We start from the raw sequence: 116,378 nt of genomic DNA on the forward strand, positions 1-116,378 counted from the left end.
GCCCTTGAAACTGTGCGACATTGCTTCAAAATCAAATAAAGTTCAGCATCTTGCACATCCCCGCAACCGATACAATATTCAAAGTTCATTGTGAGCAACCTCTGAGTCAAACAACAACTCTTCAGATAAGCGAGTTCCGCTGATCCCGTTTTATAGACGGGGAGGCTGAAGCAGAGAGCTGAATTAGCTTGGCCTGGAGCACAGGGGCTCAAGGAAGCCACACTGAGAGCAAATGACCCCTTCCTAAGGGCCTCAGGGAAGGGGAGAGGAGGTGGCTAAGCCTAGAATGGAGCAAAAATGTTGCTCCAAAATGTATTTTGGGCTAGCGGGAGAGTATCCTGAAAGCTTATGAAGCTACCAGTAGTAAAAATGTTCTTTTTTTCTTTTAGTCCCAGCTACCTGGGACTTGGTTTTATTTTTGTTCCACATGTGACTTTCAGGCCTCAAATCTAGCACTTTAATTTCGGCCATTTACTTCTGCTTGGCAATATGCCTAAATCCCGCATTTTAGCACAAGCCTCTCTTGGCCTCAGTGACCAGAACTGGTTTTGCTATCTTGAAACATAAAAGAAAAATTTGCCTCAGAGCTCCTGCATGTCGGACAGCCTATTTTTATTTTTGCTTCTTTGGACAGCTGCACTGATGTTGAATTTTATTCTGCCCTCTGAACAAAATGAAGAGAAAAACAGTATATCACATGGAAATCTATGCTGGTTAGTGCAGTCAGTGCAACATAACAAATATTGCCCATAAAGCAGCCTGACATACTTGCATTTTTGAGCTCATAATATTCTCTTTCAGCATTCTTGGATCCCAAATAATGGGAAGCTGTTGTACTAAAAGGCTTAAAGGTATCTCAAATTTGAACATTCTGAATTATTTAATATTGCTTTAATCTTTTATGTAATTATATCGAAGAATGAAGCTGATCCACGTTCATGCAGTGACAGCAAAATACCGATACTATAGAAAACATACTTTCATCACTGGGGACAGAATCATATTTATAATAACATGTAGAAAAATATTTGGAATGGGTCTCAAGGACAGAAAAGTGTCTGGCTGGCTTCCCTGCAGCAAGGTTTATTTAAGATTAAAAAGCACTGATCTGGACATGAAAAGCCTTGGATTTTACTTCCAGTTTTCTCACTGACCAGCGGTGTGGCTTTAGGCAAGTTGCTACCATAACTGAGTTTTCCTCTTGTAAAACCTGCTACAGGCATTTTTACATCCTCCAGTGGTATTGAAAAACTCCTTGAAAATTAAATGTGACTTCAGAGCAGGTAAGCAACCGAAACTGCCATAAGCCAGGGCACCTTGGAGGAGCGGGTAGCCCATGACTGCGAGTGTTGATGGTGGGATAGTCTCAGGAACATTGACTGCAAAAAGAGAAAAAAAGGACAAAAGAAAGGAACAAGTGTTCCTCAGTGCCCCCAAATATCAGTACTGACGGGGATATTAGGAACATAGTGCTCTGCAAAACACTGGAAAGACTTTCTGAAAAGGTTTAAAGACTAGCTGGGCTTTTAAAATGTTGTGTTTCATGGTTTCCACAGTGTTCCATCGATCTAGAATAAGTGCATTCTCTAGCTAGAGGGCAAATTATGATACAGGGATAAAATAACCTTACCCTTTCCTTCTGAGAGCCCATGCAAGTTTTTCATGAGATGGCTTTTCATATCACGGCTTTATCAGAATGTTTCTCTTTCTCCGCTGGCTTCTAATTTCATAATCATTTTTGTGTTCCTTACTTCAAACTCTGAAGACCATATTTCCACTGTGTTCTTTCCTTCCTGCATACTTTTTTCACTCTGCAAAAAGAAATGTATAAAACTGAGATGAACTTTCCCATGTCTGAGGGCAATCTGAGGGCATTTGAGACTAGGTCAGACGAGTTCACTCATTCCTGCAGGAATGTTTAACATTTCTGGGTAGCCTGCAAATGCTACAGGCTACATATTCATGGACCTGGGAACTGTGGATGTATTAAACGGATGCAGGAAGCATAGGAAAACCAGCAGCAATGAGGGTAGCGGGGGTCCATGGTAGTCACTCCCTTGGAAGGACAGCATTTTGGATCTCTCTGCTTTCCCTGCAGTAGAACTGGAAAGAACATCTCTGTAGTAGCTCTGGCAGCCAGGTCTTAGTGGCTGTCACCCCACTGCACACCCAAGTCATTCAGAAAGTCAGCACTGACATCTGGAACAAGCAGCTTCTCTGGCTTCAAGGCACGTGCTCTGCCATTGCAGTGACTGTCTCTTCTTCTCCTCCTTGGGAGGTCCTTGGGGCTCATCACCAAGCGTGACCAGAAATCTGCAAACTAAGTTGACTTTCATGGTTTCGGAACATGAAGAATAATTTCCTTCAGCACTGCCAAGACTCAGTGCAATGCTCTGCGCAGCGCCGCTTCCATCCAGTCAAGGACAGTAGCAAGGATTTATCTGGTCATCTTCTTTTGCAAGATAATCCATACCCCTTACTAGCAATAGATATTAACTCCTTCTGGAAAACCAGGTGCTGAAATTGTACTATGTTAGCAAGGCCTAGTGCTTCACTTAAGAAAGTACATAGCCCTGAGGAGAGTTTCGCTGCGCCAGAAGCAACCAGATGTGTGTGCTGAAAGCTGGACCCCAGTGTGCTGAGGCTGTTTCACACAGTCTTGGTAGCTTCTAAACACTCTCTTAAAAAGGCATTTCCATCATCTTTTGGCTGTTGCTCTTGATGGCCCAGCCCACCTAAGCCAGGCTCAGGCAGACTCAGCAAGGCATCCCTCATGCCTTGCACACTCACTTCACCCACGTCCTCTCTGTGGGGTTGGCAACACTGCTCGTGAGGACATGTGTTACCAGTTCATAACACTGACATGAGCTAGGAAAGCTAAAAAAACTCCAAAAACACTCAGGGGAGAGGGAGAGAGGGTAATGTAAAAATTTGGCACTAAGTCTGATTACTGTAAGCAAGGACTTATTCTGAGACTGCCAAAGACAGCTTTTTTTTTCACTTTTTCCTCATCTTTTCCTTCCTCTTCTTCCTCAGCTTTACCAAAAACATATTATTCCATTAATGCATTAATTCATCCTCAAGCACAAGTCTGAAAACATCACAATTCTCTGAGAAAGGCCTCGCTGACAAACGAGATAAAAACATGGAAATTTTGAGCAATTCAAGCAAAGTGTGCTGTTCCCTACATGCATTTAGTGTTGATGAAGGTTTTTTTCCCCCCATTTTGGGACTAATCCACTGATCCTTCTGTCTGCTCCTCCAAACAGCGGGTTGTTCCTGGTAGGTTAAATCTCAGTACCTTGCCTTTGCTGTGTGCTTTGCCATGCACAGAAAAGGTTACCAAAGTTAAGTTACTAATGATAACTTGTTAAGCAACATAGGCTTGAATATTAGTCATGAAATTGTGGTTTAGTGCAAGGAGTGTGGCTGCCACTTGGAGAAAAAGTGAGATTTCGGCATGGCAGGTCTGAGCTGTTCTCACAAGAAGGCATGTGTGGGAGTATAAGCTCCAGGAGGAGCAGCTGGGGTAGGATACAACTCTGCCATGTGTAAGGATCCTCCCTAGACTCTGAAATGCAGCTCTGAGTTAAGCAGTGGAACGATCAATTTATCTTTAAAAATACTAATCATTTTAGCTTTTAAATTAAGCTAAAATGTAATTCTCATGCTGTTTGGTCCAACATATCCTGGTTGAGGAAATTGCATTTTAAATCTCATTTAAGCTGGAATATATTTTCTTTTTAAAAAGGTAAAGTTGTATTTAACCTCTCCCTACCGCCTTCCTTCATGCCCAGACTATTACCTGAGTGAATCTAGTAGTGGAATGAAGCCACTTTTTAGCAACCAAAGCAAGCCACCTCAGTGAAAGAAAGCCACCTCACCAAATGAACTGGGTGACACTAAGACACCTGCAGCAATTTTTCAATTTGTCAGTGAAGCTGGAGTGAGAGAAAGTGGAAAGGAAATCTTTTCCCTAACCCCTCTCTGCCAAGAAGACAGAAAAACACCAGGCTGCAGATAAGAATCATGTTTTTGTAACAGAGCTGCAGCATTGAAATTATTGGAGGCTTTCCCTGGGAGACCTGGGTAGGATCCATCACTGAAACCCATTGTAAAAGTCAACTAAGTCTTGGAGATGGGACTTGCAGTAAGAAGGTACCTCATCTCAGCAGGCCTTAAATCTCAGAGATAGTGCCATGATGATGAGCTTCCTTTGGGAAGTGACATTTCTCTTTGGCAAGAAGAAGTGCGCAAGAGCCTGAAGGATGTGGATACAGTAAAGCCTTTTGTCTCATTTGTCTTCCCCAGGGCTAGTTTCAGGACATGTATGGCCTTGGTATTTTAGAGCAGAGTGACACTCAGGAGCTCTGCAGAGATGCAGAGTACCCTGTTGCACTCATTTTGGGACAAGACCTCCTGTCAAAAATGATACCTTTCCTACTTAGGGATTCAAAAGATAGCCAGAGATTCATATTTCAGAAGGGATTCTCCCTGGCAAAACTCCAGATGAAACTGCTGCAATGGGCAGCCAAGGAAATGCACCTTTACCATGGATTTTCTCGAGAACCTGCACAGTAAGGATGCAAACTCTCCAGCCAACAGTCAGAGAGCTTCTCCAGTTTGACCAGACATTCAAAGGGTGACTGTTGGCACACATATGCCTCATGAAAATCCTATCCTGCCATGGCCACTATGTCTAAAATGAGCACTATATCAACCCATTTCAGCAATCCCAATGCAAAACCACAGCTTCAGTCCAAGGGTTTTCAATTCACCGAGTTGCATTTCTCTCTGTGAGCTCTCTTTGATGAAGTTCTGCTGCTGCCAGCTGCTGAGACCATCTTCACAGCCTGTGGATCCTGCAGGTCCATGCTAAGAAGAGGTCTGAGCTATCGCAGTAGACTCAAGTGCTAATGGTAGGTCTGCACTTTTGCTCTCAGAGGTGCCTCTCTGCTCGTACTTCTGGCCACAGTGAAGCCACAAAGCTGGCAGGTTACTTTTGGCTTATTGGGCCAGATTATCTACTCATCTTGCCCACTCAATGTAGATTTTGTAACAAAACCCAAGCTAAAGGAAACTTATCTCTTTCAGAAGCACCAAGCTTACATGAACAGATATTTTGTGCCATTCAGCCTCTGATAAGAATACTTGTGCACACAAGATTTACATTGCTGCCTCCTACTTCTATTGCTATAGTAAAGATCACTGAAAGACGGTATGTATTTCAAGGCATTTATTTTGATGCAGCCTTGAATATTCACAGATTTGAGTATTAAAGTATCTTAGATTTCAGCAATAGGTCACACACTTGCGGATTTTATTAACTTGAATCACATAAGGCACATCTGATTTTGCTTTCACAATGCACCCATCATGCATGATCTGGATAAAAAGAAAGACAAACAACGTGAAAAAGAAGAAGAGAGTATTTTTAATTCTGATTCAATGCACAGCAAGCATCCCCCTCAAAGGAGTATATCATAAATAGGAGGTGGAATGGTGCGGAAGCAGGGAGGAATAAGAACAAAAAATGAAGAGAAAGGGAAGAGGAACTCCTTAAGCTATTACTGCTGCTGCAATCTTCTTATCTTGAATGGAGAAGAGAAACAATTGAATTACAGTGAAATAATTAGTGAGCTAATGAGAGCAGACAGCCAGTCCCAATGTTCCCAGAGTTTTCTTCCTTCCCTTTCCTGAAAATACTTAAAATAATTGGTAAACAAAGTGGGTTTATTTATAAGTACTGAGAGATTTTATAACCGAAAATAATATGGCTAATCATGGAGAACAAAAAAATTATTTGCCTGGGGTTGGCAGTCTTTGAAAGCAGGAGCTGCCCTGTAGTAAATCACATTTTATGCTATCAGAGTTGACTTCATGGCTTGTTATTAAATACCCAAACTGTTTTAAAATGTACTTGGAAATGCTGAATATGTAGTTTTGACTCCTAACGGAGGTGGTAAGGTGCTGTCAACAGAGAACACCTCAGTAATATATTTCCTTTCCAGGGCCTAGCTATCTTGTCAGAAGCGAAAGGGCAGCTACCAACTGTGACATTTTGGTGATCCCCATTAGGGCTGAGAGAATTATTATCACCTTGTTTACCACAGGGCAATGAGCCCTGCTGGTGTCAGCAACACAGTGGGATTATTTCTTATCCATATTATAGTAGCCTCTGCTATTCCTAGTCAGGGCTAAATGCAGTCGGAATGATGACAAAGAAGTAGCCTGTGTTCAGAAAGGCTTGCCAAGCAATCTTAGCAAGATGAGGAACTCCCACTGAAAACCAACCTTGTGCCAGCTCATTAAACACTACTGGAAAACATCTCCTAATGACATGAGATGCAAGATACTTCTTGGCTTTGTAAGCACCAGGTTTTCTAACTCAGCATAGGCTATTGCTAATTGCAGTGGTCCTTAAGGCTCAGCTGTTGGGTGCTTTTGAGCAGAACCTCTAGGAGCAAAGCTGGGAAAAGTTTTCAAATTTGTGCCTCCCCTCCCCCCCTTTTTTTTTAAACATATAAACGAAGCTGGAGTTAATAGGAGGTAAAAAGCTTCACTTTGTTTTGAGTGTCATGTGTTCATGTAGGTGCTGCATTGTTGAGAGGCAATTTACTACTCTGAGCATCAGAGTTTCTAATCTTGTATGAGCACAGAGCTCTTTCTTAGTCTCTCTGCTAGAGCTGCCCCTTTGGTAAAATGAGACTGAGCAGTTGTTTTACATTATGAGGTCAATACAAGCAGCCAATCTGTCTGGCAGGTGAAAAGAAAAAGTTACTGTTAGAGAATTCTGCAAATGAAGAAATGCAGATAGCTTCTTTTTTTTTTTTTTTTGGTAATTTCTTGACTCAGTTCAAGTGACTGTGTATCTTGTACATGTTCTCCTTTGATGGCAAGATATAGGGATGACGATATCCCAGCTTTCTCTGATATCTCATGCGCTCTAAAGTTACCTGGTTGTACATGGCCAGGTAGGCAGGTGAGACTGTGAAGGGGGAAGATGGATGCAGAAGCTGGCTGCCTTGGGTAGGAATGCTAAGGGTGAATACTTAGACCAGAAACTCTTTTTCTCTATGCATTGTTCATGCTTTCTTTCCAGAATGGGATTCTTGGAAACTGCCAACATGTACCATCGCTACAGTTTTGTCTTTAACTCTGTCTCAGTTTTATAATGAAGTGACTTCTGTGGGATTAATGTTGGCTTAGCAGAAAGAAGAATGTAGCCTCATGGATTCCGCAGTTTAGGTAATGTTTTTTGTTGCTGTTCTTTTTTTTTTTTTTTTTAATGCTTTGCTTCTCGGTAAAACCTTGTCTTTCATCTCTCTGAAACAAAGTCACTATCTCTAGCTCTCTGAAGATAACATCGTAATAAGGCTTGTCATACCTGTGGTTCAATTAGAGCAACCTGTGAAAAAAACAGCTCCCAGGGAACAAAAATAGCTTTGAAGTATGAATTGGAACTCTGTGTTATGACTAATTTTTATGGTCTTGGTAAGAAAACTTAAGTTCTATCACAGTTTAGACTATATGACACCTTAGCTAAGACGGGAAACTAGGAGCCAGGGCTATCTTAGCTCTGCACCCCATATGCGACTTTTGAAACGGACCTTCCTCTTTTCTTTCATACTCTGCAGTATTATTGAGGAGGATACGTAATATTTTTCCTGTTCTGTCATCATGACTCCTAATCCATGTGTTCCCAGGTTCTTCACTGCCATTTGTGGCTGCAGCATGGCAGCCTTCTCCCTCAGAGGACGGTGCCAATAACTCTTAGATGCATTGCGTGCCATAAAGTGCAATGGTGCAGGTTCCAGCTCCTGTACTACAGCAGGTTATGTTCTCATCACACAGCCTCTTAAAAACCAAGCAGATAGATAGAAATTTCCAGAAAGGACTTCTTGCGGGGTGGGAAGGGAAGGCATGCATATAGGACCGCTAAGTCAGCAGAAGTGAGGGGACTACGCACATACTGTGAGAAAAGCAACTGCTTGGAAGGTTTACTATATGAAAAGTGATGCCTGATACAAGATAGATTCTTCAATTTTATTCAGTTGCACTACATCATCTTGAATGGTTCCAGAGAAAGGAGCATGTGATGGCTGCGAGGACCCCATGCATGAGGTGGCTGGGAGCATGTGTTGTGCAAAACCTAACCACTGCCTTAGAATTAGATCTAAGTTTTGCTTCATAGAATGGTTAAGGTTGGAAGGGACCTCTAGAGATCATCTAGTTAGTCCAACCCCCCTACTCAAGCATGGACACCTGGAGCATGTGGCACAGGGTGGCATCCAGGCAGGTTTGGAAGATCTCCAGAGAAGGAGACTCCACAACCTCTCTGGGGAGCCTGTTCCAGGACTCTGTCATCCTCACAGTAACAAGTTCTTCCTCACATGGAGATGGAACTTCCTGTGTTTCAACTTGTACCCATTACCCCTTGTCCTGTCACTGGCCACATAGTTTGGCCCCATCCTCTTTACCTTCTCGCCGCAGCTATTTGTACATGGTTGATCAGATCCCCTCTCAATCTTCTCTTCTCCAGGCTAAACAGGCCCAGCTTGCTCAGTCTTTCCTCATAAGATAGATGCTCCACTCCCTTAATTACTTTTGTCACTCTACGGTGGACCCTCTCTAGAACTTCTAAGTTCCTGTTGTACTGCGGAGCCCAGATCTGCCCCCAATACTGCAGGTGCGGCCTCACCAGGGCTGAGCGGAGGGGCAGGATCCCCTCCCTTGACCTGCTGGCCACACTCCTCCAAAAGCTTGCTTGGGCTATTCCCTATCATACTTTGCAGTGTGGTTGTGTGTGAGCAGCATATTACATGACTGTAACTGAAGATACTGGCACTTGCTTGGCTACTTAGTCAAGGAGCTGCAGACTGCCAACTTCCAGAGATGTGTCCCTTTTTTTTTTTTTTTTTTAAATTGCCTCATGTTACTCGGTTGTACTCTATCATTCATCACACAGTAGGAGACCATTATCCGGTGCCTGGGCTCCATGCTGTTACATGTCACCTCATTTAAAATTAATCTCCAAAATAAAATGAATATTATCCTATCTGTTAAGAATTAAGCACTGAGTAGGAGTTTTCACTGAAGACTTAGATGATATCCTGACATAGTGGGAGATAAAAAGGATGTCAGGAAGCCTGTCCATAGCTAAGCTTTTTATCTAAGAAGCCTTACAGTTTATAGTTTTATCTTGTTAATATATTAATCTAAGAGCCAGGTGTCCAAGACTTCACAGCACAGAAATAAAAAAATCACGAGTCATGATTCAAATGCAATACATGCCCATGACAAAAGCCATTACAGTATGGTAATGAATCAAAGTAATGGACATGTCCATATAGAAACTCCAATTTATAGGCATTGCTTTGTAATATCGGGGAGCTTGGCAGGAGAGGATGAGGAGTGAGGAAAATTCTTTCTTTGATCAACGCAGGCTTAATGTAGAGTCAAGACAACTCTTCCCAAAATAAATGGGTCTCCACGTATGGATGAGGGGAGGGGGATGAGGGGAAAGCCTGGAGTACTTCAGATGTTTCATTTTATCCTCTAGTTCTTCAGTTGTGAAAAGGGATTAACGACACTTACATCTGTAGCAAAGATGCTATAAGGAAAAACTTGCTATAGTGAGTTTTTCCATCAATTTGCATTTTTTTTTCTCTGTGCAATTTCACGTTGCTGTGAAATCTCAGGTTCTCTGCAATCCACCAGGCAACTTGTAGGCACAGGCTTTTACTGGCCTTTCTAAGGACTGTGTTGATTTTGGTGTCTGGCAGACTGTGTTCTGTACAGACTGTGCTTTGTAAAGATCTCCACTCAGATTTGAGGGGATAATAAGAAATTTCCACACAAGGAGCCTTTCGCAAGGCTCTGTATGGCCTTTTCTTTGTCAGAACTGGAGTTTTTCTGTATGCAAATGCTTGGAGAAATTGCACAATTAAAAAATAATAGCATAGGACTTCTTCCGTTAGTAGGGACTGTACAGATATATGAGTAGACAGCTTTACTCTCTCAGCTGGAAGCACTGATCACGTCTGGTCTCCTCTCAATCTGACAGACCACAGATCTCCTGAAGATGTAAGTTTTGAGCTATGTGGCTCAAGCAACAAGCTGCTGAACAGACACAGCTTCTCTAGAGCCCTTCCTTGCCGAGCAGACCCAGCATTAATTGATGTATCAGCCCTGAGAGCACCTACTACCCTCGAAGGATGAAAGCTCCTTTCTGACAAGTGTCAGGGTAAAAGGAGTGTGGCAGATAGTCCTGACACCTCCGAAGAGCATGGTCTGTTTTACCCCTGTGCAATTTTCATTATCAAATAACATTCCAGAGAACAAGACTAACTGGAATTAGTGGCTGAATTTGATTTAGCTGTAACTTCTTTAGAAGGCTGGCAGCTGGGGCACTGCAGATAGAATGCACTGAGTGAGTGTGGCTTGAAGGGAGGAAAGTAGGGAAAGTTCTTCCTTGGGAATCCAAATCAGACATTTAAATTTGGCTTGGTTCTGATCTATCTCACTTCAGAGTTCTGATTTTTTTTTCAGTCCTTTCTTGACATTTTAAGCGTTAAATGTTAATGTAATTAAATGCTAATTTGACTGCAGCTTCTAACAAATGAAGCATGCATTTTTCATACTCAGAAAGCATCAAAGCAGTGTGGGAGTTTACTACTTTTCTCTTGGTTTCCTGAAGTTTTGGAATTTCTACTTCCAAAAGTGATGCTAGAAAAAAATATCTCTGTCCCCAAACTGTGATGTGAGTATGAAAGTGCAGAACAACATAACTATGGAATAATCAACCTGGCTAGAGAGACGTACTGTAACATGTGTGCTCTTCTCTGGACTATTCTGTTAGTGCAATTCTATATTAAACTGATATAATATAGATGTTAGCAAATATAATTACAAGTTAGGAAGGGCAGGTTGTTCTGCCTTGTGTTGAGCAGAACCTTTCAGTATTTGTGCTGTTTTCATGTGATGTAAGTAACTGATATTCTGAGGGATAGTATATCTTTCTTACTCAGAGAGATGGAATCCTATTTGTTTCTTCTCATTTTCTGGATTGTGCTTTCAAATGGAGAAAGGGCTGCTCTTCCAAAGCCAAAGCAACTGTCACTTTCTGTGTGGATGCAGTATATCACAAAGTATTTGTCTTTGGTCTTTAAAAGAACTAATGGAAAAGATTTGGGTTGTCAGTAATATTGTTATTTTTACAAAGTAGTTGACTGACGTTAAAACTTACTATAGTTCTTAAGGCTTTAGGCATACATGTCCCTCTGCATATAAATCACAGGAGAAAAAAATACAAGCTTTTTACTGAGGAAATATTTTATTGTCTTAATATGTTGTAATTAAAGCCTACTCTCTGCACTAATAAAACGAATTCCACTTTCACAAGGGGTAGTTCTCCTGGGTTTTCATTTCTTCTAATGTTCTGAAGTCATGAACCTCTCTCAATGTGGCAAAAAAGTCTCTCTTGGATTTTTTTTTCCCCCCTTCTTAGAACAAATCCAGTCTGCCACAACATCAATGGAGTGAAGGTGCATGATGCTGTTGAAGGTTGCCCTGTCCCCTTTCAGCAGAAATGAGACCTCTCCTCTGGCTAGGGACTCTCCCTGCTGGCCTGTCTTGACTCCTTGCCTCAGCAGCATTTGTAGGGGTTTTGTGTTTTGTTTTGCGTCATGCATTTTGTTTGTTTTAATGGAGAAGAAGGATGAGACCAGACACCTTGATGTTCCACGTGTGGTGTCCCACAAGGAAGGGCGGGTGGGTTTGGGCCTCTCCAGATTAAGGAGCTATGACACGTCCTCTGTGCAGACGCAATGACCTGAAGTCCACTCGTTCTTTGCGCGCATGGGATCTGTTCCTAACTCGCCTTCAGGAAAGACGTTTCTGGCATTTCTGCAGTGGGCGCATCTAGTGTGAGAGCAGCATGACTCTTGGCAGCAGCTGTTTCCTTTCAGCCGTAGTTCAGCCTCCTCAGTTGACAGGAGATTAACTGTTTTTCCCTTTCACTCTGGCACTTGTTTTGCAGTTCAACAGAGTCACCAAGGACAGAAATTAAGATACCCATCCTATGCTGCTCACCCATCTGTTTCCCTCCTCTCATTCTCATAGCTGTGCTGTCCCCAGCTCCTGCTTGTCATTGTAGCAAGTCCACAGCCATCAGCACCTATGGAGTGATAGACTAGTTTGGCTGTAAGGGACCTCAGGACACCATCTAGTCTAATGTGCTGGTTAAAGTACAACGGACTCCTGAGTTACATGAGGCTGCACAGGGGCCTGGACAAGCTTTAAATATCTTTAAGGATGGAGGTTCCCCAGCCCCCCTGGTGAAGGACTTTGGCCATTCTCATGGTGAAATTTTCTTTTCAAAGTATTACATTTATATTAAGATTTCTCTGCAATTGCCTTGATTTCTCATTTTCTTCTTGCAGTTGAAACATATTTGGGGAAAACATTTCTCAGAGAGAAATAAGAAAAAAAGAAAAAAAGAAAAAAAACCCAGCACCAGTGGGCTGGCAGCACCTTACCAAGAGCATTGTGAAGAAGGGTAAAAGTGAAGTCATTCCCCTATGGCCCAGTGCTTGTGTGGGCACTGGATGCTGAGAAACCCCTGTGCCAGCTTATGATTCCTTTCCCTTCACCCCTTTGAGCTTCTCCTGTGTTTTTTTTCCTGCCGGGCCTCACTCAAAGTTAGAAAGACCAGAGGTATAAAGTGGATGCCAGGAGGAAGGCAAAGAGGCAGTCCAAAGCATGAGAGGCAAAGAAAACAATTTCTCCTGAATAATTTGCTCCTGGATGTTAAACACTTCTCCATGGGTCTGACTGTGGCCTGCTGCGATGCTGTCACAGGTATCGGGAGGTGTTAAGTGCAGCCACAAGCCACTTAGAAGAGAGCACAGCATGGAGAGTGTCACATATCTTATTTGCAAGGATCGTCTGTTCTTTAGCGAGAGATTAGAGTATGTGAGGGCTAAACACTTGTCCCTGCCAAACGAGTAAACCTGCCAGTGAGGTAAACCTTCTTCAGCTGGCTCTTAAGCTGTTTCCTTTAGCATTAACAAGATATTACAGATTTTCAAGCCTTTTTGAAAATACTGCTGAAAAATAATTAGATCTTGGAGTACTGAGTTTGGAACAATTACTTGACATCGCAAATGGCTGATATTTTTAGTGAAAAGGTCTTTTCTAATAAAAGTAATTTTGTTGAGGCATTCCATTTCTCTAAGAATTTTCCTAAAGTTTAAACCCATATTTTAAATCAGGCTGCAGCTGATTCTCTATTAAATATGTCAGTTTTGGTAAGTGGAATGACTTAATGTAATCTTTCTGAAGATGTTTTCATTTAAAGTGATTTGGAGAAAGTACTAGGAAGCCCTAGAAAAGTTGGAATCTCCTGAAGGTCTCCAACTCTTTCTGAAATCTAATCTGCACTTGGCACCTCTGGGTGCCTGTCACATACTTTGGAGAACCCGTCTCTGCAAGCCTGCCTAGCACGCTGCTGTACTGCTTCCTCGCACCAGGCAGCTCACCCCGCTTTAGACCTGCCAGAGCCTCCTCTTGGCAAAAGCAAATGAAATTCAAAGCTTAAAAAAACAGGAAAATAGCGCCTTCCCTAGTTTAAAGGGTTCGTTTTCTAACAGTGCCCCTTTCATCGTTTGTTTTTGCACTACAGAATCGCCATTGTGCCTCAAACAACTGCCAGCAATTGCTATTTGTTCTCACGCTGAAGAAAGTGGGATTTGCTGAGGGCGGTGTGGATCACAGGGCCTCGTACACAGCATGCAGAGACCCCTCTGGATTGGATAGATAATCTATACATTGAAGTTCTCCAAAATAAATGGAGACCATGCTGTGTGCCTTTTCTAACCTGTTTTTCTAAAAGGATATTGTGCTAGGCTGGCGGGAGGAATGCCTGTCAACAGTGAAATACCACAGAAGAAAGGGTTAAAAGAAAGAACATAGGACTGACACCTTGGTTGGCTGAGGATGCTTGGGGAGCTTGAAGGCTATATTGCACCTAACGGCACTTGCTTGGTGTGGGTAACTCACAGTCACACTAGATTTAACTGGTTAGATTTAACCATTTAAGAGCTGAGCTGCACCCTGGCTCTAGTGGGTATTAACTTAGTTTAGGAGTGAGTGTTGCTGGTCAGGCGATGCATCCAAAAGAGGTCTGTGATGCCCCAAACCCAAAGGCACACAGCGAACCATGCAGTCAGTCCTACTAGCTGCAGCATGAAACAGAGGTGGACTCAGCAACTGGCACCCTTGGGACAGCAGGACCTTAGTCAGCTTTAATGCAGTCACCTGCCCAACCATTTTTCTGAGTATATTTCCCTTGCTGAGTGCCCTGTCATCCTCTTGTTCCATCCTAGGAGTCACTCCTGGGAGCTCTCAGTGTCCCCTGAGATCACCTGGAAGGCAGGATAAAGTGCAGTCATCCAGCAGCACCAGGAGACGGGGCAACTCATGAATCACAGGAGATCACCCGGAGCACCGTAATTGCCTGCGCGATGGAAGAAGCAGACACGCTCTGTGACTAATGTGGGAGGAATGTAAGCCATGTACCAAGTGGCAAGGGTGTGTGTGTGGATGCAGAGTGAATCAACTGCATGCCTTGGGACGCACGGGGGACACATGAAAATCAGCTTTAGGCTAAGTGATGAGATTGTTGTTGAAACAAGAAGTTCTGGGAGCCCTTATTGTACTATAGCAAAGTTTGAGAGTGTACCATAGCAAAACTGGAGGTCCTACAAGATTCAGGAAAAAAATGTGTGGAAATTAAAGCATCTAGTATCTACTCTATTGTTTTTATGCTGAGTTATACTTAGAACAAATATATAAATATATATTTGTAGTCATATAAAATAATCAATGCCCTGCAGAGGGTGGGGAGCTTGTCTTACTGACAAACCACAAAAGCCTGGGTAAGATGGGGACAGTTAATTTTTTTTCATAGCTCCTCAAACTCTGGAAAAGCATGTCCAAGGTAGATGACACATGGCCAGAATAAGGGTTGGAACTGTAGATGTGACCTCACTTGTTACGTCACGCATAGAAAAAAAACAACACCATGATGTCTTATGTAATTTAAACCTGTATTTAGACAGCTAGCTCCTTACCTCAGGCTACATGCTGCAAACGATTCATGTTAAACAGTACTTCGAAGTCCCTGTGATTTCAATTAGGTTGTTTATCAGAGTAAATATTAGTCAGCATTAGCAAGGATTAGAACCCAGCCTTAAGACAACGAGCTCTCCAGGGCTGCGCCCCAGGCTTTGTCCGGGGAGAAACAGCTTTTTGCTGCTCGGACAATGTCTGCCGGTTAGCAATCCCTCAGTAGTTTGGCATGGTGGCTCTGAGCCTCACGCTCTCGGCTGTAACTGTGTCACTGCATAGCTATCTTCCCAATCACACTGCCGGGATTAACGAGACCGGCCAGCGGCAGCCTTTGCACCCTGCCGAACGGGCCGCGCCGCCGGCTCCTCCGCTGTGGTGCCTGCAGCCGCCCGCGTAGCGCTCGCTCCTCGCGTTGGGTGGATGCCACCCCATCAGCGCTTCCTTCCACGGCCCCTGCCGAAACCCGTCGTGTCAGGTCTCTGATCCACAGAGGCTATTTTGACTCTTGATACTGCTCTCCAAATCCCGGCAGGCCCTGCCAGCTCCGCGCCACCCTCGCCCTGTGTAAGTGCGCTCTCGTTTGTCCTCTGTGCTGCTCATCTGCTGTGTCTGTGGCATCAGAGCTGGTTGGCCTGACAAGAAAAAATATTATTTGATAAAGCCATATTGAGTTTTTTGGGGGAATTTTAATAATCTTCAAGTACTTGAAATTGTGGATGCCAGGATCTTTCCAGGGATCAAAGCCAGGTTCAATGATTCCTTCTTTTCCTGCTTTTACATAGCTCAGGACTGTCCATCTCCAGGTGCTTAGGAACATCTGTGTCCTCCAGGGGCTTCAGCATTTGGCTAGCCTAGCTCCCAAGTGCTCTAATGCAGACTTCATCAGCAGTTGGGAACATATCTGTCCTCTTTAAGCTGTCCTATAGTAGCTGGTTCTCCTGGAAGGCCTCCTGCTGTCCTGCTTTCCTGGCTCCTTTATGTTTTCTTCTGAGTAAAAGCTGACTTTTAGGCAGAGCACCATGCAAGTTAATTATATCTGCAGGTCATCAGCTCGCGTAAACCAGCCTAGCTCCATCTCTGAATCTTCTGGGCATCCTTCCCCAGGCTTTATGGGAATTAGATCAAATCTTTGGAGCAGGTCTTGTAATGACTGCGCAGCTTGGTGTCTCTTGTCAGGGAGGTTCCCCGTGTACATTCAAAGCCTCCTGGGATGGGTTGAGGTCATGAAACAATTTATATTGTTGGTGCCGAACTCGAAATGTGGGAGACCCAGGTTTTCTGAGGTGAGGAGTGATGAAAAATGATTCCCATGTAAGCAAGATGCTCTGTTTTGTCTGAAAAGTTTTAAGTAAAATATTTATAGCTTTATAAATTAGATCCCTGATCCCCAATAGAGCTATAAATTTATATTTTCTGAGAATCTTTCTCCTAGAGGTCCCTTTTAAAAAATTTGGGACTGAGGAAAAATTAGTTCGGTTTCATGCTTTTCGTTTTTAACAAACAGAAGCTGACAAATGAAGATGCAGGAGCATAAGAAAATGACATGGATAATGGAAGTCTCCTCCTACAAAAGAAAATCAGAAAAAAAAATGTTCAGATTTTGTTTTTGTGAATAATTTCAGGGTCTGGAGCACAACTATTCTTGTGAATGAGAGGTACAGACCAAGCTCTGAAGTTTTTTATGCCAAGAAAATCCAAAAGCAAAACACTCAAATAGGGCAAGTTACAGATGATATACAAGGTAGCACAGTCCTTCAGAAAATGCAGAATTATTCTGAGTTAAAAAGATGTATGTATCTGATTTTAAAAGTTCATGAATCATCTTAAAGTCAAGAGTAAACATGATTTAAAACAAACAAACCAGAAAAACAAACAAACAAACAAAACAAAAAAGAACAAGCTGTTCTTCAATTTATTAGCAATAAAATAAATGGTTATTTTCTAACTCTTCATTTAGTAGAAGGTAAACCAGTAACTACCAGTAATACGTAAATAATGTCAAAGTGTGTGCGGGGGCGTGTGTGTGTGGATAACAACTTATTTACAGAAACAACAGAATGAGTGGAGATAAGCCTCATAATATTTATCATTATTTTTGGCATTAAACATTAACAGATTATATTGCTTTTGAAATTCTAGTGTTCAGAAAGGCCCAAGGAATGCTTATGCTGCCTGTAAAGTCCATGGTTCGCAGTAAATTATCAAACTAATTTGCTTGTGCTTTAAATCCCTCTCCATTGCCAGGGAGTGTCACCTGAAGCCATCTGAAGGCTAAGAAGTCTGTTTAATGAAAGGGAATGTGTGAGAGGCCTCTTCTCCAACTGTGCATAGGCAAAGAGCTACGTAAACTGAAGTGCTTAATGCCTTCTGCTTTCCCAAGGTTGGCTTACTCTCCACCTCACCTTGCTTCATTCTAGAGGTGCCTAAGACCTTGTTTATCATGTTTCTTCTCCCCTTGCAAAATCCTTTGGCTCTTGTTTCTGGGTAGAATCACCCAAATCTGGCCCAGGGCAAGCACGGATCTACCTTAGCTCATAATTCACAGGCTGTGATCATCTCCCCTGTGGTGGTGGTTTATCGCTGTTCGTTTTCACAAGAGGTCTGCCAGACTGGACCTCAGAAGGAAATCTTAGGTCTGCTGTCCAGCAAGTCCGTTGTCTCCCACGTCTTGTTTGGAAAGGGTCAAGGAGACTCCATCACTAGTTGCCTCTAAACATATCTGCAAGACTGACTTGAATCATCTTGCTTGGGGTGAAGGAAGGATTATGTTTTTTTTACATTCCTCTTTGGCTTTTCCAGGATATCTGAGTGATTAACTGTGTCGTGTGTGGGGTGACAACCAAATTCCTTTGCTATGTGGGGAAATTTGACATTGCATCCCAAACTATAGGAGGAAGTATTTTCTAATTCAGGTTTCTCTATTTTCCTCCAGTATGAGCTGTTCCACCTTGCACTCAGGGGGTGAAAACTGGTGGTCCAGTGGTTAGGATCACATGTGGGATGGGAGGGAGAGATCTGGCCTTCAGACTCAACACTAGCCAAAATTAAGTCACACTCTGGATGTAAAGATGAGTCACTTCTGCTGCATTTCTTCTCTATAGGATGTGACATTTGTCACTGGTGCTGGGTTGCCAAGTTACATCACTCAATCTTTTTGCAATAAGCTTGGCAGCCGTATAAAGTGTCTTAGAGGAAAAACAGCTCATGCTATAGACATTGGATTCCAAGGATGATAAAATTCATATGACTGTGCTCTTTGTTGGCTGTCATTCCCTTCCCAGCGACTTCTGGGTACGTGAGCTAATTCCAAGCAAACTTGGGAAAGAAGCTAAATGCCTCAAAAACACCTAGTCCCTCCAGGTGTCTCAAAAAAAAAAAAAACAAAAGAAAGATGGCCAAGCATAACAGAACCATCCAAATTAATTACATTGATGAGAGCCTAATGTATGCTCAGTGATGTTATTATACATCTGAAAATCAACGCAGGAAAGAGCCATCGGTAATCAGACTTCGTAAGTTTGACTGCTCATGAAGCTGCTGACTCCTTCATGTTGCTACTTGTCTTAATAAAAAACACTGGCTGTCAAGTGCCTCAGGCATCTGCTAGAAGTGTTACTGAAAATGTCCTCTCAGAAGAAAAACAATTATTTTAATAACTCCTTAATCAGTTTTCCTTCTCAAATCCTGGCTATGTTCAGAGCCCAGTGTAACAGGTCTGAAAAGGTACTCCTCAGGCCAACGTATTAAGGGTTCCCTGCAAATGTCTTGCAATCCATTTTAATTGAAGTTGCAAGGATTTTTGCCTGTGGCTGGATAGAGTCCAGCTTCAGTGATACCTGCCGCTTCAGTGGGATTTAAAAGAATTCCAGCACAGAAGTTTGCAGCAGGAAAAACCCCTAATTCCCAGTCTTCTTGAGCAATCAATCTTTTACTGGAAAGGAAACCTATTAAAAAGGTGACCCATGCAAGCAATTTCTATGTGGAACAGCCCCGTAAAACCACCTGTGTGCAATTCCCACTGAGGTGTGTGAGGTCTCCAGTGCCAAGCCAAGAACTCCCAGAGGCTGGGTAAGCAAGAGCTGGAAAAAGCAATGCTATCACATGGCAGGCTGGTAGGGATTTCAGCTGCTGACTGAAGGCAAAGGCAGGCCTTTGCGCCGCGGTATTTTGTTGAGCAACACCTCCTAGCTCCCTCTGCCCCTCATGGTGAAACACAAAGTTTGTTTACAGGCTCTGTAATGTACGTGCTATATTTTGGAAAATTTGAAAACAGGTGCATAGGTTTTAAGATCATCTTAAAATCTTGAAAAATAAAACCCTTAAAAGGTAATGATAATTAATCTGTTTCTCTGTGCAACTTAAGAAAACAGACAACACTCAGCAGTACCTGCATCAGCAGTATCCTTCTGGGTTAAGCAATTGCATACCTTTCTTAAACGTTGCATTTAAGGTCTTCAGCTGTTGGTGAACTTCTTCCTATCGGGTAGAGAGAAAGAGAGAGGGAAAAAAAAAAAAGGCCCCCCCCCCCAAAAAAAAAAAAAGATTAGTTTTTCTTCATTCTGAACTGAACATTTCCTGCAAGGACAAGAATTTTGGTAAGTCCAGAGGCAGCAAGCAGGTGACGCTGCCTTACTGCTGTTTCTCCCACATGAACCCCCTGCTGCCCAGGAGCCCCTGGCTCTGCGCGAGCAGCCAGGGGAGGCTATTCCATCGCCACAGGGCTCTTGGCCCAGCAAAGGGAGCCCAAGGTCAGCACGTGGATCATGGGCAGTTGCTCCCTTGCTACTTACTTTGCTACGCCATGCAGTGCTATATGAAAGCACTGCGTATGCAATGGTGCTAGCAGCTACCAAGGGCGTCTGTGAAGCATCCTTCTCACTCCCCTTGCTATGAAATTCAGCCTAGACCTTGGAGGCTCTCGCTGGATCCACATCCTCCGAGCAGCAAAACTCAGTTTTGCCTGTGCGAGAGGTTTTAAAGCCAGCTCTGGCAGCCAGCCAGCTGCCTGGTAGGCAATGAGCTGTGGATCCTGAGGAATAAGCCACCCACAAAGTCTTGTACCCTCCAACGTGTTTGGGCTGATGGAAATCCAAGACCCTCCAGACGTGCAGCCTTTTGCCCTGTGAGGAGCCAGGAGGTACCAGTGCACTGCGATCAATCATTTCTTGGGTAAATTTAAGTATGCTGAGCTTAGGATCAGAGCGAGGATATAATGTAATATCCACCTTTTTTTTTCACAAGATTTATTTTTTTGCTGCCTACGCTGGTTGTCAATAGTTCTGCCGTTGTCTTTTCAATCATTTCAGTCCTTACTGACTTGCACCCCTTTATGAGCTTGCTCGTGCTAATGGATTGCCTAAGAGTGATGTCAGGCCAGGCAAAACATCTTTTTTTTTTTTTTTTTTTTTAAAAAAAAAAATTTAAATATAGGCCAAACCTGTACCTTTTCACCTCTTTTGGCATTTCCGAGAAATACCAAAATGTGTTAAAAGTTGACTCAGAGCTCAATAAACATCCTGTACATAGTCCCGATGAAAAAAATGTGAGGAAATCAGCGATTAATGAAGCAGCCTTCTCCCTTCTCTCCCCACAAGCCCCTTGAACACTGTTTGGTGCAGCTGGTAGTCTGGATTAGGTGATGGGATGCTCTGAGCTCCTCTTCCTCATGGGCACCACAGCAGCATCCACCCTGGCAAGCTGTCTTTGCCCTGCAGATTTAACAGTGTTGAGCAGTTGCTGACAGCAGAAAGTGCTGCATGAGGGTGGCATCTGCTCTCCTCTTTCTGGAAGTGCCTGTGCACTTTCTTGGAAAGACAGAAGAATTCAGTTCTGCCTGCAGACACAGAGGCACAGCTCAAATGGGTTTTTGTCCTCTTCAGCTTCGGAGCTTATTTAATGAGCCCGAATCAGCTCTAAGCAACCTGTTGTGGAAAAGAGAAGCGCATGTTCTGCACAGAGATAGCAGCTTGTGGAGCTATTAGCGTAATAATATTGCCTTGCATCGTGTTCTTATGTGAGTGGTTAATTGCTTCCAGCCCCGTGCCAGTCTCACCCCAGCAGAATTGGGCCCAGCAGGACTTCTGCTGCATTGGCCGTGCTTATCGCAGTGCACAAGAGCACTTTCCAGCAGGCGGGGAAGCATTTAATCACCTCGGCGAGCACTTTCTCCACTCCAGCAGGCAGCGAAGAGCCAACTGCCTAATGCAGAAAGCTCCCGTTCCCATAATGACGACGTGCTAAGTCCATCGCTTGGGCGAGCGGAGGAGAAGCGCGTGATCCAAAGCTGCAAGGCAGTGCAGTGGCAAGGCAGCAGTGCTCAGGTGCGGCTGGAAAGCCCAGCGCAGCCGCGATCCCTTGCACATGCTTCATTCTCCTTCCCCTGAGCTGAGAGGCTGGAGCTGAATAAATGCAGCCTTTTATTTCCCATGAATCAAAATCATTTCCATTAACTAACCATGGAAAATGCATGCATGAGCCCCTGTTGTAAAGTTGTTGAGTTTTGATTAGAGAGTCAGTCAAGACTTTTGATGTTCAGAGCACACACGCGCTTGTACTGTATTCTGCCTGCCTAAAAGCAACACAGATATTGTGTCAGCACACGACAGCACCACCGTGCCTCGCTGGCATCTCTACGCATACGTTGCTCTTTCTTTCACTTTTCGTCCCCCTCTCTTTCAATTACACCCACTGATTTTATTTGGGAGGCACTGACATGGCACTCGCTCCTGCGTGGGCACAGCCGAGCTGGTTCAAAACCACCTAACTGCGACTTGCTCTGCGCGCAGCGGTGCGGGACTTGGGGCAGCATCAGCAGTGTCGGCAGGCGGGCGAGCGCCTTGGGCAGCTCTGCTAGCAGCCACCGCCGCGGCTCTCCGGGTGCTTCCCCGCAGGGATCTCCGTGCCAAGGGAACGGTGAGGAGGGCCTAGGCATTCAGCGGCGCTGGGATCACGGGCCGGGGCAGACTGAACATACACGTGGAATATACCCTGGTGGGGAATTTCAGCTTGTCAAACACCCTTGTGGTTGCCAGTGTGAGATGTGTCCACAACGGAAACTGAAAAAAAAAAAAAAAAAGGGAAGAAAGAAAGAAAAAAGGCGGGAAAAAGAAGAAAGGGAGAAAGAAGATATTACACAGACATAAGAAAACAGGAAGAAATAAAAAGGGAAAAAAAAGAAAAAGGAGACGACCGATGAGGCTTTTCATTAGAAAAGCAAACACCAAAAGCCCAAGCGCGGCAGCTTCCGCGCGGGCAGCGCCCGGGCCCCGCCGCGGAAGAGGCGCTGCGGGGGGCCCGGGCCCGGCCCGGCTCCCCGGGCCCAGCGGGACCCGCGGGCGGCGGCGGGGGCTGCTCGGCGGGGGCTGCTCGGCGGCGCCGCCGCCCGGGGGCGGGCGCGGGCGGCCCTGGTGCCGCCCCGGGAGGCGGTGGCGGCGCCGGCCCCGCCTGCCGGGCCGAGGGGCGGGAGCTCCCGCCGAGCTACTAGTGGGGCCGCGGGGCAGCGGCGGGAGCCGCGGCGGGGCCCGAGCTGGAGCGCGGCGGTGCGGAGCGGAGCGGGGATCGCGGGCGCGGGGGTGGCGGCGCCGTCGCTTCTCGCCGCTGTCCGGCGCCGAAGAGGAGGGCGGGGAGGAAGGGCGCCCTCTCGGGGTCCCCCTGCCGGGTCTCACCGCGTTCCTGTCTCCTTCCCCAGGGTACCGGTGGTCGCCCCTGCTGTCGCGGCGCCCATGAGGTGCCGGCCCCCGAAGTCGCCTGTCACCCCGTGCTGGCCCCGTGCCCGCTCATCGCGCTGAGGTGAGGTGAGATGGGGGGCAACCTGGGCTGCCACCGCTCCATCCCCCGGGACCCTGCGGACCTGTGCCACAGCCGCAAGTTCAGCGCCGCCTGCAACTTCAGCAACATCCTGGTCAACCAGGAGCGGCTCAACATCAACACGGCCACCGAGGAGGAGCTCATGACTCTGCCCGGTGTCACCCGCATGGTGGCCCAGAACATTGTGGAGTATCGGGAGTACATCGGCGGCTTCAAGAAGGTGGAGGACTTGGCGCTGGTGAGTGGAGTGGGGGCTGCCAAGCTGGAGCAGGTGAAGTTCGAGATCTGCGTGAGCAGCAAGGGCAGCTCGGCACAGCACTCGCCCAGCTCCCTGCGCAAGGACCCCACTTCCGAGCACCACCTCTCCACCACCAAGATCAATATCAACACCGCCACTCCGGCCCAGCTCATGAGCATCCGTGGCATCACGGAGAAGATCGCCAACAGCATCGTAGACTACCGCAAAGAGCATGGCCCCTTCAAAAGCATCGAGGACCTGGTGAGGATGAACTGCATTAATTCCTCCTTTCTAGACAAAATCAGGCATCAGATTTTTGCAGAGCGGTCCCGGCCCCCGTCGACAAACACCAACGGTGGCCTCAACTTCACGGCCAAACCTCACCCCAGTCCCACGTCTTTGAGTCTCCAGAGCGAGGACTTGGATTTTCCCCCTGGGGGCCCAACGCAGATCATATCCACTCGCCCCTCCGTGGAGATGTTTGGGGGGCTGAGAGATGGCCGGCCCGTGCTGAGGATCGCTACCTGGAACCTGCAGAGCTGCTCCATCGAAAAAGCCAACAACCCAGGCGTGCGGGAAGTCGTATGCATGACGCTGCTGGAGAACAGGTAAGAAGCCATCCTTGACCTCCAGCTTGGGGAGAGGGCTTAGCTGCCTGTAGGATTTAGCACTGTGAAGCCCTGTCATACCCCTAGCACCTTGCGTGCCTGAAGTCCTGGTTTTAATTCCCATAGTTTATTCCCAGAGTGATTCATGTTACCTGCAGCCCTTAGACAAGTTGCATAGGGCTTGCCTGCCAGGATCTTGGCTGCGTAGTCGGAGAGGGATTGCTCTGTGTATGCCATGTTCCTCACAGCGTTTCCCCAGGCATCCTCTGGCCGCTCTCAGAGGCAGGATCCTGAGCTGGAGTAACGTGACTCGGAGCCAAAGCAGCAGTTGCTTCTTGTCAAGCTGAGACCTCCCACCGTCTTTTCCCTGGAAAGTTGTGTGCATCTGGTAGTCCTCTTGGCCTCGGTGGTAGGGCCGCCGTCCGCTCGTTCCGTTGCCTGTCCTCCTCTCATCCCCAGGGGAGAGCTGTGCTCCCAAAACCCAGCGGCGGGCGGGCAGCCAGCCCCCTCTTCCAGGGACTTTATAGGCATGAGCAGGATCTGTTTGTGGAGCGGTCAGCGACCGTGTGACCTTTAGTTAATAAAAGTGGGACGGTGCCTCTGTTGGGAGGGGGTGGAAAGCTGAGACCTGTATCAGTGCGACGGAGCTGGGGATGCTCTGAAGCGCTTTGTTGATAAACTTTCTGCTTTATGCAGGAACATAAGCATGCAATAAGGATTCTGAAATAACTTCTGCCCTTTCCTAGCTGCTTGGTCACTCTGTCCTGACTGAACTGTTTTGTTTTGTGTATGGCATTGAGAAGCTAACTCATCTCCCTGTCTTCTCTTCTAACTTCCAGCTGGAAATTAATATGAATAGGTGGCTCACAGGACCCTGAAAACGGGGCATTTTAGAAAGCACTCTCAACCTGTTATCTTTGGTAGCGCTGAGGTTTTTGTCCTTTTTCAGCGCTGTAAAATCTCACTGCATAATAGAGATTAGCAAGAGCGAGGCAGTACCAGGCATCCCGAGCTGCAGCACCGTGTCTGCGGGCAGTGACAACTCTGTGTTCAGTGCTGTTTTCCCCCCGCGTTGCTGCACGTTGCTCTAGGAAACACCTCCTGTCCGAGGCGCCGTGGCTGTGTGAATGTTGTGGAGCGTTAACGGCCCCTGGCTTGTGCATCTCCTGCTTTGGGACAGAAAGGGTTGGGAGGGAGAAAACGGGCTACCTATTAAAAAGGATCGGCAGATAAGGCGATTTATAGAGTAAGCCTGCATTAGCCCAGGTTGGCCACTGTGCATGCACAGCATGGCCCTAATGGTTTATTAATAATTTTCTCTGCATGCTACTTAATCTCTCTCCAACTTACCCAATATCTGCTCAGCTACGCTGTGTAGTATATGAAGTCTGTTTGAAACTTTTAAGTTTTAGGTGAGGGGATATTGATACTTTTTCCTGTTCCATTTTTGTTGCACAAATGTGTGCTGTCAATCACGAAGGGAGAGTGAGGTGCAATTGCTTTCTGTGCTGGAGCTTATGTGCAGTAATGTGAGGAGCTGGAGAGGGATGAGAGAGTAACCGGCACCGGCAGGCGAGCCGACAGAAGTTTCCTGGGGAAGTAAATGTGGGAAAAGAGAGATCAACACAGTGCAGGGAAAGAAGTATGCACGGGGAAAAGTCTTACTCAGCACTGCAGGGAGAAGTGGAAAGGAATTTCCTCTTGCCTGTGCTGGTATTGCTGAAGTCAGTGGAGCTTTGCAGCTATAAAACGGACTTTGCTGAGGTCAGAAAAATCAGGCTTTTTGTCTGCGAGGGATCCCCCTCCCATCCTGCTCTGGTCAGGTGCCCTGCAAACTGATTAAAGTGACTTGCAAGCTGGTGCTTGGCCAGGTAAATTAGCTTCAGCTGATAATTGGCTAGGGAAATCCAGCCTTTGCTTCTTCTCTGGGGAATGCACCACTGTGCAGGTGCTTTCCAGCACTTAAGGCTAAGCAGAAAGTCAGGGAGGTTCATTGCCAGGTGAGGATGTTAAAGGCAGGTCTCCCTTCCTTTAAGCCTTGGATAGCCCCAGCACTGAGAGCAGTTGTACAGGAAGGAAAAGCAGTGCCTTTACTTACAGGAAAAGCAAGGAAAAGGTCAAACTTCACATTACTTACTTAGAGTAATCTCCAGAATGGAATAAATCCTCCAAGCTCATCCCCCAAATCGCTAAGGTTTCTTAAGAAGAGCAGCAAAGGAAATGTGCTCTCATTGCTCTAGCGTCCCTTCTGCTAAATCAGTAAGTATGACTACTACTGCTAAGCTATTTTGAAATCCATCGTTGCAGCACAAAAATAATGAAATACAGCAAGGTCCTCGCCCTCTTTCCTATATTACAGAGATCTATGTTTATCACGGTGCTTGGGCTGTAAGAACGAGGTATTTTGATTCACAGGACAAGAGTAATTTTAGAAGAGATTAACATGGTGAACATGGAGGCGACCGTGACATGTAATTGGATTAAAGGTCCAGTAGCGTGGAGTGAATTTGCCCAAACCTGCGGTGCTTGTGCAGATGTGCTCTGGCAAATCTGGGGTTGGTTTAAAGCTCGTTAGAGCTGGCCTCCTCCTCCGGCTGCCCTCTCCCCTCTGCAAACGCTGGTTTGCTTGTGGCTGGAGAGATTTAAGGTGACGGCGATGGCTTGTGGTTTGGAGAGCTGACAGCACAGCACATAAATCAGTTGGTGAGGGGGCCGTGCAACAGTTTGATGACACAAAAAAGCTCCGTGTGAGGCATGAAGCAGGGGGAGGGGAAAAAAAATGAACAGTTTATTCTCACAGAAAAACCTAGTGTTAGAATGGCATGAAGAAAGGATTAGCAAGTCGGGATCAAATGCAGCAAACCCTTCTGGAGGTGAGAAGGGGAGGAGGAGGAGCCCAAACAGAGACGTTTCCTCCAGCCTAGGCGGGCAGAGCTGCATTGGGGCAGCAAAGCTCCCTTGGGCCCGGGTTGTAGCTAGCAAGGCAGCTTTCCTCTCTTGACCCCTATCTGCCAAAACTCTGCCCCTCCGGGCTGCGGGCTGAGCTTCGAGTCCCGCTGCAGCACGTGGTTGCTCTCGTGGTCTCGGCTCCATGCCAGGAGCTCGTGATGGCTCGAGGAAGGTGCCATGGACAGGGCCATGCGCAGCGCTGGCTGATGCGTGACGGCGGCAGCCTCGTCTAGCTGCTTGCTGGGGAGTTTGCTAGGGCCCTAGGGCGGCGATGGGTTGCACGTGCTTCCCAGCGCATTTTGAGGGGGAGGCTTTTTTGTTTTTATTAATGGCTTTTAATCCCGACCAGTAACCCAGCAAGTCTGTGGGGACCTTTTATTTATTTACTTATTTACTCTTTGCTTTTTAAGACACTTGGCTCCCCTGAGGAAACGGAGGTGCCGGGGCTCAGTTTCCCCAGGGCAGCGCTGTGATTGCGGATGGAGGGGCTCCTTGTGGGGGGTCAGGCAGCGCTCCCTGATCTTCCCCTTTGCCACGGCCTTCAGTCAGCTTCTTGCAGAGAAGCCATCACTTTTAGATGCTCAAGGTGTATATGTAACGAAGCCTAACCCCTGCTGCGGGGGTTTGCACCTAACAGACGAGTGCCAGTGCACCGTTTCTGCTGAGCGCCGCCTTCTTTCCATTCTTGGCCGAGTTTCTCTGAAACGTGGTCCTACCCCGTCGTGCCCCCGCACCGATCCGCGGGGCAGCTTCGGTGCCGGCTTCGTGGCCTCGCTTCCCGGCGGAGCCGCGGCCGGGGATCGCCCGGCCGGCGCGTGGCCGGCCATGCCGGCGGCACGGGCGCCTGTGGCCCCGCTCCACCGCCCGGCTCGCCGTGGCCCCACGCCGTGTCTGCTCCGCGTCTCTGCTTCAAGCGCCTGTTTGGACTTTCTCAAACTAATCGCGCGCTGGAGCGCCGCCAAGAATAATTCTCTCGCAATAAAAGATCAGGAAAGGGGCCTGGCCCAAGTAGCTTGTCTGTGCTAATAGGTCTTAAACTGCAAGAGAACAAATATACCCTCGTCCGCTTATGTAATATTTAGGAAATCCTGCCTTCTGCAACTTGGGAGGGGGGAAAAAAGGAATTTTGGATTATAGCTGCTGTTTATGTGTGCTTTGTGAAAAGACTTGTTTTTGAACATGATGAATACTTGGATGGTTTCAGTCTGTACCTTGTGATAGCTTCTACAACTCTCTTTAGTGCTACTGGGCCCCCCTTGCAGATATTCTGGTAAATTGGAGCCACCAAACTGCTTCTGCAGAGTTTGCTATATTCTGCCCAGCACGTGCAAAGTGGATTGGCTAATTTAAGCTAATAAATGGGCAATCAGTAGTCAACATCTTGCTGCCCACTTTTGGGGGGGCCAGCAAAGGCCACAAGGCTGCAGCCTCATCCTGCCAGACTTCTTGAAAAGCTTGTGCCACACAACTGTAGAAAGCAGAGTTTATGCCTGTATGTAGGACTTGCATCCTGCAGGAAGGATCTTTAGGGCTCTCTGGTTTGTTTGCAGCTCTGGAGATGGCAGCACAGACACAGGGACCGCAGGCTGCTAGCTTTGGCTCCAAAGGGGGAATTGCGATGGCCAGTCTTACAGGCAAAAGATGCTGCTTTGTTCCTCCCAGGAAAAGAGTGGGGAGGCAAAGCAAAACTCTGGGACTAGATAGGTGAGACCTGAATTGTGCAGCTTCTGAGAAAGAGTGAGTGTAAACTCGGTGTCCTTAGCTAGAAGAAAGCAGTGCCTGTGCAGCTAAAAGCTAGGCTGCTTCACTGGTAGCACTGATCTCCAGATATATGAAATTAGGAAATCTGAGAGAGGCTGTTTTTATACACCTAGCTGCACCCTTCGTACTTGCTTGTAGCTAGGGCCCTGACCCTTGCCCGTGGCGTGCCGCAGGTGTCGGCTCGTGCACGAAGGCGCCGCGGCTTCGACGCCGTATCTGCCGCTGGCCGCGGCGAGTCCTACGGCGAGCTGTGGACTGGGGCTCGTCGTTAATAAAGTAGGAGCGTGGCAGCTTTTTCGTTTTGTTTCCAGATTTTTCTACCCCAGAGACTTGGCTTTGTTGGCGTAAGAGCTGGCACTCTCTATGGATCGCCTGGAAAATAACCCCGTTGCGAGTGAAGACGTTTGCGCACTCGGTTGCTTGGCTAGCGTGAGGGTGACCTATAGCATATCTCGTCTTACCCTGGTATTTAATGTGGATATGCTTCCCCTCTGCTTAGATCCTTCCTTTCCCTCATCTCGGGCTTAGGTGACGTGCAGTGGGATCCGAAATACCAAACACGGCGCCGAGGGCGGTTTGGGCCATGTGTCAACAGCCCCTGAGTGGCAAAGGGAATATGTAGCTGTGGTGGAAAAAGATGTTTTCTGCTCCGTTTCCCTTCACCCTGGCCACACGCCGTGCTCCGTGCCGGAGTCGTGTGCCCTCCTCAAACGTGAGCAGCACTTCACGGGCTCGGTGGGCGGCCGGGCAGATCGGCGCCGCTGACCTCGTTTCCGCGCTCGCATCTGGGAGGCTGCTGGGGGCAGGAGCCGGGGCTCTCCTCCTGCTTGGGCCGGCGACTAAAGTGGGACCCGGGAGATGACCCGAATTGCAGCCTGTGCGTGTGCAGCCGTTGCGGGCGTCAGGCTGAATAGAGAAAGGGTTAATTCACATGGAAAAATACGTTAGGGAATATATTGTCACGTATGCTAACAATGGCCGGGAAGATTACGGTTACTAGACATGCTCCATCTGCACTGGAATAATTCCAGTAGCCAGTCTCCCGTGACCTATATATTGATTTTTTTTTTTTTTTAAATCTAGAAATTTGTGTGATTTCCAGCCCGCCATGCAGTATTTCGTAACAGACACTATTCTAGGGCTTGCTGTCTTTTAGAAGCAGCTGTCTGTACAGGGTAATGCTGGGCCTTTTAGAGATACCTTTTAGTGACAGTTGGTCTGATATGCAGAACTGTTCTGAATAAAAGATTATTTCAGTGCTCCAGCCGAGCTCATTAACCTTCTTTCCAAACATGGCTAATTAGCCCGGGAGCGCAGTGCTGAGGCAGCTGGGCTGCTTCCAGTGTCCCAGCCGCCTCGTGCAGAGGGAGCCTACAGGGATGCTGTCCCGGCACTGCCTTGTGCACCATGGACGTGCCTTGGTTGCAGGGGAGCCAAACTGCCACCCAGGCTCTCTTCCATCTCTGCCTGAGGCTGTGAGCCTGCTGTAAGGGGAGAAAGTGTGGGAATGCCCTTCTGCCCTTACAGAGGGAAGACCCACAAGATAAAGCTGTTTCTGGGAGCATTTTTTTGTCTTAGGTTTGTGAGGATGGATGGAGGTGACGAGATGATTCGGAGAATTTCCTTCTCCTTGTGCTTGCCTTTTAAACATATATATATATGTGTATATATATTTCTTTTCCTCCTTTTTAATATTTACTTCTGATAAATTCCCTAGCTGCTGTACAAGTTTAGCCAGGACAGCTGTCCAAACTGTTCGCAGCCAAACTGGTTTGCAGTGTGTCAGCAAATAGCTAATCGATCAACAAGGGTTTTGCTTTGAGGTGCTGTGGCAGGTTCCCTGCCCTGAATCTCTTGTGCTTACGCTGCCTTATTAGTCACACAAAAATAACACGTTCCTCCTTTGCTGAACAAGAGCAGAAGTGCCAACCCTTCCTGGGTACAGTATAAATGGATGTAAAGTTTTATTTCTGGAGACATGCTTTGGCTCTCGTATACATGCAGTTCAGTTTTTCCTCCTCTTCCTTGTTTTCCTCTGCGCCAAATGCCCGTGGCTGTGGAATGCACGTGTGCTCTCTGCACTTGGTGGCACTGCTGGTCAGTGACCTGGCTGAGCTTTCATAGAATCGTTAAGATTGGAAGGGACCTCTAGAGATCATCCAACGACCCTGCACACGCAGGGTCACCTAGAGCACGTGGCACAGGACTGCGTCCAAGCGGGTTTTGAAGATCTCCAGAGAAGGAGACTCCACAACCTCTCTGGGCAGCCTGTTCCAGTGCTCTGTCACCCTCACTGTTAAGAAATTTTTCCTTAAGTTCCTGTGGAACTTTTGGTGTTTCAGTTTGTGGCCATTACCTCTAGTTCTTTGGATCACAGAAGCCACAGTGAGTTTTCTGCTGAGCTGGAAGCAGCCTGCCGTTAGAGGTTTACTTAGAACTTCTGGTTTTTGGGTTTGTTTGTTTGTTTATTTTGCTTTTTATGTACGCATTTTTTTAAACCAGCTACAATGATGTTTATCTTGGTCACGGTGATGTTGAATTTCTGGATGTTATGCCAGAAATGATTCTAACCTGGTATTGCAGGATTGATCATAAAGTACTCGGGGCTGGTGCTTTTCTGCTTACAGGACTGCTAGCAAACCTGCAGGCTGTAGTGTATAAAATGACTGCCTCATTTCCCTTTTCTCCTTTTAAGCAGGCAGGAATTTGGAAAAACACGAGGAGGAGAGTCCTCTCTGGGGAAGACGTGGTCCTTCGGTTTGCACTTAACCAAGGCAGCAATTTCCCAGTGGTGACACTGTCCTGAGCAGAGGTGGCACCTCCATGGGGGACCCTGCTGGGGTCCTCGTGCACCCTGGCGAAGCCTCGAGCTGTTTTCCTGTCGCGGTGAGCGTGGCTGGTGGCTGAGGCAGAGGCCAGCACCAAGCACCACAGCAGAGCAGGGGGAAATGCCCCGTGCCCATCTGTCGAGATCCCCACCGCGGGCGGAGAGTTAGAGCTGCTGCTGAGCATGAAAAACAAGTGCTATGGAAGGAGAGGGAAATGCTGTGGTGGTACCTGGCTATTATTTGCAACCTTTACACTGACCAGCCCTAGTTTACCTCTGCTTTTGGCAGTAATGGTAGTGCAGCTTTTGGCTATCTACTTGTCCGTCTTCCTGCTATTGCTTTCTGCAGCTCCTCCCTTATCTCTAGCTGTGTTTACTTATCCATTTCATAACCAATCCAAGCGGAGCAGCAAGCATTGCCAACTGTCCTCTGCACCGGCCTCCCTGAAGGAAAACATGCTATGGAGCAACGAGCAGCATGGCATGACACCTTTGTTTTCTGTGGGAGCACGGGCCGAGCGAGGTTTAGCACAAGAGCCGAAGGGCAGAGCTGTGTGAAAGACCTGAGACAGGAATCCAGGTGGATATTTGGGAGCTAGAGTGGAACTGTAACGTGGAACCTGGGTTCGTGCTGCTGACAGACAGCTTGGCTGTATTGCCAGCGTGATTTAGAGGGATCTCATGATCAAGACACCTCTTGTTTATTTGTTGTTTTAATTATTTCTGGCTTATTCTGTGCAAAGCAGCACCACAGAAAAGGAAATTGTGGCTTAGAGGTCAAAACAGAAGTTCAGGGTTTGAACAGTCCTCAGTAAGCAGTTCATGGATTTAATAGATGTATGGGCAGTTTTCTCACAGAGTTCTTGGCAGTAAAAACTCTGGAAAATGCAATGGCTTTAATGCAGGAGCAACAGCCCACCTCTAAGTGTGAGTGTTTCCTATTTCTTTTTTTGAACCCAGACCATGTTGTCTTTACTGTGGTTTGACTCATTTCCCTTCTTGCTGCAAGAAGCTCCCAGTTCCATTTTGCATTACTTTGCTTAATGTAAAGTGGCTTATTTATTTATTTATTTAGCAGCTGTGCGGAAGAATGATTGTAAATCTCTAAGTTGCACATCTGTGCCCAAATCCAGCCAAAGACAACAAAATGTAAGGGGATGCCTTGTAACGTGTAGATTACTGGATGTCGGTTATCTGTATGTTGAAAGGAAATTGCCCTATCAAAGATCACGGCTCTCTTGGACCAGAACATCAGAGCCTGATCTTCCAACACAGAAGTGGTTGAGAGACGCTTCCTCATCTCTCTGCAGTCCTACTGAAGCACAGTCTTTCACTGTCTTTCCTTGGCTTTTAAACAGGCTGTCCAAGTTCCTGTTCTCACTGCACCTTTAGCACTTCCAATTAGTGTGAGCATGTTTGCATCAAACCTTGAGATCAAGCCATTAAGGTTGACTTGTATCATTTCTCACCTTCCTATCAAGCTAAAGGCTTCAGTTTCCTTTGACCATCCAGGATCTTCTCCCCACAAATCATCACAACACTGTCTTCTTCCAAGATGTGCAGCAGCATTTCTTTCTCCTTGGCTGAAGCCTCTGCCAGGCACTTTGAAAATCGGTCCCTTCTGAGATATCTCATGTTTCAGGCAAAACTTGCTTGAAGACCACTGCTTCGCCTTTAAGTTCAGAGGTTGTTACAAGTTTTTGCAAACAGAAGAGCCTTCTGCGCCACTGCTGTAGGAAAACCTGAAGGATGCATGTTCTTACGTTTTTGATTTGTTCCTTAAATATCTCTAAAGCTCACAAAAAATACAATGTTGACTTCCTGAAGTGCTGGACCCTCTTGTTCTACGCTGTAATTGTGAAACAAATGTTGCTTTGAGTGATTTGAAAACTTTGAAATACTGAAACTTGAGCCCGTTGCTAGCAGGGAGTCATGGAATTGCAGCGAGATGAGTTAGGAAGTAGCTTGGGGTCTGTGAAGAGGCCAGTGTAAAGCATGGGAATCACTTCTGTGCCAAGACATCTCTTTTCACTTCTTTAGTGTGTATTCCTCCTCCTGTTTCGTGTGAAACTTTCTTTCCCTTTGTCCCTGCCCTTATCCCCTTCTTTCTGTGCACACACTGAGTCTAGATGAATTTCTTTAGTCTTGGAGCTTGTGGAGGAGAGGGCTTTTTCACTGGGTTTGGCTGGAGTGATTCTGCTGCTTTAAATCTTTTCTGACCTGTTAAAATGCATGGCAAGACACGGCCTCCATGAGGCTGCATCAGTTCCAGAACTTGCTCCCACTAAATTGGCAGTTAAACTCCCCTTGATTCCAAGGAAGACTAAACCCAGGGTTTTTTTTTTTTTTTTTTTTTTTTTTTTTTTTTTTTCTTGACTCTTCACTGAGTATTTGCTGTGCTTTTCTCTGGGGCTACTGCTAAGACTGGCAGATTTTTCCCAGATAGTATAAACTTTTGTCTGCCTCTGGCTTGGGCTATGCCTGTTGATGCCAGCTGAGGCTCTGGCTACCCTGCCTAGATAAGGAGTGAGGATGGGAGGGAAGTGGCTCACCCGGTGCCTTCCTGGGCAGTGTAGAGGGGCATGGGCCAACCACTGGTGGCACTTTGACTTCTCCTATCAAAGAGACCAGGTTGGATGTCAGCAACCCTCCTTCACTGCCTCAAATAAAAGTAGCTTGCCCCTATGTGTTGCTGGCCCTGACTCCAATGAAGATTTCCAGTGAGGTCATGAATGGATAGAGTAAAACTAGAGTCACTGAAACTTTCCTCCTTTTATTGCCACCTGACTCCAGGAGGGAAAAATAGATTTTGGAAAATACTGTTTCACGTGACATTTTTGCACAGCTTGGTTATTCTCTGTTTATATCCTCTTGAGTGCTGTGTCCAGTCAATCATTTTGGCATGTTTCCTTTTCCTTGACACCCTATTTTTGCATCTTGTTTTCCAAACCGTCATTTCTTCTTGTGTGAGAGATGATTTGCATGATATTTTCCTAGTGTGCTATTGTCTCTCACTATTAAACCATTAGTTTGATTGCTTTTACGGAATACTCTTATGGCTCAACTTTAGGAGGCAGCCATGCTAATAAAACTTGCACGAATCACACACCTTAAATGATCTGGAGTGCTTTCCATGGAGCAGAGATTACATTATCCTCAGAATAGCCAAGAAATGGGAATGAAAATGGTGCTGTAAAAGGGTTGTAATTTCTGCTTCATGTACTTTGTAGGGCTGCAGGTGCATAAGTTGAGAAGAATCACCAGGGCCCTGTTTGTATTGCTTTCTGCTAGCAGTGTAGCTTGGATAGTAGGGGAGTTAAAATCCAATACTGAACCCAATAAAATAGTAACTAGAACTTAGCATGCAGTATTTGCAATCTGTGTGTGCTCGGGGTGTCTACATGGCAGTCTTCACCGTGTCGTTCTCTGTTTTGTGTTGTGTGTGTGTTTATCACCAGCTCGGTCCGTGGAGGAGCATGGTATGGGGTACAGCTGGGCTGAGTCAGACACAGCATTGCTGTGGGGGACAGGACAGCTGTGAAGCTGCAGGGAACATCTTCACAGCATCCAGGCAATTCTGGTTCACGTCAGGCACGTAGTTTTCTACGAGCTCCTCTATCCACGGCGGAGCTCTTGACACAACGGGGGAAGCTGTGTCAGGTGTAAAGCTGCACTGCGGGGCAGAGCCCAGCGCAGCTCGTGAAGTGCTATATCCTCCTCTTGTCCCTGTCTACAACGGAATGGCACCTCAGCTTTAATATCTGCAGGGCTCTGAGAAAAGCTTTTCTCAGGGCTTTTCTCAGCGCTGCATTCCTATGGCAGTGTCATATGGAAGCCCCTGGCCTAAATACGGTTGAGAATCGGGGCGACACAGTTGGCTCTAAATGCCAGGAAGAAAGCTAAGCTCAGGCCCCTCTCCCCTGCGTTCCCAGGGACTGCGTGTGCAGGGCACGGAGCTCCTCCGGGCGCCCTGTGCTGGAGCGGCCAGTCCGCGGCGCAGACGTCCCCGAACCTGGCACGCAGCGGGGCTGCTCCACTGGGAAGCTTTCAACACTCCTTCCTGCGTGTCATTGTAAAGCCCGAAGCTGGGATTGCTTCCAGCTCCCCAAAGACACTCCGACATTGTTTCCCCCTAATCCCTTCCCCCTTCCAGAATATGGTTTTGACAGAGGCTAGCATGTTGTGCTGCTTGCTGCCTGTGCCCAAACACAAGCAGCGGTTCATGGGAAGAGCGTAACCCTGGATCAGCTGTGAGCCAAGGCAGGGCGCAGGCGGATGGTGTGACAGTGGTGTGAGTGGTCGGCTCCTGCCTCTTCCAGCATGGGGTCTTAGCTAGCAAGGCTGGCTTGTGGCACTGCTCAACTTGTCTCCTTGCTGGCCTGCACAAGTGTTTAATGCTGCAGGCTTTCCATCCTCCAGCACGGGGAAATGACACTCCATATTTATAAGGCAGTGGCCGTGAGATCAGCCCACCCAACACCGGAGAGCGAAGGTGCTGCTCGGATCAGCTGGTGCAGTTCCTGCAACACTCAGGCTTCAGGAGACCAAACAAACGCAGGAGGAAAAGGAGTTTTATGCTGGATAAATCACTGCAGCTTGTCTTCAGTTAAGGCGAGGTTAAGTTTCTGGACAACAGAACAACGTGGATTCAAGGGCATACCCATGGCACGCACGTGGATAGCGGCTTCTCGCAGGGCTGGGGCAAGCTGAGCGCTCTCAGCTTTCTCAAGCCCGGCACGTACAGCTCGCGTGGAGCCCGGGTTTCTCTGCCTATACCCTTTCTTATTTCCCACGTTCACCCTGGCCTTGGCTTGTGCTTTGTTCCTGAAGTAAAGCTTTCTGCCTGGCCTGTTCCTTGCTCTCCTCTTGCAAGAGGAAAGGGAATGTGTGAAATCCTCCTTTCCAAGATGTTTCACCCTGCTTTTATGGGCAGGCTGCCACAGCTTTCCCGCTGTGGTTTTTGTTGTGAGCTGTCTCATCTCCCCCTCGTGTTGCCCCTAAATGAGGGGGCAGCCGTGGCCTCTCCTCTTGGTAGCCCTCCCTTTCCACACATGCTGCTTTCCTGGGATGAGGGATGCTGCCCTGGACCATGCTGCTCAGGCCAGCACACGGCTGGGAGCTTATCTCATCCTGCTGCTCCGCCAGGACTCCTCTTCCTTGATTTTTTTGCCTCTTTCCCTGGGGATGGTGCTGCTTCACAGCAACCTTCTGAATAAGATGTCAGGCCCTCAGCCTCTTGCCCTCAGCTTTTTGTCATCAGCACGGTACTGCGTGCTTGTGGCTGCTGGCACTTTTGCCTTTTTCAGGACCCCTGACATGGCCGCTATGTGTCACTTCCCTGAGGCTTCTGGGGAGGGGAGGATTGCATCTATGCCACAGCAGCGTTGCCACTGGAATAACATTTAAGGTGCCCAAAGATCGGTGAACACCCAAAGGTTCGGAGTTATCATTCCACATTCTCCAAGGAGCATCACCTTAGGCTGGTCCTTAAGGAGGTTTTGTTTCCGGTCACAAAAGCAGCCCCATCACGAGGCTCCTGCAGAGCTGAAGCGTAGCCATCCCCTTATGGCTTTCCAGGATGTAAAGCTGGGTATTCCCAATGTAAAGCCCAGGGTGATTTTTTTGCTTGTTTGTTTGTTTTGGGAGGGCTTGGTTTGTGGAATTAATGAGTTTAATGCAAACGGGCTATGGAAAATTGCCACAGTGATCTCCTCTCAGAAGCCCAGTAAACTCCATTAACCTTTCTTACGCTACCATTTGCATAATGTCAGACTTTTTCTTTTTTTTCTTTTCTCTCTTTTTTTTTTTTTTCCCTCACTTGCTTACTCTAACACAGAGGTTGTGTGGTGGGAGCTATTTTTGTCTCTTCTCTGTAAAGATGAAGAGACATGTGTGTGTTTGCTTTTTTTTTTTTTTTTTTTTTTCCCTCCCTTTGCCTAACCAAAGGAGATAAGAGAACTTCCTCTTATTAAATCCTGTGGCAATGCAATCTCAACCACGTAATATCCTTCTGAATTTAAGCGTGCTGAGACATCTGCCTTTGGCAATTTTTATTTTTATTAGAGAAAGACAGTGTTTCTCTTCTTTAAACATGAATCCTAGTAACCCCTAAGACGTCTGGCTGGATCTGTGCCTGCCCAAGGGTTACTTCAGTTCAGCAAGTTCACTGTGCCCAGAGTTCATGGCAGGCTAAATACACTCAAAGGCAAAGCACGTTAAATATTTGCAATATGCAGCATGAATAGTGCAAAGAGGAAGGTGACAAGTCTTTTATTTAATAAAATCTCTCTCTCTTTTTTTTTTTATGGTGCGTTGAAAGGCTATAAAAAGACTTCTTTTTTTTCTGCCTCCTCCTCCCAAGCTTGTAAAATTAGAGGGATTTTTGGTTGTGTTTTTAAGTTCAGCTATGTTGGCCAAGGGAAAAATTTTGGTGGCAGAGCTGACATGGTGCAATTGTGTTTTTCATCCCTTATTACACTCCTGGTAAAACAAAGAGGACAATTTCTCCTTGCTTTAGAGGCTGAACCAGCTACTAAAGCTGGTTGATGAAAATTCCCCCATAGACACCTACCTGCTGAATATCTGTAATGGGCATTTTTATAAATCTTTTGGTAGTAACTGGTTATGTACCTGTGCGCTGAGTCGGGACACTGCATGTGCTTGCTCCCCTGCAGGCATTCACAGGCATCTGTGCTTGATCGGTGCCGTCTGATGAAATGAATGTCCCTGCCCTCCTTCCAGCCAGCCTGATTCCTCAGGTGCTGGGTTTTTGTTGAGATTTTTAGCTATGTATTTATCTATTTATAACTAGTGCATGACCATTGAAGAGTAGACTGCAGTTTTTCAGTGCTTGGGGACTTATTTGACGTACTTGGAGCAAGAGGCAGCCTAAAATTTCTGCTGCTTGAAGGAGTCTTGCTGAGAGGGAGACATTTCCAGTTGCTTCTTCGGGCTTCTAACCCAGCTCTGTTCACCCTTATGCTGGATGTTACCCAAACCTATACAACAGAATAACCCTGTTTCTACTAGAATTATTTTGCAAAGCAAATAACAACGATAGCTAGGTCTCCAAAGGAAGCTTTAAATTTTCTAAATGTCCTGTTTCTGGGCACCGATAAGGACACTGTAAGCTTTAGAGTGACTGAGTTTTATTAATTTATTCCCCTACCACCTGGGTAAACTTCCACAAACCATCATTTGTATCACCAAACTCTAATCCAAGTTATAGCTGCTTCAAAAAAGTGGGGGGAGGGACTGTTTATGGAAATCAGAGCAATTGCATTCAAACAAGAAAAAGTAAATGCTAAAGCTGTAAATAATGCATTAAGGTTTTCCTTAAGTCTGAGGTAGGCACTAGTTATGCTATAAGTAGTGCTTATACAGTACTTGTGCTTTCATGCACTGTGAAAATCTTTAAATGAGGCACTAAAAAGCAGGGTGACCTCAGAAGACAAGGCTGTATGGCCTGGCCTTGTAGCCACTCCGGCTCTCCCTCGTCTCCCTCTTGGGTGTGATATTGGATGAGTGACTTCAGGTCTCTGCAACGTTTTCAACATCGCTTAGGAGGCAGATGCCCCCTCGAGGTGTTTGATGCTCTGCTTCAGCACCCTGAGCTCACTCTGGGTTGATGCTACCTCGAGGACTGCAGCTTTGGAGTCTCCATCCCACCCGTGAGGTGACACCTCTGAGGGGGCTGCGATTCGCCCTCCTTCCCATGCGTTGTCCCACCTGCCCCCCGTGGGAGACGGGTCCCCGTCAGCGTGTGCCCTCCAGGTGAGCGGGAGCCACGGGCAGGGCTGCGCTCCCGCCTCAGCGGCGCGGGCGGCCTCGCGTTGCGCTGGTTTGCCGGGCGGTCCTGCCGGCCGCTCCCGCTGGCGTCCGGGCGCGCCATGCGCGCCTGTCCCGGCGCGATAGCTTATCAGCACGGATCGCTCGGAGCCTGACACCGCCGGGCGCCCACGCCGTTTATTACTGGGACGAGCGCGTCCGCTGTGTTTGTCATAGAGGTGGGGAGGCCATGACTGGTGCCCTTGATTTGGCATAGACCGTTCTAGAAACGGCACACGGTCCTGGTCGTCAGCCTCAAGGCTTCGGAGACTGCAGGTCGATGGCACCCTTTGAAGCTGGGGAGAGAGTCACCATTATTGCTATCTACCTAATCTGATCATGGGCCCACTATTGAAACTTACTATTCCACGTATAAATATTCCACAATTTAAGAATTTCCACAATATCTTGTTTCGGATCAGTGTTGTAGGAGGAAGAAATAAATCTTTTTAATGAGGTTCCTTAAGTGAGGTGCATTCTGTTTTGAAAGCGGTAAAATATAAGAACAAAGACAACTGCTGTGATAAGTGAATGTGAAATAAGTCGACTGTGGTACTTTTAAAGGATATATTAGAATGAGAGAAAGAGCCTCAGCTGTGCCTGCTTCAAGAGAGAATTTTTAACATTGCATGTTATTAAGTCCGTGCCACAAAATCTCATGCCGGTTAAGGGCTAAGCAGAAGATCAGCTAAAGGAACGTATCCCCTGCTCCTGAAACATGACTCACATTGCTATGGTTTCAGGGTGCATGAGACATCCCCTCTGTAACATTTTCAGTCGAAAGCTTCACAGAGGTACACAAGCTTCCATGGAAAACATTTTTAATCTCGTCAGCAGTTCACAGCCCAGAAGGCTTGGGAACTACCAGTGACAGTGACAACATCCAGTTATGCGGGATTAGGGGCAGAAAAGAGAGACGCTGCTTGGCCCTTCTACCATCTCACTCTGTCCTCCTCACGTGGGACATTTTCAGATGAAATTGTACATTAGCTGACCCATCTCCGTGGTGAGATCAGCCTGAAGTTTTCAAGACTTAGCTAGACGGAGCCATGGCTGACCTCGTGACAAACCCACATCATGGGGATTTCTGCTCTGCACCACATGTGGCTTCTAGGAATTTTCTGGGCAGTAGAAAAAAAAAAGTGAATGGCAGAACTCCCTGAAACGACCCTGAAACTACCCTGCTTTAGTCTGCAAGTTTATGTTGCAGTCTTGATTTTTGAGCAGTCCTCCCTTCTGCTCAGCATAGCTTGGCTAGAAAATTCTGCCAGGGTAGAGAGCAGGCGCTGCTTCTAAGATAGCAGTTGGCTGAGAGAGTGCCGATTCAGCCAGTTTTCCCGACTTTGAGCACTGAGGAAGGATTGCATTCTCTGCAGGATTAGAGTTACAGATATGCAATGCATCCTCTGAAGGTTTAAATCAAAACCTTTGGATGTTATTCTGGTGCTGAGAGCAAAGGCTATGCAAGGTTGTGACTTTTGGCTAACCTGAAGCTTAAGTTTCATGTAACCCCTATCACACTTCAAAGTTGTTGTTACAGTGAAAACAGCTGGATTGACAGCAAGACCATCCAGTTTACTGCTTGGATTAATGTTATAAATGGCACTCCAAGTGCCCCATAAGCTAAATTCCCTACACTGACTAATGCAGTGCATGGGATGTTGTAGATGAAGCTGGCAGGATACTGTTGTAGTTAAGTTTTGGAAATAAAACTTTTGACTTCTCATTCCTATGTGGCGGTTGGGTTTCATATTTGATCTGTGCTTTCTGCAGGCGCTTGCACACATGACAGCAGGAGGAGCAGGCAATGCATGCTCAGGGAAATAATGACTGAGTCTGATATTTATTTTCTGACTACAGCCTTGTTTGAATTTCTGATGAACTAAGACTGTAACCGCTGTGCACGGAAATCACTTGTGGGTCATATTATTTGTCTGCAGTGGCATTTTTCAAACTGGAACACTTGGATGTATGCGAAAGGGAAGAGTGTCTTATTTCTGGCACGTGCCTTTGCTCACTGTGTCCTGCTTCTTCCTTTTTTTTTATTGTTTTTGGCAGTTTTGTATTTCTTTACTTCGTGCTTTGCAATGTGCAACTGACCTCCATTTCAGGAGTTTGTGTCTGTCTGTGTTACTGCAAAGTGGGGTAGCCAAGTGACAGTTTGAGGAATGCTTTTGTCTATAGCATCCTTTTTTTCATCGTATGGTATAGATCTTGCATGCTGCAACCCAGCCTGTGATGCCTTATTTAGCAGTTGATCCTGCCACCATTCTTGTTTGCTGTGCAACAGATAGATGTGCTGACTGATACGCTAAGCCCTGTTGAAGTGGAAACTTTATATTATTAGGCTGGGTCTGCACTAGAAACATTTGTGGTATTTTGGTGGTATTTTGTCAGGAGCCTCAATAGAACTGCCCTGCAAATCTTTTTCCAGTGGTAACAAGGCCTCAGTCAGCTTTTTCTTTATCCTTGTGCATGCATATGGTAGACCTGTTACTGTCCGGAGCCGATAAGCATCAGGGAAGTGTGTGCAGCTTGGGGACATGTGTGTTTGTATGTAAACGTGTCAAACTCTGCGCTCGGGCCTCTGTTAGCCAGCGCTCCGGGAGGCAGTTTTAAGGCCACGTGAGTTAGATCCGTATTCGTCTGCCTTAACCAAACCTGATAGAAGCTCTGGATGAGACCCTTTCTGGTTAGATCTGTATCCTGTGTGGTTGGTGACTGAAAGCAGGAGCAATCAAGTTAGCCAAGACTGAGAAATGCTACAATCTTTATATATATATATAAAATGTATTATATACCTATATAGTAAATTTATATATAATATAGTTTTTATATAATGTATACATAATTATAATATATATATATTTATATTTATATGTCTTTATATATATTCTATTATTTTTTATTTTTTGCTTTAAATCTGATCTTTGCTTTAAATTTGATCTCTAGAGGTCCCTTCCAACCCTAAGCATTCTATGATTCTATGATTCTATGAAATGCCGGCTGGATGCTAACGCTAGCTCATCATTTTGTGACCTTTGGGCATATCCACACCTCTGTATTTTTGGAGTACCTCCTAAATGAGCACCTTTATGATTTCTTATTCCCTTATCATACTGTTCTTTTCCTTAAAGTGACTCAGGAAGCTAAAATGGCTTCCTGTGTAACATACACAATTTGGAGAAGGGAAAAAGATTTGGGGGTGGAGGAAGGCTTCCGGGTAAGACAGCATAAGCTGCTCCTGAAAAAGCAGTAAAGGACACTTGGCAAAGGGGCTGCTCCTGCTTTCTCTCCTGCTTCTTTGCCCTTGTTGCAAAGCTTCTCCTCTGCAATTTGGTAGCCTCTCTCTGAGCACCTCCTGTGCACGCTCTTCTGCTCTGAGCCCTGTGTTTGCCCTTCGTCCCCCTCTTCAGTAATTCTGCTTTGGCATAAAGTCTTGTCAATAAACATGCAATTGTGGTGGAGCCCTGCCAGCCTCTAAAGGTAGGAGCCAAACTACCAGCCAAACTATGCCGCTGCGCTTGGGGCCATATGTCATAAAATGAACTGGTTTCCAGTATAGTCTTTTGTAAGATTTTAAATGACAAACTGGTTTCTCTGAGATGAGGACATGTGTGTATGACAAAGTAATATTGCATTAAACTTCTGAGTTTATTCTGAGTGAATAAGGGGGCAGCAGAAGTTTTAATATAGGTGTTTAAAGCATTTGGTTCACATACCTTTGGAAACAAGGGTAGCAAATTATTTTAATTTGCTTTTTATTGCTTCCCAAGTATAAATTTATTTTGCAAAGACACAAAAGTAAATTCTTCAAATAGACTCCCTGTTAATTACTTTTCCTCCCAACCCCCCGGATTTTTATTAATAGTTTTGTTCTTCGTGGCAGAATGATAGTGTCGTGTCCTTTCCCAAGCATGCCAATTTGATTTAATTAAGGAAAAGTCAGTTTTTCCGTTGCTGCAGTAAGGCTGGATTGGAAAAGGTGCCAGTTCTGGAGCTATGAAGCACTACCCGAGCAGGGAATGATTCAGAAAATCCAGAAAAAGAGCCAAATGCCAGAGACCGCTTACAGTATAACATAATGCCTATATTTGGAAGCTCTTAAGTCACCTTTGATTTTATGAGCTTCTGATTCTTTTCTGCTAAATCCTGCTCTCTCCACTTGTTGGGCAGATTGTAATAATTCAGCACCAGTTAAACAACTCACCTGTGTCCAGTTTAAATGACTCAGAAGAAACTAATGCTGCCACAAGCACAACACCCTCTGCAAGCTGCACCCCGTGGGCCTCATACAGAGTGTTTTCACTAGTTGCAAAACCACTGGACCTATCTATGGTGAATCAGTTTGAAGGGAGACACTACTAGCACTCCTTGCTAAATATAGTAAGTGTTGTATGATGTAAGGAGATGTCTTCTCTCACAGTGCAAACCAAACTAAAAGCTTTTCCCCTGACAAGGTGGTTCCTCTGAGAAGTGAGTTGGAAAAAAAAAAGAATTGAAATAAATTTGGGGTATTTTTTGGAAGTAAACATAACTGTCATCATCATCCTCCTCTTGCAGTAGTATCCTTTCATGCTGGCCTCATTGCTGTGTAGTGAACTCTTTGGCACAGTGAAGCTGTAGGTGGAAGCGATGAGAGATAAACTCGCTCCCTGGGTTGCCCATCGCAGAGTTTCGAGTGGAAGTTAACCTGTAGTGTCAGGATCCGTGTCTGATCCCAGTTAGGAGATGCAGGTAGACAAGACTGCTGAATGCAATAGAACTTAATATACGTGTTTGACTGCTTGCTCTTTATTCATTTGGCTTCTACCCTATAATCATTGTATTGTTAGAGATCTTAAGCTTCCAGTGCTTTGATCTAATGCATGTAGGAATTTGGGGGTTATTTTAGGCCAAATAGTCCATCATAAAATCTATTAAAAATATTTTTAAAGTCAGCCAATAAGGAGTTAGGACAGATTGATGCTCCTGAGCCATTTGTGCGACCCCCCCACACGTCGGGAGTGTTTCTGGCCCTGTTGAGACAAGCGCGAGGCCTCTCGGCCCTCGCTGCCAGCGGCCCGCGGAGCTCCTTGGCATCCAGCCACGGCACTTACTCATGTAACAGTTGCCGTTGTCTTGGCATCGCACCGGCTTGCAGAGAGAGGAAGAGGAGGAAGAGAATAGGAGGCTGAAAAAAGAAAGGCCCCGTTGGATGGCCCAGCGCGCAGCAAAGCAGTTCTAGAGCTGGCGCTGGGCTCGTGTCGGCGGCGCTCCGCACGCCGCGTGGAGGTGGCACAGCAAGTCGGGGCCGGCGCGGTGACAGCAGCAGCAGGGCTTTAACACACGCGCGCCCGCGCGCACGTGCTGCGCGTGCCCGGCGTGACGGCCCTGCCGCGGCTTCCTGCGCGGGCAAGCTGAGGGCAAGCTTGAGAAAGGGGGGCCTTATGCAAGGGGAAATGCGTGAAGGGTGTCCAGGCTCCTTCTCTATTCTCTGAAGAAGGAAATAATTATTTCTGAGACGTGATCCTGCATGCGGAGAAGGGGGTGAATATGCCATTTCTTTGCTGCCCTCGTTCCTCTCTGATAGAAGAGCCCAGAAGTTGCCCAAGCGCCCTCTGAGCACTGGTGCCTCACAACTCAGAAAACGCCTTTCTCACAGAAATTAGTGCTCTTCAAACCATGCTGCACCCAGGGGCTTTGAGCAGCTCGCCTCTTAATTGCACCCTGAACCCTAGCCCTGCACTTGCCTTTAGATCCTGTCTTTATTGTACATCATTCCCCTTCTGGGAGTCGTACTATGTTTTCTGACCCCCTTCGTTATCGCTGGATATAGAGGTGGGCTCCTGGGCACACAAGCTTTTCTTCAGTAGCTTGGATCGTGAACTGGCCATCCTGCCTTGGCACCAATGCATCTGGAGCTCCTTCTTCCTCTCCCTGTAAGATGCACTGACGTTAAGTGTCCATGGGCAGAGGAGCATGAATAGTGCCCACTCGGGAGGTGAGGTAGAAGAAGACCTCTACGTCTCATCCATTTGATGTTGGTGCCCGTTGTGTTTTAGGTGATTTTGTGAGCATGCTTGACTCCCTTGCAGAGTGCTTGGAAGGAGTTTCCTGGACTCGCAACCTCACTGTTTGGTCCTAGGGTTTACAAACTGTGGTTCTGCTCTGGTAGTGATCAGACATGTGCAAACCACAGCGTAGGTTAAGCATAAATCAGACGCCAATTTTCTAGGTCTTGCGAAATGCAGGTCCTCTCGGCTTAGGCACAGGTGTCAGAGAGCATTGCAAGGAGGGAGCTGCGTGCTGTGCCTGCGTTGGAAGGGGGAGAGGGTTGAGAGAGCAGCCCTGGGCCCACGAACCGCTGAAACAAAAAGAAAGGAGGAAACTATTTCATTTGCCTCCTGTCTATTAGCCTGGGTAATGTTGCTGTTTCCTCCCTTAACATACTAGCCATCCATAATTTATGTTTTTCCCCCCCCCTTAGATCCATTACAGTTTCCTTACTCTCCATAACAAATACTCCAGTCACTCACATAATATAATATGATCCATGAATGCAAACATCGAGGGAACTATATTTGTCTGGCCTGTGTTACACCAGCAATTTGCTTGATGGATTTCAACTTCGCTGCATTTCCATTTATTCCTGGTTCAGTTCCCAGCTGCAGAGCCTTGATGTGTTTTGTGTTTTTAAACCTCCATGCGGGCGCAGCGGTGATGACCAGGCCCTGAAGAACAGCTGCTTCCATCCAAACCAAGAAACTGCAAAGAGTTTTAAATAAACTGCAATATACTACCCCCCTCCCCCCCCACCTTTAAGCAAACATCATTGCCGTGTTTCATCCTAATTTCTACTTATTTTAGATATGTTTTTCCCGGGAATCTTCCAGACCGTGCTGTGGTGCCGTTCGCTGGCAGCCGCCGTCTCCCGTCCAGGCCTCTCGGGTTGCTTCATCAGCTCTCGGGTGGGTTCCAGCAGCCGCTGGATGTGGCAGCAGCCGCATTTTTTCCCTCCATTTAAGGAGTGATTGAGAAGACGCAGATGCTTTTAGTGGAAAAGGCGAAACGGGCTTTATTTCCTTGTCAGACTTCATGTGGGTAGACGCAGGCAGGTTTGCGAGGAAGAAAGTCATGACAGGCGTGCTTCTTTCTTTCTGCCCTCTGTTTTTTGTTTCTGCTGTTTCTGACTGAGCTGAGGAAAGGAAAACTTTATAAATATAAAATACAAAACTGCAAATATGTCAGCAGCAGCTTTTTTTTTTTTTTTTCCCCCCAGAAGTGTCTTAAGCAGCAGGATGCGAGCCTTTCTGTGTATGTCATTTCTCAGCTGTTATCTTTTCCCACCCTCCACTTATTTACTGAAGCAGCGTGTGCCTGGTGCCTAGGCTGCTCTCAGCGTTGCAATTAAAAAATGGTTAATGACCGTTCTTAACACCGTGCTGCCCACAGCTGGCTGCAGTGGGGAACCTGCCCTTGGTTTACAGACACGCAGCCGCAACGACTGCTGCTGCATCCCTTAGACAACGAGTATCCCTAATGCCGCTCACTGTGACTCCTGGCAAACCCCGGAGAGAAAACCGGGCTGTGGACTATGGTCTGAAAGGGAGCTGTGCCACCCAGCAGGGCAGCTGGTATCTTTGTGTTTTGCTTTCTTCCCCTCGCCTTCCCGACCCAAAACAAAACTTTGCAAAATTTCGTGCATGTCTCCGAGCGGAACTGATGAGTGTGTGATGTCAGTCTGTGCAGGTCTGTGAAAGCAGCTTTAGCATATGGCTTCGAGCAAATGCATTTGAGCATATGGATTTGACAAAGACCCAAGGGTCTTCGTCCTGTTTTTTTAATGTTAATTAACCCCCAAATAAGTCTGTCATCCGACGCTTCCACTATAAATACCTATAATCTGCTCTTGGATATGTACGTCAGCCTTAAAATTTTACCATGGGCCGTAACATGGTTATGGAATTTTATCTCATGAGCAGAAGGGAAAAATTTATGGGCCTCAAGGGAAGGAGGAAGGAATGCTTTAATAATACTTAAAAGAACTGTTTGTTTGTGGTCGAGTGCCTTTTGCATGGACCATTTATAATAATGCCCATGATTCTGGATGGATTTGGTACAGCTGTACACTGAGGAAGGAGCCAGAAAGCTGAGAGCAATCAAGTCAAACGGCAGCTCTGCACGTCGTTGACTTCAGGTGGCTGCTGCACTGACTCATACAGAAAGCCTGAAGTTTCTGGAAAAAGTCAGTCCTCCCTGGCAGCAAGTTGCCTTGCAAAAGGAAGCCAAGAAGCCTTTAAATTTCCCTGCAGTGGGGTGTATGGGATCAGAGCAAGGGAGCCAGTCCTGCCAGCTCTGAGGCAGAAGATTCTAGGAAGCTACCCAGAGTCTGCGGCTCCAGCTCAGCGCTGTGACTAATCTGCAAACTCAAAGGAATTCCCTTGGAGGGAGAGCTCCATGCATCACCGCAGTCATGGGTTTCCTTGACAGCTCTTCGTGTCTGCATATTTTCACTGCCGTAGGAGGTTCATCGTCGTCGTCACCGCATACTTTAAAGTAGCGGGGAAAGAGCGGTGAAGTATCTTGAGCGCGCTTGGTGTGGAAGGGTTTTAATTTCAGTAGCTTTGCCCAAATGTACCAAGGAAGTAGTGAGTCAGTATTTTTCACATAGTTTTGGGTATAACCAGTTCATTTTTCATCATGCAGGCCTAGTTGCGTGCAGTACAGATTTATTAACGGTATGCTTTAATGCTGCTGGAGTAGAGCAGGTCCTGCCATACCAGAAGGATTCTTAAGTTAAATGGTTTTCTATAACTCCATTCATGAGCTAGTGTTCACACGCTCCAGGGGAGGAAAAATAAATGACAACAGGGAACATAAACATAGTATTGTAGAGATACCAGGAGTTTAGGCTTCAGCGTAGGCTTTTGATAACTGTCTTGGAGTTTCTGCTTTATCAGGGGGTTGTTTTTTCCCTCCCTCTCAGCTACTACGTAGCTCTAGTCCTCTGTATTCTGAAGTCCTTGGGTAACATATAAGCCACAAATAAACTGTGGAGAGGTACCCGTGCTCTCAGTGCTTCTAGTCCTGCTGCTGTAGTGCCTAAATAAACAGCCTCATTTTTAGAATGTTAAATGCTCAAAGGAGCAGCCATGGAATAAGCTGCATTTCTAAGCTAACATTGCATAAAGTAGCACATACAAAGTTTGCTTGGAATACCTAAAAAACCCCAAAACAAACAAACAAACAACAACAACAACAAAAAACCCATAAATGTCTGGCTATAAAGAGCAATATTCTGAATAGTGTATTTTAATCTAATGAGCAGAGACAGCATTATTGATAGTGCTTCAAGGAATGAAACATCTTCTGGCTGGATATATGAAGACTAACAGTTGCATTTGCCAATTCCTTTTGACACAGAAAGAATACCAGGTACCACTTGGGTGGAAAACAATGAGGATATTGAGAAAGCACTCATTTCTGTAAGTTTAGAATAGGATAGGGGAAAAAAAATCTTCTTGCAAATTATATAGCATGGTTGAATTCAGACTTGCTTCTGGCCCTGCACATGCAGAACATAAACATTTCATGGAGGTGGTTCACCTCTGAACAAGAGTTCAGCATCCATGGAAGTAAAATGAGGTAAAAATAAAATTATTTCTGATCTGACTCAGTATGCTCAGTTTGAAATAAAAGCATGGCAGTTGGAGGAATTCCTGTGGGGTTCATAGTGTAGTAGGGAAAGAAAGTGGGTTTGTACAATATAATGAGCTCTAGTGATGGCAGGATTTGTGTTGTGGCAATCTACACTGTCTTTCTTCTGCAGGCTACTGAGGGTCAGATAATCCCCAACTCATGTTCTAGAAATAAATCAGCCAATGGGTAGAAGAAGCAGCAGCCTTGACTGATACACTTCACCTTTTGATGGTAAAGTGCTCTAAAAGTCTCAGGCAGCTGTTGGCTTCGAAAGGAAAGCAGCAGCAGTAGTTCCCTGCCCTCTCCATCTGAGTAACAGTGGGCCCTATGGACTGGAAGTGTATGGTCTGCGACTACTTTATAATTCATTGGATATAGTCTTTTTATGATGCTTTGAAAACATCTGAAAATCAGGAGTACATTAGAGTGAAAGCACATTAGTGTTTAGAGGTTAGGTTGTGAATAGTCTTAATGGAGAGCGTTGTAATTGTAGTGGAAGGACATGAGTAAAGCTACATTTTGCCAGCTTCTGTTACAGGATGGACATGCATAATTAATGCATAAGATATCAGTGGGCATTCAGGAATTATACAACATGGCTCTGCTTTTGGAAGGCAAGTAAAACTTCTTGTAGAGCATGGCAAACTATATCCTTCGGCAGACCTCCGCATCAGCTGCTCATACAGTATTGAACACGAGTGTCTTATACTGGCCTTGGCTATGTCTATCTGTGATCGTCAGAGTCATTTTAACAGCATTTATATGCATCATTTGATCCTCTACTGCAATCCTCTACTGTTTGTGTATCCCTGGGCAAAGGGGGTTATCTTTAGGAGTCCAGAAATAATATATTAAATGACTGGTTTTAAGACTGGGTAAGGAAGGCTGCACTACCAGCCTACTCCATGAGCAAAGAGCAATGTTGAACCACCCTGTGGCACTGAGGTGCCCCTCTCCCTTTGCCTTGCCCATACAGCAAGCCTCAACTAGAGCTTTGACAGGCACCAAAACTGGAGAGAGCTAAAGTTGAGGTGAGCTGAGTTTCTGCTGCACCACCCCGTCCTAGCTGCTCCAATCCACAGCTCTCTGGCTAAGGCAGCCGTGAGGACTTACTGATTTGTTATAGAATAGACTTTAAAACCTGCAATCACACAAGAAAAGAGGGGGGACTGATATTGATCCCCCCCCACATGCTCTTATGCCCATGTTTTTAACTGGGAAAGGTCTGGAAATTGTTAGACTTGCATCTCTGTTCAGGTTCCTACCTGTCCTAGAGGTGCAATTTGGTGGGGACAGAGCAAGGCTTTTCCTTGAAATGCTGTAGTGGGAAGAGCATTGGGCTTTGCACTATGTATATACCAATAAATAGAAGAATCACAGAATCACAGAATGGTTGAGGTTGGAAGGGACCTCTAGAGATCATCTAGTCCAACCCCCCTGCTCCAGCAGGGACACCTAGAGCACGTGGCACAGGGTGGCATCCAGGCGGGTTTGGAAGATCTGCAGAGGAGACTCCACAACCTCTCTGGGCAGCCTGTTCCAGTGCTCTGTCACCCTCGTAGGAAAGAAGTTATCCCTCATATGGAGGTGGAACTTCCTGTGTTCAATCTGTACCCATTACCCCTTGTCCTGTCCCTGGCCACCACCGAGAAGAGTTTGGCCCCATCCTCTTTACGTTCTCCCCTCAGGTACTTGTATATGTTGATGTACAAATTTATTGAAGAAGTTTGTCAATCGATTGTATTGATTGTCAATGAAGAAGTTTCAACACAGTAGACAACTTCCAATTTCTCAATAAACTGACCATGACAGCACGGGTATAGTGCTAGGTTCTCAGTGCGCATCGTGGCTCAGCGGCGGTTTCACCCGAGTTGCTTTAGACAGGTCACATCCCCCTGGGGTTGCTCTGAGAGCTGTGTCTTAGTTACTGTAGCTCATCTATAATGCTGTAAACAGTCAGGAGTAACTGTTGTGAGAGTGACGAAATACTGATGAAAATCAGTTGGTGTTAAGGAACAAAGCTGGCTAAAAATTATTTCATGCATGAAAATATTTAGGTTCTTTCCCTATGTTTGAGGATTAGAAGATCTTTCAGAGTTAATCTAAGTTGCATAAGTATAATGAAGTATAATAAAGCAGTTTCTCCCCAAGGTGAATTGGGCATGCTTGTTACTCAGAAAGTAGAAAATCTGTTGAGGACAGCTATATCAAAGCAAAAAAAAAAAGTAACTCTTGCTCTCACTTTAGTTTATGTCCTGAGCACTTTTTGTATTTGCGAATCTATAGATGTTTTGTAAACTGAGAAAATATACACGAGGCTCTTTTTTTGCTGCTTGTGTTTCTGAAATGCTTAAAATGGAATGATTTCATTCTTTTTTTCTGGTGTGTTTTTTTTCTGACAGCATCAAGCTTTTGGCTGTGCAGGAGCTGGTCGATAGAGAAGCGCTGGAAAAGGTATTTAACAATCTATCTAATGCAAAAGTAACAAGTTATTCAAGTTCCTAACTTTATGGGAAATCCCACAGTGTAAAATGGGACCTCTTTTTAGCTTTATAGTACAAGTCAAAGGCAATGTTTTCCAAACTGACTGCGTACTCCTGGTGTTTTCTGATTTTACCTTGGATTTGGAATAAGCCATCTCCAGTCTGTCGGGATTAGCTTTCCCCAAGTCCGTTCATTGCTAGCAGTTAGGAGAAGTAGGTGATTTGAAATAACAGAGATGAATGTCTGAAGAAGAAAGTGTCCCTTCAAGCATGCAGCTCAGGAGGACCGCAGAAGGTTTCTTTGAAGGAAATGGGTCTTAATTTAGGGATGGAGGGATCTAAGCAGGTCCTAGCAACATCAGCTGAGTGTATAGTCTATGTTGGCTTGAGCTGTCCTCAGGTCTGCACGGTGGAAATACGGCCAGGAGGCCGTATGGTCAGGAGCTGCAGCAGGGATGGCCAGTGACTGTCCATGGGACGCTTGGGGGATGTCCCATGGGATGCAGCCTCTGCTCAGCTGCACATGGGTCGCAGCCAAGGAGCCGTGTGGAGCCCTGGGCCTCCTGCATCGTTGTAGATGTGGGAGCCCTGCACAAGGAGCACGTCTGGTCAGTGCCTAGATGGGTTGGCTTAGCCAAGACGAGAGCGTCTCAGCAGCCTGAGATGCCATCTGTGGAGCTGTGCTAGTGGCAACAAAAGGCTGGAGACAGGGCCCTGGTGAAGCAGCAGGAGGCTAGGCTGCTTCTAATTAGGGCTATTGAAGCAACTACATGCCTTTGTTTTAAATTCCAAAATTCAATGGTTCTTCTCAGCCAAGGGTATTTCAAACACAGCAGTTAGTTACCCTATAGATCATTTCCCCTTGTGTGAGGAAACAAGTGTCATCTTTTTATCATTTCATGATTTTATTGTCCTGGAGGGTAGGGCTGGACTCCCAATGCCCACACTGGAAATAGGAATCCCTTCATGTTCTGCACAAGCTGCTTTGTCTTTGGGTCAAAGCGCCAACTGAGAAGCAGCGTGGGAATATAAAAGGCTCCATAGGCTTTGAAGAAAACAACTGGGTTCATAGCCCTGCTGGGAGACCTTCTGCCTCCGTGGGTTTTGTGGCAGGCGTTGAGCTGGTACTGACCCACACAGCCCCTCTACCCGACAGCGACCTGAGGAGACTTGGTGGGAATGAAAGGAGAGGATGATCTTCCTATTGCTCACAAAGAGACGGTGCTGCAGTATTCCAGTTAAAGAATCAAGCCCTTGCTTTGATGGATACTCTAGAAATATGGGAAGAGAGGTCTTGGGTGGGACCCTGCTTGCCCAGAGGGGTGAGGGGACTCTGCTGAACTCTGGGTCTAAAGGGGAGATTTTGTTAAAAGGCGGCAACAGAGGACAAGGAAGGTGATACTGTAATTTTTGTACGCAAAGAAGCTTAGGTTCTCAACCTAATTGTTTTGCAAAAGAGATTAATATGAACAAATTGTAGGTTTTATGTTTTGCTTTGTTCTGTTTTGTAGTGCAGCCTCCGATAGATTGTCAGCTTCTGTGGCACCTCACAGGCGCTGCAAATTTCTCACCTTTTTTGTCAGGCCTGTGCCTCCCCTTGGCCCGAGGCCTCCTAAAACAAGGCTTGGCAAGAAACAGTGACCTCAGCCTGGTGGGAATTGCCGTTGGAGCCATTGTTTGTGGCTTTGCAGGAAGCTCTTCAGAAAGGCTCAGCATCAGAAAAATGATCTTTCTAAACGGAGCCGTCTGAATATTTGATATCTGCTTTCATACAATGCCAAGCTTAAAGAATGTAAAAGGCCACTTTCGCCCTCTGGAAAATAACAGCGCTGAATTATATAAGTTCAAAGAAATTTGCTGCCCTTATTTTTCAAATACAGAGTAGGAAAAACAGTAGGCTGAAAAAGATTCGGTGTCGTGTCTGCTTGCAGAATCAGGTTTTGAGAGCGTGCTGAGCTTTGTCTTCATAAATCATTAGTTATCTGCTTTATATTGCAGGAATACAGAATGTTATTAAATACTAAGATTTTGGTATTCATTGCAACATGGATTTTATATTTTTGAAGGGAAGGTTTCCCTTAAGTCAGCTATGGACATAGTAACCTAAGGGTGTCTTCCTATAATATGCTTTCCAGTGTGTTATATTTCCTTGCATAAAGTAATACATGATGTTTTTTGAACTCCCAAAGCCTTTCCATTTCTGAAATTCAGTGCTGAGCTCACGAAGTGATATATGTTTCTGATACTTACGTAAAAACTCAGAATGAATAAAATCACTTTGGTGAACAGCAGTGTCTGTCGCCTTGAGAAGACTGATGGGCACGAATCCGTGATCATGCTGCAGACTACCTCCATTAAATCAAATCACATCGAAGTTAAGCATATGTGTGGTAAGTCTTTTCAGACCCAGGGCTTTGAGACAGTAAAGAAAGATGATCTGGCACTGCAAAGCACAATTTACTGCTACCCCTTGGAAATTTTGTTATGGACGTGGAAGGGAGCAGATGATGGGGCAGCGTGTCAGAGCCTCCTGCAGCTTGCAGGCAGTGGGAGTTGCCACCGTTGGGCTCGTGAGAAGCTGTCGCAGAAGGTTTTGTGCTAAGAGGGCACTGCCAGCTATTCCTCAGTTACTTACTGATTTCCACCAGCAGATTGTTCCGTTCTTTTTTCCTTTTAATTCAATCTTTATTATGCTGGTAGTTTAGTATTCATTTTTTATTCCCACTTTGACTGTTGCAAATAAATCAATCAAGCAACAAGGAGTCTTATGCTGTACAAAGACTCTGTTTAACTCTCTAAACGCTGGTGATGGGGGAAATTCAGCCAAACAGCCCTATAAGCCAAATTTCTGCAAATGTTGGCTGCATTTATGCCTGGGGTGACTGCCACCGAAGGCAGGATTGATGGGACTCAGTTATAGACCCTGGACGAGGAGGAGTGGCAGCAAGACGCCAGCCAGCGCCTGCCTTCACTGTAGCCTCTTTCCTATGAAACTTGGGGAAGAAGTAGATACAGGTTTGCTAGCGCTGCAGCCAAAGTGCATTTCCTCCTCCAGGAGCCCAGCGCAGGGCCAGCTCTCCTGCGAGGTGCTGCTGAGTGCTTTATCCAGTCCAATTTTCTGCAGTCCGTAATTGCACAAGAGGAAGTTTAGTACACTTTGCAAGCATTAATCACATTTACTTGGGGAAGGGGAAAGAATAATCCCCCTGAGGAACATGCTGTTTTTGTAGTTTAAAAATAAATCTGTTTAGATAATTAGCAGATTGAGCTGCCTAGCCAGCTGATGTTTTACATTGGTTTCTGGTTTTGCATTTAAATTTAGAGTGCTTTTCCAAATGCAACAAGTATGCAAAAAGTGATTTATCATTGGGTGCTTTGATGGTACAGGATGTTTATGAAGAGCCTTCCTCAGAATACGTCTGTCTTTTTTTTGGTTACAAACTGAGCATGAAAGAAAAGAATAAACTATTTAGCTGAGAACAAAGGTAACACTGTCAAAAATTTGGACAGGGGAGGCCTATTTCATGTTTTTGTTTAGGATGCAAAAGAAGCCCAGCAGATGTAGTACACAGCCTGCATGTGAGCAGAAGCCTTCGCTTGCTCCTATAAAATCACAATTTAGGGCACATACGTAGCCAGGGGCCAAACTGAAGCTAATAGAAACATTGCCATAGGGTGTAGACAGCCTTGCATCAGTCTCTCCATGAAGTTAAATTGGGGCATCAGTGTTATCCAGGATATCAGTGATTATTGTTTTTTTTAGTAAACCTTAAGTGGCTTGTTTGACTGTGGTTGTATCGCTATAGAGCTTTTAATTTTGGTAAAATCACAAAACTACAGCGCAAATAATATTCTTTGCTTTGTGTCGAATGTTTCCCACAGCGGCCTTTGGGCTGTTAACACTGATCTTTTTGAGTTCGTTTCTCCCAGAGTGTTAGGTTATTGAGGAAACGTAAGTAATCTCTATAATACACAGTTAAACCACCGAATATGAGTAACCAGCGAACAGCTCTTGTAAAGTAAACCTGCTTTGGGGACGAGCAACACAAAGCCATTGTCTCCCCATTTGTGTATTAATAAGCAAATGTGCCTGCGGTTACCCTGGCTGGTGGAGGACTGCGCAATTTACTCCGCAGATACAACAGTGTCTCTTCTGTGAGATCCTGTGTAATTCTGTCTGCTCGGCCGTTGTGGGAGGTGTGAAATTTACCTCCCGAGGGCTGGTTGCTCTGCTCGGCCTAGCCTGGCATTAGAGACCCGCTGGGTGGGCTGGCGCGCGGCAGGGGTTGGAGTGAGAAGTGGCTTTTGCTCAGGGATGATATTCTTGAAGCCAATACTTTGCAACTTGACCAGGCCAGTGTCAGTGAAAAGAAAGGGCAAATGAATTACCAGTAAGTTTACAATCTCTGGATGGGAACCTTCACCTTCCCTTGGAAAGGTGTGAAGGCCCCAAATCAGGAGGGACCGCGAGTCTTTCCGGCCGTGCTCCTCGCCGGGTGCTGCAGCTCTGCAGCCGGGAGGGCCGCTCGGGCCGGCACCAGGCTGCCGTGGTGCAGGGCCCGCAGGCCGAGGCGGCCTCGGGTGCTGCCGAAGGGCCGCTTGTTCGCGGGGCTTTGCTGCCGCCGCGCGCGCCACGAGCAGGGGTGGCGCGAGGAGAGGCCCGGCAGCCTTCGCCTCCAGAGAAACACCCTTTTTTCCTTCATGTGAAGTGTTATTTCTCTTTCCTGGAAGAGAACAGCTTAGGCCCTTTGAGTAATTTGGAAAGCTTAACAGCTAGCATCCAAATGAAGAATTGCTAGAATCTATCCCTATTTATTGTTATTGTTGTGGGGTTTTTTGCCTCCTTCCTCAGTGATGAGATAAGATACTAATGGTTCCTTTTTCTACTCATAGCTTGCTTGCTGTGGCCTGCAGCTGCCTTGTGTCATATGGCCTCAGTTTTGTAAATTTGCTAAATGTTCACTACACTGAATGTCAGTGGCTGTGTCTGGGCTATATTCACTAGCTGCCACCCATTCCTGTGATGCAGAATTTCCATATCACGCTTAAGGAATTGATGAACCATCACTGGGGACACAGGGAGGTCGCTTAATGTGGTCAAAGAAAATTTACTTGCTTGTCAGTGATCAGAAATCGGTTTTGTTTGAAAGGGAATGCCTTTGAGTGTTGAATGCAGTAAGCAGCATTTCCCACTTCTACAGGGAGAGAGTCAAGAGAACAGGACAGAAGAGGGTGTTGGTTTCCTTCTGGCTGCATCGCTGTAATAGTGGAATTTCAGCTATTTTCAAAAACAGATTTTTGAAACGCTGAGCTGCACACTGCTGTAGCGTTCTCCTTTCTGCACAGCGCACAGAGAATTTCAACCAGAAATCTGCTTTTGTTTTCTTCATCCAGTGCACAGTTTCCTCCAGATATTATCTGAACATAAAAAGTGTGACGTCAATTGAGGTTCCAGAATTTCCAGTATGAAATGCATCTGCTAGAGGTTTTTATTTATCTTTTGTCTGCTTTTGAGTGGATTGAGCCAGATCAGTGTTTAATCGTGATTAAGCCCATTGTAATCACTATGCTTTCCAAAATCCCTTTCAGAGGAGAGCAGGTTGTTTATTTGGGAAAGGTTATCCCTAGGAGCTTTTGGATGTTCAAAAGAGAGATCCTGTTTCCTACCTGCATATATGAGAAGAGGCCCATCAGTTCTTGTATGCAGGGACAGAAATATGCTTATGTATGTGCACTTCCCAGGGCAGCTGGCACTGACCTGCAGTGTGAATGGTGTGTCCTTGCCATGGAGCAGCTTATCAGCCAGGGACGTGTTTCTTTGGTCCCATCACCTTTTCCTCATAAGAAGTGAGCAGTCCTGCATTAAAGGCTGCCCTTGCAGGTAAACCTTATTCCCAAGTACGGACCAGGAGCTCTCGAGAGGGTGATTTTTCAGCAGTCCCTGAAAGGTAGGGAGGAATTGCTGGCATCCCTGATATACAGTGGTGGAGTTGCAAGGAAATCAAATGCTTCACTCTGGAACTATTCCTTAAAACCAGCTGACAATGAGGGAGTTGGTGGCTGGAAATGAGTTTTATATATTGCCAGTTCTTGAAGCTCTCTTTCCTTGGGCACCTGAGTGCATTCCCATGTTCTGGATGGTCACATGAAGACGGGAGCAGGAAAAGGAGATGCACAATTTGCCGCTGACTCACCAGGATTTCTCAGCAGTCTCTTCCATCTGCTTTGCCGCCTCAGTTTTCTCCTCTCCATTCCAGAGTGGAGAAGTGACGGTTTCTATCGAAATGAGTGACCGTGAGGGTGCAGGTTTGACTCAGGCTTCACCAGGGCGCGACCGAAGGGTGTGAAAATGGAAGTGTAACTCGAGTGCATCGTAGGGGTGCCAACAACAGCTTGGGTTTTCCAGGAGCATCTCATTCAGAAATCAAAGAAACCAGTAGGTTTATTTGGGGGATCCTGTCCGTTAAACTGACCGAAAAACCCTGCAAGGAAAGAGCCTTTGCCTTTTCTCCTCTCTCCTCCTCTCTCTACAGAACAAAGAAAAACAGAAATTGTGGGTTACAAATGCAGGCGTTTATTTAAGTTTTGTTTGCAGGTGGTAGAAATAATACGAGGAGTTTGTATTCCAGCCTTTTTTTCTCCTGTCCATCTAGAAGATGGCAGAAGACAGAGCACAGTTTATAAAAAAAGATAAATTTCAATGTTTTGATTGACATAGCAGCAAGAGTGGTGTAATGTCAGCCTAAATCTTTTTATTTTTGGTGTTGTTTGATTTTTGTTTTTGGTTGTTGATCTTCATTAAGTAATGTGATTTTTCTCTGCAGGAAGCCAGTGTGCATTACATCTGTTAAAGCAGAACTTTGTACAGGGTTAGAAGGTTGTCTGCCCCACACAGCTCTGTGGATGGGGTGCTTATCTCTTTTTATTATTATTTTATTATTACTTTTTCTCTTGCAATGCTATATTTTTTGTGTGTGTGGAAGAACATATAGAGAAAAAGGTGTATAAAGAAAAGGTGAGATGAAATGTTCCAATTCTAGCAGACTGCAGAGATCCTCCTGATAATAAGCATTCGAAAAGGAAGTCATGGAATAGGACACAGGCCTATTTTAAATAGCTTTGCAGAAGGTGGCACAGTGTTCTGTAAGGTGGTATAATCAGTGCCAGAGGGAAGAATAAATATTTGAAAGTGGCAGTGGTTGTGAGTCACATTATATATACTTTCCTCTTCCTTGTATTTGTGTTCTTATCATGGAAAGTAATGCCTGCTCTAAACAGAAAAGTAAATCGGTTGGGGAAAAGCAGGAATAATAATAGTTGGAAAGAAACAGATGGAACTGAAATGCCCTGTTAATTGGGAAGTGCTTTTGGTGCAAGGCTCCGTGGTGCAGGTGCTATTGGATAAATGAGGGCTCATCCGCTTTCCCGTGTATCACGGCAGGTAACACGCTGCTTTTATTCATTCCGGTATTGCACATCAGCACGCTGCAGTCTGCAGGTATTTCAGAAGTGTATCATTAAAAATAAATGAATAATAATTTGACAGGAGTGGATGTGGAGCGGCCCTGTTTCAGGTGCAAAGCATCAGCTCGGGGTGCAGAAGCGCAGGTTCGCAGGGCACCAGGGCTGCCTCGTGCCCTGCGCCTGGCCACAAACAGAAACACACGTTAGCCCTGCAAACCTTTGCTGCCCAGTCTGTGGCGTGGAGAGCTGTGTGTCTTGACTACATGGCTCCTTTCTAGCCATCCTCCTTGGAGCGGTATCCGTAGTGATCCGCGATCCGATGCCTTGGCGCACAAATAACCTAAATTTTACCTCCCCCAAGGATACCTGTGTGTTCCCTGGGAGGCAGCCTGTGCTCTCTCGGAAGCAGCGGCGAAACAAAACTTGTCCTCTTCTTTGGGAAATAATTAATTGGAAGGAAAAAAGAAAACAAGCTGAAAATAGCAGCTGAGCATTTACACCAGGAAACACAGCAATAAGTAAGAGTTCAGCTGTGCGGTAGCTATGATTTTAGCTCAGCTAACTGATTGGGCAGACCATTTTATAGGAATGAAGGAAAAGTTGTTGAACACAAGGAATTTCCCTGTAAAAAGCAGCTTGTTTAAAAAAAAAAAAAAAAAAAACAAAGAAAAGATGGCCTCATAAGCCTGAGGGCTGCTTCTTTCTTCTTTACATCATGTAAGTTCCCTTCGCGTGCCATTAGGGCAGGTACTTGCAGGTGCTCTGCCTATCTATGCAGAATAAAACCTGAAAAGACTTCAAGAGTAAATTGCAAGGTTTTGTGGTTGGCCTTCACAACTTTCTGAACCCAAATTCCTTCACTATGTTTAAAAAATAAGGTTTTCAAAAGAATAAAGAAAGTGGTATTTGGATAATACATGTCTTTTGCAAAGTATCTGTCTCGTGAAGTACAAGGAAAAATCTCAGCTTGTAGTGGAAACATGAGAAATTAAGAACCCATGCAAGTTTGTCATCCTTAGTATGGATTCCTTGTGTTGTACAGTGCAATTCTTTGACGGTAGAAGCTGAAATGAGAAACTTGGATCTTCCAAACACACATAAAACACTTTTGTCATAAATTACTAGCTGTGATGGGCCCAAAAAAGAAGAAATGGAAGACCTAAAAGTTCCAGTAGAAGGCAACGAATATTGTATTTTTGCCTTCTTCCAAAAGAAAAAAAAAAAAGAAAAGGAAAAGTGCTTCAAAGCTATACTCTTCAGCTTCAAGTGTTATAATGTGTTAGGATATGGCATGATTTTGCCCCTAGAAGTGGAAAAGTGGAAATCACAGGTAAGCCTGTATAAATCTCAGGAGTCTGTCTAAATGAGAATTCTTCTTTTCACAACCTGACTTAACGTTTTTTCTAAATCATCTTTTTTTCCCCCTAAGTCATTACATTCTTTGAAAGCCATTCTATTTCAGGCCTCAAGCAATTTTTTTTTGTAGCTTCCCATTCTTCATATAACACATGTGTATTTTAATTCATTGTAATACATACCAATAGACTGTAGCACTTGCCTTTGAGGAAAACAAAAACAAAACCAAAAAAAGTAAGACTTTGAAGTGCTCAGGACAAGTGTCTGGCCTCTAAAAATATTTAAATTACCTGGCATATTTAAAGATTTTATCAGCTCTTGCTCTCACAACACCGTCTAGATAGAGCCAGTTTTGGAATGCAGCTCTTCTATTTTTGGTTGCTCTTAGACATCACACTAGAGCTGTTGCTTCAAAACAGGAGAAGAAAAGAAATATTCTAAGCTTTTAGTGACGGTCTTTTCCAAGCCCAATGTATTATTTACCAAATGAAGCTAAATCAATTCCTGGTACAGTAAGCTTCTAGAGAAGACTATATAATTTTATGTAGCAGCTATAAACCCGTCTTAAAATGAAAGATGGAAGTCAGGAGAGAATACTCATTATAGGGACTCACAGCTGAGAGATGGGATTCAGTGAAGCACAGCAAGTGTATAAAACATGAAGAAGCAAAATTGTAGTGTTTTGCCTTTGGTATCTGTGTATAGAATGCATAAAAACCTGCTTCCAGGTGGCTGTGCTTACCGCTCTCCTCCCTTTCCTGTAAAAGTGTTACCTGCTTCACATAATCTATTATCTTTTTATTTGTTTATTCATTTTTCTTACCCGCGTATGGTGCCTTGTGACCCCGGTCTGCTGGGGAGAGGAGATATCATGATGGGCCTGAATATGGGCCACCTAAATCTCAACTGAGGCAACTTCAATAGGCAGGGTTACACTCAGCTAAAACAAAACTTTTCAAACACACATTTTGGCAAATATTGGTGTCCTCTTTCATAGAAAAACGGCAGCACGGAGTCCCACTAAGCATTTGTGAAGGCTGCTTCTCACTAAAAAGCCAAAATGACTGAAAAATGGTACATGCTCCGTTTTGCCGGTAGGCCGTTGAGCGTCCTGTCGTTGTTTAACAGAACGTTCTCCTACGTGTTAGGACAGTGCGTGGCATCGTCTCTGTTAGTTGTTGTGTCCCTGCTCTGCAGCAAAGGTTTCCGTGTCTTCCTTTTGATGATCTATAAAAAGACCTTGTTTGTTGAAATAACAACTTTGTTTAGAGTAAAGCTAGAAGAACATACCGGTGAATGATCTGGATTGTTGTCCCAAGGCCGCTATGATTAAAAGATGAACGTAGAACTGTTTTTATGGGCTGCAGTCTCTCTTTTTAATCAATTGTTCAGAGATAAAAAAATGTAATTTCCTCTCAGATATTACAAAGGATTAAGCTGCGAGGGGGCTGTGGTTAGCTGTGATTTTGCTGGGAGGATATCGTAGAAGCTCGTTGACTTTTTCCAAAATAAGTACTCAAGAAGGAAAGCAAACAATTTGTGAGGGAAAGCTTCCAGGTCTCCTCCTTCCCAACTGATCCTGTGTAGCCTTACTGAAAAAAAAAAAAAAAAAGAAAATCTAACTGGTTTGATTCAGGCAGAATTATATATGGAAACAAATCATTATACCCTTTTGATAATGGAGAAAAAGTTAAGTTTATCAGCAAGCAGAATTATTTCCTGCACAGTCACCCAGCGCCAGGGGTGAGGAACGCGGCGGCAGAGCCTCGTGCACTTGCTTGGGTCATTTTGAATTCCAGTCCATGGGATGATTCAAAAAGAGGCCCAAGCTCACAACGGGGCTTAGCCTGGTATGACAGGGTATGACATGGAAAGTATGTGCTCAGGAGCCAGTCTGCGCCTGTTGCCCTTTCAATGTATCTGTTCTTCATCTGTGCTTTCATCATAGATTTTTTCTCCTAGATTTTATAATTTGGCTACTATACATTACACGCTTTTCTTTTTCTCATTGTTTCTTCAGCTGTTAACTTTGTTGTACACTTGTGTCCAAGCGGGAGAAGGGAAAGGCTTTTCCCTAACCCAGTGTGCCGATATGTGCGTCACCTGAAGTGGATTCCCTGGAGGGCCTTGAGCCCCTCTGCAAACGCTCATCATTGGCTGCCGAGCCTCCCCTCTTTGCCTCCTGGGTTTTATTTGCCTTCATGTAGTATCTGCACTTGATCAACACAAGCAATAAACATTACGGTATCGTTACAAGGCGCCTTCCCAGTAGGGGCTCGCATTCAGTAGAATTTGTATGATCTTTTGTATGTTTCTTGTATGCATGATTTTTGGGCTACCTCTGCAAAGAGGAAGTGGTTGCACTTAAGGGAGAGGCAGGCAAGCAGGGATGGCTGCGATGACGCTGACGTTGCTGGGAAGTGGGATGCAGTGCTGAGTCCGGGCTCCCGGCTGTAGCCGTAACAGCGCTTCCATCTCCCCGGGGTTACGTTGGGTTATACGTGGATCCGGGTGCAACTGAAAGGCAAGTCGAATGCCTCTACTGACCTGACAAAACATCTCACAAAATGCTCTTTTTCCTCAAGAGAAGGGCTGCTGGAGCAGGGAAAATCATGGGAAAATTAAAGTTGTTAAAAAAAAAAATTGCTGAGAGCTTGAGGTTAACCAGGTCGGGCTCGACTGGGAGGTACCAGCCCTTGCTGTGCCCTGAATGCAGTGCATTGAGTTAGCATTATGGGTGCTTGTTTCTGCTTTTTTTGATTGGAAATAACTCTCCACTCTTGGATGAGTAAAACAAAAAGGGAGGATAATGTGTGCTTAGTCCCATGAGCATGATTCTTAGTATAGTGAATACCCAGTGAGGAAGCAGAGGAATTATTATAGATGAGGGTGATGGAGGAACAGTGGGAGGAGGGAGAAGCAGAGAAATGTAAATTAAAGATTGTATTAAAAGACAGTAGCTCCAAATGGCCTCGTGAAGTCCCTGTCAATCTCGTATCTTCTGCCTTTTTTCAGGATGGGAGTTTCGCTGTCACAGGAGTCAGGGTTAGGGGCTGGGGCAATTCTCCTCAAACTAAACAACAAACGGCTCCTCAAATGCAGCTGCACCGCTCACAGGGTTTATCTTAGGCCTCTTTTCTGTATTTGTGTTTCCTGAAGCACAAAGTCCATCACTGGGAGATGTTCTCTAGCATAAAATATTCTTCTCCCTTATCTTCGTGTTTTCCAGCCCCTGACCTGCACATTTCTGTGGTCCGTGAACTACTAAGAGGTCCATGGAAGGTAACAGGAAAGCGAGCCCAGTATTAGAAGACTTTTATTATTGTTATTATTACTTAATGCACAGGCCCAGATTTCCACTTTAAGATTTCTCCAGGATCAGCAATTTGAGAAAGGTGGAAAATTTTGACCTAATATAGCTAAGCATCTTTTAATTTTGCTGTTCATGCCCTCCTTTCAACTCTTGGCTGCTCCTGCAGTTTTCACAACTCTCTCACCATAGGGATGTCAAGCCTTTACTAAGTGGACATCTCTTAACAGGGCTGAAATGATTAGGAATTGATAGGAGTTTCATACGCATCTCCCGCTGCTCTTTCAAGTGCCCTGTTTGCAAAGGATCTGTTCACGTAAAGCATATTTTTTAAAAAAGGATTTTTTTTCTCCTTGCTCTTATCCCTCCTCTTTGGAAAGTGCAACTAAAATTATCTCGCTGTAATGAAGTTGCTGTTTACACTTACTGCAGTGCCCTTTTGGCCTGAAAACATCCGTGGTAATTAAGCAAAAGGGAGAGCTCATTGCTCCGAGTGCCCTTCTAAAGTTCAGGCGGGGATTGCAGCAACAGCCGGCCCAGGCGCCAAGCTCCCGTCCAAGGGTCTTGCTTCCCCCTCCCCATTGCTGGGGCTCGGCACAGAGCAGTGCCCTGCTTTTTGGAAGAGATGGGCCTGTTGTGCCCGCTTGGAGCGGCTACTCAGAGAGCACCAACAGCGAAGCCTGCACAGGGCACCGTGTCCGGAGCCCTGCCCGTGGTAAGCAGCATTCGTGCATCGGCAGGTATTTAATTCAGGGTATAAATCAGTAACTCTTTGCTGGCAGGGCTTAATGCGTCCTGCGGAGGGAAAGGGGAAGACGCGTGCGGAGCCGCCGTGCGAGGCAGCCCCACGCGCTGCTTCCTGCTCCCAAAGCATCTCTGCCTGCCCTCTCTAATCCCCACCTGGACGTACCTTCCCTCCACATTTTCCAGCTGAGCTTTGTGGGCAGAGCAATGTGATTTAAGAAACGCCCTTCCCACCCGAGCAAAAAATACGGCCTAAGCAAGGATGCTGCCAGACCTGCAAAATCGGTACCCTACTAAGCCCTGGGGAACGGGCCCAAACTAAAGCAGCAGCTTTAGGCCGAGTTCGCAGTTGCCGAAACTGCACCCAGAACGGATTGATCCCTCCTGAGCAAACCCTCTAATCTCACTTGTCAGCTTTTTGTTTGAGCAAAGTTAAATCAGGGCCTTAAAAAATCAATTTGGAGGAAACAGCTATGCAGCCAGTTGACTGCAGATGCTCTTTCTAATAAAGTGATGGTTTCTGCGGTATTTATTCAGCCCTGCCGTGCACTTTGTGCTGGCTGGATTTTCTCGGCAGCTGCAGCCCAAAGATAAGTTGGCTCCTCTGTCAGCTTGCTGAGAAACTTCTGTCTTCCACCATTTTCGCCGCGCGTTTGCTCCTTCAAGTTATTTAAGTGTTTGAAAACTCATTTGCCGAGTTCCCGCTGCGTTACGTTACGAATGGCAGCTGTTATTGCCGTGATTTATTAGGTTTATTACCTAGCAGTCGGCTGGGAGCAGAGCTCTGTTCTCGGGCACCGCGGGCTCCCTCCTTGTTTAACAGCCCGGCTTGCACTTGGATAAGGGACCGGAGCGTGTGCGGAGCGGGGTCTGCGCATCCCGAGCAAGGAGCCCCCGCAAAGCTCTGCGTTGCAGAGAACTTCCTCAAAGATGTGGCAGGTATTTTGGCTTTGAGCAAGGCACTAAAATGCCTCGGCCTTCTGAGATAAAAAGGCTGTGGAGTTACATACTTCTTGGAAGTAAATGCTTGCTTTGGAGCTTTAGACTCCAGGATGCTGAACTGGGGGACAAGGCAGCTATTAAATGGGCAGTTTTAGATGGTATTTGAAAGAGAAGATAAAAGAGGCACAAGAATAACAGCCACTCGGACCTGCTGTCCCATCCTTTTGCTGGTACCCATGTAGGAAATGTCTCCATCCGTGGAGTTGTCACTGCAGCTCCTCAAACTGTGTTTGGCCAGAAGCACGTCCCACTGTGCAGATTCAGGGTATGTGCAGGAAGGGTTATCGTGAGCCTTGAAAATCCTTCTTTGTGATGCTGCCACGTGTTTTGGAATGACATTGTGGGTGCGAGGTCTCCTCTGAAGATGGCATTTCACTGTGAAAACCTCGGTTTCAGTACAGTTTCAGATACCACAAAGCAGCTCACAGTGAAGGCCCCTGTGCTTCTTTCACAGTGTGTGAAATAACAACCAAAAGGGTTTTCCGGGGCATAGTCTCTCCCCTTTTTTTTTTTTTCAGGTTGCAGATCATAGCCAGGTGGACTCAAAGGCTTTCCGGGTTGTCCCAGCTGGAGCGTCCGTGCTCTGTTGGATGTGTCTCCATGACTGTATGCTTGTCCCTGGGGCTGTGGCCGTATAGCTGCGTCCAGGAACACTATGGATCAGAAAGATCTGCTGGGTGTACAGCTGACACATTTATGCACAAGAAGGTTTAAGCACCCAGAAGAGCATCTCTCTTACAGTGCATATGCCACAGGGTGCATATGTTGTACCTTTATAGCCATACGTAGAACAAATGCAGGCCAAGATGTGGCTCAGCTGACATCCCGTGGCTCTGCTGACAGCATTTTCAAAAAGGCTATAAACCTGGGACAGAATTTTCACAGCAGCCTGTGGGGTTTGTCTCTGGAAGACCTTTTATGGTTGTAGTTTATTACTTGTCCATTGAAATGTAGATGTTGACACAAACCCTGCACTCGCAAAGATCTTTCTCCCCTGGGTTTGCAGTCTCCTGCAGCATCCTCAGCAGGCTCTTGGGCATGTTAATTTGCTTGAGGTTTCTCGGCCTGAACTTTCTGCTCCCTTGCCCTCGAGCTATGGACTCGTTGCTTCTTCTGAAGCTGCTCTGGAGTCACCAGAAGTGTTTGCAGAGAGCAGACGCTCAAGCACAGCCTCATGCCAGCCCCAAAATGGGGTGAGATGAGGTTCCTCCTCCCCCCGGCACCCTCGGCCGCAAAGCAGCGCAGTCTGCGCCCAAAGGGCGGTCTGGGCAGCCGCAGGGCTGGGGCTGTGCCTTCCCTGCCCTCCTCGTGTCACCTTTTGGTCCTTCCTAACCAGCCTCTTACCAGGGGCCTTACGTGGGCTCTTGCTGCGTTCAAAACCTGAGCTCGAGTTTTGCAGCTGACTGGTAGCTTGATCTTGGTGTCAGACACGGCTCATGTTTGCACGTGGCTTTTGTTTAATAATTCAGGGGAGTATGGCCGGTGCTCCTTGCTCTGCCGTATCAGTGCCTCTTCGCCTGCTTATTGGTGTCTTTCTCAGACCTACAAAGCTGATCTGTTTTTTTTTTTTTTTTCCTCTCTCTGCAGTTTTGTATGGAGCTGAACCAGCCGACGTTGCCAAACATCCGTAAGTGGAAGGGCCCTAGAGGATGCTGGAAGGGTGTTGTTTCCGAAAAGCCCTCGGGCCAGCTACATAAGGTACATTAATCCCCAAGCCTGAATTTTCCTTTGCTTTGTGTGTGGTTTTTTTTTTTTTTTTCCTTTCTCTCTCTAACCAATGAAATATTTTTATTTTGTTTGAGGCAGAGCATCTGCAAATCTTTTTCAGGAACTCTTCTCTTTTAGGCTGACTTCTTATTCAGGTTTAGGTTTGGCTGTGCTATTGATTAAAAAAAAAATCTTCCTCATTTGCAGCATAGAGGAGGAAGGTGTCTGTGTGTTTGGAGGCTGGATGCAGCTGGTACGGTGGATAAAAACAGTGCAGAAGTGTACAGGAAAAGCTGCACATTAGGACAAGGAAATAATCCTTCATGCTGCCTCGGATGTGCTGAAGTATTCCTGATTTTTTTCTGCTAGGTGACTGTGCCTGTTCTGTACTACGGCACAGGCTGGAATTTGCAACCGCTTCCACCTTCCTAGTTAGCAAATGAAGATGTCACAGAGCGGCTACTCAGCACGCTGTCCTCATCCGGAAAAGGAGCTTATCTTGTGCATTCCCTAAAGTGCTCTGCACGTATAGATTTAAAATATGCTGTAGGGTCTATGGAAAATCAGCCCTGTGCTGCAGTATGCCTTCCCTGCAGCATTTTGTGTCATGGGAACAGTTTTATATATATATATATAGAATCATAGAATCATAGAATGCTTAGGGTTGGAAGGGACCTCTAGAGATCATCTAGTCCAACCCCCCTGCATACGCAGGGACACCTAAAGCACGTGGCACAGGACTGCGTCCAAGCGGGTTTTGAAGATCTCCAGAGAAGGAGACTCCACAACCTCTCTGGGCAGCCTGTTCCAGTGCTCTGTCACCCTCACTGTTAAGAAATTTTTCCTTAAGTTCCTATGGAATTTTTGATGTTTCAGTTTCCGGCCATTTCCTCTAGTCCTATCAGTGGCCACCACTGAAAAGAGACCATGACCGTCCTCTGCACTCCCTCCCTTGAGGTATTTATATACACTGATTAGATCCCCTCTCAGCCGTCTCTTCTCCAGGCTGAACAGGCCCAGCTCCCTCAGCCTGGAGAAGATATATATATATATATATATATATATCTCTTATATAAGAGATATATATATATATATGTATGCACTGCAGTGAGGTACTAGCCTATAGGGTAGTGGCAGTTCTATCTGCTGCTGTGGACAGTGTCCAAGGTGTCGCAACACGGGGCTGGACTCGGCCAACTGTGTCCAGAGGTGACTTCACCCAAGAGTAATCTCTCGTTTGCCTTTAAGAACCGCAGTGGGACCCCGGAGGAAGCTCCTCCTCAGACTGGAGCCTCTCGTTGTTGAACAGGGTAACTCCTGTAATGCAGCTGCAGCACTCAGTATTGTTCTGTGATGGAAACAAGTACTGGGACCTGCAATTAAATGGAAGTTGCCTAGTAGTAGTACCTAAGGCCGTCTTAATGTGTTCTGAATATTGTTGTTATTAAATGAGTGCTATGATTGCATCCCATAGGAAAGCTCGCGACAGGGCTTAGAATCCATGTCTGAATATCTGGGTTTTCCAAGTCAAGTTGCTTCACCGTTTGTCCCATGACATTTTTTGGCCCATGGTGTTTTGCAAGGGGTAGTTACTTCTGCAGCTTTCCTGAGTAAAACCCAAGGATGGGAACTAAGAGAAGAGAAGAAGAAAAAGCAAAAAACACCACATGAGTCCCCTACTCTAGCATCCCTTAAAAAGACACTAAGAGTCTGAATGCACCCGAGGTTTTCAAGAATTCTGGACAACACTTTTTGTTTCAATACAAATGGCTAATCCCTTTCGGGACTTTGTTATTCCCTGACTGGTAGTTTACCTTTAGGATCTCTTGTTTTGCTAGAGTATTATAACACTGAATTTTAAAAATTGTGCAAAGTTGTCAAAGTTGCTCCCATTGCCATTTCTTTATTCCTAGAATTATTCATAAGGTCCTATCTTAAATCCAAAGTCTTTTGTTGGTTCTTTCTCAAGTCACGTTTCCAAAGGTAACAGTGGATGTTTTGACTGTGAATTGAATGATTTAAAATCATTGTCTACTTTGTTTTGCTGGTAGGGATGTGAGGGGGAATGATTCCCCAAATTACAGGAGCAGCCTATGGTGAAACCAGAAAAGTTATCTACTGACTTTTTCTTTTACGTTCCTTAACAGAAGGGAAATCTGGCTCTGCTACAAGCCCTTTGCTAAACCAAAAAATCGATTTTACCCCTTAGCTTAGTTAATAGGTTGAAAATCTGTACACAAATACAATACAACAAAGTAATGCAGTGTTACTCTGAATATATAACATCTTTGGCCCAAGCTGATGCCATACTCCACAGTGCTAAATAATGCAAAATAGTGGATGGTATCAGGTCTGCACATACCATTTTCCTGCTTTGCATCTGACTTCCTCGCTCCGTCGCTTCTATTGATTTTTGGCAGCCGGGTTAATGTGAAATCTGGAGCCCAGGAATAGAGGGTGAACTGTGAACATTCTTCCACATCTTTGCAGCCTGCTCGGCTTTTGAACATTTTACTTCTGACCAGTGGAATAATGTTGGTATTTTAAAGCTGAGTTCTCTCAAGAAGCTACCAAAGAAATTTAGCCAATGCTGCAGCTGGGGAAAAAAGGGGGGAAACTGACAGGGCCGAGAGGTCTGGAGCCGTTTTCATGCCAAGAGACTGAGCGAGCCGAGATATTTTTAGTTTGCACACGAGAGACATTTGCAAGATGGTGCGTGGCTTGCAGAGAAGGGGCAGGAAGGCAGCGTGCGCTGTTCCTCGTAGCACAGGATCTCTCCCCCGGTGACGCTGTGAGCCGTCGGCCCTCGAAGGAGGTCCCGGCAGCGGTAACGAAGCCGTGCAAGCCCTGGCCGAGCGGATTGCAGCGGAGCGCGCGGCGCTGGGGGCTCTCACCCGCCCGCGGGAAGCGTCACCAGCGGAGCGCCCGTTGGGGCACAGACCGAGCCCCTGGGTGCCCTCGTTTCGCTCATGCTCTCCCCTTAAAAATCTGCTGCTGGCCACTGCTGGCAGAGGGGAGACGCTGGGAACTGGAACTCCCACGCAGGGCTAGGCTGAAAGAAATGGGTAATAAACTACCTTATTACTGACCACACCAGCAAGAATCAGCTGCCTTGGCTGGAAAAGCAGGAAATGAGGCCCACAGCAGCCCACATAAAAGGCTGCGTCTTGATCTTTCACCACCGCAGCAGCCTTGAGTATGTTCCACCTATATATATTAAAGCAGCTTATTAAATTGTTGCCTGGACTGAACGGTGCAGAAATCACCTTGCTGATAGCCAGCACACGGCGGTGGGGGTAGCAAAGCAATTCGTGTTCCAGCTCAGGACGTAGTCGGCAGCGAAGCCAATGGGACAGAGAGACCCTCCCGTGTCTAGTGGCAAGTTTGGGCCCTGGAGCGATGCAAAGAAAGAAGCTTTTCCACCTCTCCTCTCTACCTCCTGCTCACAGTGTCAGTCTGATGGTTGTCCCTTACACTTTCATGCAGCAAGTTACGCTGCCTGCCCCCTGCAAATGCCAAGGCAGGACATAGGCCTGTACCAGCTTTCACTGCCACTGCGAATTTGGTGAGTGATGTACCGCTCTGCCAGCACCAACCGTGATACTGAGTTTTCTGAGTGAAAGTTGCATCCAGGGGACTGCATTTGGGCAGAATGTTTTGGTTTTACCTTCTTTTAATTAATAGTTTTCCTCTTTTTTTTTCTTTTTCCTTTTTATTTTTAATCTCAGGGAGTTGAATATTCTGGCTTCCTCTGGGATGCAACAGCTGGCATTGAACTGAAAGATGCCTCTTCTCAGGAGAACGTACAGACTAACGGCAACGGGAAGCACTCGTACCCTCACCCGTATCTTGCACATTTCAAGGTAACCACAACTGTGCCAACTGAGCCTTGCAGAGCTGAGTTTTTGTTAAAATATTTTGAGTAAGAGGCTTGGAAAAGACACAGTCCAACAGATAACATTTGCATGAGGCTAATATGTGTTATCAGTTTAGCATTTTCTTGTGTCTTGTATAGCAGGATACTTATAGGTACTTCAGAGAGACCGAGCCTGATCTCTCTTGTATTGCTGGAATCCTGCAGAGTTTCCATCCTAAAGCCTCTGCATTGCACCAAAGCCACCAAAGACCATGACCCGTTTTGGAAAGTGGCTCTTTCCACTCTGTTCTGGGCATGTGCTTATGTGAACGAGCAGCCCCTGCTGCACACAGGCTCTGATGCAGGGGTCCGGTCAGGGGAATTTGACATCTTTAGTAACGCTTTGGGTTAAGTTTTTAGGTGTAACAGGTCAAAACCAGGAGTATTACTCGTGCCAGAGGATGAAACATGTCCCAAAAGATTGCAGAGAGCCAGCAGCTTGTTTCAAAGTACATTAAGTTCCTTGGTTATTCTCTGTGGCAAGCAAGGGCCGATCGCAAGAGAGTAGTAATTAGTTCATGTAATGACCATGACATTATTTGTAGCTTATTAACAACTGGTGTTGCATAAACTGATTTTCACGAGCAGTCAGGTTCTTTTGGCAGCTGCTGCAGTAGGAAGCTGTTTGCTTATGAAAATCAGTTTTCCCCAGAACTGAAAATGTAGTGGGATATTGTTGCAAAATGTGGTCTTGTTTTCTTAAAAAAAAAAAAAGAAAGAACAGAAAGCCACATGCACAGAGCAAAGCAAGTTCTAGAAAACCAGGACTAGCTAGTGAAAGTGCGTGAAATAGGTATCTGCTTTCGCTTCTGTGACCTTCCTTGTCCTGTCTTTATCACATTGATTTCCCCTCCTTCCTCCCCCAGGTTGGAATGAATGATCTAACCCTGGTTAACCTTCATCTGGCCTTGCCACCCTCCGCAGGAGAAAATACAGGGAAGAACCACGACAGCCACAAGCTAGCAACCTTTGCACAGACGCTGCAGGAGACGCTGAAAGGTATGGCCTCGTTTTCCTGCCAGCTCTCATGGGCGCAACGATCATCTTATCTAATCTAGAAAGAATACCTGTCTCCGTGCAGGTTCACAGGTACCCTCACCGGCCTCACACTCTCCTGAGCAGGATTTGTGCTTGGATGCTCCACAGAATGGTAGACGTGTTTTTCCTCTGTGTATCCAAATCAACACAAGTAGCACAGGGGACCCTACCAGCTTTCATGCTGTTTTACTGATCTCTTGAAATCCCTCATTATTTTACACGAGTATAAGACCCAACTTCAGCAAAAAGAAAATATGGACACTAAGGTTAAGCCTGTCTGTAACTACTCTGTGTAAACGAGACCTACCAGCGATCAGGACAAAGCTTAATGGCTTTTTTTTTTTTTCCTGAAAGAAACAGGTTCCATATGTTTGCTTTTTGTCATTTTGAGGTACTTTGGAAAACGCAGTGCAAATCAGGAGATGCATGCTAATGAGACAAGAGACTGGAAAGCAAATCCTGGTGTTCCATGGGTGCAATATGCAGAATAATTCTGTTGATGTCAAACAACTGCCCTGGTTTTGTGCCAGGATGAGTAACGTTCAGTTTCCCATGCAGCAAAACAGCAGGTTTCATGTTCAGAGCGGTGCTAGTGAGCCTTTTATAGGAACAGAAAAATCTAGCACCTTGTTTACTCCTTAGCAAAGGCACAAAGGGGTTACAGGGATATGGTGCATGGTGGTTTTCAGCTTGGCCCAGCTCTGCAGGGTTAGTCACCATCTTCTGTAACACAAGTGCTGTCTGCAGTTTTTATGCGTGTGCTTTTGTTTTTCCGTTTGAGCTGCAAGAAGTCAGTCAGAGCTATTTTTAAGTGCTACTGATTTCAGTATTTGTCCACACACCTTGGAGTTGAAAAGGCTGAAGCTAAACAAAAGGGTCATTTGCCTAATCCCAGGAGGCTGCCTTGAGACACAGATAAATGTGTAGCTCTTCCGAAGGCAACAGAGTTACATTTCCGCTGGATCTAAATTTAGATTGACAACATCGGGGCTTCTTCTCATTTCATGTTTTTCCTTTCATATGGTGTACACATTACTGGAGTGTCTTGCTCTTGGCTCAGGCTGTCACATAAGAAGGGATTCAAATTTCTCCGAGCCTGTAGGATGCAGGCCTTGTTTCAGACACAAATGATAGGATTCAGTTGCTTTGAAGTACTGGATTACTCTGCCAGAATCAAGGTCATTTATAGAAATACTGCAGTCCTCTGGTTTCTTCCAAATAGGTCCTTCAGATAGGGGTAATTAAGACTGGTTTTGCTGTGGCTGCTACGGAGGAGTTTCCGTAGCCATTTTGCCAAGACCCCAACTTCACCGTCTGTCATCCTTGTGAAGAGGCACCTGAGGAAACGCAGGTCGTGGCAGTGCCTCCCTCTTGCGCAGCAGTCCTGCCCGTGCGCTGCTCCCATCAGAGCAGTGGATTCTCCATCTCTCATTCCCCTCTTTCCCTCCCGCAGTTCCGGAGGGGCTCAGTGGTAGCGAGGTAGCGAAGTTCTCGCTTTCTTCCCACCTGCCCCTCTGTCCTGCTGCGGGCTGATGACCATGTGGGCTCTCGTCTGGATGTGACACTAGTTGCTGTGATCCATGCACCAGGTTGTTGTCTCAGTAGTTTTCTCCCATCCAGCTTGGCCACCTTCTGCAGAATTTCCATGCATTGGGCGTGAGGCTTAGTAGACCTTTGAGAGGTCATCTGGCCATCGCTCTCTTGAGGAGGGGCTGGGTGTTTAAGAGCCTATTCAATTTGTCAGGGCACAGGGAAGTGCCACTGGGGTCTTGTTGAGCTGCCAGGAAGGAAAGGAGGGCTTCATGGCTCCCTGGAGGCCAGTGAAATCCAACACCGCAGGAATCCAGCGCTCCGGATGGCACGGGAGGCTGGAGCCCCAGCGGAAGCGCTCGGCCGCCGCGGCAAAGGGGAGCGAGCGAAGGCTCTGCCGCGCTGACAGGGCCGCGCACACAGACCGCTTGGTGATTCGGAATCGGAGCCGCCTCTTTCCTCACGCAGCGAGTTCCTGCCGCCGCGCGCCCGGTCGCCCCGGCCCGGGGACGCGACCCCGTGAGAGGGGCCGCTGTGCGGACGGCACCGCGTGGGGCGGCGCTGATCCCTCCGCGGGAGGGATGGCGGCACCAGCCTCTCGCAGCGGAGAGCTCTCCTGCGGAGGCCAAGTGCTGGCGGGGCACCGCGGTTCTGCCTGCTCAAACCCAGCTCTCTGCAAGGGAGGGAGGTGGTGACAGCATCTCCGTCGTCGCGCTTCCGGGAGGATCCAGGCGGGCCGTCTGCCTTGCTCCCGCTGCCTGATGTCCGCGGAGGGCAGCGGGACGCGGTTGAGACACGAAAGCAGGGCGCGTGGCATTGCTGTTGCAGGGAATGGCCGAGGCAGGAGCACGGCTGGCAGCCGCCTGCTTGGAAGGGAACTGGCAGTGGAGGAAACGAGTCGGGGGTTGTGCACGCCAGGGCATCGTCGGTGTCTCTGCCCCGCGCAGGGGCCTGCCCTGAGCAGCAGCTCCGTGAGCTGCAGCTCCGTGAAACCCCCCAAGCCTCTGCAAGAGGGGCCCGGGCGCTTCCCTTCCCTGCAGCCGTGTGCTGGCTGAACGGGCTCTGCTGCGCTGGTGTTTGCTCTGCCCCAGCCTGTGCCATCCCCGCGACCTTTATGCTGAACTGCGACTTTACACTGAGCTCTTCTGCAGGGGGAAGTTTAAAACAGGGGAGAACACAGTGACTCACTTCCTGCGTGTGCTCCCGGCTAACCTCGTACCTGCTCCCGAGAGCGCAGCGAGACGGAGGCCGCTTTAGCCGCGGCCTTTCTCTGAGCTGTTCAGAATTCAGTTGAAATTTTCACTTGTGATTTTACTTTTGAATCAGTTTTTCACGTGAGGGAAAGAGGCTGCGAGGTGCGTACGCGCAGGCCTGCAGTCCTGCAGTTGCTGCCTCTGTCCCTTGTGACCCTCGTAAGGATGTGTGCTCCGAAGCCTCCCTGCACCATCCCTGCTTCCCGGCGGAGCTGGCAGCGCGGGAGGAGGCAGGTGCTGCCGGGGTGGCTCAGTCCCGGCCCGTTCGGAGCCCCTCACTGCGAAGGACCGCGGCACGCGGCTGCTTTCAGCACCCTGCTCTGCGATGCTGCTCTGCGGGCTCAGGACGCCCGGGCGTAACGTGGCCAGATTCATTTTCCTGCTCTCGTCAAGCAAGAGATCTTGGGTTTTTTTTGTATGTGTGTGGAGACATGCAAAACTGTTGGGCTTTTGTTTTGTTTTGTTTTGTTTTTTGCAGGGAGACATGCAAAAATGAGGGCTTACTGCTCGGAGCGAGCACGCTGCTCGATGCTGGGCACGCAGGGCATGCCTGTCTGGCCTCCCCTAAGGTGCTAGCTGCAAAGGCAGAAGCCTGTGGTTCGGAGGCACGATTTAAACACTTCCTTATAGATCTTTACGATACTACTTGTATCCTGGAGCTGGAATCATCACAAGCCAATTCGTTCCAGAGTGATTCTGTCCTTCTCCATTAGACAGGCACCAATTTTACTCTTGATTCTAATGGGCCTGAAAATAGTTTTTTGTTTGTTATTTTTGTCTGCTTGTTTTAAGGAGGAAAGGCGACTGCTGTTAACCCTTTACAGAGCAGTATTTCATCATCATGCAATTTCCAGTACGGCTTGTGGCTTGCAAAGGGCAGAGGACCCACAGTTTCATCACTTTCCATCTGCAGCGTAGCAAGCAGCAAGGCTCTGCAGCGAAGCCTTCCTTTCCGTAAGCCGGAGGCTGCAGGTGTCTCTGTGCCCTCCCAGTCCGTGTTTCAAGCACCACAGGCAGAGGAGAGGGAACAGGTTTTGCTGTTTAACCTGTGCTCCCTCTCCCGGCCCGTGGCTTCCACAGCAACAGCACAAAACGTGGAGGTTTATGCAAGAGCCCGAAAGCAAAGAGCTTAGGGAGTTTAATAGCCCTCTTTTCCGAGGTCGCCTTTGGAATAATTTGGGGTCTCCTTCTAGCAGCTTCCTCCTCCTCCAGTAGCAGCAGCAATTTCTTTGGTCAGCTGTCAGGAGCCTGACAAATCCCAAGCCTTTGGCTGGGGTTTGAGTGGGACCCTGGGCATCATGCAGCTTCCCGCAGCGCCCAGGCAGGACAGCTCTGCGTCCTGCACACCAAGGGCACACCTTGTGCATGCACTCTGAGCACGGCGTTGTGCAGGGAAATGTGATGTGACCAGAAATGAGGTGCCTTTTAGCTCCACAAAGACTGCGTGAGCATGTCAAGTAATCCCATTAGTTTCTTTGAGAACACAGCCTGAGACAAATTCTGACATGTTGAGTTCTACAGTACCTCCTCAGTGAGCCAGACGAATGAAAGGTTCTGCAGACACTGAGTATCTGCAGGGTTTGTGAATGAATCCTCCGCCATCAGGCTTGCAGGCTGCTCCTCGTGGTGTTCCCTTAGGTTCCTGGAACGCGCAGGTTTGGAACGAGCGCGGCCACTTCTGGGGCGCTGGTGTACGCTGTGTCAGGCTGTGTCAGCAGGGGTTCTTGCAGAAGTGCCCTTGATGCTCACAGCAGAGCTGTAACAAACGGTCTGGACGAGCTGGAGAAGATGTGCACCTTGCTGAAGAAAAAGATAGGCTTCCCAAGCCACAGGCTTCTAAAAACCTCTGTGATCAGAAGACCTCTGTGATCTAGTCTTGGAGTCTGTCACTACCCCTATTGTTGAAGAGATGTTTAAAAACGAGTGTAAAATGAGTTCTGGATTTTTGTGTCACAATCAGAATGGCCATAAATAAGTAGCTAATGAAAATAAGTCTTTAAACAGTGTAAGTAGTGCAGAGTAATGCTACTCAGTAGCTGTATTTTTCCTCCTGCTATCTTCTCGCCTCCCTGTTATATTTAAGCAGTGCATGTTCTTTTCCTTCACTTGTGTCTCTTTTTCTTCCTGATTTGTCTGTTTTCTAGGAGAAAAAGAGGTGATCATCCTAGGGGACTTTAACCAGGCCCCAGACAGCAGCGACCACGACATACTGAGGAAAGAAAAGTTCCATCATTTGGTCCCTTCAAATACTTTCACCAATATCAGCACAAAGAACCCTCAAGGATCTAAGTCGCTGGATAACATCTGGATCAGCCGGAGCTTGAAAAAGGTTTTCACAGGTAGAACTGCTTTTCAGTTGCATTGTATAACCTTTCTGAAGCTAGTGGTCAGTGTCACTTGCGGGTAATGTTACTCTATGTGCAGTGAATTTCTGTAGTTGCTGGGGAGGCTGCCTGGAATTGTTTAGTAGGCTTGAAGGATTTACAAGCTGGTGGGTTTGAATCCAAACATCCTTCTCTCTCACGCAGGTCACTGGGCCGTTGTGAGAGAAGGTCTCACCAACCCGTGGATTCCCGATAACTGGTCCTGGGGCGGCGTCGCCTCGGACCACTGCCCTGTGCTAGCTGAATTCTACGTGGAAAAGGACTGGCACAGGAAAGAGGTGACGCGGAACGGGAACGGCGTGACGGTTGAACGCAACGACTCGAACACTAAGCACGAACGATGACGTGAACTTGGGCGCGACTCTTCGGCTCCCCCAGGAACCGGCGGAAGCTCCGTGTGCTCGAGGCTCAACTGTGAAGCAGAACTGCCTCCCTCTCTCCCTCCTTCCCGTCGTCCCTCCTGACACTTAGAAAGCAGCAGCACTTGATCCGGACGGCTCTCGCTTGGTGCCCCTCGTGGGTGGTTATGGGGTGTCTCGTGGCAACGGAGCAATCCGTAACTTTTTATGGGGACACTATGGACATTCCCGTGCCCGGAGATTTGGATGAAAATTGTACAGAAAATAAAGCATACTTTTAATACTGTGTAAGGTCTTGTTAAAAAGCAGCCAAGGAGGCTTTGTGGTGATGTTTGGGATGTGCGCAGTGGTTATTTTTCCTTTGCTGCCTCGTAAATCGAGGGAATAACAGAGGCCGTAAAAAACAGAAATGCTGTAGAAATTCTTGGCAGTTTGCAAGCACAGTTAACTGCTTGCAAAGGAGGTGTTCCTGGTCCCTGTCACCTGATGGGGTCTGCTTGCAACGCGTGGCCCTGCAAAGGGAGTTTGTCTCTGTGCCTGCCCGGAGAGGGGGGACCTCAGCCAACAAGCAGCCGTGACTGCATCTGGGCATTACATTTGCCACAGACAAAAAAAAAATTCAAGTGAGAATTAATAAAAAGTGACCCAGGGCTGGAAAAAGCAACTCAGCATTTACGAAGGAAGGATGTTGAACGTGAAAGAGGCTGAGCTGCGGAGCAGCCCAGCATGTTCTGCTGCAGGCTCAAAGTGACCACGCAGCACATTTTACTGCTGAATGAAAAGGAGAGCTCGCTGACATGACCCTTCGTGCTATAAAGGGAAAAATACCCTCACAGCAGCGCCAAAACAGAGGAGAGGTTATAACCGAGCGTTTTGCAGCAAAACAATATAATGTTCCTGTAGCATTTCCGGTTATGAAATACTGTCCTGTTGCAGATAAAAACAACTGTGTGAGTTCACATGCAAACACACACATGGTTGAATATTTTAAATGGATTTTCTTCCTTTATAAAACAATGCTAAACTGCAGGAAGATAAAGCAGCCTGGCCATTACTACCCTCTCAAACTGCTGTTGACTGTGAGCTAGCCGTAAAAAAAGTTGTAGAATTCTCATGTGGCTACGGACAAGGAGAACGAAGCTCTTTCTCACAGGAGAACTGGCAACAAGACTCTCTGACCTTGTCTTCTGTTCTCTCATTTTTAAGTTCTGCAGCATTCCCCTTTGAAGAAAGGAAGGGGCAGGGATATGTCCCAGGACACTGCAGAAGCCAGCAGGGCAGCTGGGGTCCAGCTTTGGCTCCAGTTTCACACTGCCGTTTTGTCTTTTCCCAGCAGCCACGATTTTGCTGGCTCTGCTTATTTCAAGGGGCACCAAACCGTGCAGGCGCTTCACTTGCTGCAGAAGGGAGGTTGGGGTGCAGTGGAGTTACTGCGGCCTGGTGAATATCATATGGCGTGAGCAGCAGTAAAGCCCCCACGAACGTGCTCGCCCTCATGCACCCATGTGGCTGAGGTAACCTGAGGTACCTGAGTAACCTGCGAGGTAACCTGAGGTACCTGAGTAACCTGCCCGCTGCTTGCCGCAAGTGAGGGCAACTTTAGACCTATCTGATTCACACTATGTGTGAACTTCACACTACGTTGGTTGCTGCCCACAAGCCCCGCGCTGGTATTTTCCCCACATAAATGTGTTGGGAGGCAGTGAAGCCTTTGCAGCTATTGCAATGAAACATTAGATGGGCCAGATCCCATTTAATCACAGCGGGTGTGATTAAAGACAGGCACCAAAGCACCAAAGTCTGGGATGGGGTTGCATTGGGGCCAGCTGAGGGGTCAGTCTAGCCTTGGGTTGATGGTGGAGACAGGGCTGTTGGCCCTGCAGCTGCTGGCAAAGGGAGGGAGCTGAGGCACCTTCCTCCCCGACGCAGGCCGGGGTGATCACCAAGGCCCACGCACGGGCTGGAGGACTCGCAGGCTGCTTTTAGAGACGGGCAGCTCCAGCAAGGTGAGTTGCTTGGTGAGCAGCAGGATGCTCCGGGTGGTGCAGAGGGAGCAGGGTGGAAGGTAGGGGCTAGCAGAGCTCTCCTTTGTGTGGGTGGTTGGTGCAAGCTATGGGGCTGGTTATTTCATGTGGGGATAGTCATGACTATCCCCTGACTCTGCACCAAGGATTCTTTCATTGCTCTCCTTGTACACAATGTCTGTGGGGATGATCAAGGTCTCTGTGAGGTTTTCTCTTTTCCTGCTAGATTTTGGGCTTCCCTAAGAACATCTTTGTCATGTTTTGCCAGTGCAAAGCATGGCAAAGTGGTAGCTGGTAGTTCCTCCCCTACCTGCCTTTCCAGTAACCAGGACTATGGGAGGGAGCTTATTTTCAGATACTTGTTGCAGGAGCGAGGTGGGCTCTCTTTTCTGCGTCTTCATGCACTCTGTGGTGCTGAGCAGAGCCATAGTGATGGGAGGGGGTGCTTCAGGCTGTAAGCTCAAGCACCCACAAAGCAAATAAAAACAGCAAGGATCTGGGGTATGTTCTCAGAAAATCAAAGCCACACAGGCATTTCCTGGTGTTTGATTTTCACAAATTCACATTTTTTTTTAGTATGGAGTCTGGACATGAGTAAAGCTTTGGAGACCTCTGCTCCTTTGCTTTGCCGAAGCAAAGCATGCATTTGCAAGGAGTCGTACGAGCTGCCACACGGAGCACTAGCAGTGCTCAGAGGTAGCTCTTAGCAGCCCCAGCTGGAGTAGGTGCAGGAGCAGCTCTGTGTGAACCCCTTGTCAGTGTGTAACCAGCATCAACAGCTTGTAGGGCTCTGGGTGCTGTAAAAGCGATCGTCAGGTACCTTTCCAAAGGTGTTCCCTATCGCGATCCCTGCGTGTGCCGGCTGGGCCTGTCGCTGCTGTTGTTCAGGGGAGTGACAAGAGGCTGCGGCTCTGGGGTCGGGTATCCCTTATGGAAGGCCACACGTGTGCATAGGCGAGCGTATAGTGTGGACACAGGCATGTTCAAACAGACCCCTGCTCCATCAGGTTATAACATAAGACGAGACTCCTGGGACCTCAAGCAGCCTGAGCTTTATTTAAGTTGTTTTTTTATCTCCATTTCCCTGAAAGTAAAAGGCTCCAGTGTCATATCACGGCAACTAAAAGGATTTACTCCAGGCTAGCCATGGGTTAAGTGTATCTGCGGGGTAAACACGGCTTGGGCCCTCTCCTTTGGCCCAGCCCCCTGCTCAACTCGTAACCCAGCTCGCTCGCTGTTCCCAAACCGCGGCGCAGCAGGAAGGGTCTCTATCAGCTCTGTGGCAGCTTTGTCCTCCTTTAAAAAGCAACAAAACTGCAACGCGCACAGACCTGCCTTGCAACATTGCACAAACCTGGCAGGAAGAGGCAACACAGGGAGCGCCCGTGCTGGGCACTCCGAATGTTTTCCCACTGGCTTTTAAGTAGCGGTCTTCAAGGGAGATGTTCTTTCTCCAGCCTTTTACTTCAGTCCCCCAGACAACAGCAGCTTTATACGGCTGGGTAGCTCCTATCATACTTGCCTCTACTCTTACATTACTGTCAAGGATATAGGTGCAACGGGGGGCCGTCCTAAGGCGGAAGTGTGGGAAGTTTCTGAGCAGGGATGTGGGGCTCAGAGAGGTGAGGAAAGGAGGAAGGATGGGGATGGAGTGCAGAGGGAGAGGTGGGTGGCAGCCGGGTGCTTCCCTCCACGGGCTTTGCTCGGTGCTTCCAGGGAGGAATCTTGTCCCAGCCTGGAAACGCTGCTTTTGTGAAAGGTGCAATGGAGGAAAAATCAAGGGGACCCTGGCTATAAAATACTACCTATTTTGTCAGAATCTTCTTTTAGGTTGAATCTGGATTTTTTGGTGGATGGGAATGAACCTCATTTTCTAGTTTCAACACTTAGTGAACCTAGTAATTAGACTCAATTAGTGAACACAGTCCTGGCACAGAGGTGAAAGCAAAGGACTGGGATTAAATAAATGGAGCCTATAGGATGAGTGGAGGACATCAGGACAAATTCCCCCTAGTGGAAATGGGCATAGAAACCAGCAGGGAGAGCCTGGCCCATCTCTTGTCTGGGATATGAGATGGAAACTGCACCCTAATGCAGACTGAGACCCTTCGAGATGTTCTCAGGGGGGTTGCTCGGCTGGGACCTGAGCACTTTGCGGCCACCTCTGCCCTCAGACAGCTAGGATTTTGTCCCTTACTGTCTAATGAGTTAAATTAGCGCTCCACTTTCTTCCTGCATGTCTGGAGAGGCTGCATGTCCGCTCGGCCCGTTGGAAAAGGGGTCTCCAAGAGAAAGAGTAGTAGAGGCATTACGATTTTAGAAGCTATGAAATACTTCAGCAGCTCCATGAGAAATGAATTTAACAGAACAGCTTTAACAGAAAGTACATGGTTGTGCCTTGAAGTGTAATTCTGATGACATCTTTTTATTATTGAACCAACACAAATTCATGGTTTAAAATTCAGTATTCATTTTTTTCCACTGAATTTAATCTAATATGGCCTGTTTCCAGTTGTGAAAAGTCCCTAATTACATTAGATGAAATTGTTTGGTGAACCCAAAATAGATTCTTTTCTCTTTGTATATTGAAGATGCACAATCTCATTTCAAACTCCATATTGAAAAGCACTCCTTAATTTGGCACTAATACCCCATTATTAAAATGATTAAGTCGCTTTAAAATGAAACCCACTTGTGAGAAGGGATAATGAGCCCGGGAAGGAGCAGTGGGGGAGAGCAGGAGATGCATCAAAGCGGAGCAGCTGGAGTTGCTATTTCCCATGGGGATGATGTTGGGAAATGAAGCACAGTCAGGTGGCTCTGGTGATGCCTTGGACCTGTATCTTAGCCAAGGGCAGAACTGGTTTCTCACATGGTTCTGAAAAACCTTCAATCTTTTGTTCACAACCTAAATTTCCACCTAGCTGTAGAGCCATCTTCATCAGGAGAAAGTAACACTCCTATAGTCTAGATTCTGTTCTTCTCTTTTATTTGGAAATGTTATATAAAATGCCATTTAAAATCAGCTAGGTGAAATGGAACACGTGTTCTAACATTGACCAAGTTTCTCTGTATAAATGACATAAATAGTGAGTCATTAATATGCAGCAAAGGGACCAGACCAGACTAGTAGGAAAGCCTGTCATCACATCACTGACATCATGAACTTTATACTAACTTGATCTCCTGCGCAGTAGTGTTCAAAACCTTTATTACAGAACTTCAGTACTATGATTTAGGAACCAGGCTCATCACAGTAAAAAACAGATTCAGAAAGGTTACAAAAGCTGCACTTCCAAATTTTACACTTTTACAAAGGTGGAAGGACAAATCTGATGCTAAAAATAGAAGCTGAAAGTTGAATCTACTGCTACATACTGATTTATATATATATTTATGTATTTATGCTGACCACTTTGACTTAAACCTCCAACTACTTGCACCTACTTATGGAATAACGAAAAAAAATATAGAAAGTTACAGAATATAGAAAGTTAAATGGCACCAGCTGCATGGGGGAAAATGAGATGCAGGTTTTCAAACAAAGCAGAAAGACCAGCAGCATTTTGGATGGGAGGGCAGCAGTATAATGAACGGGCAAGTGGAGAAAGGCCTGGGACCATGGCGGTTGTGGCAAAGCAGGTCACTAGCAGGGCTTCCATTATATAAATACCCTCCCACTATAACAGTTACTACTGAGGGAAGGGAAAAAGCTTTCTACTTTTTTGTTGTTGTTGCTTTAAACATAGAAGCAACAGGAGGAAGGCTGGGAGTTCTCCTTGGTAAGAAAAAAAGAATCATTTCGAAAAGATTTCCCTTTCATAAAGGCCTGCGGCGGCGCGAGGGCGAAGCCGGGCCCAGCGTGAGGGTGAAGCCAGGCCCAGCGCGAGGCCCGCTCGACCCGGTGCGAGGGCGAAGCCAGGCCCGGTGCGAGGGTGAAGCCAGGCCCAGCGCGAGGGCAAAGCCGGGCCCACAAAGCTGCGGGCACCTCCGGAGGAGGGACATGGAAAGGGCCTTTCCCTCAACATGCACAGGCTAGCAGGCTTTCAGGTCACAGCACTGCAAACAACACGAGTTTGAGGCTGGGTTCTTGGTCCGTTTCTTAAAAATAACCAAATCGAGTAAATTTGCACAGGCGAAGTGCATTTTCTTTTTCGGAGAAGTCGGGTGGTTGATGCAGCGCTTTTGTGATATGGTCTAAAATGGCAGCTCATTTCTTGGGATTACTTAAAACCTGCGGACTGCTCAGCTAAACTAAGCTAAGAGCTTTCCCTATGGATTTTCTTCCCTATGGATCACAAAATGTGTCATCCAGACTTCCAGGCCAGAATGGTGGCTACTGTTATGGGTGTAAAATCAGCCTGTGGCGGACGGGGGTTATTCCATCCTTTGGCTGAAAGTGCAGGGTGAGATGAGAGAAAGATGCAGCAGGGCTCAGGCGTGTGAAACTGGAGCACAGGGAGCCTCGTTCCAGAGATCAATCCACAGAAGGATCCATGGCTCCTTCCTAGGATTTCAGACCAGCCTGGTAGAACGTCACCTACCCAAACAAACCCTTTGGTCACGATACATACAGGTGCAAAACTCAATTTGCCTCACTTCTTCCACAACACCCTGGACTCAGGAAAATGTAGTTCTAAGTCCTCCTGGGCTGTGCATGCTGTTCACCACTTGACTGGCTGTGCCAGGCAATAACGTGCTGTCTCTGCTTTGTTCTGGATATAGCACCAACGTTAAAATGGAGGTAAATCTGCTTCAGAAGCAGTTCTGTTGCTTGGAGCACGAGAATAGGGCACTTGTGGGTCAGGTTCTCTCCTCACTCGTGTCTTGGGTTGCTCGAGTTGCTGTGGCACAGACGCCCGAAGCCACCGTTCGCTCGCGTGGCTCAGCTGTGCTGTGCTATGTCCCTGTGTGTCTGAGTTCATGGAAAATAGGCTAGTAACAAAATCACGGTTCTGCCAGTCCTTCTTCCAAAGCACTGCTGTGTTAGGCTTCCAGACATGCTACACTTGTCCTCAAAGGTGGGAAACCTCTTCCAGAATTGAGCTTCTTGGAACATGTACTGTATAGGAAAAGATATGAACCAGTGCTTTGGGGAGAAAAGCTGTTCATGGTCATTAAATGAGCAATACCTTTCTCTCTTTTAACATGAAGTCTCTTAGTAGCAAATGGTCCTTTACAGTGTGACACAGCTTTAATCTTATTGCACAAAGACATGTTTCTGTGTTCTTTTACATTAAACATTTTTATGTTGATTTGATGAGAAAATGGGTAAGAATTGAGCAGAAAATGACGTAGTATAATCTACAGCAATACAGTATAAGAGAGAATTCCTCCCTCTCTTTTTTTCTCTCTTCTCTTTCTTCCACCTTAAGAAGGAAAGTGCCAAACTCTTTTTGTGGCATACAAAACACGGAGAAGATGATTGAAAGCATTACTGCAAAGGAATTCCTAAGCCAAATTTAAAAAGTCCAAACCTGCTTTAAAAAATCATTAGTATATAATGACAATGCAAAAGAAACTTGAGAAAACTTTTTCAAAAAGAAAAACTTTTGAGTTCATAGTTTTTGATTTTGTATTTTTAAAAACCTAATTCACAGAACTATATATTCTGGCCACCTTCCCCTTCTACAGAAAAGTCCACCTTGGGTTCCCAGAAGTCTGATTTTTACGGTCTCAGTTATTCAGGATTAACAGGGGATTAACTAATGATGTTAATTTATGAGATCCTGAAGCTCCTCATCGGTCAGCTCATTGACTTCCATGATCTTTTCCAAGTGCTCCATGTACCGTGCATGGTCTTGCAAGAAGTGTGGTACCCTCATATTCTCAATCACAGCTAATTCCTTCAGGCGGTCCACATCCTCATATGAGATCTGCAAGGAAGGAGACGGGTTAATATTGAGGTATAGCCCTCTTGCATCTGTAATTTCTCTAATGTGTTGTGGCTCGAAACTCCCTTTTGCAGATGGTAAAATATTTTAGAGCAGGGGGCTATAAAAGCTTATTGGTGTCCTTTGAGAGCAATCCCAGAGCGTGAGTTACTCTTTCTCAACAGAAGGAAAATGCAACCGCAACAAATACCTCCACAGTTCCTCCTCCTCCTGCTTTTGGTTAACTCAGTGAACAGGCTCTAGTGACCTCACTGTGAATGGGTTTGACCTACAGTAGCTACAGCAAGAGGGAGGGAAAGGATGGGAGGCATGCAATTCTTGAGGTTCTCAAGGAGGTGGAAAGACTGACGTGAGACTGGAAAGGATGCTGGACCAAAGATCAGGGAACAACAGATGGAGTACAGGGCAAATATGGAAGAAGAAACACGAAGACTTGCACTTTGAGAGGATCCAGAAAGTCTGCCAGTATTCCCACATTCCTATGGTTTCAGTTTCACCAGCAGGAACTTATTTGTGTTTACACAAAGCTGAATTTAAATGTGTCTCTTTAGTAAGAAACTAACTAACATGGGCAACCCTGGGCGCATCAAAATGGGGAGGAAGGGAGAGACTGGGTTTGCCTGTTGGCATCAGAGACTTCTGGGTACTGCTACAGCATTTTCCACCTTCCCTGACTGTTTTGTTCCTAATAAAATATGAGATTTCTTTTCTTACAAGTCTGCTCAAGGTGTTGTGAATCTGGAAAGGATGATTTCCTTGGCTGTGCCAGGCTGCACAAACTGTCCTGCAAGCAAAGAACAAGTCCCCGTGGGCAGTTATCCACTGTAATGAAACTGGTGCTTGCCGTTTTGTCTACAAGCTGTGCGTGCTGGGGCAACCTGCAGGCAGGAGCATATGCACTGGCAAAAACATCCTGGCTGTGCTTACTAGCTGGCAATCCCTACTTCCTCCGGGCACGGCGGTGCCAGGTGGCCTGAGAGTGGAGCTTGCTCCTTCTTACCCTCTGTTCCTTCTAAGGAGCTGGGCATGGCACTGTCGGGGCTCCTGGAGGCTGCCTGCCCTCTTAGCAGGTGATGGCTCCTGCTTGGAAAGGACAAAAGCAAGTGCTGATGACCCACCTATGCGTAAGGGATGAGGGAAGGCTCTTTGGAAAGGAAGGACAGTCTATGATCCATAGGAGCTGTCAAACATGGTGGTTATTTCACGGATAACGAGAACAAATTCTGTGAGGAGAATGCATTTGCATCTGAGCTTGGGTGCCTTCTGGGCTGCAATTTCGAGACGTGTGCCCATTTCCAAAATGAACACCATCCATGCCCAGGCAGTAAAGCAATATGAACTCACCTCAATACGGAGTATTGTTGTTTGAAGACATTTCACCTCGATTAACGTATTTAAAAGCAGGAAGACAGGACCTATATGAAATCCTACCTCGGGGAACACAGCACCAAATGAGATTAAATACTGACCTTCTCTCCCCTCCCAACTTTAAATCTACCCTTTTCCTCAAACAAAGGGAGAGGGAAGAGGAGCCTTCCCATCTTGAATTTATTTTCAGAATTTTCTGTTACTGCTGCAACCAAGAAATAAGCCTTTGTGCTCAAAGGTGTGGTCTGAATTAGGAGGCTTTTCACTCGTCATGGCAATTTTTAAAAATAACACTTTGAGGAGAACATAAAGACATAATCTTATCCTACTATGGTAACAAAGTGTCTTCCTTACAACGTGTAATTAAAATTATTGTAATAGATAACAAAAACTAGGCAAAAATTGGCTCATTAGGCTTTTTTAATGTGTTCGTGTTATTAGAAAACAAAACAGCAGATGACTTTTTGCTGCCTTGTAGCTCCTGAATGCTGAGGTGCCGCCAATATCCGCATACTATTTCTCTGCTTTAATACTAGCATGACATTATTAAATGAAGGTTTTGCAAGGCTTCTCATACTTGATTCTTTAACGACTGCGAAGCTTTAAAACTGCTCTTTATCAAAGGCATCTTTTTCTCAGGCTTCAGCCTCTCTCTCTCGTCACCCTCCAGGCATGCAGAACAGCTTGCCTGAGTGCACAAGCCAGGTGCCCTTTCCACATATTGCTCTCTCCAACACAAAGTGATGGCAGAAACAGCCGGAAGGCTGCACTGTTTGGGTCAGCCAGATCTCCAGCACCCAGGCGAGAACAGAGGACACACAAACATCAGGATGGCTCTCTCTTACATTCATTCATATGAGAAACCAGTGCTCTGATTTTTATGGCTGTGTTAACCGCCTATCAAAGCACAGAAAGTGACTTCTTATCAGCAGTATATTTGGTTGCTTTGGTTTCCTATTATGTTCATTCCCAGGTTGCGTTTCGAATGAAACGGGCCTAAAGGTAAACACGCCAAGAAAGATGACCTCACTTGTTGCAACACAACAGCACTAAAAACCTTTGAAAGCAATGAACATTTTCCCACTAATTCCTGGGCTTCCCCATGGTTGGATTTCAGTGCTTTTTCTTCTAAGCTGGAAGACATGCCAACTCAGCTTCCTTATGCAACAGCCCAGTCTTTCTTTTCTGCCTTAAGCAAACAAACAAAACACCTTCCAAGGGGTGAGCAACTCATAACAATTGCAGGCCAAGTCTCTGTGAAAGCTTAATATTCCTCTGTGAACACAGAACTTGCTTTTCTGGAGAGCAGGCACACTCTTGCACACACCCTTCAGCTAGACTGTAGATGTGAGCAGTAAAAACACCCAGAGTTAAACTTAAGTTCCCTTGAGTTGGAAGCTGTAAAGTCAAGCACTTATAAATGATCATACTCCTAGAACAAAATTGTTTGGAAATCCTTAATTTGGAGTGCATTTGAATTATGATTGAATCTGTAATTTTATGAGGTATGATTTACATGATGTTTTTGCACGGGGTTGACAATATTGCAGCCTCTTGGTGCATGAGTGGAGTGTGCGTCCCTAACAGTTTAACAGGTTGAAGCTGTGTGGAGTTAAGCATGCTTAAAGCAGAAGGAATTTTCAGAAAATAAAGCTGCAGACTTATCTGTAACAGCTTATTTTTTTCTTCTCCAGAGCTTTCCAACTTGGTTCAGTTACTTAAATAACTCTGCTGACCCATATGGATGTTTCTGAGAGGCAAAACTTCTCAAGTATGGACTAAAAAGCCTACATCATAATACACCATCTCCATTCATCGTCCAATGTCAACAGCAAGCAGGAAGCAATGTTGACATACCAGCTCTCAAACCAAGCAAACCAGTACTAACTTGATTCCCATTTTATGCGAGTGTGAGCCCTGTTTTATGAAATGTGGAACCCTAGCAATCTAAAGATTCAGTTCAGGAAGCTTCTGCCAAAACTGTGCTACTTAGTATGGATCTGAGAACTAGCAAACTTGCCGCAGCTTCGCACTGAAAACTGAGGGTGACAGTCAGGCAGAGAAATATCAATAAGTGATAGTCAGAATGGACAGAAAACATACGCTGTGAATTTATGAATACCATGTATTCTGGAAAAAAAATACACTGACTTTTAAAAAATGTCAGATCACATAAGAGAAAGAGTGATGGAAAAGCAAGTATTGGCTCTCTCTTTGCGGTGGAAGGAAATGCGTTAATGTGAATTTTACTTTCTCCCAGGACCATCACCTTGTCTAGCAGCCGTCCTGCTGGCCTGAGGCATTGCATTGTACTGCAGTGCAGGTGGTAACCCCGATAAACCTTCTGAAGAGCACTTCAATGTCATCAAGGGAGAAAAGGAAGAGAAATACGACTGTAAAATCATAATCTGATAAGTGAGGAATGAGGAAAACAGGGCAGGAATTTTTAGGACCTCAAAATATTTGTAGCTCATGCTTTGCGTACATCACACGCTATACAGAACACAGATTTCTAGATCAAAGTGAAGCAAAGGGCAATGTCTCGTGTAACTCCTCACAGGCAACCTTACTAAAACAAAGCAGCCGCATCTTTTGGGTAGGAATGAGTCCACTCACCTTTCCAAGGGCTGTTAGAAGATGGAAATCAATGGACTGTCTGTATCTCAGGATTCGAAGGATGCCGTCCAAGTATACCTGATCCTTATTGAAACAGCCTAAAAGGAATAAGATTTATTCTGATGCATCAGTTTGTTCAAGGTGTGCTTTAAGAAGTCATTACTAACAAAACAACTGTATTTCTTAAAAATGCATAGTTATACCTTGGAGCTTGAAAACCTTTCCCAAACTGACTAGAAGGCTAAACCCACTAGTTGGAGAAAGAAAATAAGCACCAAAGATGATATACGTGAATTTCCGCAGCAGTACTTCTTGTAATAAACATGAAAGTAGGCCAAACTGAGTCTGAATTGCACACTTTTACAGCTCCCACTATCAACAACAACAACAATCCTTCACTGACTCAATTTGACAGTCTTAAGAATGTGTATTTTCAGCCTTATTTTCAAAAGCATAAATCCTGTTGCCTCATTTTAAAGTGAAGTGTCCCCTTCTTCCCTTTTGCCAAACCTTTAGAGCACGACAGATGCTGAACGAGCTCTGTGCACGCTCTGGCCACATTGGTGAGGTCCAAATACAGACCAAGCAGAGACCCACCTGGCTGTGATGTGTCCGTCCACCCTCTCTTGGCTCGTACGCAGTAATCCCACCTAGTGTTGGGGTCCTTGACAAACTTGCCCACGTCCTGGAAGAGCTGGCTGAAGGACATTTGGCCAGCCTGGTACACCGTGTAGTAGAGCAGGGCAGCCCTCCACAGGAAAGGGTCCTTGCGGAAGAGGACGCTGTGAATGCTTGCTAGACCCTCCTCTGTAGGGTTTATTGGTTTTAACCCATGTTTTCTACGTCCACTCCAGTTGCACCAAGGTTGGCTGTTATTGTTAATACCCCGAAAATAATGAGTTCCTGAAAAGAAAGGAATGTGGGACTTGAATCAGTGGGTGTTACTGTTCTAAAACATGATAAAATACTGGAGGAGGTGCCAAGATCAGGACTTCAATGGTAGCACTGGGTAATGAAAAAAATGCCACCTTTGTCCATACCTACAACAGAATCTTGCCAGAGGCAGAAATGTAGATCAGCCCTATTCTAAATGCCAACAGTGCAATAATCCCCCTGCTGATTCCAAGTGAGACTTCCAAAAATGTCTAAGGAATACAAATGTTAGCAGGACTGGAGCTCCCAAATCCATGAAAAGGAGTTTTCCAAGGTGCCTTACATATCGAATACCTCAAGGATAGATGAGGCTTTGGGGTGAACAGAAGTAATAGGAGAGGGTTCAGTGGCAGCAATGTTGCCTCTAGACGCTGATTAGAGAGCCCTCCTGCAGCCTTGGTTGCTGTCCCCTTATAAAGTGATTAACCCTGGCTCAAGGCAATCACAGTGCTTACTTCTTGGATGAAATTCTGCAACGAGGCAGGTTAATCTGGTTTTGTTTTACTTGATAAGAACAAAATATGCTGAAAGGTTTATAGAAATTTTCCATGGGGTTGGGCCAAGTGGAGGCAATCTCACCTGGATGCAGGGATCACTACGTGCATTCCTCATACTTTAAGCACATCTACATTAGCAAGCAGCGCGGTGTAGTAGAGGGACTGGTAAAATGAAGTGGCTAGTGCTGGGGCTGGGCAATCCCACTAGCTGTTTCAGGGTCTTTGCTCCAGACAAGCTCAGGGCTGGTCTCCTGAACGAGATGCCCTCAAGCAGTGACAGCTCTGCAGCTCTGCTCTGGGACACAGCTTCCATGTCGGCGTCATCTGAAAGGGTTTTACTTGGCCTGCTCTGAGACTGCTCTGCCAGCGTGAACCTTAGAGCAGGAAGTGGGGATGGCTGGTAGCCTCGCTTCGAAAGCTCGCTCCTTATCTGACCTGAAATGCTAGTATAGATACAGCCTGCGAATCTTAAAGTGGAAGTGGAACAGCACTTAGAAATCGTTTTCTCCTTCTCTTTAGCACACCTACAGGTCATTTAAACAGCGACGTTCCCTCCTTTAGTGCACGCCCAGTCCCCAGCCCCTGTGGCAAAGCAGGAACGCGTGCACGTCCCCCCGTACCGATCTCGTGCCGCAGCATCCCCTCCAGCCAGTGCTCCCGCGCCGTGGACACATTGATGGTGAGCGTGGGCCGGCCGTTCACCACCGTCATGGAGGCTCGAGAGAGCAGGTCCTCCGTGAGATGCACCACGATCTAGAGATGAGAGAGTTCAGGTCGCACAGAGCTCTCGTCCTGCTTTATGTCTTCCAAAAAGCACTTCCAATGTTTCATTTATGCTTCGTCCCTTGCCCTTCACAGCTCTTCCTAGTTATTGGTAGATTATCTGTGTGAAACACTTCTGACTATTGCGCTTCTGCTAAAACCTCAGAGACCTTAGTGGGGCGGTTAAGAGAGTACATATGAGATGGTAAAATGGGAATATGGTAACATTAAACATACTGGAGATGAGAAGAAGCAAATGCAGAAAGTAGAGAAAATTACATTTTTTTAAAATGTCTAATAATCTTGAAAATATTGGTAATTTTAAAGTATTAGATAAACACATAAATTGACTGGATTATCTGCACACTTTAGAATCTAAACTACTCATACTACTTTTAGTCTTATTAACAGCTGATGTCTCTCTTCAAGTACAGAGAATATTTACAGCGGATTTTAGACCATACCATGAGGTATTAACTGTCCTTCTGCAGAAGAAGGGGAACACTGAATAAAGACAGATATGGGGTATTTTATGAGGTGTAGGTTTCTGCTTCTATAAAAGCAAACAAAGATAAACATGTATGCCCGGGGACAGCAAAGACCAAAAATGTATTTTTTTCTGGTTTGTTCTAAACTGCAGCCTTGGAATCTCACTGTTAGAGAAGCAGGTAAAGTTTGGCACCAGAATCAAACTGTAGTCTCCCGAAAAGCAGTGATGAGTGTTAACAACCTCTCTTAACAATAATGTGTTCACTAAATAAACCTAATTTCCTATAAACTACTTTGTTTTTCTCTATTGATCTGTTCCAGGCTCCTCTTGTTCACTCCAGTCGTCTCATGCAAGTCTTGCACTATGTCAGCTGGTGTTTACATTTGCAGTAATTCTGCTTTTCTACATTCGACTTCAGCTGACTTTTCCGAACAATTATGTGTAACTTAGTCAAGCTGGACTTTTTAAACCCTGAGTAACTGAGAAATATTTGTTTTGTTTTGTTTTTGCATACACCTCCAGAAAATAAGCTTAAAGTGAGGAAAAAAGAGCACTTAAACCATCTTGTCAAGTCCAGGTTTTTCAGACATTTTTATTTGCTTATATCACCTTCATCTGTGCAACTTCAGTCTCTTGGACTGCTGGTTATTTTTCTTGGCCTTCTCTTACCTGTCTTACCTTTGGTGTAAGTAATGTGATTGATAGAAAAGAAAGGATGGCAGAACTGAGAAATAAATAGAAATGTGCTACTGCAAATAGTTTTGTAAAAAAAAAAAAAAAAAAAAAAAAAAAAAAAGAGGAGGAAGGGTGTTGCTCTTGGCACTTCTTCCAGAGGAGATGAAATGAAGAATGAGCATATATGAGTCAGGAAACAGGCTCAAAGAGATGGCTGAAGCATTCACAAGGATCTTGCATCATCTGAATTGTTCAGAAATTCAATTGGGTACAGTCTTACAGTCTTAGAAAAATAAGATGTAAGGAATATTCTTATAACTATGAAGAAAAGGCCTCCCAAACAGCCTCCTAGTTCCCTTCCCTGTGTAACTTCTAACGTTGAAATAAATGCTTCATCCCTAACGTAGTGCGTGACCTACCTCACCAAGACAGCCTTCTTTCACCATGTATTTCCTGACATGATTCCAGATGCGACTTTTGGTCAGCAAACTTCCTCCTGTGGCCTGTTCAAATTTTTCATAGCTTCCATATTTCTGCAGTGTCCGCTCCATAATGTTAATGGACTATAAAAAGCAAAAGCATATTAAATGTGCATGTGGTAAGACCCCTGTGTCAGCCTGGCATTCTCTCTCCTTCGCTCCCTCCCCTCTCTTTCTCTTCTTCTCTCTCCTTTTTTTTTAAAAAAAAAAAAACTCCCTGGGAGTCACTATTGAATTGTAGTCATTACATGCAAGCTGACACCCTCTGTAATCAATTTATATAATCTTCAGACTGCATTAATGCCAAAATCCTGAAGAAAGATTCTGATTAACTCATCTTGGACCCACATACATCAGCATGACACAGATGATTCTCAGCTTAGTGAAATGACACCCATTTTCTCTATAATTTAGGGGAAAAAAAAGCTATTTGGGAAAAATATATAACTGGCTTGTAAATCAGATTAAAAAAGGCCATAAAGATGTTGGAAAGATAAGTTGGTAGCATGTTTTTTTATGGTTTTCCAACCAACTTTATAAATATCATCCATTATCATCATCTTGGTATTCTGTGATTTGGAAATGCTGAACCATGATTCAACAGCTGTCTCCCTGTGATTTTAACAAGACCATTTCTACCAAAATGCCTCCTTATGATTATATCCTATGTACCATGGATGTCTGTATTTCTCAAAAAGCAGAAACTTTATTCGCAGAACTTGCATTTAAGCAAAACACTTCTCTATAACGCAAACAACGAAGGAGGGAATTTCCACGGTTCCACTGGGCAAACAAAGCAGTAACAGCCTCTCCTGTGTGCTGCTGCTGGGAGAAGTCCTTTGTGGGGGGAGATGCAGCACGATCCCTGTTTCATGTAATGAGATCTGCACCCTGAGTGTCCAAGATGTTACTCAGGGGGTGTGAAATAGTCATTTCCAATAAGCTATTTCCCAACATGTTGCTTCACACCCTTAGAAGAAAAAACACTATAGAATATCTTCTTACCTGGCCGTAGCCCAGCCAAGGAAACCGCTGTATTGTCTGATATGACAACAGAAGCTCACAAGAACCCCAGACAAAAATATTATTGACATTGCCTTACAAAATGAATACTATTGCTAAGAAAACACCACTAATGGTGATGGTGGAAATCTTGAGGATTGAATCGCTTTCTACACTATACACTCAGTGTATCTATGTACCAAGCTGATAACGTGGTTTGTTTACAGATATGCATTCTGACATTGTCAGATTGGCTTACTGTCCACAAAAAAAAAAAGGATTAATATTTTATCTCTCACAGTTACTAAGAATCCTCTTCATATTTTTCATGTTGAAATTAAGCAACCTTCATTAATTGCCACTGAAAGCCATAAATGCTAGTCATGATGTATTAAAGTCCTGCAGCTCTTTGATGAAAGTAATATAAATTACTTGAATATCATATGAATAATACACTTAATTTCTAGTATTTCTTTTTTTTGCCTCTTATGCTTCATGTTAGTTTGAAAGGTCTCCTGGTCACATCTGAGAAATTTATTCAGAAATGAAGGGAGAACCATAATTTACTACCTTAGCACAGAAAAAAAGAGATGGTTAGCTTAAAGAAGCCAGTCGTGTTGGAGGTCACATAATCTGGAAGCAAAGAAGCTATCTACCCCATGTAACTGCTGTGATCTTTCTTTCCTCTACACCTCTGCTATTTTAGATACATAAAAGAATGTACTGTTGATTTGACTGTTAATCCCGTTCATTTATTGTACAGAAATATGAGTGAGGAGAACAGTACATCACACTGCAGGCCTATCCCAACACTTATAGTGTAAATGGGATTTTGTTTCCAAGCAACTTCCCAGGTTTTATGTTAGGTCTTCTATGGATGCATGGCTGTGACAAAGCCATAAACATTAAGAGAGGTTTCTGCCCATAAGTAATGTATTTTTATCGCAGGTTATTTGAGAATGATCTCAAGCAAATGAAGCAAACATAGTGTCTAATCCACATATTAAAAGGAGAAATATATGAGTCCCTCAAGCAGGGCCTGAAGTTTTTGGACTCTAATAACAACTGCTTTAAGCCATTTGCTTTAGCAAATTCTGGGATCAAGGGCTAGATGTAGAGAACAATCAAAGCAAAATCTAGTTCTTAACCTGACAGGGAGCTTGTATATTTTCCCAAAGGATTTTTTTTTAAACTGAATTATTATATATGAATTATGAACTTGTTCTAAGAAGCTTGGGCTATTTTGTGTGTTTTTCAGTGTCCCTGCAAAAGCCAATGTGTTTTCATGCCTTACACAAAATCCTTGGTAAAAGAAGCAAATCAGCAGGCAATCTGATTAATTCAATACGAGAGCTGTTTAGTTTCCTTTGCAAGGTGTCAGATCCTTTAAGATATTAATGTCACCTACCAGTTGTTTGGTATATTTGGTTTCACTGAACAATAATTGCTGTCATTTGCTCACTTTGAAAGACAAAGTCCCTCAATTAATCGTCTAGCATGAAATTTGTTTTCACTGCTGTTGACATGAAATTTCAATGAAGTCTATTAAACACATGAAGCTAAGCTCTTAGTCATATTCTTTGATGCTTAAATCCCTTTGATGTGCATCAGTAATCCCCATTCTCAAAGAAATCTGAGCATCATATTTTCTCTCCAAAACCTCTTCTTCCTTCCTTTTCTTTTCCCCTGGTCATTTCTCTCTCTTAGTAATAAATTCCAGAAAGATCTTCAGGTCCTGAGATGTTGGGAGGGAAGTTCTGAATGAGATTTACTAGCTTGTTCTGTCAGGTGAAATTACCTAGCAGCTATTAAGGGACTAATCCTGTCACCATTAATAACTTCTAATGGATCTGAGTACTTGGCAAGAGGGAATTGAACTTCACTCTACGCAATCACATGGGCTCCCCCGCAGGCACGTGGGAACCTGTCCACCAGGAGATGGGTCGAAGCCTAAACCCTGCTGCCACAGCTCTCATAATGATGTGTTGTTACATCCAACAGCATTAGATAGAAGTGCAGCGAGATGAAGCAGTAAAATGCAATGGGGCTACTTCAGGCTGAGCTACCACCGAAGCCCGGATGCGCTGCCCTCGTGAGGCCAGGGCCGGAGAACTGCGATGCCCTGAGCAGCTGCCATTTGCTGTCAGCAGAACCCCAACTTCCGGAGACTTCTGAGTTGAAATGGAGCAGGTAATATGAAAATTGAAACATTCAAAACTAGCAGCTAAATGCTCGCTGGTTTTGAACAGTGACGAGTTAAGAAATCATAAAGGAACTCACCAAAAAGCTGGAAAATCGTGACTCCTGTACTCAAATAGCATGACTGACTAGCTCAAATTAAAAGCTAGAGAGGCAGGCTCCTCATTTTCCTTGTTTTCTTCTGCAACAGTTGTTTTTAATGTATTTTACTGCCAAGGAAGCAGGAGAAATTTATGGCACTGGAATCATTGCTAGTGGAGGAGTGGAGGAGTAGCAGCTTGGCTTAGCTCATGTCAAATGCTGCTGAGAAAAATTGCTGGTGCAATAATTTCACAACAACCTGCACTCTCCGTGTCTGGACAGGTCCCAGGGTGGCTTCTGAGGGATGTCATGAACATGGAGCTCAGTCTGCCTCTGCATAAACCAGGCACGAGGTCCAGTTCAGCTTCATCACGAACTGCATGGAAAAGCTTTTCCTGCAATGTAATGACAAAGCTTTGCACAGAAAAGGGACCAACAGGAAAAATGGGCATGAGATTCTGACACTGAAAGAAGCTGAGAAAATCAATGAAAAGAAGTATTAAGCTTAAGAATAGAAAGGATACTCCATATACTTGAGGAAGGGTAAGAAGAATCTGGAGTGCTGACTGAAATAGAGGAGGGGTGTATGAGTTAGGTTTTGATAAAGCAGAGGACTGTTAACGCAGGGCACTGCTGAAACCATTTGAGAGCAAGGAGACAGTTTCTTCTCAACATAAAGCTCATAAAAATAAGGGTGTTTAAGCAGGACGTATAAGATGTATTAGTCTGTTCATCCTGTTTTGATGCTGTCTATAGGGACATGTTACTACTACGAGGGAGATGCAGCTTTAGTACGTTCGGAGGGCGTTATCCCAGAGGACTCTCCTGCCAGAGTCAGAATGCACATTATTTCCTAGAGCAACTTCATCACAACAAGGAAATGAACACAGAACATACATTAAACTCTCTGTTAGGTCTTCAGGGACAAGAAACTTTCTTGCATTTCTTCAGCAAGAGAGATGAACAGCCAAAGGACACCACTTTTCTCCCACATACCACGCTGGGTAATGAGTATCTTGAGGGTTCAGCCACCCTGGAGCAGGTGACTCCAATCTGAATCCCTCCAGATGGAGGGAGTCATTAGGCCTGGTCTCTTCATTCCTGAGCAAGGATTCTCACCGTTAGGAATTGAGTGATGGCCACTACTACCTTTCCCATGGCTCTGTTTCAAAGAAAGCAGAAGGAGTCCTGGTAGTTGCGTCCACGAGCGCCAGGTGCCAGCTCAGCAGTGGGTGGAAGGGCTGCTCTGCATCCTCGCACGCGTGCCGGAGCAGCCACGAGGGCCATCTCACTCTCCTACGGGCACACACATCTCTGCAGGTGGCAGATGAACCCAGCACTGAGGTGAGAACTGTCCCCAGCAACGCTGATTTTGACACTTGCCACAGCCACCCCAGCAAATTCCCCCAGGAAAAGGTTTGGGTTTTTTTGGATCCCAAGCACTGTCTATGATATGGAGCCCCCTCACTGAGGGTTCCCTACTTGTCTCTGAGCTGAGGTGACAGAACTCAGGTGTTGCAAGAACTTGCCAGGAAAGGCCAAAACTCAGAAGAACATGTCAGCTCTTGCCTATCTCAGTATCTAGTAGTGAACTCATTTTCCAGCCTCAGGGCTAGTGGGTAGCAAGTTAATGATCTTGTTTCTAAGGCCAACCTACAAACTTTTCAGCACCAGCAAAAAAACAAACAAAACTATATGTCTGTGCTAGGTTACTAGTAAGGAGAATTATATCCTGTTGCTTATTTTCCAAAAAGTCTAGTTGAATCTCTCTTATGGCTACAGAGTATGCCAGAAGCAGCAGTCCCAAGGCAGGTCCAATTGCACAGCAAACTGTGGCCCCTCAATGTAACAACACAGAACCATCAAGAGCAGTAGATCTGCATTCAATTCTGCTTAATTACCAGGTACTAGGAGATTTTCTTTTCTTTTAAACTGCTCACAGCAAACAGTTATCTGAATCTCAAGTTATCTCTGTACAGCAATACAGGATCATTTATTTCTGTGAGTACATCCTATCAACACATGTACCTGTGGTACCTCTCAAGGAACCAAGCTGCACTGCTGCACATAGATTTGGGATGAGGCATCTGAGTTAGAGAATGGACTCAATGATTGAGAAGACAATCCCCTGTCTTCAAAAGCAGCTCTGCAGACTCAGGTGTGTGATACAGACAAGACTTAGAGGCGCTATTGCTTCCTCCCTGCACAGCCTATATGTGCTCAAGTGAGAGAAAAGCTTTCCAGCTGTACGCTCAAGTACCACTAAGCTGTACCAGATGGAGCTTGTTAGGCTGATCAACAGCCATAAAATGGTGGCTGCCCTCTTATCTGGATGCCATGGAAAAAGGTTAGAGGTGAGGATAGCCTATTTAGGCTCTACTATCTCAACTTTTATTCAAAACTTCAATTTTTTTTTTTGTTCTGTATGTTTGTATTCTGTGTAATAAAGAGCATGTTTCAACAAGTCAAGCAGGGTGAATTTGTTTTCAATGAAAAAATGTGTTCTGTAAGTTATAAAGAGATAAAAATTCCTGCTGGGTTTGCCTTATTGCATAAGTGGTTTATAAAAATTAAGTCCTCATTCTTCCTGCAGTATCACTGGAAGTGCTCTACAAGTATTTCCCAAGGAAAAGAAGTGAGCAGTGTGCTCAGAACTATGTTATCTGGATAAGCCCCACAGATTTGTATTACAAATTAACACACTCTTATCTGTAAAGCTTAGCTTAGCTTAGAAGTGAGTTTAGAACATGTTGCTAATAAACACTGAGGTGTTTTACACTCAAATATTCTTTATAGCCGGGGGCACGTTCATGGATTTTTGACATATCTAGTCTGTCTTGTCAACAGCATCCTACAAGAGACATCTTGCATTTCACTTTCCCATTTCCTCTGATTATTTTTTTCCTATCATCTGCAGTGATTTGCTAATTGTAGACCAGTTCTACTCACCTGTTTCTTGTCATGACTTAAATGTGTGTAGTGAAAACACTTGTAGTGTGGTATAACTGTTTTTTTCTTTTCCCCTTTCCATTTAACTTATAATGCTATGTTTTTGTACAAGTGGGAAGGAGAGAAAAAGTACAAACCTTTCTCAGTATGAAGTAAGAAGTAAAAAGGATGTCTCTACTGCTTTTGCCTATCACTCAAGAAATATAGGTCTTCAGAGGCAAAATACTGCAAATTGCAATTTCCTTACTAGTTTTAGTTCAGAAAATGGCAACTGATAAGTCATCTGTTCTGAAAATGATAAGGGCAATGACCTCTGCCTAAATATTACTACCCACAGCATCAATACAAAAATACAAATGCTTTAAGTGGTAATGAAAACTAACAAATAGGGAGAAATATTTTGAGCCAGAAGGAATGCAGATAAACAAGCTTTCATAGAAGCTGTAACACAGGGCTGCTGCACGGACCTTGAGATACAGCAGTGGAGAAAAAATTCTTTTTGTAGCATTTGAAGTGTCAACCAAAATGAAAAGCTAGAAATCTGACAAGCTATGTACTATTTCTTTAATGTTCAAGTTCTTTTCCTTAATAGCACATATTGCATGACTCACAGAAGAGAGAACCTTATAATGTAGAAAACAAAGTAAAATGAAAGAAACAAACCAAGCATGACAAAAAGAGATGTTGGAAGTATAAATCTGAAGTGTATTAATAATGCAAAAACATTTGCTGTATGGCTGTGAAAAGTTAGAGTGGGATATGCCTGGGGTTGAACATTTTTACTTGTCTGGAAGCATGAGGGAGCAGGCAGTGCTCATGAGCCTGCACTTTGCCAGCTGCAAGATTGTTAATTGTTAGCAAATGAGTACTGTTTTTTGCCTGTTTTTGCTTAAAAGGCAAGGGAATGTTGTCCTATGTTGCCACCGATTTTGCTGATGTGCACCAAGACAAGAAGGATAATAAGAGGATGCAACCCGTTTTGTGTCTCAGCAGGCTACCTTCATAGGTGGGTAAAAATATCCTTAAAGTGATTTAAAAGCCGTGGCATTTTGTAATGGCTGCTTTTGATGCCATTTCGTTCATGTATCTTAGCAGCCACCTCTAAAGTCGGAGAGAAACCTACATGTTTCTCCCCGTAAGTAAAATCTGAATGGGAAAAAAAAAGAAAGAGCATTGGAGATAACTGCGCATGCAACATGATAGAATAAAATTTCGGGTAATGCTGCTTTTTCTGGATAATCAATGTGCCTGCAATGAAATTCAAATTTGCGCGGAATTGGAAACTTCTCGAGTTGCGGGTTGTACGTAGAAGGAGCGGGAGCGCCACCTGCTGGGCTTGGAGCTACCTGTGGCCAAGCCGCTGTTCTGGGCCCGGGGGTTGTTCAGTATTTTGGGGAGCTGAACTTTGAAGAGGGGTTTGTATTGCTAAAAATTGGACACTTGACTAAATCTTAAGAAAGAATTTATAGCTTCTTGATACGTTTCATGAATATCGTATTTAACTTAGCGTTGACTATTTTTATAAAGTTAAAAACCCTTATTTGAAAGGTTAACGTTACCAATCATAATAATGCTAAGGGATTGTTCCATACTAACAAGCTTGACTGCTCAGGATGAAGGCGTGGGCTCTTTCCTCAATAGGAGGTTAAATTACTGACAGGCTTTCTCCATAAATTCATCATGCATAAAGCCATTTTTAAGTCCCTGCTACCTCATATTGAAAGGGATAAGTTGCATTGAATTCCACTTGACAAATGAGCTGGTGTTGACTTGCAGTAATCTATGGTTAATATTGCTAACATTACTGTAAAAAAAAGGCAGCAAAGTTTTCTACATGCTCTAGTCAGTTATTCGGCGTCCGTATGATTTATTTGGTTGTTTAGAAAAATGGGAGCTAAATCTTGGAGCAGAACAGGCACTCTGTCTTTATAACTGAGTTAATATACATAAGTGTACATATATATTTCAGTGTGGAAATGCAGAATCACGCTTAGGATCCAATGACTGAATTCATGGACATGAGTGCCTGCATGCTTTGGATTTGAAAATAAATGTCTGATTCTTCACAAGTTCGGAGGCAGTCATCAGGACCCCTACTAAACTTAATTTGGAATATCTTTTGCATCAACCATTTACAGGGGGGAGGTTAATGTGAAATAATCATGGAATGGGAACCTGTGGAATGCAGAAATGGCTCTAAGGCTAAGTATCATTTAAAGCAAGAGATTCTCTGCTTAAAAAATCTTGTCAGACCTAATGGTTTAGAAAGATCCTATTAAAATGTGGGAGGATAATTGTTTCTTATATAGATAACACTGATCTGTTACTAAAAGCTTTTTTTTTTTCTGATTCAGCTAGGAAGCCGAGTTGACTGCAGAGAATGGGAACTATTCTATGAAACCATATTAACATTAAAAATATTTTTAAGTTTTATCTGTCTCTGGAATGGAGTTTTGGTCAGGATCTGGGACATAGCACTGATCTGTTGCTTGACTGAGCTTAATGCTATGCAAATATTCTTCCAAAGTAAATTTAACCAAGTAAAATCAACACATGCTCATCTAATAACCATGACTTCAAGGCAGTCAAGGCCTTCTACTCCCCCTAACAAATCCCTGTGTCACCAAGAGGATTGACAGGATTTCTATATTGCCTTTTTTTTTCCTCTTTATTGAAGACTATTTATGCATTTTATTTTTCCTATATGGGACTCTGCTTCATTGCCTTAGGAGCTTTCTTGCATTAAGCTGTTTCAGGTAAACAGTTATGAGAAACTATGTCTTTATCCTACAGAAGAATCTTGTAAACATTTGGAAGGGTTTCACTTTAACAAAAAACAAACAAAGAAGAACTTTAGATTCTGCTGTTGTCTTATCATTGAGGTTTTTCTTGAATAGCATGCAAGAAAGATAAGAAGGAATAGTTTTGCACCCACTACAAATAAAGCAAAATACATCTGTAAGCACAGAAAATATACTATGTGATCAGGGAGGCACAAAATGGAAGCCCTACCTGCTTAAGAAACCTGTCGGATGCTTGGCTGTGCTTAGCTAACACGTTTGGCAGCGCAGGGTTCGCGTATTCAAACTGCGGATTGTAGGTGAAATCCGACTTGAAGAATTTCACCTTCTCTTTGTCCACGTTGGCAGGCTTGATGGCAGTGAGCAAACACAGCTTCTGGCCGGAGACGTCCCCCTCTTTCCCAGGGGCCTGTTTAGGCTTTGCCTGGTTAGAACGCCTCTTAGCTCTGCCCTTGGGCCGGGGCGGCGGTGCTGCGCTGCTGCCTGCCCTGCCGCTCGCCGGCCCCATGGCGCAGCCCCTCGGGGCTCTCCTCTTGTGGGGAGCGGGGGGCTGATGGGGAGCCTGGTGCTTTTTCTCCTCTTGGCTCTGCAGAAGGACATTATAGCTACTGGTTCCTGTTGTGAAAATGTCCTTGAGAATCCCGGAAGACACGGGCTGGAGACTGTTTTCATTGTTAATGCTCAGCTTGTGTTCTTTGGGGCTCAGGACTGATTTCTTAGAGAGCTCTTGCTTAGGCCAGTGAAGTTGTTCTGCATCAAGAGAGAAAAAGGCAGAAACAAACAGATCTGTTTTTCTATACAGCAATATAAAACTACGATTCCAAACAGCAACATAAATAAAACACAGGACTTGACTAGGAATAACTTGGTGTGACACATGGAAGAATGTGTGTGTGTGTGTACGCATCAGCTTAAAACAAATTAGGGCTTTTAAAACCCAGCTAAACAAGTATTCTATGTTTGCAAATCCACATGTAGGTACACAGCTTCTGTGAGCACACTCAGTTTGCAGCTAAGAACTAACTTGCTGAAAATGAGATTCCTCTGCATGGCTTTAAATACGTACACTCACGCTGACATCTTAAATTTTTAGTTTCAAGCAAGACCTGCTTGATCTTCATCATGCAATGAGTGCCTCTGCGTGGATAAAGGATGGCTTAAAAACAAGGAAACAGTGTAGAAATATATGGGCTGTACAGGAAGTGAAATCCTTAGGCATCTGTGCTGAGATATATGCAGTCTGGTGTGGCCTTATGTGTAAAATGTGATTCACAGAATTTGCTCTCAGGAGAGATGAGGGCATCTATAATGGTGTTGCCATTGCATAATTTGTAACACTGCAGAAATAATAGAGTAAATTTAAAGGGCTTCAGTGTTTTGCATTTACTCCTTAATACAGAGAGAAAGTTATATTTAAAAAGAGGGGTGGGAGGGAAAGAGAAAAGAGATCAGTTAGTTACAAGCACATCTCTCAAAGCTGAAACCACGCTGCCCTTGCATTTATTCAAAGCTCTGCCGTACCAGCTGGTTTAAGGAGAATACTTGAGAAGAAACACCATGAACTAAACCAAATGCAAGAAGCAAATAAGCTTCTTGCAGTGAAGGAGCTCTCTGTTCTTGCTCTGATCCCGGGTACAGACCTCCAGGGAGGCAGGTCGCTGGTGCAGGGCACAAGTTGCTGAGGATGAGGATTGTGGTCACCATTTGGGATGACTTGCTGAGGGACCTGGCCTCTCTTTACGGATCCTAACTTCCCCCCATACCACTAAGTAGCTGAGGTGAGCAAAGTAATGGTATAAATAAAGCCTGCCAGAGACAGGATTCCTGCTTCTGCGTCTAAAACTAAGGTATACACGGAATGAGAGAGATGGCTAGAGATTAATTAAAAGCCCCCACAGGGGATACTAACTTCATCTCACAGTTATATATAGTTGAGCTGTAATTACGTTACATGCAGTAATTACATTCTGAAAGGGACATTAAAAAGAGTTCATTAACGGCCTCCAGGGCTCCCCCCTGACCCCCAAGCTCCCATGTCAATGCAGTGCATAAGAATTACTGCCAGGGAGCCCTCAGAACAAGGCAGGGCTCATGGCCCCTGCTAATACATCCTACGTTTCCCAATCGCTCAGAAGCCTCCCGTGAGCAGCCCAGAGCTGCACACCTGGTGGGAGCTTGTCACGTGCGTGTGGCCAACAGCGCCCAAATCTGCACTGCCTCCACACGTGCCCTATCGTGGCAAGCTGTCTATCTGCCAGCAGAGACAGCAGGGCTGTCTTTAGTCTTCTGCCAACTAAACACGGGTGCTGTTTGAAGCACATTTCTGCTGGAAGCTTAGAATCAACAGAGAATCTAGCAGATTTTAGAGGCTGTATCGGATAATGCTTCCAGAGTGTCCACAAAGATCCCATAACCGCAGTTCCAAATCCTCTGATTAGCAATGTGAACTTCCCTACTTTACAAAATGAACTAGAAAACAAAATATGTGAGGCAATGTCAACGACATTTTGCAAAACAGCATCCAACTCCTCAAGCTGTTATTCTCGTATGTTTGTTGGGGTCACTAATGCTGATGAAAAATACTTGTCCTGAGCGATGTATCTCACCCTTGACCTTAGTAGATGAAAAAGAAAAAAACACTTAGTTTTTATTCCCGAGTCAAGTGAGGAGTTGTTCGTTGTTGAGATCATCCTCAGTTGAAGGCACCTTACAGTCTGAAATTGCTGTAGGCTTGTTTGCAACATAACTACCCTTCACCTTCCAAAACTCAATGCACAAGCAGGGTTATATTTGTCTTAGGCTGTCAAACACAACTCTTGATGGCTCTAAAAGCCTCTAGGGAATTGTTCCCAAATCCATATAATGTTCTTAAATGCTACTGTTAGTGCTAAACCTCCCCTTGGCAGATGGTGGGCTGCACAAATGGCAAGTCTGAGCCTCTTGTGCTAGTTTGGAAGCGCCACACTGCCCATTTCATCAGTTAGTATTTCATCTAAAGAAGTGAGGTAAGACCCAATGGTCTAGTGCTTTGCCTCCGTGTTTGCAGAGGGTGGTACTCTTCAATTGCTGCTTCAAAGAGGCACAGTATATGTCACTTGTGTCTCAAAGGCATATCACTTTGTGGATAATAAGATCAGCATTATCTGTAGCTATTAGCAAGGTAAGCACCATTATAACAATATCTTCTGGGGACAAAAGACTCTGCATTGCAGATGAGCTGCTGCCTCAACTTGTGTGTGGTTAGAACCATCAGATGGCAAGGCTGAGATGTATAAAGCAGGTAAACTGCCTGCACTATTATGCCTCTAACTTAGGTACCACAGACCTGTGAGCTGCTTAAAACAGCATAAAGTGGTGCCTTTGCTGGCAGGTATTTCCACGCTTGTCCCATCTCACTGCTGGTTCCTCCCTGGGTCCCCTCTTGTCCCACACCTCTATAAGGGCATGAAATATTTGCACAGCCACAGGTTCAGTTGTGAGCCAGATCTGGAAACGGATCTAGCCTGAAACCAATCCAGCCAGAGGTGGCAGCTGGGGGCCAAGGACAGGCACCAATTCTATTTTCAGCAATTCCACTTTCAACTGCTTATAGATTTTTTTTTCCTTTCTGCAGACTTAACTCCCCACCCTTTTATTTCACTGAAGTTGATGAGCTGTTATTTCCCTAGGATATTTACACAGGGACATGCCTCTTTCTACTGATATCCTCCTCCTTTCTTACCTCCCATCCTCCTGCTGAGTAAGGTACCTCTGCTGTTCTTTGCTTTCTTTTGATGCTGTCTGCTTTCATTTTGTGCCTTATTTTTTCCAGAAGTACACAAGTAACACTAGTTACAGAGTTTTTACTAACCCTACTTCACATTTGCTCTTTCCCTACACTTTGCACAGTGCAACTGTCAATACATTAGATGGGACTGACCAACTTTCCCGGCTATCTAGTAAGGAACAGCCTTTGCAGACTCTCAACCCTTTCCAAGAGAAAACAGTTATTTTTAAATAATTTCTAATTTACTTGAAAGTTCAATATACTTACTCTTCCAGTTGCTAAGGTGCCAAGCAATCACAGTGTCTATAAGCGCGGGTGCTATTTCAATACCACTTAATTATTCAGTTAAACTGAAGAGGCCCATGAGTGGTACAGAGAACTGAAGTGCTCTATGAGGATGAACCTCCTATTGCATATAATGCAAGAAAAAATCTCAAGGCATGAAGCCTAAATAAATGACAACGCTAAGCTTGATCCTCATTTAAACATCCTTAGCTCCTGCAGAAAGACTGCTGAAAATACAAATCCATCAGCTGCTGGCTGGGGTGAGCTGCTATTTTGAGTTTTTTGTTGTTGTTGTTGTTTTTTCAATTTGGCATCTCCTGCACAGGGAATATTTAAGACTGAGACCCAGGCCCTCTAAGCTGTAAGTTTTGCATTCATTCAGAACGTGCTTTTGAATTAACAAAATTAAATCATGAGTCACTCTTTTGTTTTGCACTGCTTAATTTCTAATTGCAAAAATGTCTCTGTTCCCAAAGTGCATGCTAGGGAGTGATTTTTGCTGAAGTATGCCCTATGTGGATGTACATGGCAGAAAGGTCCACCCGCAGTCACTTTAGATCCTCTCACAGACTATAGCTGTAGAGCATTAACCAAACAGATTCTCCCCATTGATCTCTCTTCCGAGCACTCGGAAGTCACAAAACATGAAGTCCTTCCACAACAACAGAAGCAACCCTAGTCTGTCCTAGAAGACTGCCCAGCCTGTTTACTTTGTTTATTTGCATCTTGCTCTTCTCTGCAACAGCACAGCAATAAAAACATCCGTCTTGGAGAGGCTGATAAAATGTGACACCAAGTGATGTGCCAGATTTAGGAGAAGGTGATGAGGTAGAAATAAGAAGAGGCAGAAGAGCTGCCTGCACCCATTTGGACACCAATGAGGTACTGAAGGAGAGAGGCCTGCTCAGAGGCAGCTCCTCTCCTGTCTGCTGATGGACCCCACACCAGAGCAAGGGCAGCTCCCAGCCAAAATCAAGAAATCTGCTGGAGCTCTGACTCCACACTGCACCTACATTTAAATTGCATGTCACAGTATTATGCAAAATGCCACATGCTTGATTTGGTTGTAACTATGGGGATCTTGTTGCTACAGCAAGTTTTACACGGGGCAACTTTATTTATGTACATGCAGCTATTTCTGTGCCTTTGCAGCACCGGAGAAGGAACAGACGCCAAGACTGACAGAAAGGATATGTGGGCACTGCAAATTGTAATTCTCGTTGTAATTCTCCACCAGCAAAACCCTTTGCATGTCTGAGTAGCACTCTCCTTATGTAGCTGCTTTGAATCTTGCAGCACCACAGAAACTACCACGTCGTGTTAGAGCCTAGTAGTTAGAAAGTACACCTGTTAAATTTTATTTTAAGTTCAGGAACACACAGGTTTACGTCTTTCAGAAACGGATGTATTGAGCTGTTTTCATTATCTTAGTAATATGTTTAGTAAGAGCAAAATCTGAAGATTTTCTGCAGATTTTGCTGAATGTTGTGCAGAAAAATTTCTTCTTCTCCATCTCTCTTGATGGTACTCTTCCTACCATCCAAGCAGTTTCTTATTTGTTCCATAGGTGGCATAAGGAGAAGAGATGATAGGTATTTGGTACACGGGGGTCTCTCCACCCAGCTAATCCTGATGTAGAGAACTCTTGTGGTTTCTGACCAGCTGTTATTCATGTGATATTACCTTTTCTACATAGCAGACAAATCCTTTCCCAACTGCAGATATGGTACCAGCAGCACTTAGCAAGGATGTCTTCAAGAATTTCTTCCTTGTGTAGGAATATAATGATCTGGGCCACCGCTTTTCTTTCTCAGTTTAGAATGCACTTGCATTTTTTTTCTATCCCAAAATCAGAAGAAAAAAAAAAAGCTTTTGATAGGATGATTTTAATTTCAAAACTGCAGAAAATAATGTGATCTGTCTACAAGCAAGATGAAAATAGTTAAGTCTGAAACTAAAAGATGAGAAGGAAATAAAAGGATGTGCCAGGACTCTTTCTTTGCAAATGTACAATTATGTTGAAGAAATTTATCTTTCAAATGCAGGTAATATAAATAGACTGGCAACTAAGTGTAGTTGTTCAATAGCTCCGGATTGTGTGATCTGTGCGTGCAGAGGGCCATGGAACCAGCATTTTGCCACAAACCCTGTTTTAGAGAAGGCTGTGTATGAGTTGTCTCATAGGTGCTACAGGCTAATGTTTGTGGAGTAACAGAAGCTGACCAGCTGATCTCGTAGCAATTATAAAGCATTATAAACACTTCTGATGTTTGCAAACATGCAGGAGTTTTGAAAAGAAAGTGCCAGGCAACCTGAATTGTACAGCACTGGCAGCTCTCTTGATCATGCCTAAAAATGGTTTAGCTGTGGAATTAGCCACTGTGCTCCTGTAAAAACTCTAGCACTGAACTATTTCCTATTTTTCATGGTAAGAATATTTATTAAATAGAAACCTATCATATTGGAAACTATGGAATGTAACTCAATTCTTGTTTGTTTTTCCGAAAGGTCTATTCTTTGGTTTCTTCCTGTAATGTAACACCTGGCATTCAACTTTAATTTTGAGCTCCAAAACCAAACTTTCAATTCAGAAAAAACTTGTCTGAGTCATAAGCCGCCAGTGTTTGTATGCAACTCTCCGATAAATCCAGCATTTATGAGACTGATTTTTTTAAATGGTAGTATATTATGATTACATCTTTTGGCATTGTTTTTGGACTGTGCAGTTTGTTTGTTTGTTTTCCTCTGAAATCCAAATTATAGTGAAGATGTAAGTTTCCTACCACAAGAAAAAATATAAGCTGGATTGCAAGCAGTTTCTTCCATGCAACTGAAATACAACATAGCTCCAAATGCAGGATCTCCAAATTAAATGACACATGGACATAGTAGTTACTAGTAAAAGTGAAGGCTTGACCCTCACTGAATCGAGTAGCAACCTCCCATTGACCCAGTAGGCTCAGGGCACAAGCACCAAACACGAGTCTTGGCCGGCACAGGCTGAAACTTGCACCCAAGCAGAGCTGCACCTTGCTCTAGCACAGCACAGGCTTGTTCAGGGATACCAGCCTGCACGGTCTGCACCCGAAACAGCACCGAGATTTACTCAAAGGAAGGGCATTTAGGTTCCCAGTTTCTGCTGTACATCCATCCTTAGGAACGGCATCACCTTCTTCCATGAACTTTATTGTGGCTCCCCTCAGCATATACCAGAGCTAACAGGCTCGTAACACCCACACAAACATGGAACAGGAAATAAGCTGATCAGGAAGGGTATCTGTAAAATAATAATTTATTAAGGATTGTGAGAGTATAGCAAGCTGTCTCCGTCAGATCCCTTCTGGATGGATTTCACCATGGGAAAGCAACGCTGGCTGGGAGCTGCCCAAGGCGTGATGCCTATTTTAAATGAGGAAAACAACCGAGAAGGAAGCAAATAATTTTGCAGCAGTAATTTTATAACCCAAATGCATGTATTCCCATACACAGCATATACATATAGGACGGGTATATATGGGGAGGGGGAAGGGGTCGCGCGGCGCTGCCTCAGGCCGCGCCCGTTGGCGGCGGGCGATACTCACCGGTGACGCGGATGGACTCGAGCATTCCTGCGGCGGCGGGGATGGAGCCAGCAGGGCAGGCAGGATTTCATGAGTGCTTCTTAAGGATATCTGCAAACACGCAGTCACCTCCTCGTCGCCGCGGAGGGAAAGGGCGGCAGGCGAGCGCGCAGCGCCCGTCCCTGCCCCGTGGACTACAACTCCCAGCGTGCCGCGCGCCGCCGGAGCCCGCGCGCGGCGCGGCGGGCGGGGCGATGGGCATGCTGGGAGTTGTAGTACAGCTGTGTGCCCAAACAGTGTCGCTACACTCTGGGAAGGTGGTGGTGGTAGTGGCTGTTGTTATTGTTATTATTTTCATGCCTCAGAGGCATGAAAACCTCTCCGATGGTTCGAGGAAGGATAAGTTCCTACATCCTACCTAGAAAAGCTTCATTGAGCATCATGAGTGCTTCCTAGGGATATCTGCAAATCCACAATCACCTAAGGGAGTAGGTGCACTTGCCCTGCAGAGTGCTGGTCACAAACTTGTATTTACTTTCCTATCACTCTTCACAGGCATAATCAAAACCAAACAAAGCCCTTCAAAGCACATATTTCAGTGGTACTTACTACTGCCTCACACACAAAGACAGAGATTCTGGAGACCAACAAAGACGGCTGTTTGTCTCAGAGTCTCCTAAGGCAAGAACTAATACTGAAACACAGCTGTACCTGGCTGACAAACTCGATGTCCTTTATAACTTGAATTCTTTGAAGAGCAAAAAAGATACATGCTCTGTCAACATCCCTAAGTTCAACCTAAAAAAACCCCTCTAAAGTAGTTCGCTAACACTGTAGTATCTGGAACCCACTGGCTTGTGTCCAAGTCTCAAATTGCAGGAACTGAAAAAATGGTTCCTAAATAGAGATAGAGCTATCACTGACAGGTTCATCTTTGCTTCATGTTAGATGGCAATTACAGAAAAATTTCAGAAAAAAAGAAACAGTGAATCAGTTTGAGCAGTATAATGAGCATAGCAGATGAAGAAATGATAGGTGGTTGCTACAAAGTGAAATCAATATGCTGTTTGAGTGTAACTCCCCACTAGTTTTGCTCTGTAGACACTACATTTGCATCTGAGAGATGAGATTTTATTCATGCTTGGAAACCATAGCAATGAAGTTGATAGCTCCAGCTTCTGAAAAACACACAGTTGAGTTTCATTTATACGCTGCTATCTCCTCCCCTTACTCCGTCCTTTAGACGCCATCTCCATGTTTCCTGTCTCTTACCCACTTCTCCCTGATGTCCGCTGAGTCCTTTTCCACCGCGTTCAATCACCCTTGAATCTGCTGTCTTTTTCTCCCCGCTGTTTCTTTCCTAGCCAGCCCTCTTCCCTCCCAGGATGGCTTCAGGGTTTTGCAAGGGCGGTGCTACCTGACCCTAGCGGGAAGATGACAAAAGTGGTAGCAGAAAGCACAAAGGAGCAATTATAAAAGGCCACCGGCCCCCCTTTCCTGCATTGGCTTGGAGTGAGCAGTGCCATGTTTGCTGATTAAAAGTACATTGTAGATAAGCTGAGTAAAGAAAAAGGTCTAATGAATGTGAAAAGAATGCTATATGGATTTTTAATGTCCTTCTAAAAGGACTGATCTCAAAGGCATTTTAGTATGCAAGACTCTCCAATTGGGCAGTGAGAGACTAGCAACCCCGTCATTATTCCTGAAGTCGGCAGTGCAACTGGCATGGATGGTATCCTAACAAGGTGAGGGGACAAGGGGACAAGATCTAGACAATAGCCACCATCTAGAGTACATCTTAAATAATATAATTCCACAATGCAAGTAAGATCCGTATCTTGCTATCACTTATTAATTGCTAGGAAAAAGAATTACACCTGATGGGTGCAGCTGGAATTGTAAAGCTCAGCTTTAAGACAGTATCGCTTCCAGAGATAATTCTGCATTTACCTGGTCAAAGATACTGTAATTATTTGCATGCTGAAAGATAGAGTGTCAATAAGCTCTGCAGCATGCAGAGTCCAGAAGAACAGTGATATGATCTCGTAATCTCTCTCAAGCTAATTAATGCTGCAAAGTTCAGATACTCACACACATATATACACCACATTTGGATTTTATATGTGTGTGTGTGCTTGGTTTAATGTCTGTTTTTTTTTCCTCTCATTTTCATGGTGATGTCTTATCTTTCTTCTATCTTCCTGTGCTGAAAAACAAGAATCACCAAGGAACAAGGAAAGCTGAGAAGAAGCACATTTAAAATAAACACTTCACACACCTTGGCATAACTTCAGAGCTGGCGGAGTGGCAAGGTTATCCTCTCCTCTCTGATTTGATGACTATTAGCTGGCCAAATACTTTCTGACCAAGCAATTTCATTGACAAAGTGACTCCAATTCCTTCCAGACGTATCTTTCTCTAGAAACGTCGCCTGAGGTGCCTGTGACATTGCTGACTGTTTCCAGCTGGATTCTCATCTGGTAGTACACAGCAAAGGCAGCACATGTTTGTAGGGGGCTGCTTCCTCATATGAACAGCCTTATTCAGCAGGATGACTATTTTAAGATGCCACGAAAGTGCACAACTTGATGTCTCTCCAGTATTCAGGTTGACTGACATACTGAATTTGCTCCTGCTTGATGTCAGATAGGCTGAATAACATAAGCCCAGCTTTTGCATAACAAAATGCAGGCAAACCTCACAGTAAAGCAGCCAGGAGGCACCTACCACCTTTCCCTCTCACCCTCAGAGGCCTTGGGTCCCCCGAGTTCAAGAGAGACTTTGGGGATAGACATACAGGAAGAAGAGCTGCCTGTTCCAACCTTCTTCTAAATCACCATCCAGAAGCAGCAAGGGCAAGCTGTGACAGCTCTAGCAACAGCTTCTTCCTAATTCAGATGTGCTTTTATTTTCTTCCAAATAGAGGAAACAGTTTTCCAAAGCAAAACAGTACACAACCTAAAATCTTGTCCAACACCCTCTAGTGTAAAGATGCTATTATTGCATGGAAGATTTGGTATGTCATGGTGTGATTTTTTCCAGAGGAACGATGTAGAAACAGAAAAAAGTCATAAGCTTGTGCAACACCCAGTATATATCCATAGGTCTTTCCCTGTTTAGCAAGGCATACAGGCTGTATTTAACTGTATTTAATTGTGAATACTCTAACAAAATTTAAGAACTTTAAGGTAATTTTGTGCTTACAGTTCCTGGGCTTGCTTGCACATTATTTATATTTTATTTGTGCATTATAGTTGCATATATTTTTGAAAAATATGAGCATAAGATGCTGACAAGAACAGAGAGGCCAGAAAATTACCCCTGTTGGACATTGAGCCTTTGAACAAGCAAGGGACTAGAGCTGATACAAGACTACTTTGTGGAAAACGGCTTTTCAAAAAGGAATCTCCTAATTCTTCCATCTTCCTGAAAATTCTTTCAAGAATACAAAACAGGATATTATTTGGGTTGGTGAGATTGCTGATGTGAGTATGTGGTTGTTCCATTTGCATTTTGCTACAGAGTTGCAAGCAAGTCCTCGGGTACCGCAAATTAACATAATGGCCTAGATTAACATAAGGGCACTCAAGTATGCTCATGCCCCTTGCTCCATTTCAGAATTTTTATGTCAGCAAATGAGCTGAGCAGCAAGTGAGCTGACCAGTATGGATAAAGAAAGAAAAGAGGCTGTTTCATAACTGAGACACAAAAGATGGAAGTCTTTGTAATTCTGCCTCTCCCATATAAATCATGACCTAAATGAAAGGTCCTGAGAAACTTTTAGTGATTTAGTGATACAAATACAATATTATACTAAGGACATTGTGAGCAGAATAAATCTTTTTCAGAGTGCAAGACAGGCAAAGGTTTCTTAGCTCCCACAGCCTTATAAAAAGGCAGAGCTCAATTGCCCAGAGCATTTTTTTCTGAAACAGAGTCTACTTGACAACTGCCTCTGTTGCTCATGAAATATGAGCAAATTTGTCTCATTCCTTGTTTCACTAATTTCTCCATTTTAATACATTTCTCTCGTCTTTTCCTTTTTTGCTGTTCTCTTTGTTCTTCCCTTTCCTCGTGCTTTGCCATTCTGCACTGTTTTCTCCTTCTGTTTCTTTCTTCCCACAATCTTTTGCTTTTCCTTGCACGAGTTTCTGTGTGACGTTTTCTCAGTCACTCTTTATATGAGAAGGTGCATTTCATCTCTAACAAACAGTGACAGTAATCCGTCAATGTCCCCAAATGGCAATATGGTATAGAATATAAATGACTATGTACTTCTCCTATCTTTGATACGAATGATGTCTTTAGTGAGCTGGTGTCTTCTTGAGAATCTTCCAAGTTTTGCGAAAGGAGGGGATAAAGAAAAATCACATTATATGAAAATTATTCTGTGTGTTTTGAAAATTTAGTATATTTTCCCCCAGCAAATATCCAGTTTAAGGAATTCTTCCCTCAACTCTGCCTATGAGGCCAGCTTTATGATAAATGAAGCCCTATAATGTTACAAGCCACAGTCCCCGATGAAAGTCACACTGTTGTGGTGAGGGGGCTTCACATTCTTGTGGTCTGCCTGGTTATGAATTTCCTGCTAAGGCTGTTAGAAGACAGACACATCTCTGAGCACTGCTAGTTTAAATCCATGTCAGATATGTGGCTGCGCTGGGCTACTTAGTCACCAGACCTGTCTCGCTGCTGACATAAATTCCTTGACTGGTTAATAAATCAGCCTAAGTTGTCTCTGTGATTACCATGGGAGCTGACAAAAACTGTATAATCACCTTTGTGTTGTCAGAGAGTACAGATCCTACGTGCTAGCCACCAAAGCTCTCAGATTACGTATTTTTTCCAATAGAAAATACAGATTAATGCAAACTGATGTGTTCTACCCTTTTTTTATATGCCGCTTGATGAAATCACCATCTCTGTTTCCCTAGTCAAGCCTCTGGCATCTTCATGAGAAGCTCAAAGGGCAAAATTTGCTTTTCCTTTCAGAACTGCCGAGGAAAGGAAGCCTATTACACACTTATTGCTCTTCTGTCTTGCAGGATTCCCTCGTATGGGGATCCTGGTACGGTGGCTGGACAAAGAGGACTCCCTTGGAGCTTGGCTGGTTTTATCCAGAGGACTGAGGAGCAGGGAAACCAGGAGACAGGCCTGCTCATGTATGTGCTACAGGCTGCATGGAGGGGGAGAAGACGCAGGCTGGGGGACAGGGGTGGCCACCTTGGTAAAGAATAAATTCTGCAGGACCTTTCCTGCCTCTTTCCCAAGGTTAAACAGCATGTCTGAAGTCACCGTGAAGAATTATTTCTAAGGAAACTAATCCAGAAAGAATGATGCCCCGTTCTGTCTTATTTGATTCTCCTCTACCTGGCACCTTATACAATCACACATACACCTGTAAAATGAGTATCAGAATCATGAGAACTTTTCAACTAGTTAGCACACAGCAGAGCACAAGGTGCAGAACAGAGATGCTCCACCAGTTCTTGGCAGGTTTCACAGACAGGGATTTTATTTGTCAGTAAATTTGTCTGAGTAACTCCCAATAACATGGTTGCACTACTGTTAGCCAAAGAGTGAATTTTCTGTTAAAAAAATGCCTTTTCTAGGCAAGTCCAAACTCCAAGGAATAGTACAATGCACTGGATTATAATGCACGGTATTATAATGCAATAGACTGAAATCTGCTTGCAAGGGCAAGGAAGGTGAGCGTCAGTTTTCACTTTGAATTATTCGCTGTGAATATAAGGAAATTACCTTTACAGCTTAGAAGCTAGTATTTTTCTGTAGATGACATGATTATCCAGATTTTTCTATGAAGCAAAGAAGGCATCTTGCTCATCTTTCCTGTGGCATCTGACTCATGAACTCTATTTCTTAGCAGAAAGCAAGTTTTAAGAAATATCCTCCAAGGATTACAGAGTGCTATGCATTGACCACACTCGGATCAGCACTTTTGTCTTCAGTATTTTACAGCTATGATTGTATTGGTGTTGTAAGGAAGCCAAAGCTGCAAAACCTTTGGCCAGGGCTCTGCTTGCTGTTTTTAAAAAATGTTCCATTTGTATTAGTCTTCCCATATAAATTTCTGTAACCCTCTGAAAATGAAAGAACATCCCTGAAAATAGTCAGTATGCTTAATTTTTTTTGAAGGAGAAACTGGGAAAGTAAAATGTTTTTATTGCTATAATCAAAGACAAATTACTGGCTTCCATACCCATGCTCTCAATTCCCATGAAAACCGTAAAACTCCACGTGCTTTCCATTGTTATTTATTGCTACAGAAGAAATTATTTTGTATTAGCTTCTTCCTAGCAGGAAGAAATGTTAAAGTTATGTGGAGGAAGGAGCGAATGAAGGCACTGATTCATAATTTCAGAATGCAAAATTGGCATAAAATATAAAGCTGTTTAGCAGGCAGAGATAGCTCATTGTTCTGTTGGTTTCAGCATAGCATTCCTTTCTTTCTCTAACTCTCTCTTTTTGTATAAATTATATGAATTTATTAAGAGAAAAAAAAAAGTTGCTCGGAAATGGCACTGCTCTGGGCTTTATACCTCAACATTATGCAGGGAGTGGATCTTGGAGCATTCTAGAAGACCGCAGCCCTTTTTGAGAA

General features: G+C 45.3%; 2 protein-coding genes across 2 annotated transcripts; one reads left to right on the forward strand and one right to left on the reverse strand.

Annotated features, from left to right (window-relative positions):
* The first annotated feature begins 22,849 nt into the window (after positions 1-22,849).
* On the forward strand, positions 22,850-77,661 carry EEPD1 (endonuclease/exonuclease/phosphatase family domain containing 1). The gene is made up of 7 exons (XM_010212402.2): positions 22,850-23,784; positions 51,232-51,283; positions 66,776-66,886; positions 70,624-70,758; positions 71,678-71,810; positions 76,777-76,971; positions 77,161-77,661. The coding sequence occupies exons 1-7, from the start codon at positions 22,931-22,933 to the stop codon at positions 77,358-77,360; spliced, it is 1,680 nt and encodes a 559-aa protein (XP_010210704.2). The 5' UTR covers positions 22,850-22,930; the 3' UTR covers positions 77,361-77,661.
* A 7,431-nt stretch (positions 77,662-85,092) lies between these two features.
* On the reverse strand, positions 85,093-109,917 carry MATCAP2 (microtubule associated tyrosine carboxypeptidase 2). Its single transcript, XM_088521098.1, has 7 exons — positions 109,778-109,917; positions 102,357-102,895; positions 93,054-93,197; positions 91,328-91,460; positions 89,875-90,180; positions 89,278-89,375; positions 85,093-85,275 (listed from the first exon to the last, which is right to left on the reverse strand). Exons 1-7 carry the CDS (start codon positions 109,800-109,802, stop codon positions 85,114-85,116), a joined length of 1,407 nt encoding a protein of 468 aa, XP_088377224.1. The 5' UTR covers positions 109,803-109,917; the 3' UTR covers positions 85,093-85,113.
* Positions 109,918-116,378: the final 6,461 nt, after the last annotated feature.

This window comes from Tinamus guttatus, unplaced genomic scaffold (assembly GCF_059628265.1).
Source record: "Tinamus guttatus ecotype Peru unplaced genomic scaffold, ASM5962826v1 Tinamus_guttatus_pri_ptg000115l, whole genome shotgun sequence".
Classification (NCBI taxonomy): Eukaryota; Metazoa; Chordata; class Aves; order Tinamiformes; family Tinamidae; genus Tinamus; species Tinamus guttatus.

What these genes read in the sequence shown, in the direction of transcription:
- EEPD1 (XM_010212402.2), top strand. Translation starts at nt 22,931, where the DNA reads ATGGGGGGCAACCTGGGCTGCCACCGCTCCATCCCCCGGGACCCTGCG. An exon ending in ATGACGCTGCTGGAGAACAG is followed by an intron (nt 23,785 to 51,231) that starts GTAAGAAGCCAT and finishes TTTTTCTGACAG; the next exon opens with CATCAAGCTTTTGGCTGTGC. An exon ending in ATAGAGAAGCGCTGGAAAAG is followed by an intron (nt 51,284 to 66,775) that starts GTATTTAACAAT and finishes CTCTCTCTGCAG; the next exon opens with TTTTGTATGGAGCTGAACCA.
- MATCAP2 (XM_088521098.1), bottom strand. Translation starts at nt 109,802, where the DNA reads ATGCTCGAGTCCATCCGCGTCACCG. An exon ending in CCGACAGGTTTCTTAAGCAG is followed by an intron (nt 93,198 to 102,356) that starts GTAGGGCTTCCA and finishes TGCTTTTTATAG; the next exon opens with TCCATTAACATTATGGAGCG. An exon ending in GATGCTGCGGCACGAGATCG is followed by an intron (nt 90,181 to 91,327) that starts GTACGGGGGGAC and finishes CTTTCTTTTCAG; the next exon opens with GAACTCATTATTTTCGGGGT.